The 112,233-nt window shown below is 37.7% G+C and overlaps 11 protein-coding genes across 29 annotated transcripts; 5 read left to right on the forward strand and 6 right to left on the reverse strand.

Moving 5' to 3' along the window:
- Positions 1-1,766: 1,766 nt before the first annotated feature.
- Positions 1,767-19,302, reverse strand: LOC143373970 (uncharacterized). Its single transcript, XM_076821768.1, has 3 exons — positions 19,162-19,302; positions 6,134-6,410; positions 1,767-1,976 (listed from the first exon to the last, which is right to left on the reverse strand). The coding sequence occupies exons 2-3, from the start codon at positions 6,392-6,394 to the stop codon at positions 1,911-1,913; spliced, it is 327 nt and encodes a 108-aa protein (XP_076677883.1). The 5' UTR covers positions 6,395-6,410; positions 19,162-19,302; the 3' UTR covers positions 1,767-1,910.
- A 526-nt stretch (positions 19,303-19,828) lies between these two features.
- Positions 19,829-33,449, reverse strand: LOC143374525 (uncharacterized). Its single transcript, XM_076822747.1, has 12 exons — positions 32,809-33,449; positions 32,583-32,706; positions 32,192-32,338; positions 30,045-30,223; positions 28,852-29,058; positions 28,535-28,756; positions 26,217-26,409; positions 25,879-26,089; positions 23,848-24,154; positions 23,441-23,586; positions 21,850-22,066; positions 19,829-20,243 (listed from the first exon to the last, which is right to left on the reverse strand). The coding sequence occupies exons 1-12, from the start codon at positions 32,824-32,826 to the stop codon at positions 20,028-20,030; spliced, it is 2,187 nt and encodes a 728-aa protein (XP_076678862.1). The 5' UTR covers positions 32,827-33,449; the 3' UTR covers positions 19,829-20,027.
- An 857-nt stretch (positions 33,450-34,306) lies between these two features.
- On the forward strand, positions 34,307-45,428 carry Sqd (RNA-binding protein squid). 10 transcript variants are annotated; one of them, XM_076807544.1, is made up of 10 exons: positions 34,309-34,586; positions 37,909-37,944; positions 38,231-38,271; positions 38,491-38,618; positions 38,811-38,957; positions 39,051-39,182; positions 39,274-39,541; positions 42,372-42,443; positions 44,207-44,322; positions 44,526-44,748. In XM_076807544.1, exons 1-9 carry the CDS (start codon positions 34,462-34,464, stop codon positions 44,272-44,274), a joined length of 1,017 nt encoding a protein of 338 aa, XP_076663659.1. In that variant the 5' UTR covers positions 34,309-34,461; the 3' UTR covers positions 44,275-44,322; positions 44,526-44,748. The 10 variants fall into 10 exon arrangements, with proteins under 10 accessions (XP_076663643.1, XP_076663634.1, XP_076663653.1 ...); XM_076807560.1 differs by having other exon boundaries at positions 39,274-39,499; XM_076807519.1 differs by lacking the exon at positions 44,207-44,322 and having other exon boundaries at positions 34,308-34,586; positions 44,526-45,428.
- A 2,949-nt stretch (positions 45,429-48,377) lies between these two features.
- On the forward strand, positions 48,378-57,128 carry Rin (ras GTPase-activating protein-binding protein 2). Of its 3 annotated transcripts, none has more exons than XM_076830091.1 (9): positions 48,378-48,506; positions 49,766-49,948; positions 50,029-50,209; positions 50,293-50,667; positions 50,736-51,164; positions 51,300-51,480; positions 52,323-52,582; positions 52,658-52,817; positions 52,950-57,128. In XM_076830091.1, the coding sequence occupies exons 2-9, from the start codon at positions 49,851-49,853 to the stop codon at positions 53,096-53,098; spliced, it is 1,833 nt and encodes a 610-aa protein (XP_076686206.1). In that variant the 5' UTR covers positions 48,378-48,506; positions 49,766-49,850; the 3' UTR covers positions 53,099-57,128. The 3 variants fall into 3 exon arrangements, with proteins under 3 accessions (XP_076686206.1, XP_076686205.1, XP_076686204.1); XM_076830090.1 differs by lacking the exon at positions 48,378-48,506 and adding an exon at positions 48,513-48,747; XM_076830089.1 differs by lacking the exon at positions 48,378-48,506 and adding an exon at positions 48,513-48,661.
- Positions 57,129-61,441: 4,313 nt separating this feature from the next.
- On the forward strand, positions 61,442-63,758 carry LOC143368144 (very-long-chain 3-oxoacyl-CoA reductase-like). The gene has a single exon (XM_076810537.1). It carries the CDS (start codon positions 61,799-61,801, stop codon positions 62,720-62,722), a length of 924 nt encoding a protein of 307 aa, XP_076666652.1. The 5' UTR covers positions 61,442-61,798; the 3' UTR covers positions 62,723-63,758.
- A 1,602-nt stretch (positions 63,759-65,360) lies between these two features.
- Rack1 (Receptor of activated protein kinase C 1) lies at positions 65,361-68,276 on the forward strand. Its single transcript, XM_076824373.1, has 5 exons — positions 65,361-65,601; positions 65,904-66,112; positions 66,398-66,604; positions 66,781-66,891; positions 67,912-68,276. Exons 1-5 carry the CDS (start codon positions 65,493-65,495, stop codon positions 68,227-68,229), a joined length of 954 nt encoding a protein of 317 aa, XP_076680488.1. The 5' UTR covers positions 65,361-65,492; the 3' UTR covers positions 68,230-68,276.
- A 10-nt stretch (positions 68,277-68,286) lies between these two features.
- Positions 68,287-71,142, reverse strand: LOC143375410 (NFU1 iron-sulfur cluster scaffold homolog, mitochondrial). The gene is made up of 4 exons (XM_076824499.1): positions 70,845-71,142; positions 70,296-70,723; positions 69,703-69,806; positions 68,287-68,574 (listed from the first exon to the last, which is right to left on the reverse strand). The coding sequence occupies exons 1-4, from the start codon at positions 70,958-70,960 to the stop codon at positions 68,353-68,355; spliced, it is 870 nt and encodes a 289-aa protein (XP_076680614.1). The 5' UTR covers positions 70,961-71,142; the 3' UTR covers positions 68,287-68,352.
- A 976-nt stretch (positions 71,143-72,118) lies between these two features.
- On the reverse strand, positions 72,119-90,318 carry LOC143366311 (CD109 antigen). 3 transcript variants are annotated; one of them, XM_076807278.1, is made up of 28 exons: positions 90,083-90,318; positions 85,826-85,901; positions 85,553-85,745; positions 85,252-85,476; positions 83,772-84,022; positions 83,403-83,561; positions 83,154-83,325; positions 82,348-82,536; positions 82,132-82,233; positions 81,923-82,056; positions 81,727-81,847; positions 81,027-81,170; positions 80,829-80,948; positions 80,695-80,749; positions 79,430-79,652; positions 77,323-77,440; positions 77,060-77,246; positions 76,817-76,977; positions 76,594-76,732; positions 76,384-76,502; positions 76,174-76,313; positions 75,855-76,074; positions 75,392-75,772; positions 75,164-75,316; positions 73,885-74,060; positions 73,645-73,816; positions 73,458-73,560; positions 72,119-72,692 (listed from the first exon to the last, which is right to left on the reverse strand). In XM_076807278.1, the coding sequence occupies exons 2-28, from the start codon at positions 85,888-85,890 to the stop codon at positions 72,493-72,495; spliced, it is 4,422 nt and encodes a 1,473-aa protein (XP_076663393.1). In that variant the 5' UTR covers positions 85,891-85,901; positions 90,083-90,318; the 3' UTR covers positions 72,119-72,492. The 3 variants fall into 3 exon arrangements, with proteins under 3 accessions (XP_076663393.1, XP_076663382.1, XP_076663404.1); XM_076807267.1 differs by lacking the exon at positions 90,083-90,318 and adding an exon at positions 87,736-87,772; XM_076807289.1 differs by lacking the exons at positions 79,430-79,652; positions 90,083-90,318 and adding exons at positions 80,296-80,440; positions 87,736-87,772.
- Positions 90,319-91,557: 1,239 nt separating this feature from the next.
- LOC143366381 (HAUS augmin-like complex subunit 3) lies at positions 91,558-94,764 on the reverse strand. Of its 3 annotated transcripts, XM_076807451.1 has the most exons (10): positions 94,470-94,764; positions 94,092-94,310; positions 93,834-94,020; positions 93,557-93,777; positions 93,346-93,474; positions 92,928-93,267; positions 92,395-92,624; positions 92,151-92,319; positions 91,922-92,081; positions 91,558-91,617 (listed from the first exon to the last, which is right to left on the reverse strand). In XM_076807451.1, exons 1-9 carry the CDS (start codon positions 94,649-94,651, stop codon positions 91,923-91,925), a joined length of 1,836 nt encoding a protein of 611 aa, XP_076663566.1. In that variant the 5' UTR covers positions 94,652-94,764; the 3' UTR covers positions 91,558-91,617; position 91,922. The 3 variants fall into 3 exon arrangements, with proteins under 3 accessions (XP_076663566.1, XP_076663562.1, XP_076663574.1); XM_076807447.1 differs by lacking the exon at positions 91,558-91,617 and having other exon boundaries at positions 91,812-92,081; XM_076807459.1 differs by lacking the exon at positions 91,558-91,617 and having other exon boundaries at positions 91,814-92,066; positions 94,470-94,763.
- Positions 94,765-96,418: 1,654 nt separating this feature from the next.
- Positions 96,419-104,334, forward strand: Rpi135 (RNA polymerase I subunit Rpl135). Its single transcript, XM_076830102.1, has 15 exons — positions 96,419-96,622; positions 96,706-97,038; positions 97,793-98,032; positions 98,109-98,431; positions 100,150-100,409; positions 100,487-100,729; positions 100,813-101,090; positions 102,148-102,345; positions 102,421-102,528; positions 102,615-102,791; positions 102,849-103,063; positions 103,149-103,287; positions 103,372-103,528; positions 103,608-104,026; positions 104,097-104,334. Exons 1-15 carry the CDS (start codon positions 96,554-96,556, stop codon positions 104,304-104,306), a joined length of 3,369 nt encoding a protein of 1,122 aa, XP_076686217.1. The 5' UTR covers positions 96,419-96,553; the 3' UTR covers positions 104,307-104,334.
- Vhasfd (V-type proton ATPase subunit VhaSFD) lies at positions 103,106-110,584 on the reverse strand. Of its 4 annotated transcripts, none has more exons than XM_076830105.1 (11): positions 110,404-110,584; positions 109,872-109,953; positions 109,492-109,681; positions 108,543-108,761; positions 108,007-108,102; positions 107,390-107,595; positions 107,232-107,316; positions 106,761-107,167; positions 106,559-106,672; positions 104,713-104,826; positions 103,106-104,266 (listed from the first exon to the last, which is right to left on the reverse strand). In XM_076830105.1, exons 1-10 carry the CDS (start codon positions 110,459-110,461, stop codon positions 104,733-104,735), a joined length of 1,551 nt encoding a protein of 516 aa, XP_076686220.1. In that variant the 5' UTR covers positions 110,462-110,584; the 3' UTR covers positions 103,106-104,266; positions 104,713-104,732. The 4 variants fall into 4 exon arrangements, with proteins under 4 accessions (XP_076686220.1, XP_076686219.1, XP_076686218.1 ...); XM_076830104.1 differs by lacking the exon at positions 103,106-104,266 and adding an exon at positions 104,352-104,631; XM_076830103.1 differs by lacking the exon at positions 103,106-104,266 and having other exon boundaries at positions 104,352-104,826; positions 110,404-110,583.
- Between the last annotated feature and the right edge of the window lie 1,649 nt (positions 110,585-112,233).

The raw sequence follows: 112,233 nt of genomic DNA on the forward strand, positions 1-112,233 counted from the left end.
CGGAGGCGTTAACAATGCTGACGTCAGACGCGGAAAGCGCTTGATGAAGAAAAACCCATTAATGGTTGAGCAACGAATTGCGCCGCTACCACGTTTGCCACAGGCCAACAGAAAGTGTGGACAAATATAGTTGGTATACGTTAACTCCAACTGGCGGACGGGCGTAACGCGGAGAAGCCAAATATAGTTGCCGGCTGAAGCTAGAGAAAGATGCTCGCTGAGTGAGTCGCGAAACCAAACCCTTCCTATGCTTCTTCTGCTCCTGCATGGTCGATATCACTTGACCCACTCTTTCGAATCTAGAAACTGTACCTACGCTATTATGCATATCCAGACTCCGTCCCCGAACCACCCCTGATATCGACAACTTGATTTCATCAGCGAGGGAGGTTCCTCGCACGGGACGCTCGCTAATTGTAAGAAGTAAACATCTGCGATGGGGATAGAGGCATTTTTTTTATATTTTCTCATGTTTCCTATCTATTTCTGTATTTTCTAAACCAGTGCGGGCTAGGGTGGCTCTTATTTACACGTGTCCAAAGTTTTGTGTTGAATTTCTTTGCTCTCACCCCCTAATATGGTTCCATTTCGTAAAAAAAGTAATGTCTGAAATAGATTATTGGAATTGGACAACAGGAAAGGGTGCCGACCAGGCCTTCAAGTTTAGAATTCATCAATGGTTTGAATTTGAAGAATTTCTCAAAAATGGTAAGCCCCATCGAAATTTTGTTCAAACAAAATTAAAAGACCATTCAATTTTCTACAATTAGTGTATATGTAATTTTTTTCGTGCTCTCAACCAGTTTTTAGATAATAGCGTTTGAATATAGAGAGTTTGGCAGCTCGGGCGCCCTACCTGTACGGTGTGACGTATTGTTAATAGTGCGGACTTCTCTATATTCAACCGCTATTATCTAAAAAGTGGTTGGGAGCACGAAAAAAATGTATATACAGTAATTGTAGAAAATTTAATGCTCTTTTAACATTGTTTGAATGAAATTTCGATAGGGCTTACCATTTTTGAGAAATTCTTCAAATTCAAACCATTGATGAATTCTAAACTTTGAGGCCTGGTCGGCACCCTTTCCTGTTGTCCCATTCCAATAATCTTTTTCAGGGACTACTTTTTTATGAAATGGAACCATATTAAGGGATGAGAGCAAAATAAATCACAGGTTGAAAATAAGGGCCACCCTAGTGTCGGCTTCCTTGGGTAAATATACAATCTGAAATATCAGTTGGTAGTCGTAGAAGGCCCCTTCAGTCTTTTCATATGGGGCATTATTGGGGTTGACAATTGGTATTTTTTATATTTTCTCATGCTTTTTATCTTTCCTGTACTTTCTAAACCAATCTGGGATTTCTTGGGTGAATATATCTAAAATATCAGTTGATAGTCATGAAAAGCACTTTGGGCCTTTTCACACGCGACACTTTTGTGGTCGGGGACTGGTATTTTTGTCTCTTCACACGTTTCATATCTTTTTCAATATTTGTTAAACCAGCTTTGGCTTTACTAAGTGAATATACATATCTGAAAGTGAAATTCAAGTTCTGAGCTACATAAGGCCCATTGGGACTTTTCACACGAGACTCTTCTCTTCCTAATTCCTTCCATCCTCGTTAAATGAATACCTACTACGTATTTTTCCAATACCAGTCATGAGCGTGAGCCACAAAAACATCTCGTGCAAAGTGGCCATAAAACACTCCGATATCTTATGCTGTCATCCAAAAAAGGGATAATTGTCAACGTAATAAATGAAAAGAGACAAGTTTCCATTCCTAACCCTAAAGTTTAATCTCGTTAGCAATTACAGTACATTTCACTCTTACATTTTATAAATACAAGCTTTACAGATACTTTAGAACACGATCAGGTAAAAAAACCCTAAAAAAAAAATCCAAATTCACGGCGCCTCCTGGTAACAAGGAACACATCTCACTCTACTCCGTGGGCTGCAGGTAAACGTGTTCTAAAACAAAAAGCAAATTACACATTTCCCTCGGAACATCCAAGTACACGCAGTCCAATCCTGAAATTTAATACCGCCAGGCTGTAATAAATTTCCACCCCCAATTTATCACGAATTCTTCGTTCTAGTGTAAATGCTTCCGACCGGAGCACGTTAATTGGAAAGGGACGGAATGGTAGGTGCTATTAGATAAAGTGGGTTCAAGCGATGTTAGGTCCTCTGTCAAGTGTCACGTCAGGAAGTCAAGCAGCCCGCGTACGGACCGGTGAATTGAAAATTGCCACGTGCCAGGTGAAGCACCCTGGCGACAATAGGCACGTGCACTGCGGAGCTTCGTAACTGGATACGACGGAACCGGGTTCCACGGATATCAGGGGTGGTTCGGGTTCGCGGCTGTTAGTCCGAGTGCCTCGTGCCATGCGTGCTGCTCCGGTTGATCGCCAGAGGGGTGTTTTGTTTCAGAATACCATCGACTGGCAACCCCTTCTACGCGCAAAGTATACGCGCGTAGCCGACCTTGGTCTGCGTGGCAGTTATAGAATCCGCTGAGGAACGCGTCCTCTCGTTTGGTCATTTGAACAGGGATATTTCACGGAACAATTACCTTACCGCGTTTCATTCTTCCAGTTTCACTTTGGTACACGAATAAAATTCCAAGAGAAAGTATCATTTCTGAACAATTCTAAGCGCAGGATTCTGATTAACATATTTTGATGCCCTGAGAGCATGTTCGTATGAAGAATATTACAATTGGCTCTGGGAAACGTTTGATGAGAGTTTGATAAATTAAAGTGTTGGACGCGTATTGATTAGGTGCATTGTATTATTCGTAGGCATACAATTGTGCATTGTTCGTTTGAAAATCTGTTGGTTTAAGGGGTTATGCCTAGTCAGGCGGTCGAAAAGAGGCGAATATTTGTGAATTTTTTTTGAAGAAGCGGAAGCGTATATTTTTACAGAACTTTTTGCGTTTAAAAGAGCTATATTTAAAGAACATTTGGTAATTTTTTCGTACAAAAATATTTACGTTTATAATAAAATAACATGCGACATCCAAGAAGCATTTTTAAAAATTTGGTTTTGCGGTGAGCAGTGCCATTCGTAACCAGATTATCTAAAATCAAAAAACAAAAAGGATTTCGTTAGCATGTTAATGTATCCTCAGGTTGACGGAGAGAATTTTCCGAAATATTAAGTTAAAACAAAATGGCGGCTATTTAAAGTTGAAATCCTGATTTTTTCGCGTAATTTTTGCAGGAAAAAGTCAGGATTTCAACTTTAAATAGCCGCCATTTTGTTTTAACTTAATATTTCGGAAAATTCTCTCCGTCAACCTGAGGATACATTAATATACTAACGAAATCTCTTTTGTTTTTTGATTTTAGATAATCTGGTTCCGAATGGCAATGCTCACCGCAAAACCAAATTTTTAAAAACGCTTCTTGGATGTCGCTTGTTATTTTATTATAAACTTAAATATTTTTCTACGGAAAAATTACCAAATGTTCTTTAAATGTTGCTCTTTAAAACGCAAAAAGTTTTGAAAAATTATACGCTTCCGCTTCTTCAAAAAAAATTCACAAATATTCGCCTCTGTTCGACCGCCTGACTAGGCATAACCCCTTAAATGTCGCGTGTCCTATAGGTCGGGTCTCTAATTTGTATAGTCACGGTTGTGTTTATTTGCCAGCGCGTAGTCTACAGCAGGTTTACGGCTAGTCGTTTTTGTCCGATAATAAAAGGGAGCACTAATGGTATATCAGGCTATGGACAATCGACAAAGATGAATGAACCGGCCCCCTTTTCTCACGGGAAATTTATCCGAGCGTAGGTGCACGATCGATGCAGCCCCGAGTTTATTGCGTGGCAATGGGAATTCAGGGTAATTCATGAAACACCGGCACGTATTGTTTACAGGCGTGTGTGTGTGTGTGTGTATTATTGGCAGCGCGTGCTCACTGAATTTTGGAAATTTTCTTTACTCAAATTTCAAAATTATTCAACGCTTCTTCCATTCGCAAAATATTCAGAGAAATTAAAACCTTTTACTGTAAAATGTCAAAAAAAATTCTCTTACCTATAAAATTTCAAAAATTTATTAAACTTTCTTTCCTTTACAGAAATAGTCAAATTAGTGGGAAATTTCAGTAGATAAGAAGTTTCCGACAGGACCAGAAACATAGTTAAAAAAATTTAATAACAGTTCCTATACAGCACACTTCATTGCAGGAAGGTTCCATCAATGTAGCAGGAAGGTTCCGGTGCTGCACCTGTGATGCATCCGGTGATGCTCCTGAACGCACCGGAACATTGCTGGAACGTTCCAGGAAGGTTCCTATGTCCGTACCGAGGCAACATTCCACGCAACCCCCAGGGAACCTTCCTGCAAGCTTCCAGCAATGTTCCGGTGCTGCACTTGTGATGCATCCGGTGATGCTCCTGAACGCACCGGAACATTGCTGGAACGTTCCAGGAAGGTTCCTATGTCCGTACCGAGGCAACATTCCACGCAACCCCCAGGGAACCTTCCTGCAAGCTTCGGGCAACGGAGTGGGCTGTAGGGGAGACCGGGGTAAAGTGAACCTCGAGGTAAAATGAGCTTCCTTAATTTGTTCTTTAACGATAAAATATATTTACAAATTTTGGTGACGAAATAAATGTGTGTAATATAAGAATGATAATTGTGCACATTCAGATATCGAAAAATGTAAATTCATTTAAAAAATTAGAAATTAATTTTTAGAGACTTCCGATTGGTTTTCTTTTCCATTTAGCTTTTCGGATAAATTAGTCATAAATGTGTTATTTTAACTCCAGATTTTTTCTGCGCGTTTAAAACAAGCTTATAAACATACACGTACACGCGTTTGCGAAAACATTAATCCTAACATTATTAAAGAATTAATTTTCCACTGAGTACATATTCGGGGTAAAGTGACCGGGGTGATCTGAGCTGCAAATGGCTGCTAAGAACCGATGCGCAAGTGATGTGCGCAATATCCTAACCTATCAGCTGGCTAGTAAACCATGCGGCGTAGTGGAACAGAAACTAACCTAAAAAATAATGAAAAGTCTGCCACAGTTTTTGACAATCACGGTGCAAAAAAGCAAGAAGCTGCCGTGCTACACATGTCATTCCAGCGTAAGGGGTTAATATTTATCTGTATCCTTAATTAAAGTTCTTATTTTGTTGCATCTCACTTTACCCCGGATAGGACTTCACTTTACCCCAGACCATACATAGGGTAAAGTGATACCACTTATATCATTTCTTTCAAGTTGAAATTTAATATACTCTAAGTTTATTTTAAGTATTGCTATTCGTCATTTATCAACAGTAATGTTTAAATTATATTATAAATCTATCTCCACGCATTTTTATTGAAAGGAACAAATTTTATTTGACTTCAAACTTTTTCGGGCTCACTTTACCCCGGTCTCCCCTATGGGTTCCTAGTGTTAATATATCGCTCATTTGCTGCAACAACGACACAGCTAAATATTTGCAGTTTAGAATAATCGGCTGTTTAACCCTCGGTTGTCCACACCTACCTTTTCAAACGTCGTTGTCACACTGGGTAAAATTTACCCTGCCAATTTTCAACCAGTTGTTATTTAAAAAATATTTGTTAAATTAAGTCTAAAAAATTCTGAGATAAAGTTTGAACATTGCAGAATATATGCCCACCGTTAAAAGTTGACACTTAAAGTGTCATCATGCTAAAAAAAAATTTCCGACAAAAAGTTTTTTGCTTAAAAATTGCAGGGTCAATTTGACGCTGTGTGACAACTGAGGGTTAACAAGACTTTTGAACCCATTTCCCAAAAATCGTGACTTTTGAGTTATGTCGTTGTTGCAGCAAACGAGCGATATGTAATTATAAAATAAAATAAAAAAACTTCTATCAGATATTTAATCGTATAAATTCTATTTTTAGTGGAGATTATATTTTCTGCGATACCCTTCAGTATTCAAATATTTTTTCCCGCGATTTATCAATTCTTTCTTTCATAATTTTCCAGGGGTTAAATTTTAACACAAAAATTTATAATTTACCTAAAACCTCTTACTGTCTCCCGCCTCAAATTTGTGAAAAAAAAATGGTTGAAATTTTGTTTTATTTGTGCGAATTTCCTGCATAAACGTTCGAGCTTACCTTATCGAAGACTTCATCGGGTGGACAGGGTAAGACACGAGCCTCCGATCCCTTGCATTCAACGTACTGCAAGCAATCCGTGGGATAAGGCAGATGAATTACTCTTTCCTGACCTTCCGGGGTCTTTATTTCCGGGCATTTTGGAATCTGGCAATTTTTCGAGAGATTATCTTGCGGATCACCAGGCTGCGGCAGTGGTGCACCAGCGGTGGCAAAGGCGACGATCAAGTAAGTGCAACAGAGGCCGAGGGTCAATTTCATTTTGAAGCTCTAAATCCTGAAAGAGGGAAGCAGAATTTTGGGAGAAATATTTAATTACAACTAAATATTCCCCGCGTTACCGATAGTTTCACATATTGCAGATTCAAATGAAAGCAATTCTTCTAACTTTTCGAATGAAGAGGACACTTTTGTGAATTAAAAATATTTTATGCTTATTTCATGTTTCAAGAAATTGTGCTATTAAAATTAGGATTTTCGGTTGCGGCAGTTGGAACTTGGTGATTGAAAAAATTATAGCAACAGCAATATCGTATTTAAGGGCAAGTGCAATAAATAATGTCAGGAGGCCGAAAAAAGGGTGGTGTTTGGAAATTTTTTACTCAAAAGCTATAACACATTTCTCAAGAAATCTTTTTTCCTTTTAAGGATTCCATCTAGTGCCGTGCATCGCAATTTTTTTTATTTAAAAATATTTATCAATAACTAACAAAGGAACACCGCGAATCCGGACTCACCGATTGGAACGCAAGTTTGTGGGTTTTTAGAGTGATTCAATACAAGAACAACGGTGTCTTTCATTTCGGCCCTATCGTCCTTTAAGCGGGTGAAAACTAACCTCAAAGTCGAATTGGCACTTCCACTTTTTCGCGTATAACTCTCAAAGTACAGCAGACAGAAAAAAATGTTTCAAACAAAAGATTAATGGTGCAATAAGCGCTACAAACTTCCGTTAACCAAATTTTGAAAAGAGTTAAAAAAAAATATATAACTGACGAAAAAAACTCTTTTCAAAATTTTATTAACGCAAGTTTGTAGCGCTTATTGCACCATTAAACTTTTGTTTAAAACATTTTTTTCTGTCTGCTGTACTTTGAGAGTTATGGGCGAAAAAGTGGAAGTGCCAATTCGACTTTGAGATTAGTTTTCACTCCCTTAAAGGGCGATAGGGCCCAAATGAAAGACACCGTTGTTCTTGTTTTGAGTTACTCTAAAAACCGACAAAGTTGCGTTCCAATCGGTGAGTCCGGGTTCGCGGTGTTCCCTTGTAAGTTATTGTCCATCACTCGAAGGTTGTCTCAAAAAAAGGGTGACAACTGCTGCTCGAAAGTGGATCATCTAAAATAAAAAATTCAAAAGAGTTTACTTATTATATTATATTATCTAGTTATAGTTTTCTTTTAATTGACGAAAATCGGGCAAGATTTATGATAAAAATTGAAACTTTTACTTTAAACATCAACCATTTTTTCCCAAATCAATATTTCGAAAAAAAACTTAGTTCAAATACTAGACAATACAATATAATAAGTAAATTATTTTGAATTTTTTATTTTAGATGATCGACTTTCGAGCAGCAGTGGTCACCGTAGAAGCCTTTTTTTAGAGAACCTTCGAGTGATGGACAATAACTTAGTTTTTGAAAAATTACGATGCACGGTACTAGATGCAATCCTTAAAAGGAAAAAAGATTTCTTGAGAAATGTGTTATAGCTTTCGACTAAAAAATTTCCAAAGACCACCCTTTTTCAGCCTCCTCACTGAGCATCACCCCTTAAGTATATTAAACTTCAAAAAAACGGAGAATAATATTGAGAAATCGTTTATGATCCAGTAGTTCCATGGTTCGAGAAATTAAACTGAATTATACTGAAATATTTTAAATAAGAAACTATTGTAAATTAAATAAAATATATCAAATGGGTACTGCGTTGTGTCAGCAGAAAGACAGAATTTTCAAAAAGCTATCAATAACAGTACTAATAAATATAAGAAGACAGCTTTAATACCCAGACATAATTATTGTATAAATTCAGAATCTAAAGAAAGGGAAGGGGGATATCAACCCTTCCATCAAATCTAAACTGATAATTAAGTTATAATTGGCGACGCACAGTGTTTCCGGGAAATTACGTTCTTATCAAACCCAACCCTGAACTACCACGGCTTATAATTATTCGATTATAATCGAACACACACGAAAGCATTACGCAGAAATGGATGCGCGGGGTCTCGCAAAGGTGGAAGGGGGGACATGGGAAAATGGCTTGCTCTGTGAAATATCCAACAACGTCCACCGTAATTACAACCGTGTACGATCTGGCCAGGCGTGAGTACTAAGCTCTTATGAAATATTTATCTACGTAAGAATTCTCCGCGCGCAAAATCCTCTGTAGCACAGTTGAATTGTACAGGCGCTATGTGACCCTAATTAGAGGCATAAGTAACCAACGAATTTTCCTTACATCACGGACTCATCACCTGTTTTTGCGGCTCGCGTATAATTGCCCCATGAAATTTCAACTGCGACGCCAGGCGGGCACCCTAGTTGACACACTTAATTAATTGCTATCGCTCGCTTAGTCTCGCGCAAGGAGGAGAAAATAATTCCCTAATTATCCCCTAAGTGAAGCAAGCTACACGCGTCAGACAATCTCATACCTTATACTCTTGCGCTCCTCGAGTAATTGTTTCCATGCTCGTCTTAATATCCAATAAGGAATTGGAAAGAATGAAATCGATGTGATCGCTGTTTTCATGGCAACTCTATTAACGAGCATTTGCAATTGTTATTATTATGTAGTGTATCTGGACTTTCATAAAGCCTTCGACTCGATTGATCATGGCGTACAACCCCTGGCGATAAGTTTGGAACCAAACGCAGAAATACGAAATTAACGAGAAACACCAATATTTTTTATGTATAATGTGCAACGGTAGGGGAGACCGGGGCAAAGTGAACCCCGGGGTAAAATGAGCTTCCTTAATTTATTCTTTAACAATAGAATATACATATTTACAAATTTTAGTGACGTAATAAATGTGTGTAATACCACAATGATAATTATGCACATTCAGGTATCGAAAAATGGAAATTCATTTAAAAAATTAAAAATGAAGTTTTAGAGACTTCCAATTGTTTTTTTTTCAATTTAGCTTTTTGGATAAATCAGTCTTAAATGTGTTATTTTAACTCCATTTTTTTTCTGCGTGTTTATAACAAGCTTATAAACATACATGCACGCGCGTTTGAGAAAACATTAATCCTAAGATTATTAAATAATTAATTTTCCACTGAGTACACATTCGGGGCAAAGTGACCTGGGTAAACTGAGCTGCAAAGAAAAGATGCGCGAGTGATGTGCGCAATAACCTAACCTATCAGCTACCTGGGGGAAAAAAATTATCAAAGAAGAAAGACAAGAAGTGAATAAGAAGTTTGTAAAAACAGGAAGAAATGAAGAAGATTGTTCGTGTCTAGTATGCCAAAGACTATAAAGTCTTTGGCATACTAGACACGAACGGAGAGAATTTTCCGAAATATTAAGTTAAAACAACATGGCAGCTATTTAAAGTTGAAATCCTGATTTTTTCGCGTAATTTTTGCAGGAAAAAGTCAGGATTTCAACTTTAAATAGCCGCCATTTTGTTTTAACTTAATATTTCGGAAAATTCTCTCCGTCAACCTGAGGATACATTAATATACTAACGAAATCTTTTTTGTTTTTTGATTTTAGATAATCTGGTTCCGAATGGCAATGTTAAACGCAAAACCAAATTTTTAAAAATGCTTCTTGGATGTCGCTTGTTATTTTATTATAAACGTAAATATTTTTCTACGAAAAAATTACCAAATATTCTTTAAATGTTGCTCTTTTAAGCGCAAAAGGTTCTGTAAAAATATACGCTTCCGCTTCTTCAAAAAAAATTCACAAATATTCGCCTCTTTTCGACCGCCTGACTAGGCATAACCTTTTAAGAGGCAACTCGTCACAAAGAAGGTGTAAAAAATTTAAAGCGTACTAACACTCGAGCGCAGGGTAAACTTCGTTTCGTAATTAAAAAAAACAAATCTTGGTTAAATTTTAAATTTTCTTAAATTCCAAAAATTTTCATGTCTCAACTTTTGTACACCAAACATATATTACCCCAATTTTTTTATCCTAAAATTATTAAACCACAAAAGTTGTATCCTACAATTATTGTCCCCCAAATTCTGCACTTCAAAATTATTCCAGTCCAAGATTATTAAAGTGAGTGTCCCAATTTCTGCTGATTTAAGAGGCAACTCGTCACAAACAAGTTGTAAAAAATTTGTTCGTGATCAAAATTTGCAGAGTAATTGATTAATTCTTTAATAGTAAATCAACCAATTGAAAAACTATTTAAGAAAGATATTTCAAGATGCTTAACTATTAGTAATTTGTAATTAAATATATAATGCTCTAAATGTCCGTATCTCTGCTCAAACGTAACGCATATAATAATAAGAAAAATACGAAATGAGCAGAAATGGGGACACGAGCAGAAATTGAGACATTCGCCTTACTTAAGAATAATATATGATCATCGTTAAACACGAATAAACTTAGGAATCTACTTAATACCTACGATATAAACAATTTAATTACCTCCTCAATTGAGCAAAGGGAATGCAAAATACTTTCAGCATACCTACATCTTTTAGTCTATTAATAAGTTGAAAACAGTTGATGGTTGAATTTCAAGTAAAAGTATCCATCGCTCCAATAACCAATTATTCTTACTTTATTAACATCTCATAAGAATGCAAATACTCGAACGATATTTCTTTTATCCACTTGGACAACGTCTGTATAGCAGGCAACTTTAATCTTATCTTGCAGTGGACTGCTTCTAAATACTGTAAAAAATCGAAAACTATTTATGGTATTTCATTAACAAGAAAGCTCACAGATTTCTCCTTGAACTTTGACCTGGCGCCAAAACGTCCCAGGCAAATTCCCTTAATTTGTAACTCAACGATTAGGTACATATAGCCCAACAAAAAGTTACTAAATTACTAAAATACGTGTCGAAAAAATCATACAGAAATATATACCCTTCGAATTTTCTCATCAAACAAAGCTGCGTTCACCATAAGCTATAAGTAGAATAACTGTAATCCAACGCAATTTGCAGAGAATAAGCCGGGAATCCACCGGGAAGCTAAGCTTTGCTAAGGTAAAAGTACCTATTATGGAACAGTTTCATCAACAATGTAACTTTAATATAGTTTTAGGGATTATTAGGAATTACAAAAATTTGTTCAATACATACGAATATTTAATTTTGTAGATAAATAAGAGTAAATATCATTCTCTCATGTTAAATATCAAAAAGAAATTGTAATATTAAACACGTCGCCCCAGCTCCGTGAAATTTGGCTAGCGGCCGAGTTAATACCCATGGGAATCGACGATTTATTTTTTAATTTTTTTTTTTTAATTTAAATCTTTATATAGCATGTTAAGAGATTATAAGATAGCTTATAAGTTGTAGAATTGATAATTTTACTCACAAGGGGAGTATTTTAGGTGTCCGCCTCCGATCATTTTGATTTTTGGATATGTTATAGAGGACCGAAAAATAAAATATACGTGTTTTTTTATTTTTCCCCGTTTTCATATTTGGGGGGTGAAAACTGCGTTCAAAGTTAAGGGTTGAAAAATCATTTTTGTGGAATATCTCGAGAACTATTAGAGATAGGGGAATAGTGTCAATGGACGAATTTTGTGTCTTTGAATGCGAAATATGACTGACTCGCCAGATTTTCAAAAATCCACAAAAATGATTTTTCAACCCTAATTTTGAAAGCAGTTTTCACCCCTCAAATATGAAAACGGGGGAAAATAAAAAAACACGTATTTCTTATTTTTCGGTCCTCTATAACATATCCAAAAATCAAAATGATCGGAGGCGGACACCTAAAATACTCTCCTTGTCAGTTGCCGAATTTGAATTGAATTTTATTTGTAAAATAGGTGTTCCAAATTGCGTACATAATATTTGTTCGCATGCCGTATTTATGGAACAGAAGAAACGCGTGTTTCATAATTGGTCACCCTGTTACTCTAGCCGGTACATGTTTATGAAACACGTGCACGAATTCCGTTAAACTTAGTACGTTACTTATACGCTCGCGAAACACGTGCATTCCTTTTTATAAGCTGTTTATACTTACATAAATAAGTAAGTAAACACAATAAGTAAGTATTACTATTTTATAAAAAAAATCTCATAACCTAAGCTCTAATGTGTAGTATGTAAAAATATAATTAATTTAATTTCATAATTAATACTTATTTACTTCAAAACTTTTTATTCACAAGTAACAAACTTACTTAAAATGGAAGGTAAAATAATAGTAATAATATTGTTAATTAATATTGTCCAAACTACCCCTAGTCTCCCGGTCTACTGTACTTTCTCCCGTCCCCATTCTACTGTACTTTCCCCAGTATTTATATTAAGCCGTTATTATTAAATGGTAATGAATATTAATGTAGATTTTTCTATTTGTTTAATTCCTACCTCAGATAATTCTTAAAAATTGATTTAAACTTGAAATAATTGTCATAAATTTATACGTCAGTTTTTAATTATTTGGTGCATGTTATGAATTAATTTCACTTTGTTCTTTCCGTCTTTATATAACTAAAAACCTTAAAAACTAGAATCGAATAACAAAGTAAATTTAAAAGCAGTAGATTTGCGTGTTTTCCCCAGTTTCATAATGGGGACATACGAGTCCTATTAGTATTTTGTTAATAAAATTAATTTTATACATTAGATTAAGTTATAAAAAGTCATTTTTATTTCTAAAAGAACTGGCCTTTTGTATAGTTAAAAGATTTTTAACATTTTGTAAATTTATTATCTCGAATTTCATGAAAACTCTAATCTTTGCGAAATTTCGTTGCATAATAGATACATTTACCTTATACCATAAAGCTATGCTATGTTTTAAAAAAATTAGCTTCAATACATTCTTATGGAACCGTTTCCACCAAAAACTACGTTCAAACATGCGGGTTCCCAGCTTTATTACTATATTCGTGCAATACTTCAAATTTTGAGCGAAATAATTTTTAAAATTTTCTTAGTTATTTTCCCGATTTCTAAGTCTGCCATAAAATTTTTCTCCATTATTTTAAACGTTAATATGAGATTTTTAATTTTGCTTCGCAACTATTTCCGTGCGATATTCCCTTTTTTTAAAATATAAAAAAGTGTGTTTCCCTTCTTTTAAATATAAAAAAAGTGTGTTTCCCTTTTTTTAAAATATAAAAAAGTGTGTTTCCCCTTTTTCAAAATATAAAAAAAGTGTGTTTCCCTTTTTTTAAAATATAAAAAAGTGTGTTTCCCTTTTTTCAAAATATAAAAAAAGTGTGTTTCCCTTTTTTTAAAATATAAAAAAGTGTGTTTCCCTTTTTTTAAAATATAAAAAAAGTGTGTTTCCCATTTTTTAATATGATTTCGGCGAAACACTCGCTAATGAATTATTTTCTATTGAGTAGAATTGAAATAATACACCGCGCATATTGCAATTCAGGCGCCAGGGCACTTGGTTTTCGAACGATCTGCAATTGGACACTCTGGTGCGTGATCCTGAACGGGCAACACCCACCGGCACTCCAAAGATGCCCGATTAGCCCTCGATTTTTCTAATACAATATTTCTGCAGGTAGAGCCTTGCCGACGTTTGCTACGTTGAACGAGGGAGGAACAAGGTGTTCCTCAAGTAGGAAGCAGTTGTCGATGGACAAAGTGGGTCACGAGCCGTGACCTCCGCATCCCTCTGGCCGCGTCTTTTGCACAACCTCGAGGGCCTCGCTTCTCCACTTAATTACCTTCGCGTCCTCCATGCATGCGACGCGAATTTTAACACATCGAACGCAGCACACCGTGACAGGGAAAAATATTTCGGATAGGTACCGTAAAATGGGGGAGCATTAGCAGCAGGGGATAACATTGGCACATGGCGGGGTTAAATTGGCACCTATACGCATGAACATATAAAGTCGCATTCGAGATGGAGATTTTAGGTACTCAATTGCTTCAACGTTTGCGGTTAGATATCCAATAATCTGTCAAATAAATAACTTTGTTACGTTGTACATTGTATTATTAATAACATTAGATCGCAATAATGCCTAGATCTTACACAGCGACTACCGGGAAGAGGAAGTATAAAGCATTCATAGATTCCGATCTTAAGGGGGGAGCCTGGTGTAGCGGATCGAAGAAATCGATTTTTTTTTTTTGCATAAATCAATAGTTGAACATCACGACAATATGCTCCCAAAGCCGCAAAACGAAATTCGAAAAATTAAAGCTGATATAGCCGGTTTTGCTACGGAGCGCCAGGCTACCACAAAACTTGAAATGTGTTTTTCTCGAAACGACAGTTTTATACTTTGCGGGCAATGTAACTCAAAAAATATTCAACCAATCGACTTGGCCTTGTGCACGGATATTTGTGAACATTTTCTTCATAGTACTAAGTTATTAGTATAATGATATTGTTTAAATAAATAACTTTTTTTTACACATTTAAGGCAAAATTTCGTTGCAAACAGTGAACTTTTTATTCAAGAGGCCGCCCTTTGTTCATTTTGCATCTTTTAAGTTTCAAATTTCTTCATTCTGTGCGTACACTCATAAACTAAAAGAAAATTGTTCGATTTTTGGTTTCAGATGAAAGCAAAAGACTCTACGTTGCCCGTAGTGCAATAATTGCGTCGCCAACGGACTGGGCATAACTTTGTTATTTGCCGCTCTTTTTTAATAAAATTTTTTTGTTATATACCTTAACCTGTTAATACAATATCCTGAAAGTTTCAGAAAGATCTATCAAATACTTTCTTTAAAAAAAATTCCCGAAAAATGCCTCGATTTTCATTTAGTTACACCAGGCTCCCCCCTTAAGGGAGAACATCACTGTGACGGCCGGAAAAGTAAGCCACTTTTAAGAATTTTTTTCAGGAATAATTTACAGTTTTCATACAAAATTGTTATTACCTACCTTTAGTACGCTGTCTTAAGAGACTATACAAAAATAAATAAATACAAAAACATCCCTAAATTTTAATATATTAATTAATCTCCTAGACCCCCACACGCGAGCTGGTCGAAGGTGTAACTACGGAACAGCAGGTCCGAAATTAAATTTCATTTTTTTTTATAAACTATATGAGTGTAGTTTCCGTTGTACGTACGGATTCTTTGATTGAAAACAAATTTTTTTAAATACGCTCGAAGAGCTGTCTATCTTATTCGCGGATTTTCGAAACTTTTCTTCTGAGGCGCACCATTTTTACAAAAATAATTTGTTTAAGAAATCGGTACGTACAACGGAAACTACACTCATATAGTTTATAAAAAAAAAAGAAATTTGATTTCGGACCTGCTGTTCCATAGTTACACTTTCGACCAGCTCGCGTAGGGGGGTCTAGAAGATAATTAATATATTAAAATTTATGGGTGTTTTCCTATTTATTTTTTTGTGTATAGTCTCTTAAGACAGCGTACTAAAGGTAGGTAATCAAAATTTTCTATGAAACCTGTATATTATTCCTAAATAAAAATTCTTAAGAATGGCTTACTTTTCCGGTCGTCACAGTGGTGTTCCCCCTTAAGATTTTGCTTATCACTGCTCTATCGCCGCCATTTTGTAGGAAACAAAATACGATTTTTTTTAGGCGAGGGTTGTACAATAACAGACTTCATATTGAATTTTCTGTTTATTTTATTATCTTCCTAAAAAAAAAAATGCCGAAAATGATTGCAACTAAACCCCTTAAGGAGGCAAAAATAGGGCACACGTATTTTTTTATCGGCTGAAACGCGACTTTAAGAGGTGAAACCACCCCTCAAAGTTTCGACTCAGAATTGCTATGTCGAAAATCAGAGAAGATATATGAAAATTTCAAATTGGAAAGTTTCATAGTTTTTTTATTTACAATAACGCGGTAGGTATTAACAAAGTGTACTTACCTTGGACATTATATTATAACTTTAGACACTTTGTTTATAACAAAAATATTTTTTACTGCTTTATTTTACGACTGATTAAAATTTTCATAATAACAAAAAATGACGAGCATTTTATACCAAATCCATTGGTATAAATATATTTATGAAATTCCCTCCTACAGTTTCGCAGATTTGTATTATTTATATCCCGCGCGCTTCGCCCAATTTACATTTGAATCAGTTGTAAACAAAATTTTGTCATAAACGAAGTGTACTTTGGACAATTTGTGAGCACCGTATTATTGGTCATAAAAGACACGAAACTTTCAAATTTGAAGAGTTTTTCAGATACTTCTGGGCAGTGGCGGATTCAGGAGCCTTTCTTGGAGGGGGCGAAATATGTAAAAGTATTTAAGTACATTTTTGAACCTTCTTTTACAAGATTTAAAATTTGCTTGTAATTTGTATTTTAATATCTTTATCTGATACTATAATCTAAATAATTAAAATCACATTAATTATTTATATCGAATAGTACACAGTGTCATAATATTTTTTATTTTATTACTCTTTGGGGGGGGCGATCGCCCCTATCGCCCCCCTCTGGATCCGCCCTTGCTTCTGAGTCGAAACTTTGAGATGTGGTTTCACCCCTTAGGGCCTTAGGGGTCGTCCTTAAATTACGTAAGGCTTTTTTGGGGGGGAAGGGGTCGCGAATTTCTTACGTTTTCTTACCAGGAGGCGGGGGGGGAGGTACCGCCTTACGTAATATTTGTTAACCTAACTTTCAATAAATACAAATTCTAATTCACTTCAAATTCTAATCACTAATGTTTTAGAAAAGTAGTTTTAGTTTAAGTTTCCCGAAACTGAATTAAATGAATTATATAAACCTTTAAAAGAATTTTAGTAACTGAAAAAAATTCAATGTAAAAAATACAATATGCAATATCAAATCTTATGAATTATTTTACCGGGTGAGGGAGGGAGTAAGAAATAGCCAAAATTACCCTTACGTAATTTAAGCACACCCCTTCCTTGCCCTTCTTTGTAAGATCCTCGATTTGTCTGAAATTCAAATTTACTTATCGGAAAAATTTTAATTATGCATTGAAAATTCGATAACAGCCATCTTGTTGTTATGTTTCGAAATTGCCATTTCTGTTTCTATTATCCTTCATTTTAATTCCATAGGAATATGAACAGCAGCATTCAGACTGTTTATTTTTTTCATTTTCTAATTTCTAGAGTGAACATTTTTTTCTCCTTTTCGAAAAGGAGAAGGGGCATTCAGTGGAGACGATCGAAGATGGTCAATGACATTTAGGAATCCGTTGCTACTTAGAATTCTAATCTGTTTTAATAGCTGCGTGTTAAGTAAAACTAAACTTTCTACTTGTTTATATTGTCACACGCTAGCGTTTAGCGCGTGCTGGTGAATACAAAGGGGCTAATAGTTCTTGCCACTTTGACGCTTGTCCCCTTTGCCGTTTTTATGCAACAACCAGTTCCTATCCGCGACGCAATATTATTTGCGAATCTCCGTGTGACAAATATTTGTCAACGACAAATAAAGTTTGTTTAAACATTCTTCCGTATATTTTCCAATATTTTTATTTAAAGAAAGGTCCTTAAGTTTCTCTCAAGCTTAATTTTAATGCGTACTATATATATATATATATATATATATATATATATATATATATATATATATATATATATATATATATATCAATACTTGTAATAAAATATATTTACTATCATAAATATTTGTCATTAGAATTTATTATTTTTTATTTTGTTTGTATCTAAATCGAATACCAGACGTAACTACTGTGATTTCAGTTTCGTACAAATTTTTTTATACATGGGTATATTCAACACTTTATTAATAAAAGTTTATAATATTTGGTGATATGGTAAGAATATAAAGTATGGTATAAAAATCGTTTCCAAACGTACATTCGCGGTATTAATTTAAATGTATTGGAAAAGCACTAAAGTTTGCATTTTTTAGAATGCTGGAGCCATCTGTCGGAGAAGTAGTCGGTGCAAAGCACTAAAGTTTGCATCAACGAATTAGTAGCGACATCTATACAATACATAGTAGACGGAACCGATGCATTTCTCTGTCCCGGCACAGACGAGGTATACCTCGTCTGTGGTCCCGGGTTTGGGGAGTCTCCTTACCATTTTAGGGTCACATCCAACGTTACCAAGAGAGTCTCGAAACAGATTGTAACGCTACGCGTGGTAGGAATTGGAACTCAACACGGGTAAAATTAAGTGGTTCGAAACGCGCGATTTACAAATGCTTCTATCACTGTAATACTTTAAAAATAGTCTTATAAGCGTAGTACGTTCAACGGAAGAGAAAAAAGGTTCCCGACAAAACGGAAGAACATTCGCCGTTTAACCTTCCTGTTCTGTTCGAGTTTATTTAACGCAACACAAATTTCATTCGCTCGTTACTTGTGACACGAGTGCATTAATGTTCTTTAAGAGTCCAACACAGTCACATTTTAGTAAATAATATGAACATTATTTACTAAGTAATTTATGCACAAACGATTTTGCTTTTAAAACTATGCACATAATAAATTATTGGTACTTTTCATTTATATTTAGGAGATGCATATTAAATCCAAACTACACTATGACTATTTTCATTCATGTTTAAAAAAAAATAATACCATGAAATAAATATTAAAATATTTAAAAACACCATTTCCATGAAATAATATATCCATTGCTATACTCTAACTGAAGTGTCCAACGAATATATAACTTTAGCCACAAATATAATACATTCATTGTAATTTGCACTTTTGCTATACTATATACAGGGTGTCCAAAAGCGATAGCATGCTCTCAAACACAATTCCATTTTGTCAAGGGAAATTAAAATTAAAAATTGGTCAATTAACACCAACATTAACAAACCTTAAACCTACCTAAATCAAAATTAAAAATAACAAATCTATAAGAAAAAGTGCATAATAAAACAATCGATATTTTTATTTTGTACTGACCTCTTAGATTAAACCAAAGTAAACGACGTCCCCTTTTAACAAAATAATACAGCCTGTAACGTTTAACGCGCCAGAACACTACCGTCAGAAATACTGGAAGAAGCAATACTAAACGAAATCGGAACTGAACGCTCGCTTATATCTGCAAAATATCCCAACGAGAACCTTCGATTCGCAAAAAAATCTCCATGGTAATGTACCAAGGCAACTAGTCTGTATGCTGGTGTATGTTTATGCTAAAAAGACATATCCCGAGGGATTACGTAATTTGCGCAAAAGACGAACAGAATGAGGAGAGAGGAGTCAAAGATCATTTGTCACTGCCAGGCCGAATACACATCGAAGGGGCCGAGTGTCGCCTAGAAGGGACGGTTCTTTTGTTCCCCTTCGGTATGCGCTCGGCAGGTGCACGTCGAAGAGAAAAAATAACACCTAGGACGTTTCAAATGTTTCCGCCTTCCAGGTCAAAGAATCTGATTCCTCGAAACCCTGGAAATGACGGCCAAGGGCCAAAGTAAACGCCTAAGACCATGACCGAACGAAACTTTGGGGGTTACCTGCAATTTAGAATTTATTACACCCTAGCTGGGCCCATAAATGGAAAACTGCAGTGTAAATAAAGTGGCGAAAGTAAATTTAACAGCTTAAAAGAATTGAACAATTTTAACGTAATATGGGGTGTATATTAAATGCAATATAATTACGTAACATCAACATATATAAATGTAATACATAATGCACTCATATGAAAGACAAAACATATTCGTTAAGTGCACGTTTAATGAAATAAACCAGGTGGCTGAGGGATCTGCATCAGGAAATATATTCCTGAAACAGTTTGATTTCTCTTATATTAATCAAACGATTTAAAATGGTAAATACTTCCTGTTTTCCCGCATCAAGTATAAAGCTCGTAAAAAGTCGCGATAATTGATCTCCAAACGGCCACCTCTTTCAATGGAGAAACATTTGTGCACAGCGTCCAATTCTCTGTTACTAATTAATTGCAACATACGCCTCACAGAAAGTACTTTTACCAAGCACTCCTTCGAAACTGTGCCAACATTTCCCTTGTCGTAGTTCTGTAATTAAAAAATCATGGCATTTACTACATTTCGGTTTACATTCATTAGAGAGTTCGACAGCCATCTGGACTTGTAACATTCAATAGCAGTTTCTTATAGGTTTTCGTGCGCGGAAAACGAATCCGCAAACCGTTTGTCGCCATCACCCTCAGTTTTTGAGAAATTCGATTTTGAAGAAAAAATGCAAATTTTCAACTTTGAACATTTTTTGTGTCGAAACCGTAATACTTATTCGGTTGCTTGTTGCGTCAAATTATTCTATGAACCCTCCTGAATACAACGATATAAGTTATTATTGCATTACGAACATTTAAATATGTTTAAACAACGATTGAAGGGGAAAGGACACCCGAAATGAACGCATTTTTGAAGATATTTTTCAATTTATTTCGAAAACTAAGGGTCTAGGAGGAAATCTGACTATTCCATGAGATGCAGCAGACATTTTTCCTTCGGAAGGCATCAACAGAAGTGGTAAGTTATGTTTCGTTTTCAACACAGAAGCGAAAGAGTTTGGCAAAACAGGCGGCGCCGACAGTGGTAGTCAACGGCGGCGCGCGATCCACTGCCGCTCAGCGTAAAGGTTGCCGTTCCAATAGGCGGCTGGCGACTGCGGCTGGCGACTGCGCCACTAGTGCAAGGGAGAAACAGACACATACTTCTCCCTTACACTAGTGGCGTAGTCGCCAGCCGCAGTCGCCAGCCGCCCATTGGAACGGCCGCGCATGACCACCACTGGTCGACGCCGCACGTTTTGCCAAACTATTTCGCTTCTGTGTTGAAAACGAAACATAACTTACCACTTCTGTTGATGCCTTCCGAAGGAAAAATGTCTGCTGCGTCTCGTGGAATAGTCAGATTTCCTCCTAGACCCTTAGTTTTGGAAATAAATTGAAAGATATCTTCAAAAATGGGTGCATTTCGGGTGTCCTTTTCCCTTTAATCGTTGTTTAAACATATTTAAATGTTCATAATGCAATAATAACTTATATCGTTGTATTCGGGAGAAACCGAATAAGTATTACTGTTTCCACACAAAAGATCAAATTTGAAAATTTGCAACTTTTTTCAAAATCGAATTTCTCAGAAACTGAGGGTGATGGCGACAAACGGTTTGCGGATTCGTTTTCAGGGGACGAAAAGCTATAAGAAACAGCTATTAACTGTGTTATTAACGAAAGCCTAACGTTCCCAAGCTGAATTATTACTAATTGAAGCAATAACATTCCCGTCTCTCTCTAAATGACATAATCAATTTTTTTTAAACTATTCACACTACATAAATTAGACGCTCGGTGTATATCTTGCAACAGCGTTTTCACCTTACATTTTTATGAGCAGACACCGAAACACTTCCCTTCTTTTATAAATTCACAATGCTGACAAAAATATTTCAGTAGAAGAAAGCAAAGAAAAATTAATTTTGGGTTGTCCTTAGATCCTAAATGAAAAATAATGAAAGAATTGTCGCGTAGCATTCTCGTCTCTGATGCTCTGAGCAGATTGCAAAATTTATCCTTTAATAAAATTTAATTAACTCGCTGAAGATGAGGTCTCCTAATTATAATATTTTGAACAGCGCACGTTATACGTGTCTGCTGACCTTGAACAGCTCCCTGAGGTTCGGCTCCTGCACTCTGGACAGCTTATCCATCGCCGTGGTAGCTGTGTGCCTCTCATCGAAATTCAAGAATGTCTTGGGAGACGCTTCCGATGGCACATGTTGCACGGGTACTAAAAGTGGGGCTCGTTCTAAACTTCCAGTAGCTACAGCTTCCTCGACCACGTCCCCGAATTTTACGTAATCCACGAAATTCGGCCTTCGCAATTATAATAATAATAAATCATGTTTATTGTACATCGATAAGAAAAAAAAATGCAAAGTTCAAAATGTAGCGTATTGCGGAATACTTTACATTAAATACACAAAATTAAACATTGAATCATCAAATTAAAATCGTTTCCTTTGAATTTTGCTAATCTGATTAAGGGGTGATGCTCAGTCAGGAGGCCGAAAAATGGGTGGTCTTTAGAATTTTTTTACTCGAAAGCTATAACACATTTCTCAAAAAATCTTTTTTCCTTTTAAGGATTGCATCTAGTACCGTGCATTGTAATTTTTTTATTTAAAAATATTTACCAATAACTAAGTTATTGTCCATCACTCGAAGATTCTCTAAAATAAAAAGGCTTCTGCGGTGACCACTGCTGCTCGAAAGTCGATCATCTAAAATAAAAAATTCAAAAGAATTTACTTATTATATTATATTATCTAGTATTTGAACGAAGGATTTTTCGAAATATTCATTTGGGAAAAAATGGCTGATGTTTAAAATAAAAGTTTCAATTTTTATCATAAATCTTGCCTGATTTTCGTCAATTAAAAGAAAACTATAACTAGATAATATAATATAATAAGTAAACTCTTTTGAATCTTTTATTTTAGATGATCCACTTTCGAGCAGCAGTGGTCACCCTTTTTTTGAGAGAACCTTCGAGTGATGGACAATAACTTAGTTATTGATAAATATTTTGAAATAAAAAAATTACGATGCACGGTACTAGATGCAATCCTTAAAAGGAAAAAAGATTTTTTGAGAAATGTGCTATAGCTTTTGAGTAAAAAATTTCCAAACGCCACCCTTTTTCGGCCTCCTGACTGAGCATCACCCCTTAAGAAGCAGAAGTGTCGTTTTGAATGAACATTTATGTAAGCTGATTATTTAAATGGATTCTCTTTTGTTAAATATTTCATTCGAATAATATTTATTAATGACACATCATAGATTATTCTACTATATCAGTATCAATATATTTAAATCAATAATCTAAAGTTAGTGTGACAAATGTGTGGTATTTGAATAAATATTATTCGCATTCTTTGCTATTCGAATGAATTCCTATTCAATTAAGATTCTATTCATTTGTAGCAAATAAAAGCTTGTTCGTTATTCGAATAAAATTCTGTTCAACTTTGTTAAACAGTGAAATTTCATGCTATAGGAATGTCAATGAGTAAAATTTCAAATTATAAAGGAGAGGTTGGAGAATATTTCGGGATTAAGATTATTGCAGTCTAAAATTGTATATTATATAAGTCATTAAAGTTCCCAACATTGTAGGACACAAAGTTGTACCTAGACATCACGGCAATCCATCTTTTATTGTTTCGAACTCAGGTAAAATTTTCGTACCTGAAGGGTGTTTGGAAAACGTCCATAATCGTTCCCATCTCTGCGCAGGTCAAATTACAACGTAACTGGTCAAGCCCACGCATAAATTCTGTCCTTCTTATGGCAAGCTCGTTGTGGACATCGTATGGACGCATAAATTCCGTAGCCTTCGTATAAAAGGGGCAAGTTAAGTGAACTTACTATACACGAAACGAAAAGATTGGCTATAAAGAAAAATTATTCGAGTCTCAAATGTTTTACGTGTAACAATTACTATATTTATATTTAATATCCAATATTAGTAATTTTAATTAGTAATTAATATTTAATAATATATTCAATAATTGATATTTAGTGATAATATATTTACTGATAAATATAAATTGCCTGCATCATCTGTAATTAACTATAGACCAAAAATAGTTCACCTTCACCCTTTCCCGTACTACTTTCGCTTTAATTTTCGCTAAAATCAGAACAATATTTGTCTCGTCAGCGCCGACTACTGGTGACGGTTTCTCGGCATTAATTTTTTTCTTCTCTTCAAGCATAGAGAGATACACAGCTTCCTCAACCGGTCGCGCCTCCAATTCCTCCAAAAACCAAATATAATTGAAGCCCAATTCGTCATTGTATCTCTGCTCCAACGAAAATCCCTCTTCTGGCGAAAGTAACACCGTCGCGGTCGTTAATACCTGACGCAGTTGGGAACGCGATACATGTCCGTTGTTATGCCTAATTCAAAAAAGCAAACCACGAATTTGACAATTTGTGCTCTCAAATTCGTACGAAAATTTATCGCTTTCCTGCTGTATTAACAATTTATGTGCCTCGCGTTATCAAGCAAACTTACGCTAAGTGCCCATCTTTTTCAAAATTTCCAAACAAATTGTTGATTCCTCGACTACACATTGGATGCAGGGTCCATTTTTGCTCAAACTTTCATTCATACACACCTCACAATGAAATTTCATATTAGCATCTGAGCCAGTGGCGGATTTAAGGATGTATCGGACGTACAATATTAGACAAAAGTATATGAAATTTGAAATACTTGAATGTCTACGTCTCACGCATAATAAATCTAGATTTAAGGAACTCGAACGACAGTTGGAGTCTTATTTTTACTCCTAGGAAGATTATTTTTCACTTTACAAATGCTTTCTCAGGCATTATTTGCTAAACTTTTGCCAGTGAAAATGCCCCGAATTCACAATTTTCTCAAGTTTATAATTTATTTCTTTAAAACGGTGTGGTGAAAACAATTGAAACTTGGCAGATATTTTCATCTACCCATATACTACGTGTAAAAAAAAATTGAAAACATTGGTACCATTTCTTCAACATTTTTTCAGCGGTTTTATCTGTCAAGATCGTCTCTTTCCATAAGAGTACGTGTAAAATCAGTGAAAATTAAAATCGTTATAACACAGTAACCGTTTAGTGAATTTGTTTAAAATTTTTGGAGCACATCAGGAAGATTAAAAATAACAATCTCACAAATTTTCATCAACATGGTAGATTTTGAAGATAGGTCCGATACATCCTTAACAGGACGGCTGATGATAGGTCCGATACATCCTTAACAGGACGTTTCCGCCTAGGCCCCTGTACAAAAGGCCCCGCAGGGCCCCATGACCGAAAAAAAGTATGATTAGTTATAGGTATCCAAACACTACATTTTTTTCGTACTACTACACTTAGCCCATTTTTAGTAAACTACCTCTTCATTTTCCCGAAAAAATGAGCCCCTGCCCAGAAGGCCCCCTAGGGCCTTATCTTAAAACAAAATTATGTTTTTAACCACGCTATAAATTTTTCCTGTACTACTACACTTAACCCGTTTTATTAAACTACCTCTTCATTTTCCCGAAAAATGGGCCCCTGTGCAAAAGCCCCCCTAGGGCCCTATCTTAAAAAAAAATTATGATTTTAACCACACTCTATTTTTTCGGTACTACTACAGTTAGCCCGTAATAGTAAACTACCTCTTCATTTTCCCGAAAAATGGGCCCCTGTGCAAAAGCCCCCCTAGGGCCCTATCTTAAAAAAAAATTATGATTTTAACCACACTCTATTTTTTCTGTACTACTACAGTTAGCCCGTAATAGTAAACTATCTCTTCATTTTCCCCAAAACATGGGCCCCTCAGAACGTTTGCCACATGGGCCTTTTTTTCTTAAATCCGCCACTGATCTGAGCTTATAATCTAAATTCCTTATCTTCCTCCAGAAGTAATACTATGGGCCCAAATGGGTCCTGTATCAGCCAGTCAAGGGTGAATAACTTCAAAGCTTCACCTTGTATAATAAATACAATAAAAATTGTTCAATAGTGCCGTTATCTCTGCGACGAATACAAAATAAAATCGAATTCTTTGGCACATTTGCAATGGCGCATTAAAATCGCAGACAGCGCGGCAGGTAAAGTGTTAAAACAGAAATAGGAAATGCGTATACCGATCGTAATCCTTGAAAAATTGTTTCAACAAAATTCTCCTCTCATTCACGCGATTTCGAACTTTTTGTAAAGTGTCTTCACAAAGCTCTCTGATGCTCTTCGGCTCGCATTGCCAATTCTTGGCTCCTCGCCTAGGTAATTCTGCTATCTCTTTTGGCGGCGATTCAATTCTCAAGTTCGGCAACTTTTCAAGTTCCTTGACAGTAAACACTAAGGATGAAATGCAAATAGCGCCATAAATCTGTGCAGGTATAACGAAGACGAAGAACCACGCGTGGAACGTGTCAAAAGTAAATTTGCGCGATAAATTCAAGGAGATTTGTCCGCGAAAAACTACCTTGATCGACGTCGTCTTGAAATGTACGCCAAGAAACACGGTCCGGGTCGTTTGGATCTTTGTAAAGCGCGATCAGAGCGGCGAGTTCCGTTTCCGCAAGATAGAGGCGCCCCAGACTGGAAATCTGAAGAGTATCTAATCCTCTTCTAAATTGTGATATCGTCACTTTCCCAGCGTTCAGTGGGTCATAGCTCTATTATCATTCGTATCTGTTAACTTCCCATACATTACTTTACACGCATGCACAGAAAATCCGTGGATTATGCATCTCGATAACAAAAGCATCGACTGCATCCTCAGAAGTTGATTTTTTAGAAAAAAAGGGCTTGTTCGAAAAAAAAAGTTATTCCACAATTTCAACTCGTTTGTACATAAGCAAGTATCTCATAATTGTATTTGAGCCGCAGTTACTGCTGAGACATTCCACGCGAAATCGGACACTTCTTGGAGTAACATTTCGGATGTGGCTGAAATTTGAATATGTTGTAGTCTTGAGGGATATATAAAAATATCTCGAAGGATTTTTGACAATTTTGAAAAATGTCGATTTTACAGCTGTTTGAAAGTAAGTGCTAACTTTTTTTTCAATAAATTATAACTATGGAAGTAGTAAAGGGATGAAGATGAGGTTTACGGCGATTTGCAGAAAAGACATTGAAGTTTTAAGAAACAATTATTTCAGTTTAAAAAACAAATTTTTTTAACCATTTTTGTGCAATTACACAGGCGACGCAGCGTCAACTTTCGGCAATTTTTACAAGGCCAATTTTAAAATGCCCATATTTTTGGCAATTAGACCATGAAGGAGAAGGATAGAACTATATTCTGTTTTTTTCTCAGATTTTTTAAATCGCGCCCGTTGTTAAAAAACTGCATTTGTTTAAAATGATTGCACAAAAATGGTTAAAATAATTTGTTTCTGAAACTGAAATAATTTTTTCTTAAAGCTTCAATGTCTTTTCTTCAAATCGCCGTAAACCTCATCTCCATCCGTTTACTACTTCCATAGTTATAATTTATTAAAAAAAAGTTAGCACTTACCTTCAAACAGCTGTGAAATCGACATTTTTCAAAATTGTCAAAAATCCTTCGAGATATGTTTATATATCCCTAAAGACTACAACATATTCAAATTTCAGCCACATCCGAAATGTTACTCCAAAAAGTGTCCGATTTCGCGTGGAATGTCCCTGCTGCATTGTATCAATTCTCAGGGCCGTTCCTCGGTTTTGGCCGCCCCGGTGCAAACACAATATTACCGCCAGTATTAATTTAATATTTTTTAATTAAGAATTTCATATGCAGTGTTTACTTTTATACCTATACTAGTGGCGGACGAAATCGTGGAAATTCCCGAAATCAGCAATTTTCGACCTTATTCTGCGATCTTTAAAGGTTTGTAGATCAGAGCAACGTTAACCGATTTTAATGAAATTTTAGGCATGTATACAACTTACTTCAATCTACAAACAGGTTTTTTGAATTTTCATTACAGGCTCAAAAATTTTTTTTGAAAAAAACAACCTTTACTATTTTTGTTAATAGTCCGACCAATTGCATTTTTTTCAAAACGACGAAACACGTCTAAGTAGCAAACTAATCCTTCTAGCTTCTCAAAAAAACCTCATGTCGTTTGGACTAATTCTAAAAAAGTTATGTGATTTTAAAAGTTGTAAACTTTCTTTCGTCCGCCACTGTATATACATAATTTTAAACAGTTATCATGCAAAAGAGTTTCGATTATTATTCTTGTTAGTTAAAACTTTACAAATAATAAATGGCCTGCGGCCGCCCTTAAGTTTGGCCGCCCAGGTGCGGGGGCACCTTCTGCACCCCCGCCAGGAACGGTCCTGTCAATTCCTGCGATTAGTTAGATGCACTTGTATTTAATGGATATCCAAGCTTAGATTATTTATTATTCTACATTTTCGACATATTTCTTCGCGAAGAATTGCCTCCCCCCCTCCGCAATTGTACCAATAACAAAATGACCCTACAAAATAATTTCAAAATACAACTTCCACAGTATTAGAATGTGCAACAAAATTAAAAAAAATACTTAAATTTATCAACCTTAGTTTTCCATATAAAGAATTATCCCCCTATAGTTGTACAAATTACAGACTACGCTTATAGGAATTACAAATAAAATTTCTACCCTATTAAAGTGCTCAAACAGAATATAAAAATATACTGGAAACTGTTAACGTTATTTTTCCATAAAGAATCACTCCTTTGCGTCTGCACTAATCGCAGGCTACCCTTGCAATTATTCTATAATAGTATTGTTATAAAGAAGGTGTCACGACATACCCTACCTTGAAAAAATCTAAAATACGTATTCGGTTCTGAAGAATGTGTCTTTGAATACGTTGCATCACGTCCACCAATGGCATCAACTCTCTGCGCTCTTCCATCACTGGGTGAAACACTGTTTGCTTTCCAAACACTTTGCTAGGGAGGAGTCTACCAATTTCCGGTCGTGGCAGTTTCGGCAGCTCGGCCGTGATAATTCGGCCAGGGAACTGGTCGAGCAGTTTCTTTCCGACGGATAAGACAACAAATATTTACCAGAATTCTTTTCAATTATATAAATAACGACTGCTAATAAAGAGCACAGTGGGAAGCTATTTACTCCATCGAGAGCCAGCATTCCATGCTTGTCCATGTAAGTTTGTGCTTCGTCGACAGCTTGCAAAAACGCCACATAATTTATCGTGTAAGCATCCTTCGCGAACCTTTTTATGAGCAAACAAAACTCTTCGGAATCGACGATGATATCCAGGAACTGGAGTATCCGTCCGAAATGGGAGAAAGTTACGGTACCAGCGTTCTTCGCTATCTATAAGTAACAATCGGTGACGAATCGTATAATAACAAACAGTACGTCGACGATCAGGCCCGGTGCAGACGAGCGGTTTGCGGCAATCTGCCGCGCGCGTTTTAGCAGAACAAGATTTATATGAAGCTGTTCACATGGGCCGCAAAGTTTTGCAGCTACTAACATGGGAACATCCCGAACCTGAAATTTCTAAAAATTCTAAAACTTTGTAAATATATAGAGAATTACCTCCTGATTACAACGGAATTTTTGTTTGCTGCCCAAATTCACTCTAAGGGTGTGTAAATTGACCCCTGAAAATCCGGTTATTTTCTGATTTCGTGTTATAAATCGTGAACTGTAAAATATTTTTTTTCCAAACGCTAGATCGAATTAAAAGAAGTAAGTTTTGTCTTGAAACTTTTTTTCTATCTGTTACAGTTCGCGAGTTATAACACAAAATCGGAAAATGGCCGAATTTTCAGGGGTTAATTTTACCCCCTCCGAGTGAATTTGGGCAGCAAATAAAAATTGCGTTGTAATCAGGAGGAAATCCCCTACGTATTCACAAAGTTTCAGAATTTTTTGAATTTTCGGGTTCGGGATCTTCCCTCGTAAGCGGTGTGTTTGCGTTCGTTTTGACGAACGCAGGCATTGCTTCACCGCGAGTGAACGCAGCGACAAACTGCCGTAAACCGCTCGTCTGCACCGGGCCTCAGGGACGTTCGACGACTCGAAGATTCCAAAAAAATGGAAACTTTGCAGAAGTGTGGTTCAAGTGATGCTAATAACGAAACCATTTATTGTTTCGCTATGAAACGGTCACAGGAGTGAAATCACCCCCTCAGAGAAATAAAATTGTGACTTTTCATATTATCACGAATATCTGCAACACCGTAAAATATATCGAAAAAATGTTCGATTCAAAGTTTTGTGGTGTTTGAGATCCAACAGTATGGTGATTGAGAATTTTCTTTGAATTAATATTTTAAGAGCTGCACACGTACTAACTCATAGTCTTGAAAGTAAGGTCTCAACACGAGCCTCCTGTTGTTCACCGAAACAGCAATTTGAGTGATGATAAGACATAATTGTCGATGTTCGGTTGCACTCAATCGATTCACATGCTCCGGATCTTCCCATTCCAAACCGGTTACGAGCGGTTTGTTCTTATCGAATTCAGGAACTGGGGAGAAAGTAGCGACATGCTTGTACGCACATGCGTTTCGTTATCCTCTGTAGCAACGTTAAAACTGTACACTGAGGTCGGATTTGGCCGAGCGATTTCTTCAAACCTTTGTGATTCTCAAGATCATAAATGGCTTGAGACAAACAGAGAATTGCAGGATTCTTCTTACTTACATCCTATTAGCAATTCTTATAAAATATTTTAGCAAAATAGCAGTGTTGAAAATATAGTAAAAAAATTGAAAAATAATTTAAGACAGCTGAAAGTGACAGAAATGAATTTTTTTCAGATTTTAGATGCGTGATAAGTAGACAAATTATTGGAGCATAAGTGACCGCAATGTACAAATCACGTCACGACTCGGATGGCGTACAGTTCTGGGCTTAATATTTTATACTATAGTTAGAAGATACGTGCACTGTCCACGGTTGAATATTTGGAAGAGGATTATACCAGGAAACGAATTTCGTGTGGACGTTGAGTTCAGTTAACGGTACTGGGTCAGGTATACCGGTCAAATACGAATTCCTTTCCTTCTAGACAAGCTATATAGTATACAGGGTGAGTCACATAGCTCGTCCACGTCCGTTCTACGAAAAAGTGTTTTGTGCAGAAATTGGACGGTATCGAAGGGAACGTACGATGCTGACAGGGCCGGCGGCAATCATGCAAGTTATGGGCGCATAAGGGCGCCAGCCGAAGGGGGCGCTAAAAAAACATGTCGCACGCTTAATAATAAAGGAATCCAACTCCCTCATAAACAAAATGTAAACGTAATTATTTATTTTTGTACTCCGTAAAGGCGAAACATGTTAAATAGGAAACAGGTGCAAAAATTTGGAGCGCCAAAAATTTTCTTGCATAAGGGCGCCAACTATCCTCGCGCCGTCCCTGGATGCTGAAACGGTTTTTTTCCAATAACCTATTTGTTTACGAGATATCAATGTGAGGATGAATTTTTTAAATAAAATGCGTGCCTTTTTGTATCTAAATTTTAAAGAGCAGTGAATTTTACATGAAGTATTAAGCTAATTTGTCCGAAACCTAATAATCGGGTAGATATTTTTAACAACGTTGTTCAAGGTCTCACTACTTACCTAACAATTATAGTTACAGTACGGGCTCAAAGCGATGTCCGTTGACTACTATACTCCTGTTATTATTATTATATTTGGAACAAATAAAACGTAATACTTTTTTATAGAAAATTCACTATTCTTTTAAATTTCATACTTTAGCAGTTACTCGGAGCGGACAAGTTTTGTAGTTCACCCTGTATAGTACCAAAATCTTCTGTATTTCCACGATCCATTCTTTCAGAATTTACAAATTCTCTTAGAATAACAAATAACAATGACATTTTGTTAGAAAAAATGTCGACTCTTCGGCATTCATAAAAAAGTACAATACGTAAACACTCGTATGAAACCCGACGAACGGGGCTGGCGGCGGGCGTAGGACGCGTTGCGGACACTATTCCGTGCGGCCGATGCCGCGAGTGAGAAACCTCGAGAGCAAGCGAGAGGGAACGAAACAGTTCACACGAAGTTGCCGTCGACTCTTTCGTTCCCTAGCGCTCGTTCTCGGGTTCTCTCACTCTCGAGTCTCGACCGAAGGATTCCAAGAAATGGTGGAGATAGTCACCGGGCGTACTACGCATGGTAAACACGGGACTATAACGAGGATTTACCCATTTTCTAAAAATTGACTATAAATTACGTGGTATGAATTATGAATTCAATAAAAGAACGAATAAGGAATAAAGGAATACATAAATAAACATATACTATATTTTATCTAAGTTTGTGCTACAAACTTATACATTCACGTAATACAAAAATGTAAAAAATATTGTACTAAGATTGATGATATTGTGTTGCTATGTACGTGATAGTATAATGTTATTAGGCTTGTTAACAGATCAAAATCTTATTCGAAATATTAATGCAAATAAATTAGTCATACCGCTGTCCTGAATAATTGAGACGAACTGGGTGTAAAAGATCCGGCCATCTTGAACCCGAAAATAATCAGCCAAATCGCAAATTTCTTTGTCGGATAAACCAATTTGATCTTTCAGTGGGCCAGCCAAAACCGAAATAAACTTCGACTCTGCGTATCAACAACAATGTTACATAATTCGTAGTTGAATTCACAATTAATATTCAACCTGAGTGTATACCAAAAATTAATGTAACAATAAAATCTGTATTAAATAACAAAAAAAAATCACTTTGAAAATACGTACGTAAGAGTATTTAGTGTATTTTAACATAAACGTACAAGAACATTAAAATCCTGAATGATTTTGTGTAATCTGAAAAATCGAGGTAAGGTGCAATTTGCTTGGGTGTACCTGAAATTAAGGAATTGTTTTCAGGATCCAGGGGTTTATAATAACTCCACAGATTAAAACCGACGCGGAATATCGCCGCCCGTATCTTGTTGCAAGTACGCCATACATCTCCTAGCCTCAAAATCTATGGGTAGAGCACGCGTTAGTTGGGAAGGGACAGCCGGAATATATATATATTTCCCCCTCGACATCCTATTTTAGAAAATGTAGGGGAGAACAGCTTTACCTTCTGTTCCTCGGGCATATCGACGACTGGGGGATAAGCTGTGTCACGCTAAAAATTTCCTTCTATGGATAGCTACAAATTTTGCAAGGCACGCAAGGTCCATTCGGTGACAAACAAAAAATAAACGCAACATTTATGTACAACCGTAAAGTGTTGCTTGTAGTAATTGGAATAGTTCAACATTTGCGACTGACACGAGCATTGAATCGAAAGGAGCATTTTGTAAGGGAGAGTATAAAATGTTGAATAGTTTGGGTAGAGAGAATGTCAATAACCAATACCAGATTTCAATTCATAATTGTAACGACGGGTAATAGAGAGCAATGTTAATTTTTAAATGTTTGTACATATTGCTAAACTGGAAAATTCGAGGAGGCGAGATATTTAATCGTAACGGTATCATAACTCTACAGTGTGTGGATTTGAGACTAAAATATACAGATCGCCAAGTAGAACATAACAGCCGTTTTTAGACGCAGCATGAAGCGTCAGAAACGTGGCGACATCTACATAGACACTAGCGCCAGCCCCTAGCGTCTGCTAACACGCCTAACAATGAGAGTGCTGAATCGACGCTGCTCGTTTCCCGCTTTTATTGGCGACGCCATGAGAACCGAATTTTCTGTTTTCTGTTGAAACAATTGAATTAAAAGAAATAATCAACTGATGAATGCGAAAATATTAATACGCGACTATATGCATGTACAGAAATCAAAATAACTTCGCAAGCTATAGTTTATTGATTTCCTAGAAATAAGCACGCATAGAATTGTGGGAAGTGATGCTACTGAATGGAGCCGGATCTTGGACGAATTTCTATTGGCTGGCATGTATTACTCAGCGTTTCCAGCCATCCTCATTGGCTCTTGGTTTTCGCTCCATTCCCCACGCCCGAGTAAAATTTTCGTGTGCATGCCATTATATCCACTGTTCCCCCTTAGCATCCTGGAATGCCCGGCAGACATCGATTGGTGCATCAGGGGCGTGCCTATGCTTCGAAATTTTGATGCTTCCGTCCATCGTTATGGAAAAATACGACGCTTTGCGTAACATTGAGTTCGAAGCGACACTGGTTTCATAATTAACGATATTCACAGTAACATATATGTGACCAGACTGAATGAAAAAAAGTTATGAGTAAAATTTGGTTGATATTAGTAACATTAATCCGGTATAAAAACCAATTGACCTAAAAATGGAACAATTTTTTTTAATTTCGTCTCATGCAACACTAACACGATGAATGAAATATTTCAGATAAACGATATAATGTGATACTGTAAAAATATATAATTATTTGTTTAATAATACGTAAAGCATGCTATAAGCATCGTAAATATCTTTATGGAGTGGAATAATGTAGGACTGTTCGGAGGGGCACAAAGTATTGTAGCTACGGCACTGAGCGGTGAAATCTGATTGGCTCAGAGACGTATTAGGGGGAGGTAAAAGAGATTCCATGATGCTTTGCGCGGAATCTCCTGAGTCGAACTGAGCGCAAGTCGTAGGTCTCCCTTCTCCATTCGGCGGCCGATCAGTACGGACGTGAGAGTGTTGATAGCTCGTGCAGTGTATTTAAATTTCTGAAAAACACGATTTATAATTGTGTTTTAAGTGTTTCATTTAAAAACGGGAACAAACGTACAGTAAACTATGGCCGATCAAGAGAACAAGGACTTCAGCGAAGATATCGCCGATCAAAACTTCGAGCAGAACGGTGAAGCAGAGAACGGCGGCGGGGACGCCGCAGAAAATGGCCAAGAGTCGCAAGAGGACAGGTAACCTTTCTCCCTATTAGATACCGATATTAATATATAAAACGAACGTCGTTTCTACCAAACTACCGATCTCGATTTACTTGATACTTCTGAAACGCGGGTTTTGAATTTACAAGAAAGCTTGCATACGAGAATTCCTTTGTGCGATATCATTGTCGCGAATGACAAAATGGCGGGTGCGCGAGGTTCCCAAAATTGTAATCCATTTCCATCGATTGTAAAGCGTGTATCCCCGACATCGAAATCTACTTATTTTGCATTGCTGCGGTATGGTGAATCTCGAGGCGTTAATCGTTTTTCTTTTCGAAGCAAACCATATAAGCAATAGTGAAAGGAAAGTGAGTTGGTCAAACAAGTAGGAATGCCGGCCGCAGGTTTAGAAAGGGCGCGCCCATGCATTGTTGTAAAGGCAACTAAAGAGGAAACGATGAATCCTGCTCAGCAAAGATATTTTCCGTACAATTTCGACGCACATTGCTTGGGCTCGTTTCCCACGTTTTGTTACAATTACGTCGTATCACGTCCTCGTGTCTTTCCACACGCATAAATTCACGCGCTTGATGCGTCAAACCGGAACGTTTATTTAATATTCTACGTAAATTTAATGAGTGTGTAGATCATTCAGGGAGGGTAATGCGCAATAATATTTGATTATTTAGTACCGCCGTGACATTTACTAGAAATGTTTAATAGATTGTAAGAATTCTTGGTGGCTGGTGGCACAGCACCTCGCCTTTCCCCTTTTTCAGCGTAACGAGATCTCGAGCTGGACGATTTGCCCACCGACGAGTTTAGTCCGATGTCGATGTTGTGTACGGAACACAGTCTATGTAAATAGTTTGTAATATCACACTATTACATTCGTTCTTATTCTCTTTTTTCATTGTCACAGCATTTTGGGTTCTATACCAAAGGGATTTGACTTTTTTTTTCCTTGTATCCCTACAGCTTTGGATTCTCACAAACTCTTACATAGTTTGGGGTATGTTTTTGCAATATGGGTAAGCTATTTTTAGATTGTAACTTGTAGAACTATTTAAAACGATATCGGGGAAGAAGACGTAACCTTCAAATTTCACGCCTTTCTTTCCAGTAAATCTCGCTTGATCATGAGAATTGTTTAGTCTGCTGTTTTTTTTTCCTCTCTGCTTTATCGATGTATTACGTACTATGTCGTACGCGACGAGGTAAGAATTTGGAGGTGTGCTTCCTCTCGCCCGTTATGAAATTACTTGCGTGCGTGTTGAAGGACGTGATTTCTATGCATAAAGTAACAAAAGCAAATAACTGAAAGCCGGCATTTCTACTACCTAGTATGACTTTGATATACAAAGAGAAAGGCCAAACTAGATATTGCATGTTGTTTATTGCAAAGTTAATATAAGGTAATTCTATAAATGTAAGAACGATAAGTATACTAGTTTTAACGTTATATGTGCTGTTGTTGCGAGGTATACATATATCTGTTTGAAATTTTGTAATTTTGTGTAAACTCCTTATTTCTGCTCTCCTACCTAGTTAATTCTATTCTAGTTTTGTAATTCATGAAAAGAAAATTGCGTTTTCATCAGTGATAAAAATTTTGTACACGCCGAGCAAATAATAATTGTAATATTCTTATAGAGCGTAAAACTTTGAAAATGCATTTTTGGCCAGCTGAGTCTTCCTCATTGATTCATTGCAGCAGAATTCTGGTTAGTCAATTGTTTACGATTGACAATATGTACGCTTACCTGGGATCTGTGAACCGAACCGTGAAGCCTTACGATTGACTTCCGAGTCTGAATTATTGCGAGAAGTCTACGTCAAGTTCAAGTCCGTCATGTTCCGTCACAACACAAGCACTGGAAGTCGAGTCAATTACGTCAGATCAATAAGTCTCGCACAGACACACACTTGCCTGCTGGGTCACGCGTAGAGTAATTTCTGATCCGATGTCAATGCTGTTTGGGCGTGATCAAAGCACAGAGTCACTAGGGCCAATGCGAAAAACTCCGATAGGTCGGAATGCCATTAACCCAGTTTATGTGGCTTGGTCTGCAGGTGGCAAACGACCCAGTGCGATTATGGCGGGCGGCTCGCAACCGGCTAACCGTGACCCGACCAACAACTGATTACCGGCGAGTGACTGGTGCCTACGGTATTTATCACCAGCCCTAGATGATATATGAAAAGATCGATCTAAGTACAGACAACTATCATCACACTGCCAGAAAAGTGAAAAATATTGCAGCTTGTTACATTTTTATATGAAAAGGCTGAAAAGTATATCAGGACTTGAAACATAATATTTTGCTGATGACTAAACAAAGAAAGAGAGAGAGAGATACATATATATACATATATATGTATATACGTATAAATAAACGTCCAATATTGTGCGCATATAGATAATAAAAAAGTATCGACAAGTGGCCATCATTAACTTGTAATGTGGAATCAATTTTTTTAGCTTTTTAATAGAGTTGCAGTCTATCTACCATATGCCAATTCTTTGGGCCAATCAGCAGTCAGAGTTCAACTTGGAAAAGTTAAATCTTATTTCCTTTAGGAGCAGCTGTATGTCAACTGGAGTTGTAACTATTGTTCGGGTTCACACGAACATCGTGAAAAGTACTTTGCTCTCTCGTTGCGTTAATTTTTACTATATATTCTTTTTTTCCAAGTTTTTTCCTTTAATTTCTCTTGACAAGCACGTTTATCTGAAGTTCGAATCAAGGTCTATGTGGTGTGCAAAGCAGTCTTCTCATGGTTATTTCTCATAATCCTATGTTTCTTATTAAGGACAAACGCATATTTTTCGTATGATAAGCTTGTATCAGTGAGTTCATGTATTCTAGCAACGGTATTCTCATACTCTTGTTAATATCGTTAACTATCAAATTAAGGTAATTTTTAACTCTCGCAAAGATATTTTTATTCTTCCAAATTTTCAACTTGACATTAATGTAGGTCACTCAAACGACTGTAGAATACATTTATACACGAGTATATATTTATATTTACATCCATAAGAAGCATTTAATAAATCGTATATATTACCTATTCAATAAAATTCCTTACCAAAATGTCATTAAAAATTTATCCAGTGCCCCTTTTCCGAGTGATATTAATACTGGTCTATTACGTTTCTTGTATATTGTCAATATTAAATTTTAATAATTTAACTCATTCTAATTTTTCCAGGGGTCAAGTCAAACTCCTTTTTCAAATATAAATGGAAATGATTTGTAACAGAACTTAAATTTTTGCTTCAATCTTAGTCCTTAGAAATAAGATAAATTTCGAAGATCATTATAAAATTTATTACATTGCTTTGCAGGTCAGCTGGAGGTAACCAGGATTCGCTGAATGATAGGTACATCCGATTTTCATTACTATCTCGATACTTCGTTTATCAAGTTTTGCACGCTAGTGGAAAAAATTCAATATTGCAGTAATATACAATAAAGAAAAATAACCAGTTAATTTTAGGAGTAATAGATTAAAGCAATAACACTTCTTAATGTTGAAGTATAATTTTGAAAATAAATATTTGTAGTAGCTTGTGAGAATTTTCTTACTAGATAAAAATTTGTTTCTATAGATTTTAAAAAATTTTAATTCAGTTTCATTCAATATTGTTTCATTTTTACTTTTTGCAGGAAATTGTTTGTTGGTGGATTAAGCTGGGAAACCACAGACAGTGAGTATATTCGATTCTTTATTTCCTTCATTTACTTTCGTTTTCTTCGATCTACGAACTTGAAAACAATGATGATCTTACTTAGGACACCTTCGGATGGCTTTTGAAGTCATATGAGAGTAATTTTTGTGTACTGAGTTTTCATGTTCTAACGAAAGCGAGTGAAATAGAAATTCATAACTTTATTGTTAGTTTTTAAACAAGCGTATTAATTTGCAGAGGAATTGAGAGATCACTTCGGCGCTTACGGGGACATAGAAAGTATTAATGTGAAAACAGATCCGAATACAGGACGATCGCGAGGGTTCGCTTTCATTGTTTTCGCGAAAGCCGAATCTCTAGACAAGGTAAAGCACTAAACTACATGCTAAATAAATGGAATGTATATATATCTTCCGAATATGATGATACTCTAAAGTCAGTTCTGCTACTGAGTGATATTGAAGACATTCCATTTTCTGACAATCGTATAATAAATTAAATTTCTCAGCTGTACAAATCGCGCGGCGCAATCTCATAGAAATAATTTACATTTCCAGATCATGGCGGCTGGTGACCATGTCATCAATAATAAAAAAGTGGATCCTAAAAAGGCGAAAGCCAGGCACGGCAAAATCTTTGTCGGCGGCCTATCAACAGAACTGTCTGACGATGATATCAAGAACTTCTTCTCCCAATTTGGAACTGTAAGCACTTTCATCATCACCGCCTCCTCGTACCCCAAGTTCCTCGCCAAACTTTCCGATGAAAATACATTGGAATTTAATCTTCTGTTTCAGATCGTCGAAGTTGAAATGCCTTTCGACAAGACAAAGAACCAAAGGAAAGGGTTCTGCTTCATTACGTTTGAATCGGAACAAGTAGTGAACGAATTGTTGAAAACCCCCAAACAGACAATCAATGGTAAAGAGGTACGTTTAAGGACGAGAAATGAAACTACAGAGTATCCCGGAGCACATCATTCCAGGCACTGTATTGGAATAATCCTACATTTGCGCATAGGTGGACGTGAAGAAGGCCACACCAAAACCAGACGGTATGGGAGGCATGCGCGGCGGTGCTGGTGGTCGAGGTGGTCGTGGCGGTAGAGGAGGTAGAGGACGTGGCTTCGGCGGCCAAGGCGGCTGGGGACAAGGTGGATACGGCGGCGGTTATGGCGGCGGTTACGGACAGGGCGGTTATGGCGGTGGCTATGATGGATACGGAGGAGGCTACGATTATTACGGCGGTGGGTACGGCGGCTATGGTGGTTACGACTACAGTGGATACGGTAATTTTATTGATTATTATTAAAGAACTTACACGCGCTTATCGCTGTGTAGGGCTATTTCGAAGAGTTTGGTTTTTCCATTTTATAATAATCAATAGCAGAAGATTATCTGCTGCTACCGTCCCAGTGTATTCGGCAGACGATAGCATAACTTTAAAATTATTGTAAGTTACATCTATTGTGTTCAACCTATCCATTCTTCCTTGTGCATTTCTCCGTCACTCTTGACACCCGAATTTATAGAAAGTTCTGTGGGACCGTGAAATCATCGGTACCCACCGGACGGATCTTGAAAATTCTATCACATACACATGCTCTCAGATATTCGAAATATGCTGCATGGACAAAGGTAGTTCTCGGGATATATCTGTTCAAAAGTGCTCGACTCTTAGACTTTGGAATATCTCTTTTCCTTTTCGATTATTCAGTTGTAAAGTTTAAGCGGCTGGAAAATTAGTGAGAATTAACACTTTTCTTTTCATTTAAGATCACATACTTTTGTAGCTATACAGTTTGGGAATTGAAAATGTTTTCCTACATTAGTTCTTCGAGATAGGGGCGGGAGGTATGATTATTACTTGATCATTTACAAATACCATGCTAAATATTAATACCGTTTCAGAATAATAAAATCCATCCTATAACGAGTGTCTAGTAGCTGAAGCATATATATGTGACCAGAGATTTTCGATTAAAAATTTCTGAAACAATCTGACTCAAAGATATCCTGTAACCTGCGATCCCTAATTCTTTGCTTCGAGTAAGACGTGTCTTACATATAATTTTAATTTCTATTACATAAATTCAAATCGTCTGCCTCAGTATAGTACTACCTCGTAGTACGTTAATGGAATGACTAAAATTGGTATTGTATTGTATCGTACGAGATACGATACAAGTTGTGTGATATTAAAAATAACTGACGCTGCAGGGTGAGCGCGCTGGTTTGCAGGCGGATCAGCGGGAATTCTTATTCTTAAAGCTACTCACCTTATTAATTTATTTGAAACCGGTAACGCATTAGTTTTTATAAACATGGTTAAAGATATCGTTTTCCAAGTGTTAATATTTCTAAACTCATGGATGCTATATCGAATGTTGAAATTATTTTAACGAAGTGAACCAGCAGCTCAAATACGCAGGAGCTACGTTCGGATTATGTTCCTTCGCTCTAGAATACGCTACTATACGTGCAATTTTTTTTTTTTTAATTCGAGTATAGTGGGGCAGTATTTAAAGTTTTAATGAATGATTCAACATAATCCGAATAGTGAATCCCTACTTCCAGAGGGTTGGCTGTTTTTGAGCTGTGACCAACTAACCAATTTATTCTAACAATTTGCTAAGTTATATTCTTGGATGCTTTATAAATATTTACCTTATATATACATATATATACACACATACATGCGAATGAATATAACATTAACAATAAATTCAAAAAAGCAGGACCATATAATATGTAACAGTGAATGTGTGAAGACGAACATTACATTAGAGCAAAACTGTTTATAGCTATCTTTGCTAGTATATTTATGTTGTATATACAGAGATAAAAAAAAGTTCTATGCAACAATTCTTTTCATCCTCTCTTGGAAAAACAGTCGTATTTAACGTCAATATCGATTACAGATAAAAGTTACGAACGGAAAATTTCTTAACGATAGGTGTTACAGATAAAAGAGTATTAATATTTCATACGTTCACTGATTGATGTCAGTGAATCCGTGGAATAAATTAATCCTTTTACATGTTCGGTTCTTACCGTGAATTCTGCAGACTCGCTGACTTCAAACACACGCAGTCACTGTAACATAATTATATGTTTTAAGATGTGTAGAGAACATTAAAGCAAAACTACACAGGACGAAATGTCGTATGAAATGGTATATTAAAACCTTCGATCCTTGCTTTTTTTCAAGTCCTGCCACGTTTCCCGATATGCATGTCTCACATGTTTCCACATTTTCACGTAACCACCTCATTCATATAAATTAACACACGCCTTTTCGATCTATAACGAGTTATTAACAATTGCATTTATTGTGTTCTGACTTGGTCCTTTTTTTATTAATTGCTTTCTATTATCTTCAGCATGATTTTGTTTGCTCGTCGTTCGTAGGAATGAACGAACCAACTCATTTGAAGCGAACCAAACCCAGAACTTGAAAGATATCGTAATCGGATGATCGTGTCACAGAATTATTTCATGACACATGCCCCCGCGTAGTGATTCAAATATATATTTCATTTAGACCAAACACAATATAGCGATAGAGCTACGTTTATCCATTTGCGTGTTCGACCCTGCACACACTTTCCTATCCCTGGGACTGTGGCGAATCATTACTTAAATATTACACTGCAGTCTTTATTCGCCGTAATTGAAGAATATATATATATATTTCAAGTGCATGTAATCTCTCGTTAACAATTTTTACATTGAATAATTGGTGTCGAAGTAGCCTTTCGATAGTTATTAAAGATTCATGAACAGCCACTGCACTTTATATCTACATGTTAAATGTGCAAACAATGAACCCTTTGGAAGATAAGACTATTCTCTCTTAATACTGTTGCGAAGCATAGCTTCTTGCGTAATGTTAAAGTTTTAATGTTACATTACTTGAATATATTATGCATACAGTTCCGACAAATGTTGAACTTGATAAGATTTCACTTTACGTAAACGCGCGCTTTGCGCGCTCATGATATATTTTGGTATTCTTATCATTAGTAATGTTTTTACTATATAAACGAAAGTACAATTGCCGGTACATGTTAATACTGACCCCATTGTCTCTTGTACCGTGTGTTCCATGAAACGCAGACGGCTATGGCTATGGCGGTGGTAGTTACGATGGTGGCTACAGTGGTGGGCGCGGTGGTGCACGCGGTAAAGGTACGCATTAGCGTTCCTTCTCTATTGTTTTGTACATCCTCCGACCGTCCCACTTTGTTAGCATATGTCTCTAAAGTCATATTCATTTCTCATCAATCAATTGTTCTTCATCAGTCATTATCTTTCTTTCAATCCCATCTCTTTCGTCTTCATCCCTCGTCTTCACCACTCTCCTCCCCCCCGACCCTATTTTCTCTAACTCTAAGTATGTGTGTACATGTACGTGTGAGCATATGGAATTTATATTTTACTACTTTTAGAGTTGATACTAATAAGAACAATAACAGATTTGCAGCATATGTTGATACGCATCATTTAATGCGTAGAAAAATTCAATTCTATTCCATATCAGTAACGTGTAGATGCGTAGACGAAACTCTACGCTCTACACGTTTCTTTTCCTCAGTCCCTTCTCTTTTTTACATCATATACAAACTGCTCCCATTCATTGCCTCATCTTCTGTAACCAATTAGCAAACATTGTGTTTGTACCATGTGCAAGCATGAATTATATAACATGATCTTACGCGTAGGTCATGCCTTGTTATGAAACCATATTTCCTCACATGGTTTATTTAATACGGTGCTTTATTTATACCTGCGTTCGAGAATATTAATATATAACAGCATTTATTCGAACTATAGGAGGAGGTATGTTTTCCGTGTACTCTGGCGGAAGAAACGCTGCCTTTTTGTTTATTCGACCACTGAATAAACAATTAAGAGTTATTTCAAGATAAATGTTTCGAGAAAAATTCAGTTTCTCTTGAGAGTGCATTGAAACAGTAACATGTTTCGTGTAATTTATGAAATTATTATAGTAGTACATGGTGTTCTTCAAACATTTTCATTTTAAATAAAATCAACATACTTTGCGAGTAAATTTTCTTCCCAGACATCTGAAAATGATCAAATTTATCTCGAAGTCAATTCTTATATCGAATTAAAATTTTGGCAGAATATTTTTTCTTCTTTATGTGTTGAGCAACTTATATAATATTTTTTTTTTTTTCGAGTTTGTAATTTCTGTAGAACACCATTACACTTGTGTAGAAAAAATTTCGTGAACATTTAGAAGTATGTCGAGTCAAATTCCATGAAAATTCATCATGCGTGCAATCTGGTACACACATTGTTTAATAGCAAACGAACAATTAAAAAGAATATGTCGCTAAGATGATGTTTCATACCAACACCGCTAAACCCACATCTCATCGTTGTTTCATTTACATATCCTTAACCTTAAACATTTCTGGTTATTTTGTAGAAATAATTTTAAATTATTCTTATTAGTAGTATATTAAATCATACTGTTACGGACAGTGTGTAAGAAATGTATTAATATAAGATTAAAGTAAAGACAGTTATATTAAGGTTACTATAGATTGTTTAAGTAATTCGAGATGTTCCTAAAACATAATGTGTATTCGATACAGTGATCTCTTAGTATTCCAGCATATGAAGATTCCAGAAATGTGTAAGGAGAAAAGGAGAATATGAATCAGAACGCAGCCTGCAGCTTACTACCTTAGCCTGTAGCCTCTATGTAGATTCTTCGTAGTTTTATATCCATTACGTTAGTCTGTATTTTCATATTATTTCGTAATTTATTCTGTTAATGATAGAAGTGTGCGTGCGTTAATTTCCACAAAACAGACCTTTTTTCGTGGTCTTTTTTCTAATTTTCTATAAATACGGGGGAGGGGAAGTGAAGAGAGATAGCGAAGTTGCTGGACTAACGTACGTCATGGGTATTGTTTCAGGAGGCTCAGGCTACGGCGGAAAGCAGAGGGGAGGTGGTCGTCAGAACCAAAGGCACCAACCCTATTAATGGAAATCATTCATTGCGACCGCAATGCAATTCGCATTGTAACCGCTGGTGAGTCATCATAGCTTTCCTGACATCTATAACTGCAATATCAGCAACCTTTTCTTTTCCTTCTCCAATATCATTTACATTAAACAGATAACTAATTACTTTGTGTGACTAAATACTTCAAAAAAAAAAAAAAATGAAAAAAAAAGAAACACGACGCCGAGGTATTACGCGGTGTGTAATGTAAATATCTGTTTCCTTTTCAGGTTTCCTGTCCTACAACAAATCTCATAACTCGTTAAATCATCATTCCATTAAACCACGCCACTTTCAACAAGATTTTCAACAACGCAGATTACTGCCGCAAAATAAAACGAATCATCAGGAGTCACGACAAAAACTGTAATAGCTTTACATCTTGCGTCTAGCAATACATCTGTATTATCGAGACAACAAAAGCAAACATATATACATATATATATATATATATATTATATATATATACATATTAGGTACACGATGCTTTCTTCCATCTCTCGTTTACCCTTTTGTACAAAGTGAAAAAAAAAATACTTCATATTTCTCATTGGTCTCTTTCTCATTTCATCTTATTTATCATTAATTTTTTTTTTTTTACCATATTATCGTACGTTACTTCATTCAGCGCGAGGCTCTGTTGTATCGTAGTACGTTTGCAAGTAAATTGAACGTTGTGCGCTGACGATATTGTGATGGACGCAGCGCAATCGCAATCCCAAACGTATAGACGACTAAATCAACGGCGACGCCTTGCGGTGAAGTACTGTAACGTAAGTTTTTGTGCAAACGGGAAAGCAAAAGATGATAGAAAATAATTTAAACACAAATATTAGGAAGAATCAAGTTTCTCTCATTCACCGCTTGGGACTTGGCGGTGAGCAGCCTCGTCCCTATTTTTAACTAATAAGATTATTTTAATTTGTCTATAAAACTAAACTTAAGAGGAAACCCACTATAGAAGAGTAAGCAGGCAATGTACTTTTTACACGGCTACGATAAGACGAAAAAAAAAATGAGAAGTACCGAGTTGTTTATAGATTGTGTGAGGTATGAAATGAGGTAAAAAGATTATTGCTTCCTTATTGGTAAGAATAATAGGATAAAAATAAATTCATTTTGTGTACATAATATATTCCGCGTATGTTTGTATTTGTGTTAACCGATCCTAATAATTTAATTTTTCGAAGGAATGAAAAAAGAAATATGTACACAATACTTCTTTGAAACATAGCGATGAACATCTATATATTAGATTTAAAATAAGACTGACACGGAGGTTTAGTGAATTTGTATTACAAAGAATACTTTGCTGATTCTATCACAGTACGCGCATCGATCTCTAGGCATCCTTTTCAGTTTCTCTACTCTACACTCAAGAATAACACATGTACATTATATTTATATATCGACAATTTCATTCTAGGCAAAGATCATCGTAATAAGGTTTTTAAAGCAAAAGAAAATATTGTATTTTTCTCAAATTCAACACTGTTCCATGTCACAAAAAGTATTACATTAAAAAAAAAAATTAGAAAAAAATGTCGCATTCTTTAATTTCACGATTCAGATCGAACTTGTGCAAAGTTCGTATTTGTGTGTAATATTTGAAATGTAAACGACATTTTATAATCTCATGGCACTAAAAGTTACATTATTTTAGAAGATGAGATTAAACGTTCGTGTATAGTTTTTTTTCAGTTCTGGATTTTAATCTTGATTTAGTTTTTAATTAAGCAAACTTTGTGTATTAATGTGCCAAAGGAGACTGTATTAAACGAGATTTTATTGTAATGAGAAAGTCAATATCTATTTTTTTCTGTTGTGTTGAACTTGGAAAAATAATATATCCATCTTTTATGTGCGATTCTTGATTCGACGAAATTTCATATTCGAATGCCTTAATCAAAATATTTTTGAATCTATAGGATGATTTGCGGGTAAGTTCGGCATGACTAAAATTAGTAAAAAAATAAAATAAAAAAATGGTTTCGTAGGTATTTAAAATACGAAGGTTAATTTAATCATATTAAAAGTGACTAAACGTTTCACGCGTTTTATAATCACATAGCTATCCCTAATTGCTTTAATTCAGAAGTAATGATTTTAAGTCTCATAATATGTAGGATTAAATTTATTAGAGATTAAAACTTAGAAAGTTCATACTTTTTATAAACAAAGAATATGCTCATACTTAAATATAATTAAAGATATGCAACTATTTTCAAACAATCGACACGTACATAATGACAAAAGCACGTTATAGAACTAATATTTAAAAATCTGTCATCCTACGTTCTTCGATGTATTACACAGGTAAAATAAACATGAAAAAATTAATTCCACACATTTTCATTATTCGAATTCTATTTTAAGTAAGAGTTTCCATTTGCGTGCCACTTAAGTCATGTAAAACATCTTTCTTAAAAAATATCAAATTTAATTGCAACGAAGCGTAGAAGATTACAAGAAAGAAATATAAATGCAACAACTTTTAAGGGTACCTTAACTTTTAATATTACGAAGCACAGACGCTAATTCCATTGGGGAATATCTGAAATGCTTTTTTCTATGAAATTAATGGCATAATATCTAATTGTGTAACAGCATATATTTTGTGTTAATACACGCGTTATTAAAGAGAACCGAAAAATTTAATATAAAAATTGTTTGTTTTTGTACGTAATCAAATACGTCTTTTGATCGTTTACAACATAGTGGTACAATGTTTCTTTTTTATTAAGAGGAATTATTAGAAAATTAGCACGAAACGGTTGAACAAACTGTAACAAATTCAACTAATAAGTTTCTTCATATGATTCTGATACTTTCTAGGTTATAATTTCCAAGTAAGGCATACAGAAAAGAAAAGAATCTGATACTTTATTTATAACCCTTTGTTCCTAACAGTACAAATATCAAAACTTATAAATTTTGTTCGTCGTTATATTCTAAAACATATCAATTTTTACATAATTCTGAACGCTGTTATTTCAATCATGACCAACAGTTTTACACCAGATAAGATAAATATTACAAGCAAACCATGAAAGATATTCAAGATAATCTTCGCCAAAACATTAAGCCGCAGTTATAAACTGCGTTATTCGATGAATTCACCCAATACCATACGCATTACAGAAGAATGCAGCGCGTTATTGGAGCAATCATATTTCTTCAACGCACAGAATAGTGTAGATTACCGTGCTTTGACGCCGACTTGCTCGCGAAGGAATTAATTACTGGCTGCTCTTACTTTAATTTTGCTTGGTGAAAATTTATATTGGTGTTTTGAACTTTTCTCTTTATTAAGGCATTTTTTCGGGTTGAAAATGTTAATTTTTCATATTTTTTTAATTGAAATAAAAATACATGTTTTTGTCCCAATTACCGTACCCTGAAAAATGCGTTATCCCTTGAATAGCGTTCTCGCGGTTTGGTTATGTCTTTGAACTTTGAACTGATCAAAACATTTTTTTGCTCTACGGGAGGTGTTTTTATGTAATTTTAATATGACCTTTTCATTACAAAAACAAAATATGCAAATATAAATTTCTGTTCACCCGTTCTGAGAAACGAAAGTAAGGTTAGGTTTAGCAGTTACAGAGGGCAACCGAGGGGCACGGCAATAGGGACAAGCATTACATTCCTGTCCCAATTACCAGATTCTCTTTAAAAATACGAAAACGTTTTAAAAGTGCTTATTTTGCTATTTTTTCATAAAATTTGAACCTTTTATGATATAATAAACACTATACATAAGTGCAAATCATGATAATTATCAATTTATTCAGTTCTGTAAAGTACGTGTTCCTTAAAGTTTCCGGTAAGGATTTATTAGGTAAATCCATCGAAATCTTCATAAGCATTTTTGAAATTCTTTTTACTATGATCTAATTGTTTAAAAATGCAACCTTCTCGTTTGTAACACATACATTAATAGTTTAACTTAAAAAAAATTTCTTTATTTATTTATGCGAGTTTTTTTTTATAACTCCTTGCGCTATCACAGAAATGGATGGCTTTATCCCCGTAAGCTCAGCCAATCTACGACATCGCACGTTCGAGGAATCGCGCTCGTGGAATCGGCCCGCGTAGTTCCCGCGACGGCCGCAGAGCTCGGTCCCCGAAGCTAGCACGCGACTTCGAGTCGTTCATCTCTATACCACCGGTGCTTCTGTGCAGGTTCCGCTGCATGTGCTGACATCAAGGTGCTTGAAGGACTCATTACATTGAACTGTTTTTATAATTATCATTACTGTGAACTGTTGTTGCCCGTGCAGACACTCTGTTTTCCGTCGCAGCATCTCGTTTCCTCGGGGAATAATAAGCAGTGGGTTGTGTCGCGCATTAGTGATTCCATCGGGTGAGTGTAGAACGCCATAAGATCGGCACCGCCGATGTTCTTTCATTCGGCTCCACGGAGGGAAGAACACGGCACGAACCAGGAAGGCAAGCACAACGCGAGCTCCTCAGAACAGCCCGGTTTATCGTTCGCTAATTCCGACGATATTTACTGCCCAATGGTCGTCGCTCGACTTATCGAGCGCCCCGATGCCCGTGTTGAGCGTTAGTTACCGAGGTGTTTCGCCGTATCTCCCGATGGAGAGATTAGCGTGTACCGTTTCTCGGACGAAGAAAAATTCGCCATGCTTGCTCGTGCAACCGGGCCGGCCCCCTTGCCCTCGACCTCGGCTCTCCTCGCGGTCGCACGCGAGTCCAGCGAGAGCCGACGGTTCTCGTGTTTTCAGGCGAAATCCCATAGGAGGCGAATTCTTGTATATAACGTGCTCACGCAAGCACATGTTTCTCCGTAACGCGTGCATCCGCGCGACCCACGCATTTCAATGCGAAATTCCAGTCGAACAAGAGTTTCTGCACGCGTGGATCGCACCTCTCACAGTTCTATCGTGTTTACCGTTCGTATACGAACAATAGCAACGGTTAATGTATACGTTTCTTTGTTCACTCGCTTAGCGCGACAACGTGCGAGTTCATCTCTGAGATATTGCGATTACGATAATGGGTCGGTTGTTGCGGGAAATAGAGTGTATGGGATATTAAATTTAATCTCAGCCTCTGTGCGATTAGATCTTATTTGTAAGAGTATCTTTATTTTAAGCACTTCGCTCTTATGTGACATCCACAGATAGCCACTTAGATCGACGCGTGCTGCCTGTACTTTGCGCCCGACTGTATCGCGCGTCCGTTGGTCTCTGCGCCTTTTCGTTTTATGATTTTATGTGCGTATGTTGCGAATTGTTGATGTATGCTCACATATTGTAATACAATTACGTACAACGGATTTTATTTACAATTTAAACGAGTACTAGTTGTTGTTAATAAAGCTGAGAAATCTGTATAATTTGTTAATTTTTTTAAAAAAAGATGGACGTGCCGTAGGTAACTAAATATTCGACGATATTCGTGGCTGTTTATATCATGAGTGTTTGTTTCTTTTTTGTTGCAGACATTTTTCTAATTTTAACACTCGCCAAGTGAACTTTCCATTGCTCTTTAAGCAAAGTATTATTTTAGACGTTAGGAATAAAAAAATGGTCATGGAGGCATCCCCTTCTCCACAAAATGTCGGTCGCGAATTCGTCCGGCAATATTACACTTTACTTAATCAGGCCCCTGCGCATCTACATAGGTAATTTATTGTTCAGCGAATTGGTTACGTTTATTAATGCTACGTCGTCGGAATTCTATTCACGTTCTACCTCGTCGCAGGTTCTACAACCAGCATTCTTCTTTCGTGCACGGCGGACTAGATTCCAATAGAGAGTCGACTCCAGCGATTGGGCAAAAGCAAATACACCAGAAGATTCAGCAGCTAAACTTCCGGGATTGTCATGCCAAGATAAGTCAGGTCGATTCGCAGCTAACTCTTGAGAACGGCGTTGTCGTGCAAGTAAGTAACACCGGTAGATAGCACGGATGTGTTAAGCGATATGGAACGGCTTGGATTTATTTCCAATGGTCCTTTACTTGCAGGTGTCTGGGGAACTGTCTAACGCTGGGCAACCAATGCGTCGTTTCACACAAACATTTGTATTGGCGATACAAGCACCTAAAACGTATTATGTACATAATGATATATTCCGTTACCAAGATCTGATCTTTCCCGACGAGGAAGAGGTGGATGCTGGCGGCGTAGAAGGGGGTGTAGGTGAGTCCGGCGAGAGGGAAGTGGAGGAGGGAGTGCGCTCCGAGCCCGAGGAAGACGAGCGTCAGACTCAAGGCCAGCAAATCTCAGTGCCGGCTGCATCCACCGAGCCACAAACTCAGCCGCCGCTCATTCCTCCGCAGCAACCTGTAATTCAACAGCAACAGCAAATGTACTACGCGCCACCGCCACAACAGTCCCATGTTAGTTACCCCACCGCGACGAGAATATCTGAAGAGAACGCTGTAGTAAATAGAGTAATATGCTTCAGGTACACCCGGTAATGCAGCAAGTTTTGAATGGATCAGTCCACGAAGAAACGCCACTGATCAATCAGCAAGCACCTCAACAGCCACAGCAGCAGCAGCAACAGCCACCGCCGCCGCAACCTGCACAGCAGCATCAATACATAACCGAACCCACGTCGCAAACGCAATTTGTACAAGAAACAGAATTAGACAGTACAGCCGAGCAGCAGCCGCAGGCGGAGAGCGAGCCGCAAGCTCAGACAAACGAGACTCGCGAGCAACCCGAGGCCGAAACATTTACGCCTTCCGCGCAAGAATCCGAACCGGAACAGCCAGTGTCAAATACAAACGTAACCAGTAGCGGACCGAAAACGTATGCCAATCTTGTGAAATCCTTCCCGAGTACCACTGGCGCTACTAGTCCTCAAGCTCCTAAGTTATCTATGTCACCGGTATATATTTTATGATTGCAGTGTTTATCTTCAACAGTCAAAATCTTCTTCGATTTGTATACTAACGTGCATTATAATTTTTGTAACGACTGACGGTCGAAATGTTCTGGAGGCTACATAAATCTTTACTTTTAGCCTCCAATGACGAACATGCGCTTGGAAGACAGATCGCCGATGCACCCAACCAGCACCGGGCCTGCTTTCTCTACGGCGGCTAACGTCTCTACGCCTCAGCAACAGACTCACAGAGTTGGAAATCAGCAGCAACAGCAACATCAACAACAGAGAGCTCCTCGAGGAGGACCGGTACAACGAGGTAGAGGGATTTATTGTAACGTACCGTGCTCCGACGAGAAGAAGCCGGCTGAAAGGTACAAGGGGCAAGGGGGTACTTCGCGCGCATTGGCTCCCGCCGCCCATGTCTCGTTTGCTTACTTTGTATTAGTTGCGTGCGGGTACCCGAGATTATGGTCTCGGGCGGGTTCGGAAAATTTCGGGCAGGCTCGGGCGGGTACCCGCAACATACGAATGTTCGGGTATCTCGAAATTTTCGGGTAGTTCGAAATTTTCAGGTAGCTCGAAATTTTCGAGCTTGGTTGGAAGAAGTCGAGCAGGTTCGGTCCACGGCATTATCGTTTCTTACATGCTAATTTAAAATAAAGTATACTATTGTACCTAATAATATGTGTGAAAAGTTCTTTAATGTACATATTATACATTATTAAGAAATTGATAGGATACATCTACATATGCATATATGCACTACGAACGTCACTTAACTTGACTTGTGGCTAGCTATGATTGTATGAGTAATTGACGACGAAATACGACGATAACGACTTGGACCGAACCTGCCCGACTTCTTCCAACCATGCCCGAAAATTTCGGGCTACCCGAACATTCGTATGTTGCGGGTACTCGCCCGAAATTTTTCGACCCGACCCGTCTGCTCGGGTACACGTACTTTCAGGTACCCGCACACCCCTACTTTGTATTCGTCGACGTTGTCGCGTCGGCTAACAGGAAAATACTATTTGGACCTAATTCGGATCCTAGAGTTTCCCGTCGACTTCTTCTGATCGGAGCACTGTAGTAACCAAGTTAGTAGGTATGTATTTACGATAGCAACGGTATTGATAAGGGAAATAAATTTCTTAGACGGCGATCGCCGTGGTATGAGGCAAAGTCAGTACAGCGACGCTCACCAATTGTTCCTTGGAAACCTGCCGCACAATGCGACCGAGGACGACCTGCGGCAGATATTTGAACCGTTTGGCAGGGTGGTGGAGCTGCGTATACACAGTAAATCGAACGACAGATGCAAAGGTCCGCAGGGAAATAACACAGGAAAAGTGCCTAATTACGGATTCATCACCTTCGAAGACCAAGAAGTTGTTAGCAAAGTGTTGCAAGGCGGGGTTGGTATCGTTCGTCCAACATGCACTTCCATCGATAGTAAACGAGTTTATTTCTTATATATTTTCTTTTTGTAGTCGATCTATTTAAATTCACAAAAATTGAACGTGGAGGAGAAGAAGGTCAGGCCTAGGACGTCGATGGACGGCAGTGGTGGACGGTTAAATTCTAATGATGGTAATATGAGAGCGCTGGGAGGACAGCAGCAGCAACAGCAGCAGCAGCAACGAGGTCCTGGTACGTGATACTTACTCAGATTTTTTAGCGAAATGAAAGAATTATCAAATTTAGTCCTTCGACGTAAAAGAATGTAAAGCTGTGTAATTCTTTAAAATATTACGGTTAATCCTGTACGTGGACGGTTTGCAGGTGGACCTGGAGGGTTAATGAGGGGCGGGCAGCATGGCGCGAGAGGTGGACGCGGAGGATTTTCACGGGGTGGCGATGGCGGAAGGGGAGGCGGTGGAATGCGACAGCCTGGTAATCCAAGCAACCCAAACTACCAGAACCGCCGCTAATACTCGAAGCAATGTTAAAGGCACCCCCCAATTTTTTCTTCTTGAACAAGTCACCGGTATATAACTACCATCCTCATTTCCAACCACAAAAATCCAAGACTATCTCGTAATGCCACACGGCGTGATTAAAGGCGCTATCCTTTTACGCTTAAAACATCGCTTGCATCGTTCGTCAAGCAACAACTATAGATGACACAGCTCAAACTGTATGGAACACGAACTCGAGTAGGATGATCGGGTTATCGCATTTAAGCTAAGTTCGTCGTGCTCGCCGGGATAAGGATACAAATCATTTAGCAAAGTAATTCATTGAACGTTCAACTTGGTTCGTTGGATATTTGATGAAGCAAAATACTACGAGTTCGTCCTTCATACATCGACGTCAGGCACTCCACAAGACTTCACGATGAGAACATGACAGAGAAATGAAAGAGAGGAACTACTGCATCTACTTTGCATATGTACGCATACGTATGGCGGAGCGACGCGTGATTGCGTACCCCTTCGCAGAAGCACGGCCGTGTCTCGTCTCCTGACACGTTAGCCCCAGCGTTTCTTAGAACGTCGGCATCCAGGAAACAAAGTTGTTGCCAAAATCGAAGTGGTGAAAGTGTGAAAAGGGAACTCGAACGAAAGGACGATGACGACGAAGCCATTGGGACGCGTGTGCGGCATACAAAAACAAGGGACACTGTGAAAAATAGAACGAGAGAAAAAGGGAACGTACGCTCGTGTTGTACACGTCGGACTAGGGTTTCGGGTAGCACACCTTTTGTTTTCTTTCGGATGAATGTCGGGACGAAGGTCATACGTCGCTCTTTGAATTTTCTCCGTTTGCCAATCTCAGTAATGGAGACACCAGGCGGTACGGATTCCGCTATCGTATAAATAAGTCACGAGCCAAACTGAATGGAATTAAAGCGAGAGGATACGAACTGTCTCAGTCGCGAGAATGGCCCTCGCGAAGTTTCATATGCTCTCGAGTTAATTCATTGACTGCCGATTGAACGTTCCACCCACATGTAGAAAGTCGGCAATAATGTTTATAGGTGGTAGTTGGTCGGTGTTGGTTAACGATTAGAGAATTGCGGCTGTCCTGTGGTCGCATACAAAAAAAAGACAGTCGACTTTTCTCACGAAACGTGGCCAATTACCAATCGACCGGTATCGATTGGTAGTGGGACAGTAACCCTTAGACTGCAGCTGGTCTCGCCGTTTCCTAACTCATCCGCGTCTCGCTTTATGCTCTATTTTGTTCCAATCCGCTGATTTTTGTTCGATTTTCCATCCCTTCCTTGCTCCTCCCCATGCATCACTTCTCGCAAAAAGCTCTTTCGCTTGGAAAAGCATTTTCCTTCTCTGCATTTGCCTCTACTTTCTTATTTCCTATTTCTCTTCCCTTCTCGCCTCTGTTTTCCTCCCCCCTTTTTACACCTTAGCTGAAACAAACACAAGGATGATATTACCTCAAAATTTCTATTCTATTCGGTCGTACCGCGAATTGTAACATTCTATGACACAATAGTCTCTAGTAATTGCAGAACTCGCAAAGCGCTACTAGGAGGGAAATATAGATAGGCCTAGTACCGTTATTACAACACAAGATGTTAGTCCGCCTTCGTGCAACACCTATTTACAAAAAATTTCTCACAGTACTTAGTAATGTATATCGACGAAGATGAAATCTTCCTACCTTACTAATGTAACTAGCATTACTCTTGTAATTATCGTGCGTACGTAAATAGGGATTCTTCAAATCTATTAAGCAAACGGAAGGGCGACGAATATTATATATGAACGATCTTAAACTATTCTCTAACTGGCTCCATTTCCGGCCACGTATACTTTCATATCGACAATTAAATCGAGAATAGTTTCTGGCGCGTTAATCAGAAGCACTCTCTTCGATACTTCTGTCTAAGTACACGTTGGCGCCGCGCAAACGAACAGTTTCATTCTCGTAAAGTATAAACAGCGACGGGAATGTTCCCTTGTCAGCGGAATTAAATTTACGGTACCAGCTTGCACGCCGCTTGGTAAAAGTGAATTCGGCGCGCCCACTCGTTGTATATCATCGAACGGAATTGAGGAACATTTTTATTCCCTTATCTTCATAAGCGTATATAATACCATAGTTTATAAATAGCGTTTACCTACCCGTACTTTCAACACGTGTCCGTATAAAGGTGCTAGGACAAGCGAAATAGAGGAGAGAATTATATATGCTTATCAAAATGAAAGCACCAGGAGTACTATTTTCAAATTTCTATCAACAAGCTGAGTACTGCGATTGTTAGAGACCACGTGGTTACTAGAAGCGATACACCCCTGGTCCATTCGCCTAATCTCTGTTTTTGCCCCCCCACACACCGAACTGTCATTCTTTCTTTTTGTTTTATGTATGCGAATTCGTGTCGCGTCGAAAGTGATCGTGCCCGATCGGGGACAAAATTCTCAAGCTGTCATTGAAACAATATAGCAAAAGCCACGGGCGCAAATTTTTGTAATGGAAAGGCTACACCGCGGCGAAACGGTCGTTGCGCATGTACGATAATTTATGTGCCATCTCGTACGTGGGGGCACCTCGCCCTGAACCAAGTACATGGACGAAACGGAACGGAGCGAGTGAACGTTGACTGCGTTTCGTTCTCCGTTTCTTTCCCGACCCGACAGCGGTGATAAAGGGCGATGGTGGCGACGCGAATATGCATGTATGTTGATGGTGGTAAATTAACCGAATCGTGGTTCGGCGGGAGGACCGTAATGTGTGCACGGCAACTGAAACCGCAAGACGCTACGACATTAAAGGCTGAGAACATGTGAAAAGTAATTATTTACGTTTCTTATTGATCCACGAAAGAAGAAAAATTGTTACGTAGTCTACATGAAAGAAACATCCGCAATAGTTTGTAATCGAATGCGTTACGATTGCTACGTCTGGGATGTGGCAGGGTCATCGCTGGGCAACGCCCCCCCGTTGTCTTTGTTGTATTTATCCTAACGGCCCCCCCCCCCTAAACCCCCCTCCTTTAAGGTATTTTTAGTTAGGTACAGCTTCACACGGCGAAAGTTTTGTGGAACAAAATTTCATGTTTGTAAAACATTGCGCTTTGCATCGCGGCGATGAAGCTGCTTGATCTCAGCCGTAGATAAAGGGGCAATCTCGCGTGGCTGGCTGGCTCAAGTATCCGTTACCCGTATCAGTTGCGATATCTACGATTCATGCATCTCGTTCGAGCTTACAGTCGTGGAAACAGTACTTTTTATTGTCAAAAGCGATGATTTTGTAGTTGCGAAAGCTTTAAATACCCACGAGGTTTGTCCTTGAAGCAATGCCGTTCGAAATTTTATATTCTATGCACTGAATCTACTTCTTCTCTGTGAATCTGAAGCGACGTGTTTTCGCGTCCAATTGCAAGCGTGCATTTACCCCCAAGCTTCGGTCTATAGAGTGCAACATTTTAATCTCTACCCTCGATACTTTTTTTCTTTAAATTCAAATTCTCAATGTATGTGTGTAGACAGTTTTTTTGTATAATTCCGTTGTGATTTATAGATGTAGCTACCAAGCGCGTGACTTGTATAAAAACTCAACTGTGAAAGGAAAGTGTTCAAGTGCCAGGGCTTACACGAGGCTATCCCTTTATGCCAGAACGAAAGCTGCAAATTTTTAGTGTGAATGTTTTCATTTTTAAGTGACTATTATTAATAATAATATTGATAATGATAATATTAATAATAATTAAAAAGAGGATAAATATAATGAACGAAGAAGGGAATACGAAGAGGAAACACGAATAATTATAACAATATAATAATTAGAGGATGGCGATCAATAAGTTGTGAATTTTTGTAGCATACATTTTTATTTCGGTCTGCCAGGCCAGTTTGTGTGTACAACCATGGACAACGTTACTACAACAACAAAAAGAAAGATAATGTTAAAGGAAAATGAAAAAAAAAAGAAGAACAAACGTCAAATGTATTGTAACTTTTTGCATTTAGTATAATATACCTACCTTACTACCAATTCCTGTTAGTATCGCTTTATTTATGTGGATATTACCATTTCTTTGAAATTTCGAGGAGCATTTTATTTACAAACCTCGGCTGAATATTACGTGTATATAAGTACATGGATAATATCATTTATAGTAACAACGTCCAATTGTATTGCCTACAATTGTTTGGAAGAATGTGTACTTTAATTTATTTAAATAAGCTCTGAACGTTTATTTCGAATAAAAAGTGATTTCTTTTGTCGATGACCAATCCCCATTGATATATTAGCATTTTGTATCTTTCTTAAATAAAATTTGTAATGAGAGGGAAACATAAAAGAGGAAAACAACACGTTTTTTCATTTATTTCAAACTGATTTAGTATGAATGATTCAAATAATTCAAGTTATATTCTGTGCAGACCCTTTTTAGTCGTAGCAAAATAATTTCTGAATTAATTGTACTAAACTGTTATTAATAGTTTTGCTAAATTATTTATTAATATTTTATTTTGTGCAAATGTATATACCTATCCTTGTAGAGACTTAAATACAGTAGAGGCTGGATTGTTCATGCTGATTACTATTTTCAGTTAATCATTGTGGCATATTCAATGCAGATTCTCAATTGAATCACATGAAACTATAGGCCAGTTTTTATTGTTAAGATTATTGGCGATATTTCTTTATTAAATGGATTACATAGTATAGAGTTTTCAATTATGAAAACTACGCTCTGTTTAAATAGATAAATTGTATTTAACGATCTTTTCTTTTTTAAATTAACGCATCTACAAAAATTCTCACACTTCGTGTTTGTTTTCTATGCGACATTTAATTCAAAGTATCAGCAGCTTCTTATTAATTACATTCTTATTCTGTGTACAAAATGTTTCCATTTGTTCCAAAACTGACTGTTAAGTCACCATCAATTTTTGACGATCATAAACCTAACACGAAATAACGTAAACATTGGAAAAGTAAAAGTACTAATTGGTAAATACTTTTGTCATTTAACATTACAAAAATATTTACACACATTGTTTTAGTAACTGCATTCATACATTATTAGGGAATGCATGTCCGTATAATTTCACTAGTTCCCGCTTTATTTTCTCACATCGTCGCAATTTCTTTATCGTCTAGCAAGTTTAGTAACTCGATCTGTGATCACTTTATATTAGTCTGCTGAGCAATCAAGTTTCGCAAACGACAGTTTTATTGAAATAACTCTGTCAGCTCTGCATCTTACGTAGAATTTTAGAAAATATGATCTTTCCCATGTTGTTAATTGACTACTTAATGTTGAAAGGTCAATAGATAACCTTAGATTTTTAATATATCGATTCTCAGAATATTTGTTCATCAATATTTAACCAGTGCCATTTGCTTATTTACCAAGTACTTCTTTATCGATGTCAAAACATAAGACACAAAATAGTAAATTGGAGGATTTTATTTATAAGGCACAATTTTATAAAGCTCGAGTTATATTCAGCAAAGGTTCGAATATTTGAAATGTATGAATATCACAAATTTTAATTTTTGTACCACCAAACAGCTTTTGAAAATATATGTATCGATATGTGTCGCTAGAAAAGTTCGTGCCGAGTAAAGGTGCGATTTCATGCTGACGCTAGACACTCGTTTTGAGCGTCAAAACCAGTCACGTGATCGGTCCACGGGACTTTCAGCGTTGACGCCATGCATAGGCATATATAGACAGAGCAGAAGTTGGGGTTATCGGTATATAGGCTTGGTGAAGAAAAGGCAGAGGTTAGATACAGGCACGTCGGGTTAGCTTCGGAAGCATTCAGCATGCATAACCACTGCGTTACCCGATTTGCCTGTATCGCTCCCCTTACCGCGAATCTTACACCCCCCCTCAGTTTATGCTCCGTCTATTATGGGTGCGTTCCACTTGCACCAAAATCGCCCACTGCGCATGTTATTTCCATGGAAGGCTCGCAGCCCCGGCCGGTCGTAAACGCGGCTAGGAAAACGGTTGCAGATAGATAGATAATGTTTGTGTGGATTTAGCTTCCGCTGATACCACAGTGTTTTATTTCTTGGTCCTTCTTTCCTTATCCTTCGAGTTTGCTTGCTGTCTGAAATTTATTTGTTAATTGTTTTGTTGTTTGCTTGGTTGGTTGGTTGTACGTTCTCTTATAGTTGTGTGTTCATGCTTGCAAAAGCCTGCGCTATGTTGCTTATTGTTTCCATGTCGTTACTAAAGGTTAAGGCCCTAATGTCGTATTGGGCTTGTATTCCTTTCGTCTGAATGAAATTAATGAAATTGTCTGCGGCGTCTTTGTTTAGGGGACATGTGAATATCATGTGGTTTAAGTCTTCTTCTTCATAACCGCAGTTGCATTTTGGTTCTGGGATTATGGAGAGTTTATATAGATGTGCATTTATTCTGTGATGATTACATCTGATCCTGTTAATTATTGAAATCGTCTTTCTATTTGGTTTTTGTTTATAGTTGGTGAACCATTGTGTGTTTAGCTGTATGTTGTCGTCTATTAGTTTAAAGCAACTGTTATTGTTTGTTTGTGACTTTGTCTCTAGATCATTTTTCCAGTTTGATAAGGCTGTGGCTTTGAAGATATTTTTTGCTTCTTTAATTGTAAGATTTGTTGGTATGGGCTTTCCTTCTTCTCTCCCTGCTCTTGCTAGTTGGTCTGCTCTGTCACTATTTTCTACTCCTTGGTAACCTGGGCACCATATGAAGAGAATTTCTTTATGTATGGTCTGGCATCCGTATGCTAGGAATTTTATTTCTGTTATGTATTGATTTTCTTGTGTGTTCTGGTTTGTTTGATTTAATTTCCTAATAAGATGTTTGGCGTATGATATTATTTTGCAGGATTTATGAGTGCTAGTTTTGAAGAATTTAATCGCTCCTATTATTGCTATTGCTTCTAGAGTTTCTGAAGAGTGTTCCTTTATTACGCTAAAGGATTCGCATTTGTTTAATTGGGGGATGTAAAAAGCTGCACCTGTTTTTGTGTTTTCTTCATTGGTGTTATTTCCTATTGTTTTTTTGTGTCCAGATCCATCTGTGAATATATCTAATTCATGAGGTGGGAGGTCGGATAAGTAGTAAAGGGCGAAAATAGGAAATCAGGTTTTTGCCGAATTTCTCCTATACTAGGGGATGAAAAATTTTGGAAAAAATCAGAGACATTTCTGTTATCGGGGCACATATTAGAGAATTGTTTCAGATTTTTAAATTGAATAACCAAGCCGTGAAAACTAAAAAACGCCAAAAAATGCTGCAAAATGCCGATTGTGCATCGAAGCAGTCTTGGCACTATAATTATATTTTTACTGTAAGTACGTATCATTGTTACTATTGTCCTGAATTTTTTTCAGATTTTTCAATTCGGTGCGCCGCAGTTAAAAAAATTAAAAACCGATTTTTTCGTCGTTTTTTCCGTGTCAGAGTAATGTCAGGAGCATAACAGTTTCAAATGATTCGGTTTTTTCAGTTTCTTTAATTCCTATGATGTTTTGCTGTACGCATAAACATTGAAGATCGCATAAAACACTTATTTCATGAAGCAATTCGATGTATAAGTTACTCTGACACGGAAAAAACGACAAAAAAATCGGTTTTTAATTTTTTTAACTGCGTTAACTGCTTTTCCTATTTTTTTAACTGTTTCGGTGCTTTGCTAGTAAAAAAATGTCTAACCTAACAAATTTCATTTTCTGGGGACATTCCCTCATCTATTTTCCCTTTTCACTTAGAATTCCTTACTGCTAACGTACAATATTGTAGCATAAGCACATTTCAAGTAATTAAAATGTACAATGAATTTTCTACGTTTACAGTACCAGCCGACTTTCCGTTTAAATTTTTATAAGTATAACGGAACAGCTGAGAATTTCTTTCCTTATTCAGAATAGAATACAGAAATAGCAAACAGCTCCCTCTCGCGTTCACCGGGTAATCGTCGATCTATCGGTATTACCATTTCTGTGCAGAAAAAAATGCTGTAATACCGACCTGCCGAATCGGCCAGGTCACGTGACGTGTCTACCCCCTTAAGTTTCTCGAGTTATAAGAAATAAGCAATTATAAAATTTCTCGAGAAATCTGTAAATGAGCCATTATCGGAAAATACAGATTTTTAACTATGGATTACGACTCGAACACGGAAACATATAATTAATGATATTCATTTTATTACAAAAACTGAAAAATCCTACGGTCGTGGCCGCGGGCGATTTGGGCGTAAGTAGGATTTGCCCTAGATAAGTCCATCATACGTGTATCGCATACATGTAGGTACTTATCGCCGTGTGAAACCGGGCTAATTGTAAAACAGTCTCCGAACTTGGCTACAACAATGTAATTTTGTAAAACGAGTCGTGTAACATATCGAGTTATCGTTAAACCAAACTCTGTTATTTACAATGAAAAGTGAATGTAGTGATAATTTCTCGAGAAATAAAACGCGGGAAGGCATATTTACAAGCGATCCCATTTACTTCCATTCGACTGTTTTATACTTTTGAAATATGCCAGTCTTTTACGTTCCTTAACCGTATTACACCAAGAATCCCTCTCCACAATTCTCCCAACGGGACAGAATTACGTGTGATGATAAACGAATACGGCTGGCTTATCATTCGACGTATAGTCCCTTGATATGTGCTGAAACAGACCGGATATATCGCTGTGGCAAATTATGTTGGTCGAGAAAATAGGTTATGTAGCGATCATATACTGGGGATACAAATTCTCTCGAAGTATGATATACAAAATCTACAAGAACTTTTTCTCTGCACCGGCCGTGGATTTATGCTCAATGGGTAAATGGGCAGTTGTCACCGGATGCTGTCATGGCGTAGGAAGAGCGTACGCGGAGGCACTCGCAAGAATAGGGCTGAACGTGATACTAGTGAGTCCAGACGCGGAGAACTTAAAAACGATCGCAAGTAACATCGAGATGATGTACAACGTGAAGACGAAAGTGATTGAGCTAGATCTCTCTGAAGGCTTGGAAACCTATAACGTAATCGAGAAAGAAATGTTCGGTCTGGAGATCGGTGTGCTGATAAACAACCTAGGCATGTCTTACCCGCATCCAGAATATTTCCTCGATCTCCCACATAAAGAGAAGATCTATATGAGCATTGTGCACTGTAATGTCGTTGTTGTTACAAACATGTGCCGCATCCTGTTACCACAAATGGTCGCCAGAGGGAGAGGAGTGATTGTGAACGTCGCCTCTATAGTGGCCGTGTTACCGAGCCCCCTTTTAACCGTGTTCGCTGCTACGAAAGCATACATCATGAAATTTACCAGAGACCTTCAGAGCGAGTACGCGAAACACGGTATAATCGTGCAATGCTTGTTACCGGGCACGGTTACCAATCACACGGCTGATTCACCGAGGCCGGGGTTAATGGTTCCGACACCGGATAAATACGTGCAAAGTGCTATTAAAACCATAGGCAAGGAAAACGTGACGACAGGTTTCCTCGAGCATTCGATTCTCATCTGGATAATTAAATTAATCTACCGGATATCACCCAATTCCGTCATCGTTTGGATGACCAATATTATGGAAGGGAATCGGAACAATGCGCTACGTCGATACATAGGATGATTTTGTATAAATATTTAAATATATTACACTTAATTTAAGACAAAGTTCGTGCATCCTTTAATTGCGTCAGTTTTGCAACTGGACTTCTTCACTATATGGCAAGAAGCATTTCGAGTTTAAAATGAAACTCATTTTTTATATTTGTTATTAATTTGTTTCAATTTTATGTGGTATTCTCAAATTTAATATACCCGCACGCGCAATTAGGAAGCATGTTAATATGAAGGGTAAGGAAGAAAAACCGGGAATGTCCATTTTTCCTGATCTTGGGACTTATAGCATATTTTGTTGGTAGCAACTGGGACTATAGAACTATCGAATCAAAAACGGGTTATAAAGTTCAAATTCCCCTGTAAGATAACGTTAAACATTTGGTATACGTGTTAAAAACAGGAAATGCCCACTCTGCACTAGAACAAAATACGGAACGGAATGTCCTCACTCTTTGCCTTAGCATAAGCATCTGTTGTCAAGTTAAAAGAAGAAAATATTTAAGAAGAAAATTATATAAGAAAATTAAATTCATTGAACCTTGTTTTTTTATTGATGGACTAAAGTATTAAAACATAATTTCCCCGATAACGGTGTTTTCTGACAGTCCCTGTTTTTCCCCTTACCATTCATATATTAACGTAAAGGTACGTGTCCATTTGAGAGATTCTCGCGCAAGTTACACTCGATAGTTACTGTCGAGTATGCATAAGTACCCGAATGACACAAAGGTGGTGAACTCCAACGGCGCGTGGCTCGGCTAGGCTCGGCTAGGCTCGGTGAATCTGTTTGGCGAGCCGCAGGGCCGGCGCCAGGATGGTTGGCGCCCTTGTGCAAGAAAATTTTTGGCGCGCCTAAATTTTTGCACCTGTTTTCTATTTAATATGTTTTGCCTTTACGAGGTACAATAAAATAAGAATTACATTTACATTTTGTTTATATGGGAGTTGGATTCCTTTATTATTAAGTCTGCGATATAGTTTTTAGCGCCCCCTTCGGCTGGCGCCCTCATGCGGCGCATTACGTGCATAATGGGTTCCGCCGGCCCTGGCGAGTCGGCAAAGAAGCTTGGCTCGACTTGGGCTCCCGTTCATTGTCGGCTCGACGACTCGCGCTTGCCAAACAGACGCGCCGTTGGACTTCACCTTTACTCGGCCACGTTTCCCTACATTTGGCAAACCCTGCGCTCTGCGTCTTGACTTTTTCAATTTTTTCAGTAATTATATAGTAGAGGGCAAGGGTGTCCGAAGACTTGTTTCCGGGGGGGGGGGGGGCAACTTTGGGATGATACCCCTCATGCTATTTTTAATCCACTTTGTAGTGTCAATTTAATTAAAAATTTAAAATTATTCCATTTTTTGTATAAGTTTAATACAGATCAGTTTTGAAAAATAAGCGATTTTTTCTCAAAAGGCAGGGGGGCAACCGTTTTTATTGTCGACGGCCAAAATCGTTTTAGCCATGTGTAACTGTTCACATACGGCTTATTTAAATATAAAGGCACACTTAAATATGGCAAACACAGTAACAGGCACATTTACCCTAGTAAGGAATGAGTTGTTTTTGTTGTATTTATAAGGAGACATGTGCTTGCTGTTACAAAAAGAATCTTTTTAATACGAACAAGTACAGAGATGGAAACTTTGCCCACACGCGTTGGCACAAAACATGCTTCAAACATGCTTGCTGACCTGAACTAACATCTACTGCTAGAGCGACGCAGCACTCCTCGCTTCTATAGTGATCCTCTAGGCAGTGATTGGAACAACGTCTATCGTCGCTGATTGGTTCCCGCGATTTGGAGCAAAAGCGGAAGTAGACAGAGAAAGAAACTGGAAAAAAGAAAGAGACACAAATACTGATAGAAAGAGACAGAAAGGGAGAAAGAAATACTGATAGAAAGAGATAGATCGATAGAAAGAAAGAGATAAACGTTTAGGTTATGTTATTTCCAGTTTTGCTCCAAAATGGCTGCGGTTATACCGATCACTCCCTAGAGTATCACTACGCTTCTATATGTAATAGCACCATCTATAGTCTGATTTTCGAGAGTTGAGAACTGAGACCTGAGACGGGGTCCCTACGCTACGCCACACGCAATCCATAGCGTGCCATTGGTTCCTCTTTAACCACGCTCCGTCCGAGGGACCTGCCTCAGATCTCAACCAAAGAGGAGATATAATAAGAGGCGTCACTCGACAAGGACAGACATAAACTAGGGAAATCACTAGATAACCAATTTAAATGCCCATTCGGCAATGATCGGTAAACCACGGTAAACTTCGGCAATAATCAGCAAATTGCGGTAAGGTACATTTAGTCGATTTGAATACCCCGCTCGAATAGATAGCCAATTTAAATGCCAAGCTCAAGTACGGACTTCAAAGGTTCCGCCCGGAGTCACGCCTCTTATTATATCTCCTCTTTGGTTCCGCCCAGAGTGACGCCTCTTATTATATCTCCTCTTTGTCTCAACTCTCAAAAATCAGATTATAGTGTTAACAGCCATAAATTAACATCTTGAATCTTTACCTCGACAATTTTGGCCGAGCGCACATGAGTTTCGCGTTAACCAATGAAATTCGAGGATTAAGTGTATGATATAGATGCGCCTTCTGCGTACGTGTGTTGCGCATCTAGTACCGCGTAGTCCGTGACGGCGGACACATCCGAAAAGGGGGGTTGCGTCCTTCTTTTCGTTCAACACTTTGTTGAATGTAGACCGTTTGTTGTAATCCATTTTAATCCACGACGTAAAGTACGTTAAAACACTTGAAAAATGACTGAAACTCTTCAGCTAAGGGGTACCCTTCGGGGGCACAATGGATGGGTCACCCAAATCGCGACGAATCCGAAATATCCGGACATGATATTGTCTTCTTCACGTGGTAAGTCGATTCTATCCAGTAGCATATAGTTATGATTTTCCATCAATTTATTGTTGCGCGGCACATATGTGCATATGAGGTATCGAAGCATCAGCGATATTTCTTTTGCTGTTAATATTTAAGGCCAGTACATACTGTTTACTAAAAAATTACATTGTAAACAATACTGCATTTATAATACTTATTCATCTGTTGCTTATTCTTGCCGCTCACTAAAGGTTCGATGCGAAATATACTTTCGCCTCGATTATGCATAATGTACACGTATAAGAACATATTCATTTCATGAATTCTGTTCGTAGACAAAACTCTGATAGTATGGAAGCTGACTCGTGACGAAGCCAACTATGGTATTCCTCAGAAACGCCTGTATGGCCACTCCCACTTTATCAGCGACGTAGTATTATCCTCCGACGGCAACTATGCTCTGTCTGGTTCTTGGGACAAAACTCTACGCCTCTGGGACTTGGCCGCAGGTCGTACCACGAGGAGATTCGAAGACCATACTAAGGTGTGACATTTTCCTTCAGATCTACCAGTCGTCGTTCCTCACGAGACAAACGGAAGCTTTTTTTTTCCAATTTTTTTTTTATTGAATGCCACGGGCAGAAGATAGACTACGTGAGTGATGGGAATTATACTGAAGCTTTTTTTTATATATTTTTTTTTATCTTTAATAAATAGAAGAGGTGGGCATTAAGTCTTCGGTATTGTAAGTATCGATCGCATTTAGTATGTGTATTCGCGTCGCCTGTGGCGAATGAGTTGAATAAACCAAGCAAATGTCTGTTAACAGGACGTTTTGAGTGTTGCGTTCTCTGTGGACAATCGTCAAATAGTGTCTGGCTCTCGGGACAAGACGATCAAATTGTGGAACACTTTGGCGGAGTGCAAATACACCATTCAAGATGATGGGCACTCAGACTGGGTCAGCTGTGTGCGATTCTCTCCGAATCATTCGAATCCTATTATTGTCTCCGCTGGTTGGGACAAATTGGTTAAGGTACTTCGTTTCGTACACAATCTATTGATATACTTTGTGATTATGTAAAATGATGTATAATTTTATTCAACACGATTCTCCATGTGTGTTTGCGGATATGGGACTGATTTGAAACCTTACAACTGTTCTCCAAAATTACCAGCTGCTTCTGCTTTTATCAGTGAAATGGTTTTTAGGTATGGAATTTGACCAACTGCAGGCTAAAGATCAACCACAGCGGACACATTGGTTACCTTAACACAGTTACTGTATCCCCGGACGGTTCGCTCTGTGCTTCTGGCGGCAAAGTATGTATTCGAGGAGAATACTGTATTGTTTAGTAGGAGTGTGCGGATCGTTCCTAAGGTCGGGAACTCGAACCTCGGGACGGGTCGGAAAATATCGGGCGGGGTCCCGATACTTTCGTATTGCTCGAGAATACCGATGTTTTCGGGATCCCGAGACTCGATTTGGGCTACGAGAGCATGGCCGCCATGAATGGGTAATTTGATTTCAGGTCGGCTCGGCAAAACTCTGACGCGATCGGCTCGAAAGCCAGCTATTAACAGGAGATCGAGAAGGAAAGAATTATGTATTATTTATATCAATACCAGTGATAAGTTTTTACCTTTCTCTCTCCTATGGAATCATAATTTGTATCTTATTATTCATTTGCATACATATGTATTTTCAGTGCTACCAATTAGTTTGTGCATACTGGATATGTCCATATACGTACTTAGATAAGACGTATAAAATAGTACATTTAATAAAATGTTACTTTATTAAGATTTTAAAATATTATCGAACTAAAAATAGTCTTCCTCCCAAGTTTTGAATATGGTATTTATTTAACTACGTATATGGACATATTCAGTATTCACAAACTATTTGGTAGCAATGAAAATGTATATGTAAATGAATAATAAGACACAAATTATGATTCAACAGGAGACAAAATGGTAAAAACTCATCACTGGTAGTGATATAAATGATATACATAATCCTTTCCGTCTCCGAGTTTTGCCGAGCCAACCTGAAATCAAATTGCCCGCTCGTGGCGGTCATGCTTGTAGCCCAAATTGAGTCTCGGGATCTCAAACAATACGAAAGTTTCGGGACCTCCAGCAATACGAAAGTATCAAGATCTCGAACAATACGAAAGTATCGGGATCTCGAGCAATACGAAAGTATCGGGATCCCGCCCGGTCCCGAGCCCGAACTGTCGGGTACCCGCACACCCCTGTCGTTTAGTATAATCGGACTTTTTAAGCTAGCATTAAAGTGTTCTTATTGAGTTTTAAATACAATCGCTTTGAAATTTATAGGACTGCAAGGCTATGTTATGGGATCTGAACGATGGAAAACATCTGCACACTCTGGATCACAATGACATCATTACAGCCCTGTGCTTCAGTCCCAATCGATACTGGCTCTGTGCCGCGTTTGGACCATGGATTAAGATATGGGATCTCGAAACCAAAGAGATGGTCGAAGAACTGAAACCAGAGGTTGTGTCTGCCACGAGTAAAGCGGAACCACCGCATTGTCTATCATTGGCATGGTCCACTGATGGCCAAACTCTGTTCGCTGGATACTCCGACAACACCATTCGCGTTTGGCAAGTTTCTGTATCTAGCCGTTAAAGACTTTGTACAAAAGTAAAATAATAAAAAAAAAAATGAAAAAGGTACATTCAACAGTGAATGATTAATTCATTTATTTACATGGAACTTTTTTACACAATCACTAAATAAATAAGGAGATCTCTACTTCTCACTGGTTTCAGATGTTTTAATTCTTTCCTCGAGTTTTTCAAACTCTTTCTTCGCTATCTTATCGGTTTCATCTTCCACTTGGATCACTCCGAGAACCTCTGGAATATAGAATTGCATCATATTTTGCACTCCGTTCCTTAGAGTGACCACGGAACTTGGGCAACTCGTACAAGAACCCTGCATTTTTAACTTCAATATACCCTCTTCGAAACCCTGTAAGTAGTAAAATTGAGCAAAATTAAACATTCAGCTGAAAGGTTTATTTAAACTTTGCTTAATTGAACTAAACTGCTCGGTTGATGGCAAGTCGACAGCATACAACAGTAAGTATTAGGGTGGCTCTTATTTACACTTGGTGAAAAAAAATTTCCAGATTTTCGGAGCACCATCCAGAATAGTTCCAAATAATTAAAAAAAATCCGTATAAAGTTTGAGCTCGATCGGATAACGGGAAAGGGTGCCCCTGGCCCCTTAAACATTTAAATCATTATTTAACAGCTCGCGAAGTCGATTTTATATAATATCTTCCAAGTTATTGATTAAATAAAAAAATATGTCAAACAAAAGTTGTAGATCCGGACAAGGAACATCTTTTATGTTGTATTACTTTTTCTCGTGCCACAAACTGTTTTCGAAAAAAGTCCGAAAAACTAAAAAAAAAAAATTCCTCAAATTTTGAAAGTTTAAATACTTCTAGAACACTTTTTATTTATGAAGGCGAACAAAAAAAATGGAGTTTTTATTTTCGAGGACTATTTTTTAAACATTTAAGGGGGACATATACCGAAATATGCGAAAAAGATAAAAAATAAATCTTATTTTCAGTGTTTTGATATGTCATGAATGTTTCCTGAAAATTTGGGACCGAAATTTTCAGGAAACATTCATGACATATCAAATGAGAAAAACAATTTTTTTAACTTTAAAATTTTTTAAGAAAAAATAGTTTTTTTTTTTAGTTTCTTCGGCCTTTTTCGATAACCGTTTCTCGCCCAAGAAAAAGTAATACAACATAAAAGATGCTCCTTGTCCGGATCTACAACTTTTATTTGACATATTTTTTTATTTAATCAATAACTTGGAGGATATTATATAAAATCGACTTTTGCGAGCTGTTAAATAATAATTTAAATGTTTAAGGGCCCAGGGGCACCCTTTCCCGTTATCCGATCGAGCTCAAACTTTACACGGATTTTTTTTTAATTATTTGGAACTATTCTGGATGGTTCCCCGAAGAAAATTCAAAAGTCGAAAATGACTGCCAAACTAGTAAATATAACACAATATAAGTCCGTCAAAGACTGGTAAGCACTTTGAAAACAATTGTAAACGAATGCATACCATGAATACGATATCACCTCCATCTTCTTGTACTGTTGGTCGTATGCGAGTATCTAATAGCTCCTTGATCATTTGTACTATTTCATCATCATCTTCGTTAATTTCTGTATAGAAAAAATTATTAGATTCCTTTATCCTACTAATATAATAAATGCGAAAATGTGTTTGGATGTTTGTATGTATGTTACCCAATCACGTCGTAACTACGCAACGGATCTTTCTGAAATTTTGTATACACGTAGTCCGGGATCGGGAATAACATATAGGATACTTTTTATCTCGATTTTTTTAACCGATCTGGATCAAACATTGCGTAATTACTCTTTAAACCCTGTGGAACATTTAGGCTACCATGAAATCTGGACATCCCTCCCCTTCCCCCTATTTCACCCCCTTCATACTATGTGGTATTCAAAAGTTTTACCCGGGCAACGCCAGGTACTTTAAGCTAGTCTCATCTAAATAAATGCAGGATATATCGGTACAGAAAGTATGATTTATATGAGAAGCATAGGAAGTGTTAGCCAATAAATCCATTTTACAGTGATATAAATCGCACTTTGTACAATACTCTGTGAAGAAAAGAATTTTACGTGTATCTGCTGCTGGCTGGTTCTCGCTCAGTATAGGCACACCAGACGCAAAGAAATCCATGATTACAGCAAATATTTCAGGCTTCAATAATTTCCATTCGACGTCCTCGTCCAGTTTTGTTACTGTAATGAAATCGGGCCCAAAGAATACAGACTTAACGCCCTCGATTCTGAACAACATCTTTGCAAGTTGGGAACAGTATGCTTCTGTGGCATTAGGAAAATCTTTGGTCTGCCCTTGTTCGAGCACCTTAACGCCAGGTAGAAATTTCAAGCTATTAGGATTCGGCGTGTCTTGCGTTTGAATGAACATCGTACGCTTCTGTACGTCATTGACATCGAACTGCTTTGTAGATTGGAACAGACACGACTTTGGCATACGGGTACCGCAGCATGTGTGCATATGTACTGCAGAGCTTTTTATGATTCTGTACATAATATAATAATACCATGAGTACTGTAACATTTTTATATCACAAGCGCATATTAGAATTCATTTATTTGCTTATTTCTATTCTCAAAAGTTTATCTTCAATTCTGCCACCTTACTTTGGATGCTGATATGTTGCCAATGATCTACGTGGTAAACGTCGACTGGCTCGCAACATGTTCGCTAGTATTTTATCCATTGTTCCTGCATTGATTATCTTCGACTGCCAAAACATTACTCTCTGACTACGAAGTTAGGTTATGTTACACTGTTATACGTTTCTCATTCATTCTCCTTCCGTCTTTCGCTTGATTTGTTGGTAGGTAAAGGTATGTATATATGTATAATTTGCGCAGTTTTATTATTCTCGAGACGCCTACATATTGACAACAGTGACGTCACGATTGATATATTTACAACCCTACTTTTTTGTTTTTAAGGTTAAGTGAAATTTATTAACAAATAGGCTTAGAGCCAGGGTTGCCAGATCAGGCTTGATCTTTTGCCGGAGATTTCAATTTCGTTGAGGATCATTGAGGATTGCAGTGGGGCGGAGGGGGGAGTGAAAGAGGAAAAGGGCCGATAAGAAAACAGGCATCTAAAGTTCATTATAACAATGACTTCTTATAAAGGAGTAATAATAATAAAAGTATTATATGAATATTTATTAGAATTTGTTACAGATTTTAATAGTTTATTCTTTATGTCATGTTACACCAGTGCAGTACCAGTGCGTGCCTGCCGAATTCGCATTAGCGAATATTAATTCTCTATTCTACCTGCCTGGGCCGGAGACAACGGTTTAAAACCTGAGACTCCGGCTGAATGCCGAAGATTTGGCAACCCTGCTTAGAGCTTTTGAGGCACTGAGAGCGTTCAGAGTTCTCTATCGCGGGTTGCCGGATAGGACGGGTCTGAATGCATTTACAGGGACAACAATTTAACGAAAGGTAGTATTTATTAACACAGCCTATGTGGCGTACAAGGAATGCAATGCGCTGCACGTGGTGCGGAATGGTGCTGAGCTTTTGCACAAAAAGTCCATTACGTCTGTCGCGTTTCGTAATTTACACGCAATTGTCCCGACGCATCGCCTCAACTCCAGGAGCTGCTTGTGGCGCCCCCGTTTCGAGGTTTCCTGATCGGAAACCGGTGGTGCACCCTGTTGGCGTGGCGGCGAGGTCGCCACAAGAGCAACAACGGACTAACCCACATTTTTAGTCGAAATTGAATTAGTAGTATACATTATTATGTATTCTAATAGGCTCTACTAATAATATAAAATAGGGAGAAAACAAATTTCAATGTGGGTTAGTCCGTTGTTGCTCTCACTGCCTCATATATGCTCTACGCAAATAGGCAGAAACGTGTGGAACGAAATGAAGAGAAGGTGGCTGTTTCATGATTTATTTCAGCTAGAATAAGAATTATAAATAAATAATAAAATAACAATAGGGTATAATTACTGAAACATAAAAAAAAATATCAGTATATAACAAAAATTTGTTTAAGCTCGGTTAAAATGTAGTGGAATTAACGGCCAAATGTAGTGGCGGCAAAATGGAATTAACGAATTTCGACCATCGATTTCAATTACTTTTGGGATTAGTTTCGTGTAAACGTTAAATAATAGTCATTTAAATAGATTAACTATCGGGACGGATTCATCCTTGCATATGATATACTTTGGTTGCAAGTCCTTGTTTGTACAAAACTCTATCATTGCACTCTATGACAAAGCTATGCAGCATTTCTGGGAAACTATAACTACAAGTACTTAAAATATCTAATATACAAGAGCGTGAGTAATGAGTATAAGTATGTACAAGTAGGTAGTTGCGAAGCAGCAGACTGTGGACTATCCTGTTTACCAGCTTGCGAAACGCATAAATCCTCACAGTCCTCGTTCTCGCATATGTCGCAAAGCGTAGCTTTTCGTGGTTCGTAAAATACTCGGGCCCTTCTCGCTAAAAACACAGGAGAAGTTATACATACGATGGAGCCACTACAATTATCACATTAAACGTGTCTTTTTAACCCCTTGGCTCACAATGTCGAGTGAGACTCGTGGTATCTCGATTGGGCCAAAGATGAAAAGCACGGGTGAGACCCGTGGCACGTCGGTTGGGCCGAAGATGGAAAGCACGGGTGAGACCCGTGTAGTGATTCTCTAGGGAGTGAGCGGAACAACGTGTATCGTCGCTGATTGGTTGCCGCGATTTTGGAGCAAAAGCGGAAAGTAGACAGAGAAAGATACTGTAAAAAGAAGAAAGAGACAGAAATACTGACGGAAAGAGAGAGAGGGAGAAATACTGATAGAAAGAGATAGATACGTTTATTTCCGGTTTTGCTCCAAGATGGTTGCGGTTATACCAATCACTCCCTAGAGGATTACTAAGACCCGTGGTACGTCGATCGGGCGAAACGTAAACACCAAGCGCGTCAGGCTCGTGGTTAGTAGATACTACGACTCAACTTTTCGCCGATGTCTTTTCATCTCAGTTATTCCTGGCCGCATACACCTGTATTTACACATCATAAGCCCCGTTAGCCAAGTTGCCGGCAACTTCGTTGCAACTGCGTAAAGGGGGTAAGACGTGTGCGATTGACAACTTCGGACGCCGAGCCGGACCGTGAAATGGCTCGACGCGTGGCTCACCTCTGGTGTTGATTTGGCGCCGGCCGTCGGAATTTAAATGGTAAGCCAAGGGGTTAATGCTGTAATAACTTACACGAATCATAATAGTCGTATATAGAAACTGGTACTGGCTTTTGTTTCGCCACTTTGTGCGTTCTAAATGCAGACACAGTTGGACAATACTCTTGCCGATTCATCTGTAACGTATGATCTGCCTTAAGTTCAGTTTCGAATTACTTGAAATAACGCGCGTGCTTATGTATGTATACTTCTTCGCGTACCTGGTCGAAGTATAATATTACTATTGTATCTCCATTCTTAGTTTCTACTCGTTTTACATTTTGCGATACCTCAAGACTAGGTAACGAATCCCTATCCACAGTGAAGCCGGAAGGTAAACTGACTTCCATTACAACCATATTACTTTCATTTGCTTCTTTAGTTGGGACAAATCTATTGAAACAAAGAGCTGTGTTAGGTGTCCGGCATACATATGAAATTTTCAAGGAATTATAACATACCCGGAGCAAATAGATAGTTGCAAATGATTGGCATTCGAATTTTTATCTACTTGAGGGTCTAAAGTGAAGAGTGGCCACGCTCCAGTTACATTCAAATTATACTGGAACGAAATCTGAACCAAGGCAAATCCATTTCCAGTTGCTGTTACATTAACCAATCGTGATTTTCTAGGGAGCTGAATAAGATAAAGACAACAAGTGTTATAATTACTTTATAACTGCGATACGTATAAAACCGCATATTCACCTGTGCATTCGCCCCGAATGTGCATCGGGCGCGCACCGATTTTTTGCTCGTTCGGAGCTCGGCGTGCGCTCGGGCTTGAGTGAAAGAGTGACCCAAATATGAAGCCTTTTTTAGTCTCTTTTTGGTCCCACGATATTGGAACGTAATTTTGTGCCAAATGATACCTTATGATGAGACATCAATCACAACAAATTTTCGAGTTGAGGTGACAATTAGTTTCTGAGAAATGGAAGGTCAAAGAAGTGACAATTCGTTAACGCGTCAACCCATACGCTTCGATGTACGAACTTCCATGTCAGTCCGATAATTTAAACAATTATTTCCAGGGGTTTTGCTGACTGCTAACAACGATTTTGAACTTAGATTTTCAAAATTCACGAAAAAAAAATCAAGAAATATAAATGTCTGTGTAGTGGGTGTTTTTTTTTTTAAATATATCGTCCACCATATTGAATCGGCCATTGTGAGTTTTACTGACTGCTAACAATGAATTTGAACTTAGATTTTCAAAATTCACGAAAAAAAAATAAAAATCAAGAAATATAAATGTCTGTGTGTAGTTGGTGTTTTTTTTTAATATATCGCCCACCATGTTGAATTTTGAAAATCTAAGTTCAAATTCATTGTTAGCTGTCAGCAAACCCACTGGAAATAATTGTTTAAATTATCGGACTGACATAAAAGTCCGTACATCGAAGCGTATGGGCTGACGCGTTAACGTATTTTCACCTCTTTGGCCTCCCATATCCCAGAAACTATTTAATTGTCACCTCGACTTGAAAATTTCGTGTGATTGATGTCTCATTACAAAGTATCGTTTCGCATAAAATTCAGTTCCAAAATAATGGGACCAAAAGGAGGCTATTTTTTGCGTCACTCTTTGCGGCGTCCGCTTCATGGTACTGTTCGGACACGAATGCACGCTTTGATGGACCGCCAGCAAGCGGATAGGCCTGAATGAAAAATCGGTGCGCGCCCGATGCACATTCGGGACGAATGTACAAGTGAATACGCGGCTTAATCTGAACGTACCGCTTGCTTTTGAAGTATCATGGAATTATCCGGATTTATGTTCATTTGACTCTGTCCGCCTCCTTCGTACATGAATGTTATCGATACACTGTTATTCCTCGTTGCTAATTTTTCACCCAGTTGTGCTAAGGCTTGTATTCCAATCACCGTATCCTAAAAATTTGTTAATAAATCTGTTACACTAACTCTGTACCGGAGTAACTGAATGTTTGTCATCATAATATTCACCTGCGTGGATGCAAAACCACCTTCGGCGTTTCTTTGTTTTACCAGCCACTTCATTAAAGCTATAGAATCGGTGACTAGATTACGTCTTAGATAGGTCAACAAAGCGTAGGATGTCATTTCGACATCAACCGGTCTAGGTACGGAATTATACCACGGATTCTTATCGTCTTTTGGCACAGGTTTGCTCCACCACTTAAGATCTTCTTTCGCTTTGGCTTTCGATTCGAGCAAAGTGAATGCCGTATTCTCGAATGGATGCTTGGCCAGATTTAAGGCATATGTGCATATACTCAGAGCATAAGCATCGTCTACTTCATTTATGTTACGAACAATGTAATCAATTCCTTTGTTTATTGTATTTCTGTATTTCCCATTAGAATCCTGCAATAGTGTATTCCTTTATGCACTGGTATCCAACTGATTATTTTCCATATACAAGAGTGAATTACATATTTCAACTTACCGCATTCTCGAGGAAAGCAATAAGAGTGAAGGCTGTCAGTGCAAGGCCCTTCGCAGCTCCACCTTGCATATCACGATGAATAAGTTTTCCCACTTCTGGAAAGCTCCCATTTGGGATCTGATTATTCGATAACCACTGCAATGCTTCGTCTATTATTCTGTCTTCAACTGTAATATATGCCGCAGCCTGTTTGAACGCTTTCGCCACAAAAGCAGTAAGCCTAATTAAAAAAAAAAAACAAAATTATAAAACCTTAAAAAATATTGTTTCCTTTGTAGAGAGACTAATTTTTGTTTTATTTTTTTTTTGTAAAACATACCATGTACTTCCAGTGCTATCCGACATTCCAAATGCACTAAAGGAGCCATCATCATGCCTGTAAGTCAATTCCCGTTGGTATCCTATTTCCATATACCTTAAAGCTTTGCCTTGTACGGCTTGCGTCAACTGGTTCGTATTCTGTAAATAAATGTTCGTATGTTGAATCTGTTTATTTTCCTTGTAAGTATTAATTCGAGTAGCCGCTTACTTTCAGATAATTCAATATCATAATGTTTGGAACAAAGTTCAACATATTCTGTTCCCCGCAACCGGATGGCATTTTAATTAAATTTGCCAGGTTCAAGATACTCGGACCCAGAATATCGCCTGGTAAATATATAAATTTGTAATAAATTTATCAACGTTAGAAATGGCCAGTGCATTTTAATAGCAGATCTTATTAACGAGGGAACATTACCTACTGCAGAGATTTCTATATGTTCGGAACCTGGCACAGCATTTTTTGGTATATCAATTGTGAAATTCGTCGACATGTGCGATCTACTCCTAAGGTCTAAGAAAGAAGCTTTGTTTATATATTGTGTTTCCCCTTCAGCCTAAAAGAAGAAACTAAATCTTATTTTATATCAGTAACGGATACAAAAAAAAACATAAGAAGAAAATGATATAAAACACATTACCTTAACCAGCAATTTACGTTCGACGCTATCACCAGCCAATATACTATTTGCTGTAGCTTTAATCATAATGTATCCCAACTCTCTCGGAATGATCATGAAAGATACGCTGGTACCAGAATTAGCTTTCACTTCTATTTTCTTCTTGCGGTACAGCTCCAATTCTGAAATATTCAAACGTAACTTGTGCCTACAGTATCATCTTGATTCTGCCGAATAAAACAATTTATGTAGTTTAAATCTTACTTGGTACATCGTGGACTTCGTTGGAAACTTCTGCGAAATCAAATTGACCTTCAGTTGTTAGCAAGACTTCAGCGGTTACTGCTTTGTTCATGTAATTAAATACCACAATTTGTATCGCAACAATTTCTCCTCGGATCACAGAGTAGGGAAGATCCATGGCAACAAAAAATGGTCTAAAAACCTTCAACTATAAAGACATCGATAATTTTTATCATCCTTCGCATTTTGTAGACATACTATCTGCATAAGCATTCTGTAATTACCTTTCGCGGCTCTTCTATAAGGCCCAACCCATGAACATCATTTACGGAAAATGCAGTTAGTATCCATGACGTGATAGAGTCAGGTACATTTCTTTTGAATTCATTTTTGCCATCGTACCTAGTTGTAATATGCACACTTAATTTCTGTTTTCATTTCATTCCTTGCTTCGAAATTTAATAGTAATATAGTGAGGCAAATAAACAAAGTCACTTATTGGAAAAGAAGGTCTACACATGACGATCAAACAAATATTACGTGTAAGGAATTACCGTAGAAACTTATTTCTATTGCAAGGACAAGTTCTGTATATAAAATGTTGCTTGACAATACATAATCGTGTTTCACAACGACTCAATCATCTTATTGAAGCAAAGCAATTTACTTTATGTAATATGTAAGAATAAATGACCGAAGTGATATGATACAAAACACATATGTACATAATTCATAGTGCACAGAAAATAGCAACGATATATTACACTTCATCGCTGACTACATATCAGGGGTTGAAAACAGTTATGATATCGGTTTCGGTTCTGGAAACAGTTATGAGAACCGAAATAATGTTGAAACAGTTACGAGTGAAAACGGTTCTGGCCTATATCGGTTTCGGTTCCGGTTCTACAGAACCGATATTATATCGGTTCCGTAACGGTTATATATCGGTTATACAGTAAACTCTCGCTGTGGAGCTGGGCTCGCCTCAACCATGCGTAAGCGCCTTTTAAATTATGATTAAATAATAAATCTGCGAAGAATAAATTGATGCTCAAAAGTAGTTTGAAATAACTTTTTTTTTAAGTTACGTTTAAGTTAATCCCTTATTAATGTGGCGTGCACCCTTAAGTGTTTAAAAATTGAAACAAAGTAAATTGCATATAGATATCGAAATTGTTGCAGAGCAACTTTCAACTATACATCGCATTTCCATTCTGTCATCGCACGTTTCAAAACACTTACGGACAGTGTCGCATTTCTTTCGGCCCATTATGTCGATATGTTTTTAAGTATCGCTAATAACTATTATACACTACGACTGATATTAATTTGACACTTCATTTAAAGTAGCTATTGCTACCACTAATAGCAATAACTTTCCTAATATGTACAAACTTACTACTAATTTTATATTAATTATATAGATTATTAACTATTTTATTTTAACAAAGACAGTGTCTCCCGGACGAAAACGTGTCTTGCTGCGAAATATAATACTTTTTGTATTAAATTCAACGTGCTCGCCACTAGCTCAGGAATACAAGTGACTCTGGCCAATTGGTCTTAAACCCTCCGACCCAGAGAATCGCTCTTCGCGTTTGTTTATAAGATCCTTCATCGCTCAGCCTCTCCATCTAGAGTCTCTCTTTTCAATACTTAATTTACAGATGCTGTCTTTCATTTCGGCTTTTCCTGCATTGATGGAGTTTTGAAAAAGAGGCACCAGATAGAGAAGCCCAGCGACAAAAAGACTTATAAACAAATCGAATTTCCATTAAAAAAAAATGTGACATTGATCGTAAATATTTTGGAACGTGCTACGCATACCCGATGCGTAACAGATAGGATATATTACTGTTATAAAACCGATATATAACCGTAACCGAAATCGATATAGCCAGAAATTTCGGTTCCTTATAACAGTTATTCAGAATATCGGTTCTTCATAACTGTTTCAGTCAGAGCCAATATATAACAGTTTGAAACAGTTTTATTCTCGGAACCGTTTCAACCCCTGCTACATATGTATAGCAGTCACGTACGAACACCCAAAACATCCCATAGCTTTGATTTACACAGAAGTGTTCTGAACAAAATGAAGCCACATCGCACGAACGTTATTCATCGAAGTACATACACTACCATGTATAAGTTACCGAACAGTTATTATCTGTAGGGCAATTGTAAGGTTCCCAAAGATATTTTGGGAGAGGCAGGCTTAATCCAGTATTTTCGCTTAAAATTGCCAATGGTTTAATTCGTCTGAATCTACTAATGGTAAGTGTTAGATTCAGTTTGATCTTTGGACGTGTCTCTTACGGATGGTAGTATACGCGTAGAAAGCGTGTATAAAAAGCTTTGTAAACTGAAAGTATATAAGATAAATACCCTGAAGAGAAGTTTGTAAAAAGCCAGGTGTTTAAGATCTCATGCATTAGGAATACACGGGGCTTATTCCAGACAGGAGGTGGGATGCGAGAGAAGGCATAAGGACCTGCCAGTGGTGGTCTTGTTGCTAGTTTGTGCATAACAGGTGGACCAAGGTCTGGTCGAAGTGTAGATGCCCCATGAGGCGAGCCTGTTATTCTACCTTCCAGTATTGCCGGTTGTCCTGCAATCCAATTCTATATATTGTATTATATCAGCTCGACTACGAGAATAATGAAGAATAATATAACATTACTACAGAAATAAAGTTCTCGTTAAATTTATTGTGCGATCTTTATACCTTTCACAATAAAAAGAATGGGGATTCTTATTTTTTACGTGTTACTAAACAGAGTTAATCGCAGAGAGGTGAAACACTAAGCTGCAGTAAATCCGTCACCTTAAAGCGTAAGTCACACAACGCTACTGTTAAACTTACACATGCCTTCTACCCTGATAGCCAAATCTGGGGAGCAGAATCTGACAACAGAACCGTAGTCGTCTGTGTCCGCATTTGGCTGCGTTCTGGGGTGCAGAGCCTGATGTCAGTGTCTGATGTCAGATTCTGCAGTCTGCTACGGTTCTGACGTCAGACTCTGCGCTCTCATGCCAGAGCCAGACCCTGCTACCAATCTGATGTCAGACTGGAGACAGATGGTTATCAGAGTAATAATTTAGTCTGAAAGACGGTAATGTATGAGTAAGTAATCTCGAGTGGTTAGTACATAGAATTAGAGTGATATTATCTAACAAATTATAGAGTAACAAGTGTTGTTTTAATAATAAAAAATTGAGTTGTCAGCAGGTAAAAATTTCAATGGCATTACCCAGCGTCAAGTATTTGCCAAAGCCAAGTTTCAGGGAAATTCTTGCGTACTTTCATCTTCTCTGATGGTAATGCAATTGAACCTAAAGCAATTGAACCTCCAGCAGCGGCTGGCAAGGCGACCTCTAAATCAGATCTGTAGTATACTATACAGACATAAGCATTGTTAAACGATAAATACCTTGTTCGATCAGCTAAACAACTGATAGTAAGTATCGTATGAAATAGTGAACTCAGAGGACATTAATTTCATGCTACGTTAAATAAGTAATAAATAAGTAATAAAATTGTAGACTAATACGTTACTACATTAGAAAAATATTCAGGATTATATGGGTAAATTGATATTAGTAACCAATTTGACGATAAGCCAGGTAAAGTCTTGTTTTAATATACTTACGAGGTAGGAAATTTTCATGAATGTATCCATTCGTTATAATGATAGCGCCGCTCTCCTAATAAACAAATACGTAGATTAAGATTTTTTAACCAGAAACGAGCAAAAGATCGAAACGAGAGAAGTGATTTATTTACGCTAAAAACATCGTTCGCTGTAGCTGATCCTGGACTCCACAGGAATCGGTCGAAAACTGAATCTGTGTACGGTGATTCTTGCACCATATCGTATGACTTCAACTCTTTGTACACTTGTTCCTGCAAATAACCAAAGCGCATACATACATATTAATTTGTTACGATCATTTACAATCAGGTAAATAAACATTTACATACGTATGAAATGTCGTTGCCAGACTTCAACAAAATAGATCTTTGATCCACACCTAATAATCCAACGTATGAATTTGGTTTCGAGGTAATTACTAAATTAACGTTTTCCCCCGGCCCAACTTCTTCTGGTGCCACTTTAATATCAACCTTAAATAAAAGGTGTGAAATAACCGCATTAAATGAATAAACTACGTTTAAAGGCTGGAGCAGACACAGTCCCAATTTCTGCTCATGTCCCCATTTCTGCTAATTTCGTATTTTTCTTATTATTTATGCGTTACGTTCGTACTATAGTTGCAACAAAATAATTATAAATTATGTAAACATTTACGCGAGTGTTGCACGAACTTGGGGCAATACTTACATCGCTATTTTTCATGAGCAGAAATACGGACATTTAGAGCATTATATATTTAATTACAAATTACTAATAGTTAAGCATCTTTAAATATCTTTCTTAAATAGTTTTTGAATTGGTTAATTTACTATTAAAGAATTAATCAATTACTCTGCAAATTTTGATCACAAACAAATTTTTTACACCTTTATAACGAGTTACCTCTCAAATGAGCAGAAATTGAGTCATTCACCTTAATTTAGTCGAGTAGCGAGTAATTTAGTAATTTACCATTGCTTTACTAAACTACTTGACTAAATTACTCGGCGTGTCTGAATCAGCCTTTATGAACCGCAATTCACTTACGAAGTTTTGAAGCACTCCTTCGAGTTCTACGTCTAAAGCGTCAGCAATAATTTCTCCATCGTTCCCTACATAATATACAATCACATGTGCAGTAGGGGCCATAACATAAGTTGCCAGGAACCTAGAAATGAAAATATTTATTCCACTTACCGACCAGATCAGGCCACTTTACGATTAAGGGTGGTTAAACATTTACTTGAAAGTTGTTGTGTGGTTGTTTTGCACATATATAAAACCAGCGTCCAATATATCACCACGTCCAAATACCTCATAGTTAATATATTTCAGTGGAACTGTGGAATTTACTTGAATCTCGACGTCTCGATTAACCTTATGTAGCATAGATATTTCATAATTAATATCGACATTTTGAAGAATTTAAAAAGAACTTTCAAATAATCATACCGTGGGTGTTTCAGTTTGCAGAGTAGCTTGTATGTACTCGTTGTTCCGAGACATAGCTTGATTCGTAGAAGGGAACAACTCATGGAGATTCAAGTATTGTGCCTATTCATAAAGCTTCTTTCAGTAATTAATACGTATCAAGTTCGCTTTATTCTATGTTTACTTTATTTTCTAATGTATGCATGTACTATGTAGGTACTTGTAGCAGCATCTCACCTCAATGTTCAAAGGAAATGAGATGTTATTCCCATTTTTCGGCGGGTAGAAATCTAATTGCACCATTCCATTTCCATCCAGCATACGAGTGATATTGGAGTTTGCAGACTGGTAAGTGTACCCGTACATTACTGTAACAGGATTTTTGGTATCTCGCACTGGTGTCCCATCATGATATGTCAATTTTATCTGGAAAAATTATTATTTAAACTAGAGGTAGCTTACGAGGGGAGGACACCATGTGGTAGACACCGATTTTGATGAGCCTTGGCATGATGGATCTATGTCGAACATAAGTAAATATTTGTCCGAGCGTTTCAGCCAATAGGCCTTAATAAAAGAGATATTTACATGTAAATTATTAAAAATTTCATTCTGGTTGTGGGGTTTTAGTGGGTAAAAATCCCACACTGGCGCCCACGGGAGATTCCCTTTTGGAGGGGTCGGGGTGTCTTTTGAACATGTTCTTTTATAAATTTTTTTTCTAACTTGGGGAAATCTTCAAAAGGAAGAACCCCGACTCCTTCAGAAGGGAATCCCCCAGGGGTGCCAGGGTAGTGTGCGATTTTTACCCATTAAAATCCCACGGCTACTATGAAATTTTTAATAATTTCCATGTAAATATCTCTGTTATTAAGGCCCATTGGTAGAAACGCTCGGACACCCATTTACTTATTTTCGACATAGATCCATCGTGCCAAGGCTCGTCAAAATCGGTGTCTACCACATGGTGCCCTCCCCTTGTTAGATGTAAAGCATTTAAATTTATACTTAAGATTTACACACTAGAACCAATATGCACTTACAAACGCTGTGTACTTCAAGCCAGGTTTATAATATTCCGATGATTTTATTAAATCCATCGTGTATTTATGTTTGTGCAATGTTATTTGCATAGAAGTGTTCTGCCTCCTACCGGTTAAAGATTCTTCTACTGCAACATCAATCATAACTAGTCTTTTGTACTCGTCAGTTAATCTATGGAAGATACGCGTATAAAATATATTTCTCTCTAAAAAAAAATATTTAAATATATACTATTCAATGGTACATACTTAAGCTCAGAATGAATATCAAAGTCAATGGTCACTTTGCCATCAATAGGAATCACTTTTCGTATGGGCTGTTGATAGATTGGTTGAATAACACCAGAGAAAATGTCAGGATAGGCTGTAACTGTTGCCTCACCTTTCACTGGCTTGCCATAAGTGTACCTAAATGATTCGCACTTTGAAATGAATAATTTTCATCAAACCTTGTATGAGAATAATAAACTTTCGATATTGAGTAACGTTACTGTTACTAACGATAAGTAGTACAGTTATCAAGAAGAGGAAGATCACGAGTACATAATCGGGGATGTTTCTTCAAAGGAGCTTCAACTAAAATAATATAAATGCGGCTGATTATTAAAATTCACTTACTTGGCATAGATCGTTGCAGTGATCTTTGAATCTTTAAATGTAAAATGTTTAGGAGCATCAATGGTCACTTCAAAATTGGGAAGAACATACTCGGCAACCTCGAACTCCTTTTGAAAAGTTTGATCGCCAACATTAGCAGTGATTTTCCATGTGCCTAGAACTGGTGACTCGGACAGTTCCATTTCTCCATTAAATATTCCGTGTGTCACAGATGGCCGAATCCACTGTTTAATTCTGTTGCCTCTTCCATCCTATAAGCATTTTATCGATAGTATGCAACGTAGTCTGCTTAAGGGGCCCTTCTGGTAATCACGCCGCAAAATTCGGCAACATTCAGGCTTTTTTTTCTCAGGGAATACAATGAATAACAATGTCAAACTTTTTTTCATTGATTAAGCTACTTGTAATGTTTACGGAACAATTTTTTAAATACACTTTTAATTGTATTTTTTTTCAATGTTATCTGGAGTTCAAAATCGGGCCTTTGAAAATAAACACCTCCCTGGCGGCAGTGATTTAAGCTCACAGACTCATCTGAAGCAAAAAAGCCAAGCTGATTCTTACTCGTTATGAGTGCCGCTATCGCAGGTGCCAGAATTAGCCACGTAAGTAAAAATTTAACAAAATTGCGCGCATTCAGAGTTCAAATTTCGAAATTTTCCACTTTTACTTGAAGTTTGAATTAGGCATAATTATAGCGCATAATTCCGTCGATATCTACTACGTTATCAGTGAAAAGAAAACTTCAAACCGATTTACCGGTTTGCAATCCCTAATTCTGGCACCTGCGATAGCGGCACTTATAATGATTAAGAATCAGTTTGTTTTTTTTGTTTCAGATCAGTCTGCGAGCTTAAATCACTGCCGCCAGGGAGGTATTTATTTTCAAAGGCGCGATTTTGAACTCCAGATAACATTGGAAAAAGACAATTAAAAGTGTGTTTAAAAAATTGTTCCGTAAACATTACAAGTAGCTTAATAAATGGAAAAAAAAGTTTGACATTGTTATTCATTGTATTCCCTGAGAAAAAAAGCCTGAATGTTGCCGAATTTTGCGGCGTGATTACCAGAATGATCCCTTAATTTACTGCAGGATCAGTGGCGGATTTAACAGCGTGACCGATGAGCAGTTGCCACCTGGGCCCCTGCTCGGAAGGCCCCACCAGGGCCCCATCCTTAAAAAGAATTATGATTTCATCCGAACTATATTCTTTTTCTGTATTATTACACTGAGTCCATTTTCAGCAAACTACCGTTTTAGTTTGCCAAAAAATGGGCCCAGCTCAGAAGGCCCAACCCCTAGCGTCCTGTCTTAAAAAATAAATTATGATTTTATCCAAGCACTGTTTTTCTATTCTCTTCTGTACATTTACCCATTTTAGTAAACTACCTCTTCATTTTCCTCGAAAAACGTTTACCACCTGGGCCTTTTCTCTTAAATCCGCCACTGTGCAGGATGTTTGTTTAAAACCCCGTTTACCGTAATGTAAATCTCTGCTAATCTGGCAAGTGTGGGTCGAAGTCTAGAATTCAGCAGAACGCATCTGAACATGACTTTATTTCCCGGTTTATAAATTGCTCTGTCAGTTTGAACGAAGACAGAGTAACTCTTATGAATGTATTCGACTGGTTTCGAACTTGAGAACTCTATACCAGACAGACCACGTGATATTAATTGGTATTTACCAGGTGTAATGTCGTGAATCTAGAATTTTAAACACAATTGATAAGTAGAAACTGTCTTCATTATGGAGAGAAATTCCAGTTTCAAGTAGGCTTACCTGCAGCCGTAAGATTCCTGTGGAATACGGCTGCACGCCTATAACTTGGGACACGTTAAATATACCCCCATCGTCGAGCAATCCATTCAATTCGATGTATATCATCGACGTTGTGGATATACCAGTGGTGCTCACTGCTACGTGATATTCTGAATCAGGTCGGACCACTTTTGGAGCAATTATGCTATAATATCTTTGGAAGAAAGTAAAAACGTATTTAATTACTTCAAATATCAATCTAAAAGTGGGTAAATCTCATGTATATATACATACGGTTCTCCAGTAATGGTTGTAATTATACACGACAGAAAAAATACGTAGAACCGCTGCCAATCCATGTTTGCGGCTTCTGTAAAAATTCACATTGATTTCATGTAAACAAGTCCTTTACAAGTGCTCCTGGAATAATAAAACCTTAGCAATTGCCATCAGAGTAATATAAACATTGCGGACTTCCTGCACGAGTTTTATTTGCTCAACAAGGATTTGATATTAAAAGTGAAACAAAGGAATTCAATCATTGTTAAACGCACGTATCTAACAAGTATTATGCAACATAGCTTTGTTCGACGAAATTATATTTATCACCTTAAATCACCAAATTGGCTTTTCCATGAATACTTCCATACTTCCTCGTGACATATGTTGTTTTTATAATCACGCGAATAAGGAAGGAAAAAACCCAAATGTATTATGTTGAAGACTATGCGCGGTGTATGTGTTGAGCAATCAAAAACATGAAGTTTTATAAATTATATTAAACGATGTAATTTATTACTGTTTATTAATATATACTTTATTAATATTATAATTTTTACATATACTATACATACAGGGTGATGTTGAAAAATGTTATTAGACAAGAAATATATAGCCAATTTGCTTCTTTCTAAAATGAGGGTATCATGGAAATTTTAAGGCCATTGGTGTTCTTATAAATGGAACCATGTATTCTATCTGTTACATTTATTATACATATAATACACACGAAGATGAATAATTCGAATAAAGCGAATTCCACTTACGCCCAAATCGGCCGCGCTCACGATCGTAGGAATTTTTCGTTCTTGTAACAAACTGAATTTCGTAAATTATATGTTCTTGTTTTCGAGTCGCAATTTATATTTAAGAACCTGTATTTCCCGATAACGGCCCTTTCACAGATCTCTCTGTCATATTTCAGATTTTCATGGATTTTGAAACGAAAATCACGGGCGTTTGCGGGCGATTTGGGCGTAAATGGAATTCGCCCGTGTAATCTAGGCAGAAATAATTCACTGAATTTGTTTTGCATACATATGTGCCTCAATGGTGTTACAACAGGTGCTCGAAAAAATGGACATCATTTATGATGCTAAAAATTTGGATCCTTGCAAAAGGTGGTCTGTATATGTATATCGCTGTTCCCGTGCACCGTATAATGACGCAGCTGCGAAAAATGGTTTTTCAGGAGACGAAGATTGTGGAAAGAGTATGTAAGAGATTAGTCTGAGATTAGTAACGCATTTATCGGAAAATTTGCACATGTGCAGTTACGCCGTTATTGCACTGAAACGGCGATGTGTTCTATTTGATCTGGTGACACTGGGGCACATATTGGATTATAGGATAACGGACATAAGTCTATCATAAGAGTGAACTGAAATACATTAACCCTCTGTGAACCAGGTGAAGAAATGTAAGGTGCGGTATGACTAGGGAATTCAATCCCGGGATCCCGGCTGTTTTTTTGGATTCTAAAACTCCCGGGATTTGATATATCAAGTTATAACTTATCCCGAGAATTTTTAAAAACGTAAATTACTTTACGAACAACTGAAAAGTATAAAAATGGAATTCAAAAAAACAGCCGGGATCCCGGGATTGAATTCCCTAGGTATTACATAACCCACAAAATAAGTAGGCCTTATATAAATATATATAACATTTTACACTCGCAAACGCGATTGCTGCACCGAGCCACTGCTACAGCTATGCCGCAGTTCCAGCTGCTCAGAGAACCAGCTCTCGCAGTTTCCTTCTCACAAACCTTCCTTCGATATTTCAATGATCTGGGGTTTGTCATACCCCAGCTAGTGTATGGAGGTTGAAATGAAACTACATTTAGCCAGAACGACGCATATATGTACACGTCATTGACTTCATATGTACTATAATAGCACAGTAGACAAAATTTATGGTACCATTGAAAAACATTTTGATGACCTTGAAATATTCCTCCACAATTCCCCCCCCCCCCCCCGAAACATTTCAATTTTACCAAATAATATTTATAGGCGTCATTGATATTTTTGGAAATATACAGTTCATTCAGTTATCACGCATTATGTGCTCCGCCCTGTATATGTACATGCATATATATATAGTATTTGTTAACAGTTTTTAAACTATAAATTTTAACAAGTACTACGTCGCGTGCGACGTGCTAACAATGGTGGCCATTCAATTCTCACGACAATAACGTTACGACTAACGCGCATTGCACGCGGATCGTTGGATATTAATTGACTTGTTTTTCCTTTATAATTTTCAGGATTTGGTATTACATAATTATACAGTGTTCGCGTGAAGCTTCGTCGCGCGTATATCCTTGTCATACTTAGTCATCAATGAGTGTAAATGATTACGTTAGGGAAATGTTCGATCACCAACTTGCGGATCCATGCGCAGCAACGTGTGAAACGCATGGGCTACACTGCTCAAAATTATTTCAGGGAATAAAATTTTCAAGTTTTGTATTTTCCCTTTACGTACAATATGTACAAAAGAGAAAAATCAGAACGTCCAAACGGGTTAGTGCTCTGACTTATAAATGCAAGATTTCGAGTTTCAAATCCACTGAAAACTGCACTTCTTTCATTTATGCGTAATTACGTGCAAGATGTACCTACCAATAATTCAGGAAAAAAGAACAATATTACACGGATTCGAACATTTAGTGTTTAACCCACACCCTTCCCCGTAATTCTATACAAGGATGTGGGTTGCTTTTTATATACTGCTTTTTTGTTTATATATTGTCCACCTGGAATATCTTCGTTATATTCCGAGGGAGTCATAACATGCCAGTGATAATTGCTTTTGAATGGAGGGTTTTAGGAGATTTCAAGGTCACCTCTATGTTTTAAACAGTACGTTACATTTCTTTTATCCCTGGTAGAATAACGGATCTTTAGACGATTTCAACGACTTATAGTACAAGGTCATTCGGTATCAAACAATGGAGAAAATGGGCGACCCTTTCGTGATTCTAAATATAACGGAGATATTCCCACTGGACAAAGTTATTGCCCCACCCTGTATATGCAATTGAGACAAGCTTTAAAACGGTTAGAGATACAGAAAGAAATGTCGCAAGTAAAACTAACACGTTCCATGGCATCTGGAAATTCAATTCTTTTGTGAAACGACGTGACGAGAAACGTAGATTACGATATTAAGTTATAGAATAATAGTAGTTGTTATATTCTTCATAATTTCAGCTTTTCTTGGTCCATATTTATTTCAAAACTGCGTTAAAAATCTCCTTTTTCTTTGAATGAAAGTGTCACCTCTGATAAATTTAATATCGTGGCACGGAACGTGTTAATTAATATATATATATATATTGGGTGCTGCATTGTCTTATGATACTTTATGCAGTTTTATATACGAGTAGGTACAGCAGAACAAGCCTAAATGCATTTGCAAGAAAATATTTACATCAGATTATTCCTCCCACGAAACTACATATTCAACTTTCGCCTGAAAGATTTTTCGCTAGCATCAATAGTTTCGAAGATACGTATGTACATACAACATATATAGGTATTCGCGTGGATCGATTTAAACGGACGTCCTGTATGCATCAAACAACTGAACTGCTAGTTTTTAAAAGATTCTTTTTATTTGCAAAAAATCGACAATACAGTCGATGTATTCCAGCTACGGGTAATTGAGACGAAATTAAAGTCCGTTTTTGAAACGTTACTTTTTGTCTATTCAACAAAATAGTCGTGCTCTTTTGTAATTAATATAATAAACACTAAACTATGCACACGGCCGATTGTTATTATTTTGAAGGATTGGAATAATCTATCGTTGCAGGCAAGATAAATATTAAAATACAAGAAGTCGGGGATCTATCGAAAATTGTTCAATACTCGAAATCGATCCGCAAAATATTCTTGAATAATTGCTTCATTAACACGTTCGAAATCTTTACCGTACTCCGAGTAAAATAAACAAGTATTTTCTTTCACTAGATACCAAAATGAAAAAAAAAAATCGTCTGGCCAACGGAATCTGCTCGTTAATTAGAAAGTAGCACGACAGAAGTTTACATCCTGTGAGTCCTCGAAACCCGATTCGCCATCAAGATTCGTACCGATTTTCAGAAAAAGAAAATAGTAAAAAATACACAGTGACCCTTGATTCTATTAAAGGATAAAAAAATGCATTTGTTATTAACTTGTTATGGTGCTGCATGATGCAGCGATCAGGCGCGAGATCGCGTCATCCCGCAAAATAATCGTGGTCGCGATGACTCACCTCGTCGAAGGACCTGTTCCCGTGATGTTTTCGAGGATGTCGCATGCGACCGTCTAAGTATTATTAGTTTCCTTTGTGAGACTGCAGACAAAAGTGTGTACACGAATGAACGCGGAATTGCAACGCTTTCAGTGCAACAGTTAGACGTACACTGAACGAGAGCCACTACCAATCATGGATCCGTGAAACCGAGCAATGCAGGTTTTCCCTTCCTCCTACCTGTTTTGCTTCTGCTATACCTGTCACGCTTTTACCGTTATAGAAGTATAGTAACGAGCCAATGGAGTACCACTGGCCACGAAGCCCGTGCACGAATTTCATCGTGCTGTAACGTGATGCCGATACACGAATCGATGCTGAATGAACAATCTACGTCAATGGCTTCCCATGATGCCACGATACTCGATTTGAAATTTATTTGTATAACATATCCTTGCTATACCGACTTAATAATCTTATGAAATTACCCTTATTAACAATGCCACCGTCGGTTCGGGAGAAGATTCGCGAGGTGTTATTCTTTTTGTAAAATGATGGGCGTCGATTTTTTATACTTAACTTAGAGATGCTAGGATTAATTGAGAACCGCTGTTCGTTGTACGTACCTTTAGTAAATCGAAAAATTACGTTCGCCGTACTTTAGGGTCAACCTTGGCGCAACAAGTCTCGACATACTTAAATGTGTGTCGTGTTTAGCGATGCAACAGGTAAGGAGGCTGATCGCATAATTTTTAATGTTTGCTGTGAGAAAGTATGCGAGGGAAGTATTTGTACGATGGGATTGCGATTGCTTCTAGATGTACATATGTATGGTGCATCGCTAAAAGATCGATTGGTATAAAGAAAATTATATCTCTTTAGCCGAAAGCCTATGGTTTGTTGGCGTGGCTTTGTCCTAACACCATGTTCACGAAATTATGTACATATTGTAAAAATATTCCTCAGATGTCAACTGTGTGAAGTTAAGCCACTCTCCCACATTTATTTGTAGTAGTGGGGTGATATTTTTAGCCGAATACGGTTAGACGCGAAACGTTACTATTATACTTATTTAATATTACTATTATGGATGTTATTATTTTAGCTACAACTATTTCCGAACATTACTTTCTTAAATCACCATTCTTGAATATTTCCATGTAGTATTTTTGAATACTGTTTTTTTTTTTGCAAGTATTTGAATATGAAGCGGAACACAAAATGCGTTGTAAGTGATTTCAATGCCGGCACGTAGCGTTTCAACTAATTTTTGCAAAACTAAAATTGATGTATTTATTATACTTCAAATAAGTTACTTCCTTATAATATTTTGAATATAGTTAAAATGTTTTCAGTAAAATAACTCTAAAACTGCGCCTTTATATCACCCAAGCTTTAACATTGAATATTTTCGTAAATAATACATAGTGGTATAAACGACCCCTTTGATAGGACTTTATTTAGATTAATTGTATATATATATATATTACAGATATATTTTTACTTATTGCATAACAGAGATATTTCTACTGTTTTTAATATACATAAATACTGCACTGTGTTAATCGTTAGGGTGCTGACATTTCAACGCTCAGCGTATGCTGCGTGCGCAACTTCTCTAGTTACATCTCTTGACTAAAGTCGTCGAACGCCCATAGGCGTTCTCCGCACACACTGCATGCATTATACGAACGCATATATGTGGGTCCTACAGTCAGAGCGTATCAAGTCCACTTTTGTGAAAAAAAACAACATTTTCGGAAACATATGTCATTTTTTTAAAAAAGTGGACTTAATACATTCTGGCTCTTTGGTCCAGATATGCGTCCATAGCACCCAAAAGGTTTAAAGATTATACACTTTATTCCATTTGAGAGGTATCCCTATAACAAGACTGTTTTTTCAGTTGATTTACTTCTTTATACATTCTCTTTAATGTGTCTGGCTCAGCTAAAAATCGTTGCCAAAGTATATCCTTTTCTCGTTCAAAACCCATGTTGGTCTTCTGCAACAAAAGGTTCTAATTAATGGGTAAAGAAGAATGCCTGGCGTAAGTACATATGCACGTTAAATGCATCTATTAACTTACCATTCGCTCCTTCATTTGATTTCTTATTTTCATTATGTCCGCCTGTATCTTTTGTAGACTATCAAATGTCTCGTTGTAACACGTTTCAATTTTGTAAGGAACTAGTTTAAAATTGTACGTGGGCTCCCTTCGAAGTTCATTCGTGTATTGCTGGTTCACTTCGCTTTCGCTAACCGTAATAGTTCAATACTTATAATATGTATTCACTAATATATACCGCCAGTGTGAAAAGAGTAGCACTCACGATGTTTGCAAATGATAGATTTTGGAATTTATATACGTTTCCAATAGTAATTTCTTCTTATTTCTATTTTGGTCTATCAGTTCATTATATTTGTCCAATTCCGAATTTAATTGACACACATTGCCGTTACTGCTGATCATAGAAATTAAAAATTTATTAAAGGAATTGTGTGCTTTTGATGAAGACGATACGATCGCGGAGTATTCGTTTTGCTGTTGCTGCATACTTTCCTACGTAAAAAAGATTCAGTTACAAACCATGATTAATAGATAGCAGTGGCGAATTTAAAAAAAAGGCCCAGGTGGCAAACGTTGAGGGGCCCATTTTTCGAGAAACTAAAGCGATAGTTTACTGAAAACGGGCTCAATGTAATAATACAGAAAAAAAAATATAGTTTGGATAAAATCATAATTTTTTTAAGGATAGGGCCCCAGGTGGACCTTCCGAGAAGGGGCCCAGGTGTAAAGTGTTCATCGGCCGCCCTGTTAAATCCGCCACTGATAGATAATATCTTTTTTCCTCTCATTACTAACGTATCTTGCAGAAGATAGCAAATATTCCGATGTCAGATAGTGGCGAGCATCAGCCACGAATTCCGAGACGTCTTTAAGGCGGCGAAATTGCATCTGCATGAGTATACTCAACAGATCAACGCGCACGTGCCCATGCTCGCGCGCGAGAAATCGCAAGTTCTTAAGCTTCTCAAAGCGAGCTCTCCTCTCCTCGAGCTTTCTGCAAGCGTCTTGCTTCAGGACTTTGGTTATTTCTAGTTCCGCAAACTGCTGCACAGCATCTGTTAGCTGGCGTTCTTGTAGCAGACAAACATTTTCCTCCAAAAAATCTCTCTTTCTAGTTAACAATGAAATTTCTCTCCTGTACACAGAAAAGTAATACTCAGACCATAGGTTCACAGATGTACTTCTATATAATATTCCAATAAGATTTTCATACTTCAATTCAGACTGTCTTGGCACTTTCAGATTTCCCAAATTGAATATATCTTCTGCACACTCCAACATTGCGACGTTCGACTTTTCTTGTATTCTAGCCAGAATCACTTCCATTTTTGCATTGATTAAGCTATAAAATAGATATTATTACCGTACGAAGCAGGCCGTAGAATAAATGTATCATTTAATAACGATTATAAGGAATTAGTTACTTTGTTTTACACAGCATCAATTTTTGTAACTTTTCATTGTCTATACGACTTGCTTTACCATCGTTGAGTAGGAAAACATAATTAGGATCAGTCTCTTGTTCCTCTTTATCGGTGTTTCCAAATTGCCGTCTTATATGAACACGGAGGCATTGATCGTAGAGTTCTATCTTTCTAATAAAAAGTTCCAGTGGCATTTGGGTCCATAATAACGGCAGTCCCTTCTACGAGTGCAATATGTAACGTCGCAAAGCAAAGACACTCGATCGAAGTTACTTACATTTTCAGCTGCGTCTGCATACACATTCAGCAGGGATTCAACTTCGTTAAAGAACTCTCGATTATTTGCATCAAATTCCTTCAGAATTCCAGAACAATCTATATATGCTTTATCTGCTTTAATACATTCCATGTCCAAGGCCTCTTCTTCTTTCTCTATGTCCTCATCTAATTGAGCCTCGAGCATTCTGAAATATTTCATTATCACACAATAGTAACGGAATCACCTAAACGAAACTACAAACAATAAATACGTTACTTTAAATTCTGGATGCCATTTTGTAACACATGAATATAATTTGCGTCCTCCTTGTAGGACTCTTTCATAATCTCGTACTCTGCAAACAAGTTATTTCTATCCGCATCGTCGAAAGATAATGTTTTTAATATATCTGGATTGTTCCTCGTAGCTTCTTCCAGAGCACGATCTAATTCTGGACCTTCCAGCCATTCGTTCGTTTCGTACAATCTGTTCTTTCTGCAACGTTGAATTATAAAACCATTGTTTCTATTCAATGAATGCAAAATTTTTTATTCGAAATTTGTGCGTTCCCCATTCAATGGGTTCGGATAACAGCGAAAAAAGTGCTGGCATAAATGTGATCACATTAAAACGTTATACTTATTTATTAATTACATTTGTACTTCCTCGTCTGACAGAACGTTGGCGTGTGTCACGTTCTCGCAAAACCATTTCAAGAACGGTTGCACCGAAGGTTCCTCACAGACTTTGTCCAATACCGCGGGCGTGACTATGCTGGAGAAGTCCGGACGCAAATTGCGAACCTTATCGTGAAGAATCTTACCGGAGATACTCATGTTCTAGTAGGAGCTATCGGGAACTTTCTAACTGAGAAAACGTTCGCAATCGCAAATACCTCGTCAAAATTCGTTGATCGAATATAATTTGAATCGGTTTCCGTTCTGCATATGCGTACTAGGGTTCGGAGCGATTAATTGCATGGATGGAGGGTGAACTGACGCCAGCGTCAAGCTAGCCAAGTGGCGCCAACGCGAAGCTAACCACGACAATCTATTTCCCGGCGACGCTGATTGGCCGTGGTTAGCTTCGACAATCTCTTGCTATGAGTAAATTCCACTTACGCCCAAATCGCCCGAGAGTTTCATTAGGGTAGATTTCGTTATACGCGAGTGGATGCAACGTCAAGAATTTCAAAGTCGATTTTCCCAAAAAATAAAGCGCAATATCAAAAAATTGTATACCTTTTTCTCGAATTATTTACTTATTTACACGGCTCAAACGATTGTGGCCGATCGAGATTCGAATGTGGGATAGCTTACCACGGTTAGCTTTCTTTTGTCGGTAACATTCTACAGTATTTCATGAACATGGTTTAGGACACTGCCAAGCTACAGGTTCCCGTCTAGAACACTTCTATTTCGTGAGGGAAACATCACTGCGACCACGGTCAGCGATGAGATCTCGGGCGGGTTCCCTCGCACATGCGCGGCTTTTGCAGTACCGTATCTATATTGGGGGGACAAGTAAAGCGTGATCAAGATACCCCATGGGTGATCAAGGTACCCCATTTTATAGAAACTTGTACTATACTGATGCTAAAATCGCCGCGCATGCGCGAGAAAACCCGCCCGGGATCTCATCACTGACCTCGGTCTAATAGACAGGTGTTCCGACTCAGCACCTTTACCCCAGCGATTTTTGTGTGCCAATTTCTGTGTTCCTTTGGCCATCGCGAGAGGCGTCGTGATAAGAAATCCATGTATGCATGCATTTATGTGATTGTACTAGTAGAGCTTTAGTCGTATTTTACGTAAAAATCAGCCTGTGGGGTTTCGTGTTTGTGTGTGGTATGCCAGTTTGCGCGCGACTTTATAATTTATCGAATGAATGAAGAATGAAAGGAGTTATTAATATTTATAATTAATTGTTCTTCTGTTTATTAGTTGCTAAGTGTTTTGTTACATTTTCTGTATAAATTCAATAAATATTCTGTTCCCCGACCTAGCGAATGTGTTCTTGAATTCCTCGATTAGTCACGTAGTTTATCTAATCGGATATCCCCTACACAGAGTGTTGCGAGTTGCGATCCTCGCCCTAGCGGCGTTTAGCGCAAGTTCATAAAGCGCGAAGTTCGAACTTTAAAGAGTCAAGGATGAAGTTTATTACATTTGACATTTGTCTTCGCCTCCTTTCTTATCGCTCGAAAACAATGTATTAATTTTAAAAAGTGGAACGAACATAAGAAAAAGCCTGTTTCTTCGCCTCTCAATTCATCACCGGCATTGTAAAAGCACTGACGTGTTATAATAAAACCCAACCTTTGATCAATCTTTAAATATCTTTGTTCGTTTCTTAATAGTTCTGGTTAATATTCAATAATTTAATTTAGTTCAGTTCAATAATCTTTATTTCGTTCAAAGTTATTCGTTACAAATTGTCTTGTTCAATCAACTTCGCACGATTCAAGCTTCATCTTGGCGTTGATTGGTTCGACGTCACAGCGTCATCATGCGCATGCTCAGACGCTATCTTGAGCAATACGATCAGGGCGCCACCTGGACCGAGTTTTATTTGCAATACATTCTCATTTCAGTGTATTGCTGTTCCTACTGTTTATCGCTCCACGTGAGTGCAACCCGTTTCAACTCGTTTGTCCAGGCACGTGTATTCAAGTGTACCGTATATCTAATATGTTAGAATTACGCGCGAAGTGATATATTTACGAAAGAAATAGAAAAATGTTGATCGAGCCGAAATTAACTAATACATCGGACCTTTTCGGTAAACCGGCTGAAAAGCAAAATTCCGTAAGTGTCCACTGTTTTACATTCACATTATCTTCTTTCCCGAAAACGTCAACACGCAACTAACGCTTTCTACATTACTTTAGTTGTTGCAATGTTTGGGCACACCGCATATAGATTCCTTCAATTACATGTTGGAGGATGGCCTGTCCGAAGCTGTCAGGGATAATCCACTAGTCTACGTTCTTCTACCGAACGAGGACAAAGTAGCTCTGTGGGTTGACGATGTGTCTATACATCAACCCGCTGTTCCATCCGGCACGGTAGGTGTGAAAAATCATAAGATTTATCCTACGGAGTGTCGGCAGCGAGGATGCACGTACAAAGGGAAAATAACAGCCAAATTGGGTTGGTCTATTAACGGGAAAACACAGGAGGCTCTCGAAAGAGACTTAGGAGAAATTCCGATTATGGTTAAGGTACGTAGTAGTATCGTTCTAGACAGTCGAGGATTTCTGTGTATCTGACGGGGCTTGAAAACTGTTATAATATCGATTTCGGTTCCCCAAACGGTTATGAAGAACTTTTATTCCGAATAACTGTTATGAAGAACCGAAATTTCCAACTATTATCTGTTTCAGTTACGGTTCCTATTTCCTTCCTTGTATCGGTTCCATAACCGTTATTTTTTCGGTTCTACATCGGTCCCAAAACAGTTCTAGAATCAATTCTTGTATCGACTTTTCCCTAATTGATATCATTAATTATTGTAGCTGCAGATTACTGTATATGTGCATATTCTTTACAAAATCCTTATAGGAGAAGAAGAAACATGTATACATATTATATATAATAATATGGATTCTATAAGGATTTAATAATAATATAAGTTTCTATAAGGATTTTGTAAAAAAAGATGAACATCTGCAGCAATCTACAGCTACGATAATGAATGATATCAATTAGGGAAAAGTCGATATAAGAATTGATTCTGGAACCGCTTCGGAACCGATATAGCACCGAGAAAAATAATGGTTATCGAACTGATACGAAGAGGGAAATAGGAACCGTAACCGAAACAGATAATAGTTGGAAATTTTGGTTCTTCGTAACAGTTATTTGGAATAAAAGTTCTCCATAATCGTTTAATCAGAACCTTTATATAACAGTTTTAAACAGTTATTTTCGGAACCGTTTCAAGCCCTGGTATCTGATTTATGTTTGACGGTGTAGTCTAATCGATGCCATCTGAATAAAATGAGTCCAAAGGACTTAGTCAGTCATGGAGAGCATGAACAAGAATGGGGTGGATACTTCGTAGTCAAGGGACTAGAGAGAATTATAAGAATGCTGTTAATGACTAGAAGAAATTACCCTATCGCTATTAGGAGGTCTGGATGGAAAGCTCGTGGTATACAGTTCAGCGATCTTGGCCTGCTTTTAAGAAGTGTACGGGACGACAACACTGCAGCGGTATCTATTTTGTACGATGAAAGGTGTTAAAGGTTTCTTACGAACTAAATTGTGCTAAAGGATATATATTTTACAGAACAACACTTTGCACTATGTAACTGATGGTTCCACGAAGTTAATGTTTACGTATAGAAAGGTTTTGTACTATGTACCATTGATTCTGATGCTAAAGTGTTTGGCTGATGTCTCAGACATTTTTATTTACAACGCATTAACAGCTGGCTGTGAAGACGAGCTTTATTATAAAGGTTGCATCCTAAATATGTTACGAGCAATACACGAACAAGATTTACACAGCCACGAGGAATGCAAAGCTTATATTGGGAGGATGTTTAGGGTAAAATTCTTCGAAGTGCCTCATGACGCCACTGACATAGACATCTGTGACTTCATCATTAAGTCAGTTATTAAATATAATAATATACTTAATGTCCATTAGGGTGGGCCGAAAAAATCAAATTTTCGAAACTCGAAACAGCCTGGTGCGGAAAAGTTGCGTCTGGGGAAGACAAACAGAGGCAAAACAAGTTTTTTTCAAATCGGTCAATATTTAAAGTATATTTAATAATAAAGTATATTAAAGTCTGCAAATATTTAAGTCCGGCGACGTCTGTATATTTTTATAAAATTCTCATATTTCACTGTTGAGTATCAGAAAATATTATTTAAGCAACAAAACACGTGGAATAGTGTTTTATATATTGTCGCGAAGCTTAGTATCTATGTGTTTCTATTTTTGGACCTATCGCGGTTGGTAGTGAAAGAGGAACATATTTCATTGATTCAAGAGCCGGTCAACAGCCATATTGATCTCTAACATTCATTTCTTGTAGATTTTTGCGCGCTGAAAACGAATCCGCAAACCGTTTGTCGCCACCACCCTCTGTTTTCGAGAAATTCGATTTTGAAAAAAAAATGTGAATTTTCAACTTTTAACATCTGTTCAGATCAAATAGTAATAGTAATTCGGTAAAATTATTCTATGAACCGTCGCAAACACAACGATATAAGTTATTATTGCATTATTAACATTTAAATATATTTCAACAACGATCAAATGGAAAATGACACCCGAGATGTACAAATCTTTGCAGATATCTTTCTGTATAGTTCAGCAAATAAGGGTCTAGGAGAAAATCTCACTGTTCCACGCGATGCAGCAGACATTTTTCCCCCGGAAACCATCAGAAGAAGTAGCAAGACACGTTTTGTTTTCAATACAGAAGCCAACAGCGGCGGGCGTACCTACTGCCGCTCAGCGACAGCCACTACCACTGTCGGCTCCGCTTAAAAACAAAACGTGACTTACCAGTTTTGTTGGTGTTTTCCGGAGGGAAACTGTCTGCTGTATAGCGTGGAGTTGTCAGATTTTCCCCTACACCTTTAGTTTTTGATATATATATATAGAGAGAGATATCTACAAACATTTGTGCATTTCGGGTGTCCTTTTCCATTTGATCATTATTTAAATATATTTAAATGTTAATACAATAATAACTTGTATCGTTGTGTTCGCGAGAGTTTATAGAATAATTTGGCAGAACAAGCAACCGACTAACTATTACTATTTGAACTCAAAAGATGTTCAAAGTTGAAAATTTACATTTTTTTTTTTCAAAATTGAATTTCTTGAAAACAGCAGAGGGTGGTGGCGACAAACGATTTGCGGATTCGTTTTCAGCGCACAAAAATCTAGCAAGAAATGGCAATTGAATGTTACAGATCAAAATGAGATATGTTCTTCTTTCATTAGAACCGCGTTACATCCAAAAATAGAAACACATGCTCCGCTTAGCCACAATATATAAAACAGTATTTCACGTGTTTATATGCTTAAATAATATTTTCTGATGCTCAACAGTGAAATATGCAAATTTGATTAAAATATACAGAAGTCGCCAAACTTGGTAAAAAATTAAAAACTTTCACCCCGTTTGGACCCGGTTAAATATTGTTCGATTGCAAAAAAACTTTTTTTGCCTATATTTGTCTTCCCCGGACGCAATTTTTCCACACTAGGCTCTTTCGAGTCTCGAAAATTTGATTTTTTCGGCCCACCCTACTGTCCATGCAGCTCGTTTTCCATGCTTAATACACAATTGCTTTCATACTTTCAGGCACTGCATAGCCATTCACCTTAACAAACCTCTGGATAAATTTCATTTACTTGTCTTTATGATGAAAAAGCTGTTTGCTCTCGCCCAGAATAAGTGCGCCGTCGAAGGAGCTGATGCTGTGATGATGCAGGAATGCTTGCTTGGTGGTCATTTGTATTTGCAAGTATTAAAAGAGAAGCTGCACGCTTGGCTGACTGGTCTTAAATTCGGAATTTTAAAGCGTTCAAGGAGCGCTGGTAATAGGTACACTTTAAACGTGCGTAAGTATTTCAGGAACTAATGCAGAGCTTTCAAATATTCCGGTTATTAACAGAACTGTTTTACGTATCAATAACAGAGGAAATGTTGAACGTAATGAAGTATGGAAACTCCCTTGAGTCACAGATGGAGAATTTCATATCGACTGGAAATTTAAAGTCACCGACAGGTCTAGGACTGATGCAAAACACAGGTCTTACGATCATTGCTGAGAATATTAACCGGATGCGTTACATGAGCCACTTTCGCGCCATACATAGGGGTTCCTTTTTCCAAGAGATGAGGACCACCGAAGCTAGACAATTATTGCCAGATGCATGGGGTAATGCTTGGTTACGCTTACAGATATATTATAAAATTTTCGCTATCAGTTGAAAAGAATTTCTGTAATTATTAATTACGTAGGATTCATCTGTCCTGTACATACACCCGACGGTGCGCCTTGTGGCCTCCTCAATCACTTAACAATGAACTGCATAATCACGAAACACCCAGATCCGAAATTAAAAGCCAATATCCCTATTGTATTGATGGATCTTGGAATGATACCGCTATCTATTGCTGACAATTGGAAAAACTCGTACATCGTAATATTGGATGGAAAATTGATTGGATTAATAGAAAACAACATAATTGCCAGAGTGACGGACAAGCTGAGAATACTTAAAATAAAAGGAGAAGAGGTAGGTAATACACTTAACATTAAATTTAAATTTAATTTAAGGGGACCTCCCGGTCTAAAGGCAAGGATTGTAACCCGCTCGGAGCCGATTACTAGTAACATAAGACAGTCTAGTCCAGACAGCCACTTAAGGGGGTACTCTGGTCATCTGACCGAAATATTGAGCAGGGCACAAGTAGATGAATATTGTGTAAAAAGTTTTGCACGATTATATTTGTTATTCATTCAGTAAAAAAAATCATAAAGATTGCTCATTTTTTCGGCCGGATGACCAGAGTACGTTAAGTGGCTGTCTGAACCAGACTGTCTTATGTTACTAGTAACCCGCTCCGGACGGGTTAGAATCCCTGTCTAAAAGTTGATTTTTTTTTAATCTCATTTTTTCGAATGTTCAACGTTTTCGGAATAAGTGTTTAAAAGGATTTGTTGAAATTCGTAAAATTCCCGAAGTTATAGGCATTTGAGTAGCGCCCACGTAAAACTTTAAACGCGTTTCTCTCGAAACAGTGTCCTCAAAACGGTAGGACCTGTATTTTCAAAAGTTACTATCCGATTCGACTGAAACTTTTTTTATTTTGAAGAATATACTTCTGGCTAGGGGGGAAACCGGAAAAAAATTACAAAATAACATTCTTTTATAAAATAACGACACTTGAAGTTTGAAATCACTCCCTATACTTTTCATCCTTTCAACGCCTTGGAAATTATAAATTTTCAATTTTTTGTATTTTTTTCTGGTACCTCCCCCCCCCCCTAGCCAGAAGTATATTCTTCAAAATAAAAAAAGTTTCAGTCGAATCGGATAATAACTTTTGGAGATACAGATCCCACCGATTTGGATCAATTTTTTGACGCCTTGACTTTAACGACTCCCCAGTGCCGTCTACAATGATTAATTATGAAACAAAAAAATATATTTTTATAATTTAAGACGTCTTTAATTCACTGCAACAAATCCCATTAAATTATATATAGTAGTTTTCCTTTAATTAATTCCTAAAGATCGCCTATTTTTTTATGCTCCCCTTAAATTTGCTTGTCCCATGATCTGTTTTTAGATCCCACATACATTAGAAATAGTGCTGGTGCCAAAGAAAAATGTACCAGCGCAGTATCCAGGACTATATTTATTCACGAATCCAGCTCGCATGATGAGGCCAGTAATGAATTTGGCCGCTAAGAAGATCGAATACATAGGAACATTCGAACAAGTATACTTAAACATCTGCGTTACACCCGAAGAAGCCTACGAAGGAGTAATATAAATCATTCTATCCTTTTTATGTTGTTTCATATAATTCGTCAGTTTCTCATTTAATTTATTATTGCAGCTGACGTCGCACCAAGAGCTGTCGAAGACAGCTTTTCTGAGCAATCTGGCTAGTCTCATCCCAATGCCAGACTGCAATCAAAGTCCACGAAACATGTACCAGTGTCAGGTAAAAGATTTCTATGCATTTCCTTTAGTATATTAGCTAAGAGATTTTCAGACGTTTAAGTTCACGAAAGTTCAATTTCCTTTTAGATGGGTAAACAAACCATGGGCACTCCCTGCCATACGTGGCAATTGCAATCGGAAACAAAATTGTATAGGTTGCAAACACCCTCGACGCCGCTGTTTCGACCTGTACATCACGACAAGATTAATCTCGATGATTTTGCTATGGGCACTAATGCGATAGTCGCTGTTATTTCATACACTGTAAGTGTCACTAACAATGTTAACAGGATGTTTTCAGTACGGTATGTGCATTTATAGGGATACGATATGGAAGACGCAATGATTATAAACAAAGCAGCGTATGACAGAGGCTTTGCACACGGAATGATTTATAAATCTGAATTCGTAGATTTGAAAGATCAAAAAAGTTATTTCGAAAGGAACCCGGATAAACCTGAGCTTGCCGAGAAATTGGATGCTGACGGCCTTCCTATACCAGGAACTATTATCTCTGAAGGTGATGTCTACTATTGGTAAGTTACTTGTTATGTGCTTAAGGATACCTGCTACTTGCAATCTCACTTTATGTAAGACGTTGCGAGTAATCTTTCTTGACAGCTACTATGATGCGGACCAGACAAAATACGTTACTGGTAAATATCAAGGAAAAGAAGATGCTCATATAGACAACGTAAAGCTCTGCGGGACATTGCACAGTTATATTCCACGTAGGGCCTGCATAACATTTCGCATTTCAGTTAGTAGAATATCAGTTTAATGTCTTGCGAATCGGCGTACACCAACGCAATCTTATTTAGCCAATGTTCCTTTAATATTTCAGCGCAATCCAAGCGTCGGGGACAAATTTGCTTCGAGGGCGGGTCAGAAAGGTATCTGTTCGCATAAGTGGCCAGCGGAGGATCTACCATTCACGGAAACTGGTCTGATCCCTGACATTGTGTTCAATCCCCATGGCTTTCCAAGTCGTATGACGATAGGTGAGATTAATGTTCGTAATATTTACAATTCGCATGTTCCGACACAGATGTTCAAATTAAAATTTATACGCATCGGCAGCCATGATGATCGAAGTGATGGCTGGAAAGTCAGCAGCCGTTCATGGATTGGTGCACGATGCGACATCCTTTAGGTTCAACGAGAACAATACAGCTGTGGAGTACTTTGGCAAGCTATTGGAACGTGGTGGTTACAATTATTACGGAACAGAAAGGATGTACTCTGGAGTAGATGGAAGGGAAATGACTGCTGATATTTTCTTCGGGGTTGTGCATTATCAACGATTGCGACATATGGTTTCGGATAAGTGGCAGGTGAGAAGCACTGGCCCAATCGACGTTCTAACAAGACAACCCATAAAGGGTAGACGAAGAGGTGGTGGCGTTCGATTTGGCGAAATGGAACGAGACTCGTTGATATCTCACGGTTGCTCGTTTCTGCTTCAAGACCGTCTTTTCCATTGTTCAGACAAAACTACAGTGAGTGCCGATTCTCTTTTAGTTCCCTTCCCTTTTCTGCTCTATTAATAAAATATCCAATGCTTCGCAGACGTTGGTTTGCCAAAAGTGTGGAACACTGTTGGGCCCGGTGATGGAGATGGCTTTAAACGCGGCAGGATTAAATGAGAAAACAAAGTGCCGTCTTTGCAGTAACGACGAGTCCGTGAGGGAAGTTGACATACCGTACATCTTTCGATATCTCGTGACACAATTAACATCCTGTAATATCAACGTAAAACTCTCATTCGCGGAGAAATGAACGAATATTAAAATACGCGTACATACTATATTTGTACTCTCTCTCTTTTTTTTTTTTTAGCAATAATAATACTTTATTTCTCTTTTCTAACATTCCATTAAACATTTCAAATTACAAATTCAAGACACTGAACAATTCAATCCATTATTAAGACAATTAACGCTGTCTAACGATTATGTACATTTCTTCCCGATATCTGTGTATTTGAAAAGATTTCGAACTGAATGAGTGGGTCTGTTCGAATTATCTTTCGTATCTCTACATTTGGTAACAATATTGAATACAACGGAATGTCTGTGTTTCTTTAATTTCAAAGAAGTATTTCCTATATAGATTTTTATACACATTTGAAGCAGATTATTTGAGGAAAGGAAGGCAAAATGTACAGATTTCAAGCAGAACTTACAATTTGCGAAGCTTATATATCTAAGCTTTCGCTGGGACTTGTGTGCCGGGTTTAGCTCCTGAAGCACCTGGCGCACCAGTTTGTTCTTTCTCCAGTTGCTTTCCTAAATACTCCCTACGAATTATATACGAAAAGCTTCAATATCGATATTCAAATATCGCGATTTTAAAGTACTTTTTCTTTTACCACTTTACCAGCCGTACGTTTTCGAGCAAAATTAATCGAGATCTTTCAACGGTAATGTCATCGCTTATAAATGTGAAATAAGATTGAATTTTCAGGCTGAAACGTGGTGATCGATCGGTCTCGTGAAATCACGTGTACGTGGCAGCGGCAGATAAGGTGGTAAACAGTAGGGGTGTACGGGTACCCGAGCGTCGAGCCAGGATCTCGAAAGTTTGTCAACACAAATATATATTCGGGTAACCATTATTTCGGTTCGGGATCCGATCCAAGGAAAATATTATAAGACAGGCTTGCGAATTAAGTGAACGCGGCGGCCGAGTTTCAGAGGCAACGCCTCCTTTCTCCCGCCGCGCGTCTTGGCCCCCGCGGCGGTGTAGGTGCTTGGAGCACCTCAGGCCCGTAGCATATGAACCGCGCGTGGCGCATTGTGGCGACATTGTATCAATAGGTTTCCACGTCGTCCCAGAGAGCACGATTTTCGATGCGTTTGGTTTGTCAACGCGCCAAGCGCGGTTCACGTGGTACGGGCCTGAGGCGCCCCAAGCACCTAGGCCGCCGCGGGGGCCAAGACGCGCGGCGGGAGAAAGGAGGAATTGCCTCTCAAAATCGGCCGCCGCGTTCACTTAAGGGGGGAGTCCTATTTAGGACGCTAGGAATAAGGTGATTCTTGGGAATTTTTTTTCTGAGAAACTGTTGAGCGGATCTTTTCCAAACTTTCAGGGTATTTTAGTTCACATCCCAACAATAAAAATTAATTTTTTCCTTACAAAGTGTTCGGTAGAAATGGAGATATATGAACACGTTCGTTAGGACTCGCGCCGGGGGTGCAAATTTGCGATTGTAATGGTGGCCCCAATTCTGCGCTGAAATAAAAAAACCAAGGATTTTCTTATTTCTAGTACAATTACATTGTCGATGAACCTAACAAACGGGAAAAAAGTTAAAAGTTGGCAAATTGGTGGGACTTGAAAGAAAAAGTTATGATTCTGCTCCAAGATATTTCGTACTATTTATGAAAAAAGACTTGCTCAATTCAATTTATTTATCAAAGTTATAGGTCCATCGACAATGTAATTATACTAGAATTAAGAAAAATCTTGGTTTTTTTATTTCGGGGAAGAATTTGGACCACCATTACAATCGCAAATTTGCAACTCCGGCGTGCGAGTCCTAACGAACGTGTCCCTATATCTCCATTTCTACCGACCACTTTGTAACGAAAAAATTAATTTTTATTGTTGGGATGTGAACTAAAATACCCTGAAAGTTTGGAAAAGATCCGCTCAACAGTTTCTCAGAAAAAAAATTCCCAAGAATCACCTTATTCCTAGCGTCCTAAATAGGGCTCCCCCTTAATTCCCAAGCCTGTTATAAGATGTGAAATAATATTATTTTATTAAAATAAGATGCATTAGCCGTATAAGACGAGTGTAATATATCCTTTGCTTAAAAATTCTTACATCTGATCACACTGCAAATCACAACTTAAAAGTTTCAGTACAAAACCAGACGGAAAAATTATATTCTGAATTGAAAATCGGGGCCGGAAATAACGGGTATCCGAATATGTTTATGTGAAAACAAACTTTCCGGGATCCCTACCCGATCCGAAATATCGGGTACCCGCACACCTCTATTAAACAGTTGGTAAATTACGTACCAATTGTGCACCATAAGCTTCTGAACTGCAATGAGAGCTTCGTACCTCACATTAGGATCTTCGTGACCTAGGAGTTGCATTACTCGTTGCTTACCTCCAAGTTGTTCGATTACACTGAAATAATGTTATAAGTTAAGCCCAGTAATTGGGTAATTTCCGAAAGTGGGCGGTGGAATGAAGAAAAAGGCTTCGTCGAACGTACTGTTTTCCACGTGGGTAGTGCCTTACGTATTCGCCAATATCGAAGCTGGCTACGCTGAGAACTATCGAGTCCTTGCTAGTTGCCAACAAATGAACTAAAATTCGCAGCAGCTCGTAATTCTTCTCATTAAGCCGACTAGCGTTTTCTCGCCAGAATTTGCCGGATTTGTGAACCGGGGACCATCCGAGGCGTCCAGATTTCACCTCAGTCGAGTACTCGTCGAAGGAACTCAAATCTTGAACGGACACTTGCAACATTTCGTTCAAGAATTCAATATCGCCGGTGATATCTTCATCGTCGAATTTGCGTTGCCCCAGTATCGACAGCTGTTTCAACACTTTGCACTGCACCATGGCCAAGCAGTGCTCCTTGGCAACTTGCTCGTCATTCACTTTCTCGATAAGGTTCTGCAAAGATTAAAAAAGTAAGTAAAGACAACGATGGCAGGATATCTATGTTTGCGGGACTCACTCTAAACACTGCTAAAATAATACGTGTCACTTTCTCCTTGACCGAATCGCTTAATATGTCTGCCAGAATCGGTATGACGGTGAACCTAAAATGTGAGAATTAAATACCATTCTCCTGTAAGCACAATAACCAAGAAACTCGCTTCGCGCGATACGTACTTGTTCATTTTTTCTGCGAGTAGTGGATTGAATGTTAGTACCCATAAGCAAAATATAAGCTGGTATTGCACTTGGAAGTTTACTCTGCCCGTCAGGACGCTCAACAATGTGGAGATTCCATCCACCGACACAAACGCGAAACGATATTCGTTTATACGAAGCATCATTTGCAAACAACGCGCCACAGATTGAATATACTCGTTATTCTAAATAAAAAAAGAATAGAGAGAAATACGTAGCATTTTAAAAATCTAAGTAAATAATAATATGAGAAGTTGAGATTATGTGTGCGCACAAGAGAAGTGAATTGAAAAGACCATTGTGAGTAAAAGAGAGTCCAAGTAAGATGTATTCTTCCATTGAAATGTAAAGTTAGTAATTAACGTCCATAATTAATTACCTTCTTCCCAAATAGGAATAATTTCATACACACTCGGGGAGATTTCTGATAACAAGTGATTACTTACACGCGAATTCGCTAAATTCTTTCCTGGGCATCCATATTAAGATTTAAACAGTTTTCGTATCGAATGCTTACGTTTTATGTTCGAAGTGAAATTAAATTACTTGAATCTCGTAATATTTTCATATTAAAAATTAGCTGTTCTATGACCAACCAGATTGAGTTGTTCGTGTAGCTCAAACGCCTCCTTGTCCGCAGTGTTGTCTTGTTCTACTTCTGCATGCAAGTCTGTGTCCTGAAGTGCCTCAAACTAAAACCCCGCGTGACTTGTTCATGTGTTTAAATTATCGTACAATTCAAGAACATTTTTCTACCTATTCGTTATCTCGCGAGAAGCGACATGGATCTGCTGCATGGTAAGTGGCAATACATTTCCGTTTTATGGTTAGTTGCAGTTTGAAAATTTGTAAATGATGAGGCACAGAAGGATATGTAACTGTACGAGGGAATACAATTGTTGTAACTGGTCGCTGAATAATGTTACGTGAAATTCGTATTATGATTTAATCAATTTCATTGCGTACCTAATGAGAACCATCACCCATATTGTGCACACACATAACTATATTAAAAATAGAAGCTAAGCAACAAATAAGAAGCGTACGGTATTTGCGAGAAATCGTTGTTCAAATACTCTCTCAGTTCTCGATTTGTGTAACTAAATATTACGAATAGCATCTCTGAACTTACACTGAGCTTCAACTGATCTTTCAGCCATGTCAAATAAAAGTGAAGATCTGTTTTTTCCATCAAATCGTGACTCCAGCAAGCAAGTTTAGCGATAATGCGAGAAGTCATATTCATTATAAATCCATCTTGCCTGTTTAATAAGTTCAAGAAAGTCGCCCAGATCGATTCTCGTTTGCGATTCGAATGTTCTTGAAAGATTTCTACACGGCTATGATCTTCCTAGTGTTCAAAATGTGACCAATTAGAAATATTGGTAATTATTTAGAAGTTTTCCATCCTCACCGATTTCAATGATTTTTGGATATGTTGTCGGGGACACGATTCTCAACAATTTTTTCCTACACATGTTACCGCCGCTCGACCTTCGTTTCCGAGATATTCGCGAAACACAGTAGATACGCGTCCGTGGCAGCGTATGCGCCAGAGCATGGAACAAAACAAACGACGAAGCTGACTTTCTTTCCGAGATATTTGCGAAAAACATCTTTTGACTTATTCCGACGCAACGCATTCCACTTTCCAACTTGTCCTGGGTATTAGTATTGGTCGGGGCCAGATTAGCGCGGAGGGCGCGCGCCCGCCCGCGGGCGCGTAAAGCATGATAGGAAACCGATGCGAGTCGGGGTGTTGTTCAAATCTCTGAACTCACATCAGTTCGCTATCATGCTCTACGCGCCCCCTGCACTAATTTAGCCCCAACCAATACTAATACCCGGGACAAGTTGGAAAGTGGAATGCGTTGCGTCGGAATAAGTCAACAGAAGTTTTTCGCAAATATCTCGGAAACGAAGGTCGTGCGGCGGTAACATGTACAGGAAAAAGTTGTTCAGAATCTCGATCTTGAGGACATATCCAAAAATCATTGAAATCGCTGAGGATGGAAAACTTCTAAATAATTACCGAAATATTTAATCAAGATGAATTTGCATTTATGTACAAGTTTATATACCTGAAACATATCATCGACCATTACAAGGATATACTGAATAGTCTGATCTTTTGAAACATGACCGAGTAAATTAAGGAAAGTTCTAGCAGCCTGATGTGGATTCTCTTTCAGTTTCGCTTCTCGGGCACTGGCATTGCTCGTGTCGAAAGCAACTATGAAATCGTGGTCCTCCTTCGATATCATTTGAGATCTACGAAATTTTCAGCATTAAATACAATCTTACGCAGATCTGCCTCTTCCACGTTTATGCGCAGTGACGACGCATTTGGGGAGATATTAATGTTTGCGATAAGTTCAATTATATTAAAATAACAAAAATTATTGTTAGAAATTGTATGAGATCGTAACAGCAGATTCTATTCTTAAACTGAAGTTCTTACTGTAAATAGGATTGCCAATTAATCCGTTGATTTCTGATATCAGCAGCCTGCTGCTGAAGAATACTTGTGGCTGCCAGCATATCTGGAATATTTTCAACACTTGTGATTTACTACTTCGTGTACTTATAATAACAACAGGTGAACAAAACTGATTGCAGCACAAAACTTCATATGTATGTTTCAAATACAGGAATGAAGAATAATCAATATTAGAGAAAGATTTAATACACTACTGCAAGTACTGTATATCTAGATATGCATGTTACGCGTCCGAACTTAAAATAAAGAAAACTCTACACAGCAAAGGGGCAGACAGGCATTTTACAAAACGGATTCCGTAACATATAATTATTACTATGGACACTGAATTTTTACGGCATAGATGATTCGCTACCTTTATGATAAATAAATGACAAATGAAGTAGAGAAGGAAACAGGAAGAATATAATGTCTTTGCAAATCACATAAACACCTTACAGTATTGGGAGTGGCAATGTCAAATTAAAAAATAATTTTAGCACAAAGCAATTACCAATTTTCTCGTCTGGCAGAGTCGGTATCATCTCCTTAATATTCGCGCGGTCTACCATTTTTGTTGTCGTCGCTTAAGACTCCTGTATTTCAATGAACAAATTTCTGCAAAATTAAAGTTCTACTGGTTCGCACAACTCGCACTCCCTTCAGCTGTTGGATCACAAGACCAATGTATAACCAACTCCTTCTGAAAATAGCCACAAGGTTCCCTAGCAATTGTGTTGTTGCGCGGTTCCGAGGAAGTTTCAGTTGTTAACGCGGGTTGGTGCCCGTGGAGCGCTGAAGAACTCTGCCCGTGAAATGCGCGAGTGTTTGAAATAAAATGAAATTAAATGCTGGTAAGGACTTCAATATATTTCTCGATAGTTTTAACCCCTCAGCGTGGTACGACGAGCAGGACTGGTCATAGGAAAACTGTCCGCAACGGCGGTATGACGAGTAGCGCTCGTCAAGGGACATGAAGCGAGTAGGGACCAAGGTCTATTGGACATACGAATTAGTGGTGTGCTGTGCTCTTCTCATATACATTCTGTAGGCCTTGGCAAGGAGATATTGCCGTGAAGAGGGCCTCTGCAAGAGAGTGGCCGCATAGACATATATAGACGGAGCAGAAGCTGGGACTTTCGGCGAGGGGAACGGTAGGCTTGGAGGGGAAAAGGCAGAAGTCAGATACAGGCACGTCGGGTTAGCTTTGGAAGCATTCGGCATGCATATCCATTGCGTTACCCGATTTGCCTGTATCGCTCCCCTTACCGCGAAACTTACACCCCCCCCCAACTTACGCTCCGTCTATATATGTCTATGAGTGGCCGTTTGAGAGGGATGCAAGTCCGATTGGTTAGGTTAGGAGATATGACAATACTTCTTCAGGTCTGCTAGTGATCCTCTAAATAGGGGCGCGAATTCCACTTACGCCCAAATCGCCCGCAACGCCCGTGATTTTCATTAAGATAGGTTTTCCTATACGCGACTGGACGCAACGTCAAGAATTTCGAAGTCGATTTTCTCGAAAATGAAGCGCAATATCAAACAAAATTATTCCTTTTTCTCCATTTATTTAATTATTATAAATCGAAGAGAAACTAACATTTTGTTATTTCGCGCTTCATTTTCGAGAAAATCGCCTTTGAAATTCTTGATTTTGAATCACGTTGTATTGCTATTTAGTTGGCCTCGGCAGAAAAGGGAAAGAAGATTTCCATAAATTAAACGTAGCAACGGTTTTAATATGTAACTTTCACCCTCATTTTACTGTTCCCAATATTGATTACTGTAAAATTCAATGTATTGTCTGTATATTCGACCTCGTACTAACATGTTCTTGTATCTATTGTAAGTGCATATATTCTTCATTATTTCTGAATTAGATAAATGAAATAAATTGTTATCGAGTTTGATCTCATTTTGAAAACCATTTACTTGCTTAAATTTTTATTAAATCGAATCAGCACCGTCGAACGTCCTAAAAACGTTTTAAAAACGTCCTGAAAACGTTTTGAAAATGTTCTGGTTTGTGAAAATGGATGTTTTTAGGACCTTTTCTGGATGTTTTCAAAACATCCTGGACGTTTCTAAAACGTGTTTAAAACGGTTTTGTGCTATCTGGGAAGTGTGAGATGGAAAGAGAAAAAAAGATGGGTGCAAAGCGACGTTGCCGCATTTCACTCGCATATTTTACGCTACTTTTAATGAAAATATTGTGTTTCTAGCTGCATTAAACATACTGTTTGTTTAATTGAATTCCAAAACAAACAGTGTAGTAATAATTTTATTAGGAATAGACATGTAAATAACATTTTTGTCTACATAATTTTTTTTTATCTAAGAT

Source organism: Andrena cerasifolii, chromosome 1, assembly GCF_050908995.1.
Source record: "Andrena cerasifolii isolate SP2316 chromosome 1, iyAndCera1_principal, whole genome shotgun sequence".
Taxonomy (NCBI): Eukaryota; Metazoa; Arthropoda; class Insecta; order Hymenoptera; family Andrenidae; genus Andrena; species Andrena cerasifolii.

What these genes read in the sequence shown, in the direction of transcription:
- LOC143373970 (XM_076821768.1), bottom strand. Translation starts at nt 6,394, where the DNA reads ATGAAATTGACCCTCGGCCTCTGTTGCACTTACTTGATCGTCGCCTTT. An exon ending in CCGATGAAGTCTTCGATAAG is followed by an intron (nt 1,977 to 6,133) that starts GTAAGCTCGAAC and finishes TTTTTGTTTTAG; the next exon opens with AACACGTTTACCTGCAGCCC.
- LOC143374525 (XM_076822747.1), bottom strand. An exon ending in TCAAGACGACGTCGATCAAG is followed by an intron (nt 26,090 to 26,216) that starts GTAGTTTTTCGC and finishes TTTCATCCTTAG; the next exon opens with TGTTTACTGTCAAGGAACTT. An exon ending in ACCTCAGGGAGCTGTTCAAG is followed by an intron (nt 20,244 to 21,849) that starts GTCAGCAGACAC and finishes TTTTAATTACAG; the next exon opens with AACTACGACAAGGGAAATGT.
- Sqd (XM_076807519.1), top strand. Translation starts at nt 34,462, where the DNA reads ATGGCCGATCAAGAGAACAAGGACTTCAGCGAAGATATCGCCGATCAA. An exon ending in CAAGAGTCGCAAGAGGACAG is followed by an intron (nt 34,587 to 37,908) that starts GTAACCTTTCTC and finishes ATTGCTTTGCAG; the next exon opens with GTCAGCTGGAGGTAACCAGG. An exon ending in TCTTCTCCCAATTTGGAACT is followed by an intron (nt 38,958 to 39,050) that starts GTAAGCACTTTC and finishes CTTCTGTTTCAG; the next exon opens with ATCGTCGAAGTTGAAATGCC.
- Rin (XM_076830091.1), top strand. Translation starts at nt 49,851, where the DNA reads ATGGTCATGGAGGCATCCCCTTCTCCACAAAATGTCGGTCGCGAATTC. An exon ending in AGAACGGCGTTGTCGTGCAA is followed by an intron (nt 50,210 to 50,292) that starts GTAAGTAACACC and finishes CTTTACTTGCAG; the next exon opens with GTGTCTGGGGAACTGTCTAA. An exon ending in AGGAGGACCGGTACAACGAG is followed by an intron (nt 51,481 to 52,322) that starts GTAGAGGGATTT and finishes TAAATTTCTTAG; the next exon opens with ACGGCGATCGCCGTGGTATG.
- LOC143368144 (XM_076810537.1), top strand. Translation starts at nt 61,799, where the DNA reads ATGTTGGTCGAGAAAATAGGTTATGTAGCGATCATATACTGGGGATAC.
- Rack1 (XM_076824373.1), top strand. Translation starts at nt 65,493, where the DNA reads ATGACTGAAACTCTTCAGCTAAGGGGTACCCTTCGGGGGCACAATGGA. An exon ending in GATATTGTCTTCTTCACGTG is followed by an intron (nt 65,602 to 65,903) that starts GTAAGTCGATTC and finishes TTCTGTTCGTAG; the next exon opens with ACAAAACTCTGATAGTATGG. An exon ending in GATTCGAAGACCATACTAAG is followed by an intron (nt 66,113 to 66,397) that starts GTGTGACATTTT and finishes GTCTGTTAACAG; the next exon opens with GACGTTTTGAGTGTTGCGTT.
- LOC143375410 (XM_076824499.1), bottom strand. Translation starts at nt 70,960, where the DNA reads ATGTTTTGGCAGTCGAAGATAATCAATGCAGGAACAATGGATAAAATA. An exon ending in GCAACATATCAGCATCCAAA is followed by an intron (nt 70,724 to 70,844) that starts GTAAGGTGGCAG and finishes TATTATGTACAG; the next exon opens with AATCATAAAAAGCTCTGCAG. An exon ending in GAGGTGATATCGTATTCATG is followed by an intron (nt 68,575 to 69,702) that starts GTATGCATTCGT and finishes TACTACTTACAG; the next exon opens with GGTTTCGAAGAGGGTATATT.
- LOC143366311 (XM_076807267.1), bottom strand. An exon ending in CAGCGAACGATGTTTTTAGC is followed by an intron (nt 80,750 to 80,828) that starts GTAAATAAATCA and finishes TTTGTTTATTAG; the next exon opens with GAGAGCGGCGCTATCATTAT. An exon ending in TTTACAAACTTCTCTTCAGG is followed by an intron (nt 77,441 to 79,429) that starts GTATTTATCTTA and finishes TATTACAACTAG; the next exon opens with GTACGATGGCAAAAATGAAT.
- LOC143366381 (XM_076807451.1), bottom strand. Translation starts at nt 94,651, where the DNA reads ATGAGTATCTCCGGTAAGATTCTTCACGATAAGGTTCGCAATTTGCGT. An exon ending in AATGGCATCCAGAATTTAAA is followed by an intron (nt 94,021 to 94,091) that starts GTAACGTATTTA and finishes GAAATATTTCAG; the next exon opens with AATGCTCGAGGCTCAATTAG. An exon ending in ATGCAGACGCAGCTGAAAAT is followed by an intron (nt 93,778 to 93,833) that starts GTAAGTAACTTC and finishes TTGCACTCGTAG; the next exon opens with AAGGGACTGCCGTTATTATG.
- Rpi135 (XM_076830102.1), top strand. Translation starts at nt 96,554, where the DNA reads ATGTTGATCGAGCCGAAATTAACTAATACATCGGACCTTTTCGGTAAA. An exon ending in CCGAAGAAGCCTACGAAGGA is followed by an intron (nt 102,346 to 102,420) that starts GTAATATAAATC and finishes TTATTATTGCAG; the next exon opens with CTGACGTCGCACCAAGAGCT. An exon ending in GAAACATGTACCAGTGTCAG is followed by an intron (nt 102,529 to 102,614) that starts GTAAAAGATTTC and finishes ATTTCCTTTTAG; the next exon opens with ATGGGTAAACAAACCATGGG.
- Vhasfd (XM_076830105.1), bottom strand. Translation starts at nt 110,461, where the DNA reads ATGGTAGACCGCGCGAATATTAAGGAGATGATACCGACTCTGCCAGAC. An exon ending in AAGATCAGTTGAAGCTCAGT is followed by an intron (nt 108,103 to 108,542) that starts GTAAGTTCAGAG and finishes GCGGGGTTTTAG; the next exon opens with TTTGAGGCACTTCAGGACAC. An exon ending in CTCGCAGAAAAAATGAACAA is followed by an intron (nt 107,317 to 107,389) that starts GTACGTATCGCG and finishes CTCACATTTTAG; the next exon opens with GTTCACCGTCATACCGATTC.